This window comes from Notamacropus eugenii, chromosome X (assembly GCF_028372415.1).
Source record: "Notamacropus eugenii isolate mMacEug1 chromosome X, mMacEug1.pri_v2, whole genome shotgun sequence".
NCBI classification, from domain to species: domain Eukaryota; kingdom Metazoa; phylum Chordata; class Mammalia; order Diprotodontia; family Macropodidae; genus Notamacropus; species Notamacropus eugenii.
Genome location: NC_092879.1, coordinates 97387603 through 97525251, shown reverse-complemented (window position 1 = coordinate 97525251; position 137649 = coordinate 97387603). Strand labels below are relative to the sequence as shown.

General features: G+C 45.4%; 1 protein-coding gene across 1 annotated transcript; it reads right to left on the bottom strand.

Annotated features, from left to right (window-relative positions):
- Positions 1–15953: 15953 nt before the first annotated feature.
- TRPC5 (transient receptor potential cation channel subfamily C member 5) lies at positions 15954–88482 on the bottom strand. The gene is made up of 10 exons (XM_072626576.1): positions 88090–88482; positions 73672–74193; positions 50671–51007; positions 49560–49699; positions 46666–46988; positions 38788–38983; positions 20457–20663; positions 20224–20265; positions 17793–17882; positions 15954–17108 (listed from the first exon to the last, which is right to left on the bottom strand). The coding sequence occupies exons 1-10, from the start codon at positions 88465–88467 to the stop codon at positions 16332–16334; spliced, it is 3012 nt and encodes a 1003-aa protein (XP_072482677.1). The 5' UTR covers positions 88468–88482; the 3' UTR covers positions 15954–16331.
- Between the last annotated feature and the right edge of the window lie 49167 nt (positions 88483–137649).

Here is a 137649-nt window from a genome sequence, read left to right as displayed (position 1 = left end):
TGGAGCATTTTTCCATAGGGGTGCTTGAGATTGCCATCCCTTTGAGAACTTCTTTTTTGTGTCTTTAACCATTAGGGTACACCTCTCAGACTTAATATTTGTATCAATTTCTTATAGCTCTTGTCAAAAGATCTTTATCAGTTAGATTTGTTCTAAACACACTTCCCTCCAATCAACCATTTCCACATTTCTCCTAGTGGCACTGGTCTGTCTTACGTTTTATGTTGTCAGATTTGTTTCTTCTTCTTTGTCATCTCTATCCCTTGGTTGGTTAAGAATCTTTTGCTTAGTCCTAATTGTGAGATTCCCGCCATTTTCCTCCAGTTTTTTAATGATGTTAGGTATCCATTTAGAACTTATTGTACTCTGCCTCGCAGGACCAGGATCACCACATTGATCAGAGAAGACAACGCCTGACAAGGCAGGAGGTGGCAAACCCGACACACAAGGACCTCTGCCCAGGCGAATGGGCAAGGGCCCCGAGCGAACCCACCCAATCAGGGGAAATGCAGGCAGGAAAACATCAGCTACAACACCTCCAAGAGGCAAGTGAAGGCAGAAGGCTGCTCATAAGCCTAGACACATCACAGCTGAGCAGAACACTCACATGGGAAAGCCAAGGCGAGCGACTCTCTGTGACCCCACTTGTGGGATTTTCTTGGCAGAGATACTGAAGAGGTTTGCCATTTCCTTCTCCAACTCTTTTGACAGATGAGGAAACTGAGGCAAACTGGATGAAGTAACTTGTCCAGAGTCACATAGCTAGTAAGTATCTGAGGACTGATTTGAACTCAGGTCTTCCTGACTTCTGGCCTGGTGCTCTATCCTCTGCAGTGCCACCTACCTTTCTTAAGTAGTTAGTCAAGGCATCAAGGTCAACTACTGTACTGATGGTAAGTTCTTCAATTTGGAAAGGCTACAAGCCAAGACCAAAGTAGAGGGAGTGTTGGTGCATGATTTTCTGTTTGCACATGATTGTGCACTCAATGCAACCTCTGAAGCTGAGATGCAACAAAGTATGGATCAATTCTCTGCTGCCTGTGCTAATTTTGGCCTAATAATTAACACCGAGAAAACACAGGTGCTCCATCAGCCACCACCACACCATCCATACGTGGAACCATCGGTTACAACAAATGGAGAAGTTTTGAATGCTGTGGATAAATTCACTTACCTTGGTAGTGTACTTTCCAGGGATGTACACATTGACAGTGAGGTTGACGAACCCATTACCAGAGCTAGCTCAGTGTTTGGGAGGCTCCAAAGAAAAGTTTGGGAGAGAAGAGGTATTAGACTACCAAAGTGAAGGTCTGCAGAGCCATTGTGCTGACATCATTGTTGTATGCTTGCGAAACATGGATGGTCTATCAGCGTCATGCCAGGAAATTGAATCGCTTCTATTTGAACTGTCTTGGAAGATTCTGAGGATCACCTGGCAGGATAAGATACCAGACACTGAAGTCCTTGCTTGAGCTGAATTGCTAAACATTCAAACTATGCTTCAGAGAGCGCAGCTCTGATTGGCTGGTCATGTTGTTTGAATGCAAAAATGTATGCTTGGCCAAAAGACTATTTTATGGAGAACTCACACGGGGCAGATGATCACATGGTGGCCAGAAGAAACGATACAAGGACACTCTCAAGAACTTTGGATTTGACTGTGCAACATGGGAGACACTGGCACAGGACTGCTCAACATGGCACACCCTCCTCAGAAAGGGTGCTGTGCTCTTGGAATAGAGCAGAATTGAGACAGCATAAAGTAAATGCAGGATGTGCAGATTTGGGATATCCACCCCAAATATTTACACGGACTATCTGTGCCCAACCTAATATTCACACGGACTATCTGTGCCCAACCTGTGGTAGAGCATTCTGAGCTCGTATTGGTCTGATGAGCCACAGTCGGACACACGGAAACTTCACTTTATCATGGTGATGTCATTTTGATCCTCTTAGAAGGTGAAGGACAACAACCAACCAACTTTCTTGTACATGGCTTAATAACTTTCTCAGTGGTTCTAATCATATAGGATACCATCCCAAATAAATTATATTGAGTTTGATTATTTCTGATTCTTATTTACCTAGTCTATTCTACTGATCTACTTTACTAATTAGTTCTAAATACTTTGAATGACTACCATTTTGTGATACAGTCTGGAGTTAGGAAGTACACTTCCCCCTTTATTATTACTATTTTTTTGTTATTTCTCTTGAGATTCTACACCAGGTGTGAGGAACCTGCAGCCTTGAGGCCACGTGTGGCCTTCTAGATCCTTGAGTGTGGCCTTTCGACTGAGTTCAAATGAAGGGGATTTCTTCTCTGAAGTTTGTATTCAGTCAAAGGGCTGAACTTGAGGACCTAGAGGGTCACATGTGGCCTTGAGACCACAGGTTCCCCACCCCTGTTCTAGTCCTTTAGTTGCTCCAAATGAATTTTATTACTTCGTCTAGCTCTATAAAATAACTCATTGAAAGTTTAGTACAACATTAAATCTGTAAATCAATTCAGGCAGTGTCAATTTATTCCACTGGAGTGGTTCAACCATAAGCAATGAAGACCCCTCCAATCATTTGTCTCCTTTTATTTCCCTGAAAAATGTTTTGTTTTTCACTCATCTTAAGTGAGACTTGGAAGATTGACTTCCATATATTTTATACATTTTGGAGTTATTTTGAATTGGATTTCTCCTTCAGTTCCCTCCTGGTTTTTATTGTTGCAATATAGAAATGCTGTCTGGTATGGCTTTATTTTGTGTCCTTTAATGTCCTTATTTTGCGTACTTTACTGAATGTAAAGTAATCATCTCAGGTTTTTTTTGGCCAAATCTGTCGTTTTCTAATAGACTATCATGGTGTTTGAAAATAAGGATAATTTTGCCTTTTTTGGTTGGTGGTGTTGGTGTTTCCATTTAGTTTTTTAAAATGTTTATTGATATCTTTTGTTCCCACTCAACCACCTGGAGAACTACCTCTTGTAACACAGATTAAAAAAGACAGGTAGGAGCAACTCAGAAAAGCTAACTGAAGTCTGCCAGTATGTGAAATGACCCACTAGTAAGCCATACTCCTCCAAAGAAGAGGCAGAAGTGCATCTTCTCATCTCATCTCAGAACCCCACAGGCTTCTGGGTATTGTTGTTTTTGTTTTGTTTTGCAATGGATGGAAGACCTTGATGTTCTTGATCTTTGAGTTCCTCCATCAATGTTCTAGCTGGCACCTTTCTGTCAGTCGTTGTCACAGGATATGTGGGAGAGCAGGGCACCCCTCTGGTCTCTGATGCCACCATCTTACCTGGGCATCTGACGCTTTTTCACTGCTCTGCTTTGGAATTTTTAAACCAATACCAAATAGTTGTGATAATTATTTCGATGCATCCTATAAACTCTCGATAGAAAAGGAGACCTTGAAGTGTCAATTCCATTTTCATTCCTTCTTTTTTTCCATGATTTCCTTTGAGATTCTAGACCTTTGGTTCCTCAATGCATTTTAATTGAGCCAGCTCTTTTAAAGCATTTTCTTGGAAGTTTGATTGAATGTATGATACTATGAAATCTGTAAATGAATTCAGGGAGCATCATCAGATTTATTCCTCCAGTGGCTTGTCTTCTTTTGTTTCTATGAAGCCTGTTTTGTCACCATATTTATATGTATTGAGTCTGCCTTGGTAAATTGACTTCCAGCTATGTCAGGCATTTGAGAGTTATTAGGAATGGAACTCTGCCCCCACATCCCAGATTTTGCTATTTCCACATAGAAATGTCTTTGACTTTTCTGGTTTTATGGTACACCTTGCTTTTTATAGAAGTTACTAATTGTCTGAATTACAGGTTTTTTTGTTGATATTCTTCAGATTCCTAGGTAAGCCACTGTTGTCAGCAAATAAGGACAGTTTTATCTCCTCTTTGCCTGTGTTGATACTTGGAATTTCATCTTTTGGTCCTTTGCCATCACTACTGGCATTTTAGAAACATAGTGGGGTGTAGTGGAGAAAGGGCTGGATCTCAAATAAGGAAGATGGTAATCATGCCTCCTACATGTAACCATCCAGCTGACATGGGGGCCCTTCACAAATATCTCATTTGAGCAGCCCAATACCCCTTGGAGGAAGACCCTGCAAACTTTGTGTGCTCCTCATCTTATCTTCCTCTATGAGTCTGGGTTCTTAAATCTCAGTAGTCATGGTTTGAGCATTTCCAAAAGGCTTCCACTTAGGAGAGATTGTCATCTTCTTAGCACAACTTTTGCTTTTAAAGCCTGTTACTAAATGTTTTAGCCTTGTAGCAGGAAATGATGAAATCTCGGAGCCAGGGAAGCTGTCTCACACGGAGAGGACAAATTAAGGCCTGGTCAGTGACCAAGGCTCCACCCAGAACCTTTCCCAGCTTCCAATCATGGTCATGGCAGGAGTTTCTAGGCTTTGTACCTACTGGAACTGAAGGAGATGTTGGCCTGTGGAAATGAAGCTAACAGAACACTGTACCTGAGGTGCCTCGGATCAAGGGTCAAAGCCTATGCTAATGGTACCTAAATGATGTTTCTTCTTTAACTTTTCAAAGCTCAACAGATTTTTGGTTTTTGGTTTTGTGTCTTGAGAAATCTACAAGATTGTAGCTACTGAATAATAAATTCAGGTAATCACCTTGTGGTCTGTAATGAAAAGTTTGCTTTGATTTACCAAGCATGTACTAACCACCCACTGTGTGCCAGGCCCTGTGTAAGGAACCACATTGGATCTACACAACACCACAGCTGTGTTCCCACTTTCATCACAACAAGCTTGAAAGGTAGGCATTGCACATATTCCTGTGCAATATACCCATTTTGCAGCTGAGAAAACTGAGTCCCAGGGAAGTAAAGGTGATTCACCCAAAGTCACTTTACTAAGAAGTGTCAGAATTGGGAGTTGTATTCATGTCTTTGCTGACTGTTCAGTGCACCATACCATGCTTCCTCTTGTCTGCCCATGGGAGGACAAAGTGGGATTGGAGTTTTTATGGGCTACAGCCATCAGAAGGCAGGAACCATGTGGCTAAAGGATTGGTTGCTATTGGAGAGGTTGGGCCAGGAGCCAGAGATGCAACTGTTGGGGTGAGAAGGAGCTGATTGGGGGTGCAACTAACTCCCAAGAGTAGAATACAAACCTTGGGATGGCTGTGGGTCCACCCTGGGTCAGTGCTTTGGTTATCCTGCCTTAGTTATGTCTCCGTTTAGCTTTCAAACACTGGATAACTTTGGTCATTTACTACTAAGTGTTGTGCACCTAATTGATCCCACTGATCCAAACTTCCATTTCTTAGCTGGTACTAAACCGTTTGGCTGATTATTGCTTTGCAATATAGTTAGAGAACTGGTATTGCTAGGCCATCGTCCTTTGCTTTTATTTTTATTTATTGCCTTGATATTCTCAACACGTTTGTTCTTCCAGATGAATTTCAATACTATTTTTTTCTAGCTGTATGAAGTAATTCTTTGGTAGTTTGATTGGGATGGCACTGGATAAGTACATTTAAATTAGAATCATCATTTTTATTATATTGGCTCAGCCTACCCATGAGCAATTAATGTTTCTCCAGTTGTTCCGGTCTGTCTTTATTTGTGTTTTGTAATTGTGTTCATCCAGTGCCTGGGGTTATCTTGGCAGGTAGACTTCCAACTATTTTATACTGTCTGCAGTTATTTTAAATGGAATTTTTCTTTCTCTTCCTGCTGAGTTTTGTTGGTAGTATATAGAAATGCTGATGATTTATTTTGGTCTATTTGTATATCTTATAACTTTGCTAAAGTTGTTCATTGTTCCAGCTACTTTTTTAGCTGACTCTAGAGTTCTTTTAAGAATACCATCACATCGTCTGGAAAGAGTGATAGCTTTGTTTTCCCATTGCCTATTTTTATTCCTTTAATTTCTTTTTCTTCTTTTATTGCTATAGCTGGCATTTCTAGTACAATATTGTATAATAGTGGTGGTAATGGGTATCCTTGCTTTACACCTGATCTTACTGGGGAGGCTTCTAGCTTATCTCCATTAGAGATAAGGTTTACTCATGGTTTAAGATGGATACTAATCATTTTAAGGAAATTCCATTGATTCCTATGCTTTCTAATTTTTTTTTTTAAACAGGAATGGGTATTGTATTTTGTGAAAAACTTTTTCTGCATCCGTTGAGATAATCACATAATTTTTATTGCTATTATTACTGATATGGTCAATTTTGCTGAGAGTTTTCCTAATATTGAACCAGCCCTGTGTTCCTGGCATTAGTTCCACCTGGCCATAGTGTATGATCTTTGTGATATATTGTGATAATCTCCTTGCTAGCATTTTATTTTAAAACTTTGTATCAATATTCATTAGGAAAATTGGTCTAGAGTTTTCTTTCTCTATTTTTACCCTCCCTGGTTTAGGTATCAAAATCATATTTGTGCCATAAAGGGGGAATTTCATAGGACTCCTTTACCTGTTTTTTTTTCAAATAGTTTATATAGTGTTAGAATTCATTGTCCTTTAAATGTTTAGCAGAATTTCCTTGTGAATCCGTCTGGTCCTGGGGATTTTTTTCTTAGGGAGCTCATTCATGGCTTATTCAATTTCTTTTTCTAAGAAGCGATTATTTAAGTCTTCTATTCTTCTGTTAATCTAGACAGTTTATATTTTTGTAGATATTCATCCATTATGCTTAGATTGTCAGATTTACTGAAATATAATTGGACAAAATAACTCTTAATAATTTAATTTCATCTTCATGGGTGGCACATTCACTCTTTTCATTTTTGATACTGGCAACTGGTTTTTTCCTTTTTTTAAAAGATCAAAATGAGCAATGGTCTATCTATTATTTTCCCCCCATAAAACCAGCTCCTGTCTGGCTTTCTCATCTTGGGGAAAGGTTAGGGTTCCTTAGGTTAGAATTGGACATAGTGGTACTCCATGGGCCTGGACAGTCTGAAGTATCATAGAGATGGAGCAGCTTAGGTAGTCCTGATTCATTCAGCCCAGATGAACCGCCATGCCTTTGTGCTCCTTACAGGCCTTGCTGAGCCTTCATGCCTAGGCCACTGACTCATCTTAGCTCCTTCACCTTATAGTTTCTTATCTGTCTGTGCCCCTTAATGCAGGGACCAGCTCAAGAGAGCTTTTCTCCTAGTGAGTTTTTTTCCCTATTTAGCAGTGTTTGGTTCATGTAGCTTATGGTGCCATCAAGGTTTTACAAACTTGTCATCTTAATATCCTTAATGCCCCTCTTAGCCCAGATCTGGGAGGGGGCCCAGATTTGGAGGAGGAGCTTAGGGGGCAGACATTGGCTCCTGTCATCCACCAGCACCACAGCAAACACACGGGGAAGAAAGTTGTCTACCCCTTAACTTGACTGTATGAAATCAAAACTGACCTGTGATTCCACCAAGTGGATCATGCATGTTTTTCTTTTCTTCTAACCATGTAACCGGTGGGGGTGGGGTGGGGCTGGGGGGGGGGGGCAGGTCACATAAGAGGATTAGAATCCCTTTAGTGCAGTCAGCAGGTGGTTCCTTCAGCAATAATGTGCCCAAGTGGAAAGCCCCCTCCCAACAGACTTCATGACCTTCTGCCATGGGATCACAGTCTACACTCTGAGGCAACTGGGCCAGATATGCCTGATGCATGGGTCTTTATAACTAGCTGTCTATGTGTGATCTCATTACTGTAGGCACCACAGTTCAGAAAGGACATTGATGAGCTGAAGGCTGATCAGAAGAGAGTGGCTAGTGGTACAACTGGAAGACTAGAGGGGTAGTCTTGTAACATAGAGGAAGGCCCCCAGGTAGGCATGATGGGGAGCTTCTCTGTGTACAATTGAGAATGGTGTGGGATAAGAGGGTGTGTGAAGCTGCCCCCAGTCATGAGATCTCAGAGCCTCTTAGGCAACGACATCAGGAACTACACAGGAATACCTAACCAGGAAATAAATGGAAAGACCTGATTGCTGTGAAATAGTGGTGGGACAATGAGTTTGAAGTAGTCTCTTGTTCTGACTTCCTGCTTTCTTGTGAATGAATGCAGCAACACACACTACGAGCTACCCAGAACTGCTCTTAACTCAGAGGGAGGTGTGTGTGTGTGTGTGTGTGTGCCTCTATGTGTCTCTGTGTGTGTGTGTGCATGTGTGTGTCTGTGTGTGTATGTGTGTGTGTCTGTGTGTGTGTATGTATGGGTGGGTGTCTGTGTGTGGGTGTGGGTATGTGTGGGTGTGAGTGTGTGTGTGCGTGTAGGTGTGTGTGTGTGTGTGTGTGTGTGTGTGTGTGTGTGTGTGTGTGTGTGTATGATTTCGGTCAGTGTCTCATAGACCCACAAGCTCTGGCCCAGTCATTACAATAGAGCATGCATTGTGGGTTCCCAATAAAGGAAGATGGGGCCTATAAAGTTTCCCAGTATTGCAGTGATCCAGCTTTATGGCCATAGAGTTCCCTTCCTTCTGGAGTTCCAAAGTACTTTCTGAATACTAATGAAATCTCCCAACACTTGAAATCCTGGCTTTGTGTATAATGGGGGAAAATGAATTTTTGAAGAGTGATCCCAAAGCTCCCATTCTCAGGTCACTTCTGCCAATCTGTGCATCCATGGGCTTCCTTCTAAGAGCTTCCTTGCTAATCCCCATGTAAGACACTGTGTCCAATCCATTTCCATTCATAAATATTTATTATCAATAGGCAGCTATGAATGCTTACATCAGAAAAGGGAGGGACAGAACACTTGGCATCCAAAGAGGGAGAAGTAGCTGCTTCACGTTTCAGTTTACAACAAATCCAAAAATACACACAAAATAAACAATTTTCTTTTACAGGATTTCATTTTTTACACTTATATTTAAGGATGACAACTTTGCACTGCTTACGGAAAGTACTGGAACACAAATGACAGTTACTCAAATCATGGTTCTTTAAGAGACAACATGAAGGTTTTCAAGGAGTAGCCCATGATGCCAAGCTGTCATTAAGATGAACATGCCAGACTCCTTTCTTCCTCACCATTGGGCTTGAAAATAAAGGTTTTACCTTAAAGTTCATGCAGACAGGCTTTCTATATATGCCCGTGAAACTGAGACAGCTAGACCAGGAAAGGGGAATTCTTAATGGATGAAACCTTGTCTCTTTTCCTCCCTTTCCCAGGTCACACAATATAAACGTACAAATCAATAAACTTTATTGATACCCTGACAAGCTCCCCCAAACCTGGAACACCTAAATCATGATTTGACAGCCCCAGGATTACTTTTTGTGGCCCTGTTTTGGCCAGCTCCATCTGGAGAGCAGGTGCATCAATTTCAAATTCCCCTCCACACATTGGAGTGTGTGTGTGTGTGTGTGTGTGTGTGTGTGTGTGCGTGCGCATGTGCATGTATTTGGTGGGGGTAGTGGTGGTGGTTGGGTCTCGAAAGGGACAAGATGGCATCCCTGTTGGTTGAAGCAGGGTTTCATCTGATTTCAATCTCCCCTTCCTTTTAGCTGGAGTTGGGGGAGGGGGGTGGCACCTGATATAGTTATCCCTTGGGCTCTTCTCAGCCAGTCTGGTTTGCTCAAGCAGAGCCCACTAAGCACCAAAAGCTGCTGGTGTATATCACTGTGTGGCTGCAACAGACTGACTAGCCATGCTGTAAGACAATCAGGACCTCCTCTGGGATTCTTCTCCAGGGGCAGTTGGGGAAACAGTCTTGATATTCTAATGGCAAGTCCTACTGGATCACTTCTCTTATCAGGGATGAAATCTTTGCCAGCCTCTGTATCTCTGAGATCACAATGGGAAAAACCGAAGTGATTCCAACAAGAGTCTGGATAAGACTAGCCCACTGAGAACCTTCTGAACTCTGGTCTTTCTCTGGGCATTGATTTGAAAGACAGCCTTTGAAACTACAGCCTAGCTGCTCTCTTCCCTTCTTTTGTTCTTCCAGACTGGAAAATTAGCCTCACAGAGGATGGAAAATACTGTCCTATTGAAAGAGGAGAAAGCATTTCCAAACCCATTTGGAGAATTTTTGGAGAAAAAGCCTCCTGAGCAGGGCTTGGCTATTAGCTACCTATGTGAATGCTACTGCTGGTTTGACTTCGTTTGTTCGTTTCTTTCTTTCCTTCTTTCTTTTTTAAACAAGAAACAAAAGCAAAAACAAAATACTGAGGGGGAGGGGTCGTTTTGGTCACCAGTACTGGGTAACAGAGGCAACGTGGTGTAGTGTAAATAGGGTGGGATTTTAGCGTCATGGGACCAACGTTCAGATTTCTGACACTAACTCCTTTGTGACCTTGGACTAGTCTCTTCTTTCTGGGCCTCAGTTTCCTCCTCTGTTCTACTAGATGGCCTCTGACCCCTCTTCTAGCTCTTAATCTGGGATCTCCTCCATTCCCTTCCAATGATTCCCATTTCAACTGAGCTTTTGCAATCATTTTGCTCTGAGCCTCCATTTGATGTCTTGTTTTTCCTCCCTACCTGGGATCTAGATCAAGGGTGGGGAACCTGGGTCCTCAAGACCACATGTGGAACTCTAGGTCCTCAAGCATGACCCTTTGATTGAATCCAAACTTCACAAAACAAATCCCCTTAATCAAAGGATTTGTTCTGTAAAATTTGGACTCAGTCAAAAGGCCGCATCCAAAGACCTAGGAGGCCACAGTTTCCCTACTCCTGATCTAGATGGTTCTAGATCTCCAAGGGCTTCTATGAGTACCATTAGCACAGGGGGAAACTAGTCCCTATGTATAATGTTAGTTGTATGAACAAACATGTTCCAAGAGCAACCTTAAACATGAACCTGAAGAATGCAAGGCCCTAATGATTTGTAAAGTCCCTGCCTGGTCCAGCCACTGGCAGTTTTTCTGCCAGAGGAATCCCCTTGAGGTACTGCTTACTTATGCCTCTGATCATGCCTTCTTTGGGGACGACTTGCAGAGTACTCCCAAGAAGAACAGCTTTGCTACTTACTGGCCATTCTTCCTTTTGGACCCAAACTCTATCTCTGTTCTCCCCCTTCTTATCCACCAAATGTCTCCGAATGACATTTGGTTGTTTCCAAAAATCAAGTCTCATACTTCACAGGATGGAGATTTCCAATCCCAACAGTCTGCTCCAGGCTGGGAGGGCCATTACCAAAGAGGGGAGGCTAGACCTATTTGGAGCATTTAGTAAGTGCCTACTATGTGTCAAGCTTTGGGAATAGGAGCACAAGTAGCCTTAGGGAATACTGAAGAGTGTACCTCTCAGTTGGTCAGGTAGCTGCTGTGTTTCTTGGGTATCTCTTGCTGTATAGAACAACGCCATATTAATACATAATGTATGAAGTGGAAATGAATTTTGAACGCTTGATTTGAAAATATGATAATGACTTTCTGGAGCTTTTAGAAACATTTATCAGGCCTCTATTTCTTTAGTGCTTTCCTCCCCTCGCTTCTTTGGAGATTCTTCTATCAGTAAATACTGAAACCCAGTTATAGAGAGAACTAGCATCTGAGAAGGGGAGAATTTCCATAGGACCAGCATGTTGAAACATGGAACTCTGGTTGCCAACAGTCAGCGCTCACCTTAACCATCATCTGAAACCCAGCCCAGCTCTAGTCTGAGCTTTCATCTAATTTGAAATAATCTTAGATCAACATAGCCTTATATGGCCATATCTCCACCTTCTTCCACCATTGCCCTCCACTAAATTGTTCTGTGTAATCTCTCACCAAGCCTTTGTCTATCCAAAGATGTGAACTTCTGGCTGTTCAGATGATCTCTGTGCACAGTTGCGCCCTTAGCCCTATTTCTTTCTGAGTGCCGCACTGATGACAGATTGGTGACTCATAAAGGCTCAACCTTTTAACTGTGTGCTTGTGGAGGGCCGGCCAGCTTAGAGCCTCACCAAACCCACTCCACCCCACCCATGCCTTGGTATGGAGAATGGAATGGACAGAGCTTTCAACCTGGGAGCCCTAAAGTGGAGTGCAGTCTGCTGAGCCTAGGGTTCCAGGGTAAGATGCACCTCAGATCCACAGGGAGAGAACTGAATCAGCAGTATGAGAAGAGCCTTTTGGCCATGTAATTTGCATGACTGGTACATCCACTCAGGCAAAGACATTCATCACATGTGGGCCAAACTGTGGGCTTTCCCTCAAATACTCCCACTCATTCATGTCGTGATGGGCAGGTCACTTTGGACTTCTCTAGACCATGAGGTTAACCCACTCAACTTTATATTTAAATATTCAAATTTTTAATATGTACATGGCTCTCAAGTGCCACTAAAACACACACATACGTACAGACACACACACAAGTGTATACCTTCCACTATCAGGAAAAGAAACTGAGGCAGAGAGAATAACAGAAAGGGCAAAGACACCAAACCATCGAGGGTAGGCAGGAAGTAACTGAAGGCAGAGTTCCAGGGCCCACTTGAGTGCCTGGGCTAGCTGGGGATGGATTCCTGCCAGACTGGGGTGGAGAGCTCCAACCTGCAGCACCTTCATGGCAATCCTAGGCCGCGTGTTAGCACAGAGAGAGTCACATCTCAAGTAGGTGGTAAGGCTGCAAGACTCACACTTAGGTTTCACCACGAATGCTAGTTGAAAGTCAGCAGATTGTTGGTTGGTTGTTTCTATTTTACAGGTAAGGTCCTTTGCTTCTAACCTGAGTGCTTTGTTTCATTTTTCTTCCGCAAAGCCAACAACCCCCAAACATGACAGATGTCAAGTTTGTGACAGTCGCAACAGACTCCACTCCACTGCATGCACTCATTTGGGTGAGAATGACTTCAAAACTGCTTCTTTCCAGAGGAAGATCATTCTACCCCTTCTATCCTCTCTCCCCAACCAAAAAGCTCAGTGCTCAACCAAAGACACTGAGGAGCCAAGATCATAGAGAGAGAGGGGTGGGGTGGGGGTGGGGTGCCACACAGACAAAATGGACCCACAAAAAACAAAGCAATGCATAAGCCACTTGGGTAGGAAAAGAATAAAGGAGCTCCCGGGGATGCAACTGAGGCAGTGTCTCTGTGCTGAAGCCAACGGTGGAGCACCAAATGACAGCTTCTACAGCAGCAAAATTGGGGGTGGGAAGTTAGAAATCGTTCACATCAAAGAAGGAATTTCTCTGGAAGTCATTCTGGTATTGTGGTCAAACAAGGTGGGTGTGTGCATGTTGTGGTCAAGGGCAGATGTGTACATATGTAGCCACTGACTGCTCTGATCAGTTTCCTCAGATCACCCCAGGGTTCTAGCTGGAACCTGTGGGGCCTTAGAATGGCACCCAATGCAATGGATGCAGTACCAGTACTGGGAAAAGTGTTATACTTCTGGGTCTTTTCATGACTTCAGTAAAACATGAGCTCTTTAGAGGCCACGGACGCTGCCATTTTGTTTTTGTATCGACAGTGCTCAGCACGGTACTTTACTCAGAGCAGGAGCTTCATAAATACTTGTTGGATTGGACTAGTTTGGATTGGTAGAACAGACCAAGGTCAAAGTCCAGGGCAAGGAAATAACTTAGCAAAGGAGTACCTGATCTCCCCCCACAATTTCGTTTTGAAGTCCAAGGGGAGATGTGTGTTCTCTGGGCCTGGTTCTTGCATGCTCATGGTGCTCACTTGAAGATCAGACAGTGTTGGTGCTGGAGAGGTTCCCCCATGAACAGCACAGCATGGCAGCAGCCTTTGGAGTCCTTGGTGAACAGGAAGGACACTGTCATCCTGGATTTGTTCCCTCCTCACAGTTGAGATAAAATGGAAGCCAGATGAATGCACCTGACTTGACAGTCTGAATTGGGTCGCGGTGAGAAGCCAGAGCCTAGCTCTGCACCGTGGGGCGATGGTACCATTCTTTAAGATGGTACTTTTGTGCTTGGAATTCTGCATCCCCCTTTGTGCCCCCAGAGCAACAGCTGGAATTCCAGGAGGGGTCATACTTGATAAGTGCCTTTTTGGACACCATTCAGTAGTTTTCTTTGGAGATTTTTCAGCCTAATAATGAAATGTGGTTGAGATGCCCAGTGTGCTCCTTGAGGACAGGGACTGCTTCCTGTCTGGTCTCCTCTCTGCAGCCTGGAAAGCAGCAAGATCCTCTGATACATACTGATGGGGTCCCTCGGTGCTCAGTGGGAGCATTGGTGGAGGGAGGCCCCTTGTCCAATTCCTGACCCTAGTGCCTAGTACGGGGTCATGCGGGTGCTATAGAGATGCTTAGTGAATCAAACACTAGCCCCATTGTAGAGGTGAGGACACTGAGGTTTAATGACTTGCAGAAGCTCATGAAACCAGCAGCTGTCTGTCATGATAACATGTTTAAAACAATTTCAGGGTCAGCGAAGAGATAAGCAGGAAGTTGAATTAAGCTGCTTCATGATGTGCAAGAAAAGTTAATGACATTTGTATACAGTCAGGTTCTGATGATTTAATTGTGGGGAACAGAATATGCTTTGGGTTCTTAACATCTGGTTCTGGAATAGATATTTTGGCTCTAAATTTTGTGATGGGCCTCTGTACTTCAGAATATAACAAAAAAATGCAGCTGGATTACACCTTCCCTGGGACCAGAGGTGGTGGTGAGCGCTCTGGCACTAGAAGAAATTGACTCAGTATAGGGCAGGGATCTTGAGCCTTCATCCTTCCCAAGCTCCCTGAAGACTAGGAGTCCATGGGGGCATCGAAAGCAAACCACTTGCCATCTCTTGTGTTCTATCATGACCTTAGTCTAGTTGATGAGAACCTACTGTTTGCCCCCATAAAAGGCCTCGGGTTGAAAAGTCCCTACTATGCACAAACGGTGATCCGACAGACCAGTTGTCCAGAGGGTCCAGGCTTGGGGCTTTCTGCTGCTGCTGCGGCCACACAGCTGCCTTGGAAAAGAATGAAGTGTTGCCTGTTTCCTGATGCCAACATCATCAACACAGTGAGATCCAGCACAACCATCGCTGCTTTATCAGCCACAGATGGCAGCAAGAAGATTGTGTTTCTCTTTTCCAAAGATGCATATACAGCCTTGGAGAGAAGGACCATAGATTGGAATTTTGTACCGTCAAACAGAATAGGAAAGAGAATTCTGGCATCTGTTGCTCAGAGTAAATTTGCTTGTTAGGAGCACCATATCTGGGATGTGGAAAACCTTGCTACTAATATGAAGCCAGGGTCATTGGCAGAGCATTTGTTAATTGGGTTTGGGGGCAGTTGCTACTCCAGTGTGTGTACACATGCACATGCATCTGGGCCTCTCACCCCCTGGCTTTGGTGCAGACTCTGAGAGCACATCCTTGGGGTTCCAAGTTCCCTGATCCATTTTGGTTCTGGGTCTAAGTCTTCCTGTGCATCTGGACCTTTTATTGTCTGTTCTATGTGGAACTTCCTCCGCTGATCCCCCTGAGCTGCAGCCACCCAGGCTAGGATCCCTAAGTACGCTCTCTAGCGTTGGTGTTGCTGGTTTGGGAGTTTTGGATTCTGTTGTTGTTTTCAGGACACAGTCAATTAAAGTGACAGATGCTCTCTCTCAGATTTTGACACCTTGGCAAGATCTTTTTTCAATGACAATGTTTCCTCTTTCCCCCCAAGACTGTTTTTATCTAGGAAAAGCTTTTGCTCAAAAACTGACCACAGTGACCATCATGACAGCCAGTGGAAGAGCTGCAGTCATCATATGTCAGAGTCTGGTAGCTCTGATGCCAGCAAATCCAAAAGGTACCATAGGAACTTCCCCCACCCCCACTCCATACCTAGTGAAAGCACCTTGTCCAGTGCCTCATCCTTTGCTAGGTATAACTCACTGGAACACTTTCAGCAGTCACAGCTCAGTGAGAACAAAGGGAAACTGTCAGCGGTGGCTTGATGAGAGCCTTGTGCGCCAGCAGGTAAGATGCGGAGGAGGCACCTCTGGGTCATACCCTGTGAGTGGCACTGGGCAGCACTGGACAGCAGCAAAGTCAGGCCCAGAGAGTCAGCCTCAGTCAGTGGCTAGTGGGATTTTGCTCAGGAGCTCCTACACATTGGGAGGGGAGAAGAAAAGAGGGGGCAGGATAGGAACCTAGAGAACATGAGGGTAGGAGAAGCAGCGCCAAGGCTTGGAAAGTGCAGCTGAGCCCTAAGCTCTGGGGCTTCCTGGTGAACCCCTTCCATTAGTAGCAAAGATGAGCTCAGCATCTATAGGTAGAAAATGGCAAAAACAAAATAAATGCACCAAACATTGAAGCAATAATGAAAGCCAAGTGGGTAGCTCCGAAAGCAGGTGGATTCTGGGGGCGTCAAGGGAGTTAGGATTTTAAGCCCCTTTCCCCACCCCAGCCTCTAGCCAAGAATGACAAACATCCTGCCCAGCTCTGGAGCAGGTGGCGCAGGCTCAGCTCAGAGCCGAGTTGTAACATGCTCTTCCTGTCCATCCTTCCATCGGTTCATAAGCAAGTCACAAGCCTCCCCCCACGAGTCAAACACATCCTCTGTGGAGTCAAGCAGTTTGGAGTTGGATGTGCAGATGCTAGAAGCATGGTGGAGGGAACTGGAGGGTGCAAGAGGGCATTCACTGCTCTGCCCAGAGGCCCTTGCGCTGGTGCTGGGAGCACATGCCCCCCCACCAAAGTCCGCCTCTGAGAGGTTGCTCTCACTTTTCGAACAGCTAGCCTCTCCCCTCTCTGGATCTATCTGGGAATATCTACTGTCTTGCCATGTGTAGTGGGGCTGAAGGATTCCATCTGAAATCGTGTACATCGGCTCTGCACTGGGCTCAGCCAGATGCCCATTCATCTTGGAGAACAAGAGACCTAATCTCTTGAAAGACTCTTTCTTGGAGCTCGACAATTTTTGGAGTGGGTTACTCATAAAAGAGTGCTTACTGGACCCACTGGTTTTTGGCTTCACTTGAGGGGTGGGAGTAGCAGCTGCACCCCCACTACTTGTCTTGGACATAGTCTTGATTGGGGCTGACATGCTGTAGTCTCTTTTTTTACCAGTGAGATTGAAAGAGACACTCTTGGATTTGGCCTTCTCCCCCCCACTACCATCATTAGCATCATCCTTCTGGGAGATTTCAGTGCTGCTTGTGGAAAAGCTCCTCCGTTGGGGTTTGCGATTGCCCAAGAGGTCAAGTACCTCATATCGAAAGCTGGAGATGTCCTGCTTTAACTCCTAGGGTGGTAAGAATAGGCGACATTTGTTGAGTCCCTTGGTAGACAGTACCTCCATTTTACAAAGGAAGAGACAGTCTGGGAGGGGGGGAAATGACTGGCCTAAGATCACTGGGCTAGGAAATGTCAGAGACAAACTTCAATCCCAAGCCTTCTTGACGCTAAAATTATTTCAATCTCTGAGGAGTCTTTGGAGCTTGGTCATTCTCAGGACAGCGTTAGCCTTCAGTAACCAATGTGAAATTGGATAATTTGCCTTTGGTGCCTTTCTACGTCCCTTATTGGTCCCACTTGTGCCCTCTCTGGTATCTAATTCCACCATTGGTCTCCACTAAGGTGGTAGCTTAAGGTTGTGATCCCTTCAAAGGGGTATCTGTATTTTGAAAGGGACTCATGAAGACAGAAATAAATGCATTTAAGCCTCAAAGGAATGAATCAATGATGGTAGAACGTGACTGGTGATGAAACTGGTGTTTTGGGGGCAGAGTGGTGGTATTGGATAATCACCCCTCCTCTCTCAGTGCTGGACAGTAGAGATTTTGGAGGGAGGCTGTGGATTCTAATTGGGCTTTGTTGTACAGAGAGGTTGTATTCCACTGCCCCAACCTTTCCACAACAGCTCAGAACACAAAGAAAGAAGTTGAGTTCTATGAGGTGAGAAACATTATTGGTGGGCTCAAATTACCTTAAAGTTCTCTTCAGTTAGTCCCTCATTCGTTTTGGAGCTTCTGATCATGGCCGCAACGTATCTTTTCACCAAATTCCGTATCACTTCCTGGAACATAAAGCAGAAATTGCACTCACTTCCTTCCTCTTGCCTAGCTAGCTCTCATTCTGGGGTTGTCTGCTATAGAAGTTCTCCAAGAATTCAGCAGAAATCTGTTCCAATGGGTTCTGTCTTAACAGCGCTGCGGTGTTTTTGTTTGCCATGGACAGGGACTCCTAAGGCCACTTGTAAAGTCAATCTCCTTAACTCAAACAGGTCTCCCATGGTGTTTAGATGTGTTGCTGTCCAGTGTACTTGTAGTATAATTTTATGACTAGGGAATATTTAGAGAGACCCAAGTCTGGGGGTACGGATGGTCATTTCTAGCAGTTTGGGACACTGGCCAAAAGGGGGCCTGAGTTCCAGCTGATGAGGTCTGGATGGTCTAGTGGTTGGGAGGAGTCACCAGGAGAGCCCCTCTGGGCAGGGTGGGGTGAAACAGGCCCTGGAGGTGTGCTTGATGAATTCTGTAAAGGGCAGGGGGTAGAGACCATGGATTACATGGTAGAATGTCAGCTACTTGAGGGCAGAGATGGTTATTTTTTAAAATTTGGGCTTTGTATCCTTGGTGCCTTGCACAGTGTCTTGAACAGATCAGGCCCATGAATGTTTATTGGATCGGATCTGATCTGATTGGTGTATATTCAGAGATTTGAAGCTTATAGGTCACCTAGTTCAATTGTTGTTGTGTTTGACCTTCATTCTCGAAGAGGACCATGACACCAAGATGATGACATGACTTGCACTTGACTTGGATTTGAGTGAGGAAAGGCTGTGCAAGGTCACCAACCTCACTTTCTTTTCAGAGCCATCTGGGTCAGTGCAATACTCTTATGTCAAAGAAGGAACTGAGTCCCTGAAAAGGGCAGAGAAAGGATGTTCCCGAGATCTTACAGGGAGTAAGTGGCGGAATTGGCATTTGAACCCAGATTAACTGGCTCTAGTTTCAGACCTCCTCCTGTACCAAGGATAGCTGCCTACCCTCCTTCTTAACAAGCTCTAAGTCCTCCACCTGGGCAGGGACAAGGTCTTATCTAAATTTGCTTCTGCTTCCCTTCTCCTTCCCCACCCAGTCCCTGTCCAGGGTGCTGACCAGATGACTGGAGGAATCCCCTGCCTTCGGGCTGGATGTCACCTATGTTGTCCTATTGAGGTGTTACTCGCATTGGCTTGTCAGAGCAATTCTTGTGGTTTGAAAGTCCTTCTCTGGGCTGGTTACTGCTAGTGGTCCAGCCTAAGGCTATTTCCAGTTTGGTCCTCAGTAGGACCATCCTTTGCAAACCAATCTCTTTTGCAGAATAGTGGAATAGGGAAATGAAAAACTTCTAGGGCCCCATCCTGTCTGCAGCTGCTGCCACTGGCTTTCACTGTTTGAATCCAAGGAAGCTATTACCCTGACACCTAACGCCCATGGAATATTATTCTTGCTTTCCAGGGAACTGTGGAAACAATGGGGAGGAAGAACCTCTCCAAAATGATGTGGTTTCTGTTTTTCTTGGTTAGGAGGCCAGGCCTAGTTTTCCCTTTTGGTTTGGACCTGGGATTTGATCCCTGTAGAGATCTTTCTTTATGGAAATACTTTCCACTGATGTAGACAGGGAATACATCTGGACTTTACAGGCTTAGAGAATTGCCTGGGGTCTCTGAGAAGTGAAGTGACCTGCCCATTATTACACAGCCAGTATGTGTCAGAGATAGGACTTGAACCCAGGGCTTCCTGAGTCCAAGGCTTGCCCTTTATCCCCAACCACATAGTGCCTCTATAGTTTTTGCCATTCGAAAACTAAGGTTAATCTTGTATGGGGAAAATAACATCTGAGTCTCCCAAGGCCGAATTCTCCCACCCTTTGTATAGCATTTCAATGTGGTAGGGAGGAAATGATCATGGGGCTCAGTTACTGGCTGAGTCCTTCTCAGGCTTGCTGGAGCATCCCAAGGTAAACTATCCAGCTGCTGAATTCCCATTTGCATTTTGGCTTAGCCAAAGTTCATGGTGGCCATGTAGGGAGAACTGAGCCTCCCACTTTATTATCCAACTTCCACTGGATCCAGGCCAACAAGGCATTAGTTGGTGTGTACCATGCGGGCTGGCCACACACACTGGATGCTTTCATTCTATGTGCATTCCATGCTGAGCAACATAAAGGTAGGTTTAAACCTGCAAAACCAGAAAAAATCTCCCAGCTGCTGTACTTAGAGGGGACAATTAAGCCTGAAATGAGCCCACAAGCACTCGAAGCCTCCTGTTCTTGGCAGAAATGATCTTATACAATCAGAAGAGATGTTGCTTCCAAGCTGTGGGAGCTGGGCAGGAGCTCTTCTCATGGTTCCAGACGTTATAGGGCCTTACCTGGTAATTCTGATTTTGAATCAGGCTGTCAGCATGGCGTTCCTAGAATCACAAATGAACATGGGCATTACACCAGCAGCCTCCCTGCCCCATGCACTGCCAAATTCCTCCCCCGGGCCAAGGAAGGCAGTAGGACATGAACTTAAAGCACTCCAGGCCAGAGAGAGTAGGTGCTGCCTGGGAACAGGTAGGGCACCACAGAGTCCCCCCACCCCCAAAAGGAACAGCCTTACAGTGAACATTTTCAGGTTCCCATGCTTCCTTCCATTTTCTGCCGAGCCTCGGTTGGCATAAAAATGCCTGTGGAACCACTGGCCAAGGTAGCAGAAGGACTTGGGGCTTGGGATGATATTGAAGGGAGGTGGTAAGGTGGCCCCTTCATCAAAGTAACTCATCCACAGCTTGGTCCGGGCAAATTTCCACTCAATGTCTGCATGATCCTGTGTGTGTGTGAGAGAGAGAGAAGCCAAGGGTTAGGGAGATGACCCCACAAAGAACAATGTTGTTGTACTTTCAGTTGTCTTAGGCCATATGTGACCAGATGCACAGTCACAAGATCCTAAGACCCTAGGCTTCAAGTGACCTCCGTTGTCTCCTAGTCCCCCTGGGGAGGAACCTGGGGCCCAAGGAGGTAGTGAGATAACCAAGCTGGAATTTGAACACAGCTCCATTAACTCTGAAGCCACGCTTCTTTTTACTGTATCATGGGTGTTAAGACCCATGGGGGATTCATGAATGGAAACAGGTTAGTGTTCCATATATGGGAACTGACCACATTTAATCTCCCAGAATCCTGCCTGACATGCAGAAGGGAAAGAATACAGTATGACTCTACCTCCCCTGCTCCCCCAGCCCTGAATTGACCTAGTCTCTTCATTTGCTGGGTGTCTTGTGTTGCAGAGTTCTGTGACTAAACCCATTTTAATTAGTTCCTTGGGTATTTCAATATTTTGAGAAAGTGGCATGTTTGATAGGCCATGTGTAATGGCTGGGTTTGTCAAGAGACAAGGAGCTCATTAGTTGGAGATTGTATTTGTGTATTTCCAAAAAGTAGACAGAGCCCTAATCATGCGTTGGCATTCCACTGGGCACTTGTCCCAGCCTAATATCTACACTGTAATTGTCTCCCAGGCTAAGAACTATTGTCTCATAAGATAACAAGGGAGTGGGATGGGGAGAGGAGAAATCAAATGCATTTTCTGCCAATTGCTTTCTTCTTTATTTCAAATTTCGAACCAATTCTACCTCCAGAAAGTCTCCAGATTCCAGGAGGCAGGGTTAGGCACCATCATAGAAGCTAAGATTCATATGGGTTTGCAAAGTGCTTCCCACCATCCATTATCTCACTTGACCCTCACAATGATCCTGTGAGCTAGCTCTGATAGGTTTTCCAGATGAGCACATTGAGGCGCAGAGAGGTTAAATGATTTGGCCAGGAACATAAGGTTAATCGTTGTCAGAGGTTGGATTCAGCCCCAGTGAGTTCTTGCATTCTAAAGGAAGGACCATGTCTGATACTTGTGCACTGAATGTGATCTGGGTTATCTAGCAGCTAGTACAAAAAGGAAACACTTCTGGGTCTGCATTTTCTCTTGTACTTGCAGAAAAAAACAGATTCATCCACAGAGACACTGTCTTTTCTGTAGTCATAAGTCTTCTAGACCATGGAAACCACCCTGTTTCTCCTGCCAATAAGCTTTCTCTTTTAGGATCAAGTGACTTTTCTTTTGTCATTAGCATGTCAGTGTTCAGGGAGAGAGCTTTGGATTTGCACAGGAGTGCCCATTAAGGCCCCCTGGGGTGATCAGGAATAGGTCATTTGTTCCTTAGGAAGCAGTTTCTTTTAGATTTTGTTCCTATCTGAGTTGTAGCCAGGGGCAGCTGAGAATTCTGGAAGGGGACTTTCCAAAAAAAAAAAAAAAAAGAGTGTCATACGTGACATGACCTGCTCTCTTTTGCCTAAATCTGGTAATTGTCACTGTCCTTTCAGGTTGGCAGTGGAGCGTTTCAGTCGAACTTTGAACCACATCTTTAAAGACCTTTGGGAGAACATTGCTCAGTGATTGTGGTACAGGACTGGTGGGATTGGGTACAAGTTCCATATCTAGACAGGGCTTCCTCCCTCCTCCTCTCCTGTGCCTGAGTGGTGAGATTTTCCTCTATGTCTGTTTTCTGTCTTGTGTCTGTGGATATCGCATGATGGTACAGTTTATGGTGAGTGAGGGCAACGAGAAATTCTTCCTTCCTTGTTTCTCCTGAGACAGACAGACTACTAGATAAGTGAGCTAAGCTGTAGCCTCCAAAGAGGCCTCATCCATCTGGACTGCCCTGAAATGCAAAGAGGAAAGAGGAGGTTTAGAATCAGAGAAAAGGGCAGAGTTCGGAAGATTGGGACTCACTGGTTCACTGGGGGCAGACTTCTCTGAGAGCTGGAGGAGGGCACCGAAAGCTTGCACCAAGAGTGCACACAGATTTTCTGCAGTTCTGAGGCTGGAGTCTGTGCACTTGTTTTTTTAAAATAAAACTGTATTTTAATATAGTTTCCTTTGTATGCTTGTATTTTATTTTAGGCTTTTAATACTATCATTCTGAGAAAGAACTATGGAGTCTGGATGCAGATTGAAGCATACTATTTTATCTTTTTTTCCTTTCTTTTCTTTCTATTATTTTTCTATTATATTTCTATTATTTTCTTTTATTCTGATTCTTCTTTCACAACATGAGTAATGTGGAAATACGTTTAATGTGGTGGTACATGTATAACCTATATCAGATTCCTTGCCATCACGGGGAGGGGAGAGGGAGAAAAAAATTTGGAACTCCAAATATTATAAAAGTGATTGTTGAAAACTATCTTTACATGTAATTGGAAAAAAATAAAATTCTATTAAGTGAGGGAAAATATTATTCTGAGAAGGAATCCATAGGCTAGGCCAGACTACCAGAGGGATCTGGGACTCAAAAAAGGGAAGAACCCTTGTTCTAAAAGGACCCTGACCCTCAGATGCAGCTGGCAGCAGGTCCTTCTCCAAAGTGTACAAGATTCCTCACTCTGAAGCCCATAGATCAGACAACAATAGGTCCCTACCCAAACTCCACTTAATGGCTGTTTTCTGGACCCTCCTGGCTTCAGAGTGATTATCAGTAGTAACTGTTGCTCTTTCCGGCCCTGCTTGATTTACTTATATTTTTTTTCTTTTGCTCGTTAAAGGGGTCATTCCCTAGTTACTTCTTAAACAGGCCTATTCATTGAATGGACATCCCCTCACTCTAAGTGAGCACCTGAATAGGCCTTAGGCGGAAAAAGGCCAAGGTCTCCCAATGCATCCTAGGCCATCTCCAGCCATCCTGATGAATATCTGGTCACTGGATCCAGATGGCTCAAAAGGGGAAAGTGAGGCTGGTGACCTGCACAGCCCTCCCTCACTCAAAACAAAGTCAAGTGCAAGTCATGTCATCATTTCTCTGATGTCACGGTCTTCTTCGAAAACAAAGGAGCAACACAATGCAGACTGCTCCAAAAACTTTAGAAGTTCTTTCTGGTTCTAGATCTAGGATCTCTTCAAGAAATGGAGCCCTCTGGGCTGTAGGGAGAGGGTGCTGAGGGCAGAAACCATAGCTAAGAGACCAGTAAGGCAGGAAGTGGCAGAGTTGAGGCATGGCCCTGAATTTTGTGGCAAGCCCAGTTGGTCAATGGAAGGGACCAAGTCCCAGGTAGTGGGTGAGTTACACCACCACACTAATCTTGACCTTGCCATGTTCTAGCCAGGATTCTGGACTTCTTATTGGTCAGATGGAGCTGACTGCAGACTGGAATTGAGTTTTGTCCTCGGTTTCTCTGATCCTGTATTTTTCTCTCACTTCTCAATTTTTCTCTTTCCCTTTTCCTCTTTTTCTTATGCTTTCATTTCTTCCTGTTCCTCAAGGAGAAACAGAAATTGAGAAAAGTCTCCTTTTGATCTATTTTCTCTTTTTGTTCTTTAAATGAAACAAAAAGTTTTCCTCTTTTCTCTTTCTGTTTTTCCCTCCTATTCTATCTTTCCCTTTCATGCCTTCTTTGATTATTTTTCTCTTTTCTCAACCTCTTTCATCCCTTTTCTAAGAAAAACAGAAGCATATAATAGTTGAGTGATCGCTCAGAACAGTGGTTAATGGTCCAGTGTCCGGGTGGCAGGAGGTCTCCAGTGGAAAATCGCAGTGATCCAGATTTGGCTTTGTGCTGTTTAACACTTTGTCCAATGATCTGGATAAAAGTATATTTGGCATGCTCAAGAAATGTGTTGGTGACACATAATTATTGGATATAACTAACACCCTAGGTGATGGAATAGGGATCCACAAGGATCTTGGCAGGTTAGATCACGAAGTTGAATCTAATAAGATGAAATTCATTAAGGATAAATGTAAAGTCTTACACTTAGGTGCAAAAAAATCAACTTTAGAGGTATGTGATGGGGGAGGGGGCATGGATTGTTTTCAGAACAATGGTTGTGAAAAAGATCTAGGGGTTTTAGGGGACTGCAAGCCCAATAGGAGTCAGGCATATGTAATATTGTAGCCCTAAAATATCACAGGACCTTGGGCTGCATTAATTGGAACAGAGCCTCCAAAATAGGGAGATAGCAGTCCTGCTGTACTCTGTCCTCATCAGACTCCACCTGGAGATTAGTCTCAGCATCATGTTTTAAGAAGGACATTGCTAAGTCAGAGAATATCCAAAGAAGGGAAACCAAGACAGAAGGGTCTTGAGTACATACCATGTGAAAATCAATGTTGGGCTCAGACAAGAGACTCAAGGGAGACAGGAGAGTGGAGCAAAGGTGAGGGGTTAGGCCTGTTCTGTCTGATCCAAAGGGCAAAATCAGGAATGACATTGGAGTGTGGCAAAAAAGATCAGTAGTTCAATTAGCTTTGATGTCGAGATACTGTTCATTTGGTGGATGCTGCCAGGATGGGGGGGGGGGGGCGGCGGGAAGGGAGCTGGAGACTTCCCCTTTCTCAGAGATCTTGAAGCAAAGATTGGACACCACCTGTTGGACTCTTTATAGTGAGGCTTCCTTTTATGTATGGGTTGGACTCAACAGTTGCTGAGGTCCCTTTCGACTTTCAAATTTTGTAATTCAATGTGAATTTCTCTTTCAGTTTTTTTCCCTTCCCCTCCCTTACTGTCTGTGTGATCCTAAATGCTTCGCCTCTGTCTGCCTCCATTGCCTCATCTGTAAAATAGGGGTCATAATAGCACCTACTTTGCAGGATTGTTGTAAGGATCAGATGAGCTACTTTTTTCTTAAAGTGCCTAGCCGAGTAGGTGCTTAGTAAATTTGTATTACTCTCTATCTCTTTTCTCTTTCTTTTTCTCTATATTTTTCTTTTTCTTTATTGTTCTATCCAATCAGAGCTGATTGTTACTCCTCAGGAACAGGTACTTTTTGAAGGGTACATAGACTGTGAGCTCATCACCATGATTGTCTTTGGTCTAAGAGAGATGGTCAAATGACCATCCTTTTATTAATAACATGCTGATCTTATTAATAAAATGTTTAAATTCCCTAGAAGCTGTGTCTCTGGAACATTTTTAATCATTCCAGTTATGGCTAACTGTGAAGAGATCCAGAGCCTTGCATTGTAGATTCATCACAAGGAGCTCCCTTCCATTGGGCCCAAAAGGAGAGGTTTCTGTTAGGATTTTGGCGATGATAGGACTCTTCCTTTTAGCAGCAGGTAATTTCCTTTGTTCTGTGTCTATGTATCTGTTTTGAATGCTGCAGTTCTCTAATTTTCCCTCTAGCTTCTGGTCTTTTAGAACAGGCTTAGGGGGACAGAGTGCTCACAAATGAAAGCCTCTGCCAAAGAGAGCTTTGAAAAGAAGTTCTATTTTTACATTGAGTTTTTGGGGTGTGGGCAGAGATGTAGGGAACTGCCTGAGGAATTTGGGGGTCCTCTTTGAGATCAGAAGCCTGGCCATTCCAGTCCTCTTATTTATTTTAAAGACTTAATATTAAAGCAGGTGTGGCCCAAAATTTCTTGCAGGTAAAAGTTTCATTAAGATCCCTGGGCAAGAGGGCTGGATGAGTGGCAAGAATTGGAAACTGAGGTGATGCCCATCATCTGGGGAATGGCTGAACAAGTTGTGGTATATGAAAGCAATGGAATACTATTGTGCTATGAGATATAATGAGCAGGCCGATTTCAGAGAAACCTGGAAAGACTGACATGAACTGATGCTGACTGAAGTTAGCAGAACCAGGAGAACATCGTATACAGTTAACAGCAACAAAGGACTTTGATAGACTTCTCAACAATACAAGGATTTAAGACAATTCCAAAAGACTAATGATGGAAAATGCTCTCCATATCCTGAGAAAGAACTATGGAGCCTGAATGCAGATTGAAGCACATTATTTTCTCTCTCATATTTTTCCCTTTTGTCCTGATTCTTCTTTCACAACATGACTGATGTGGAAATGTTTAATATGATTGTACATGTACAGCCTATATCAGATTGCTTGCCTTCTTGAGGATGGAGAAAAAAATGTGCAACTCAAAATCTTGGAAAAAAAAGTCAATGTTGAAAACTATTTTTGCATGTTATTGGAAGCAATAAAATACTATTAAGGGGGAAAATAGGGCTGGACGAGGCAGGCAGGTACCAACACTTACAAAAACTGGGAAATCTGGGGGAGCAAATTAGATCAAAATTCTGCCCTTGAGGGAGAAGCCTTCTTGGGGCTTTCTGGCATAGGTGTGGCAAAGGAATTAGGCTAAGTATAGGATGGGGTGGGTCTCTGAGCAGAAGCAGGAGGTAGATGGAAGTTAAAAAAAAGCAGGGTAGAAAGTTCTCCCAAGAAAGTTTTAATCTCAGCTTTTGATTTCTGGGTCACCAAGACTTTCTTTGCTTCGTCTCTGTGTCTGTCTGTGTGAAGTTTTCTTTTTTTTCTCTCACTAATTAATTCATTTTTAGTTTTCAACATTCATTTTCACAAGATTTTGAGTTCCAAAATTTTCTCCCCATCTCTCCCCCCCATCCCAAGACAAGAGCATTCTGATTCCCCTTCCCCCAATCTTCCCTCCTTTCTATTCCCCCCTTTCTTTTATTCTCGACTGTTCTATTTTCCTGTAGGGCAAGATATATTTCTATATCCCAATACCTGTATATCTTATTTCCCAGTTACATGTAAAAACAGTTTTTAACATTCATTTTTAAAACTTTGAGTTCTAAATTCTCTTCCCTCCCCACTCACCCTCATTGAGAGGGTAAGCAATTTCATATAGGTTATACATGTGTAGTCATTCAAAAACACTTCCATAACAGTCATGTTGTGAAAGACTATATTTTCCTCCATCCATTTATTCTATTCTCCCCTTTGACTCTGTCCTTCCTCAAAAGTGTTTGCTTCTGACTAACCCCTCCCGCAATCTGTATTCCCTTCTATCACAGCCCTCCCTTTCCTTATCCCCATCTTCTCTCCTTTCTTATAGGGCAAGATAGATTTCTATACCCCATTACCTGTATTTCTTATTTTCCAGTTGCATGCAAAAACAGTTCTCAACATTCCTTCCTAAAACTTTGAGTCCCTACTTCTCTCCCTTTCTCCCTCCCCACCCATCCCCACTGAGAAGGCAAGCGATTAAATATAGGCTATACATGTGTAGTTATGCAAAAGACTTCCATAATAGTCATGTTGTGAAAGATTAACTGTATTTCCATCTTATCTTGCACCCCATTTATTCTATTCTCGCTTTCGACCTTGTCCCTCCCCAAAAGTGTTTACTTCTAATTACTCCCTCCTCCCATTTGCCCTTCCTGCTATCATCCCCCCCCCCAAACCCCACTTATCCTCTTCCCTATTACTTTCCTGTAGTGTAAGACAGATTTCCATACCTAATTGAGTATGTATGTTATTCCCTCCTTAGGCCAAATTTAATGAGAGTAAGGTTCACTCATTCCCTCTGACTTCCCCCCTCTTCCCTTGCAATAGAAAAGCCTTGAGTTAAAAATATTATCTTTCATGTGGGAATGTAACCAGTTCAACTTTAATAAGTCCCTTATGATTTCTCTTTCCTCTTTACTTTTTCATGCTTCTCTTGATTCTTGTGTTTGAAAGTCAAAATTTCTATTCAGCTCTGGTCTTTTCCTCAAGAATGCTTAAAAATCCTCTATTTCATTGAATGTCTACTTTTTCCCCTGGAGGCTCATACTAAGTTTTGCTTGGTAGGTGATTCCTGGTTTTAATCCTATTTCCTCTGACCTCCAGAATATCATATTCCAAGCCCTCCAATCCCTTAATGTAGAAGCTGGTAAATCTCATGTTATCTTGATTGTATTTCCAGAAATGCTTGCATTGTTTCTTTCTGGCTGTTTGCAATATTTTCTCCTTGACCTAGGAACTCTGGAATTTGGCTACAATATTTCTAGGAATTTTCCTTTTGGGATCTCTTTCAGGAGGTGATTGGTGGATTCTTTCCATTTCTATTTTACCCTCTGGTTCTAGAGTATCAGGGCAGTTTTCCTTGATAATTTCTTGAAAAGTGATGTCTGGGCTCTTTTTTTTCATCATGGCTTTTAGGTAGTGCAATAATTTTAAAATTATCTCTCCTGGATCTATTTTTCAGGTCAGTTGCTTTTCCAATGAGATATTTCACATTGTCTTCTATTTTTTCATTCTTTTGGTTTTGTTTGATAATTTCTTGATTTCTTGTAGAGTCATTAGCTTCCATTTGCTCCATTCTAATTTTGAAGAAATTATTTTCTTCAGTGAACTTTTGGACCTCCTTTTCCATTTTGCCAATTCTGCTTTATAAGGCATCCTTCTCTTCATTGGCTATTTGGACTCCTTTTGCCATTTGGGTTGGTCTATTTTTAAGATGTTATTTTTTTTCAGTATTTTTCGGGTCTCCTTTAGCAAGCTATTGACTTGTTTTTTGTGATTTTCTTGCATCATTCTCATTTCTCTTCCCAATTTTTCCTCTATTTCTCTTACTTGATTTTCAAAATCCTTTCTGAGTTCTTTCATGGCCTGTGACCAATTCATATTTTTCTTGGAGGCTTTGGATGGAGGAACTTTGACTTTGTTGTCTTCTTCTGGTTGTATGTTTTGATCTTCTTTGTCACTAAAGTAAGATTCTATAGTCTTAGTCTTTTATGCTGTTTGCTAATTTTCTGAGCCAATTACCTGACTTTTTAACTCTTTGTTAAGGAAGGACTCTCCTTCCAGTGTGGAGGGTGAACTGTCCCCAAGCGTCAGGGGTTTTGCTCAGCTGTTTTGCTCAGCTGTTTTCAGAGATTATCTCTAGAGACACGCAAATTTTCAGTTTTTCCAAAGTGGTATGATCAAAGGAGAGGTGTTTTCTCCTTTCCTGGCCTGTGCTCTGGTCTATGAGTGGGTCACAAGCATTCTTTTCTGCCTTAGACATGTGAGGAGGATACCCTCTCCATCGCCTTGCCACAAGCTCCACCAGGTCAGTGTTCCTCCTCGCCCTAAGACTGAGAACCCAGATCCAAGCAGGGAAAAGAAAGAGAATCCTGCCTCAGCTGCAGCAAAGAGATCCCTGCAATCTAACTCTGATCAGCTGCTTGATGCTCCCAATGTCTGTGGGTGGAGAGCACCAGAAGCTTCTCCCTCTGCCTCCACCTCCCCAGGGCTAGGGCTGGAAGTCTAGAAACCACCACACCTGCCAGTGATTCAGCGCTCTGAGCCCTGGTCCAAGTTTGCCTGGGTCTGGTCTGTGCTCCTCTCCCAGCCTGGTGCAACATATCCTTCCTGTCGACTTTTCAGGTTGTTTTGACTGGGAATTTGTTTCATTTTGTCATTTTGTGGGTTCTACTGCTCTAGAATTTGTTTAGAGTCATTTTTACAGGTATTTTGGGGGAGAGCTCAAACAAGTCACTGTTTTTATGTCCCTTCCCCTATGAGGTTTTCTAAGATTAGCTTGTTAAGTAAGGGAACTGGGACTCTCCAGGAGTTCATTTGGGAGGTGGGAGCAGAGAAGGGATCTTTCTCAGTAAAAATGCCAAAAAATGTTTTTTTTTTTTCTTGGTGAGGCACACCAAGCAGCCCTGAGCTTGGCTGTAGCCTGCAAGGGCTGATTCTTAGAAGCAAGTCCAGCATCTCAAGTGAGGTTAATTACTGAGCCACTTAAAGCCCGCTGGATCGTCTTTAAACTAAATCTAGAGAATTGTCTTTGCTGCCTCCCCCCCTACCCCTATATATCTGACCTCAAGGACTTTTACATCAAGGCAATGTACTTAAAACTTCAAAAATAAGGCTTTTTGTCTTTTAAGACGCTTTGATCAGGGCTTTTATATCATAACCTTAAATGCAATCACTTTAGGATTTCAGTAATTTGTTTAAAATGTATATTAACGTTATAAAAGCTGATTTTTAGAAGTAATGTTGGAGAAAATTGTGAGAGAAATGCAGCTCTCTTGATCTGCCAGTTCTCAAGTGTTAACTCTCTCCAGATTCTAAAAGGTGAAGAGCAGCAGGACAGAGTTTAGAGTCCCCCTCTTCTTCCTCCTGCCAGTTTCTGTTACAGGGAGAAGGCAGAATCTGCTAAGAATTTGTTCCTAAGTGTCATAGAATTTATTATGATTAAAATCTGTTCTGTACTACTACTTTGAAGATCTTTGGCAGTGGATTATCTGGAAATAGTGAGTCCCATAATATGAAATGCTTGGAACAAATAACCATTGTGTAAAAATATAATACTAAACCATTCAGATTATAAATGAAGGTTCTGTATGATAACATTTGGAAAAATAGATCTGGGCATAATTGAATTCTAGTCTCGTTTTAAGTGAAATTTATTCATTTATTATTAGTATATCAGAAAACTTGTTAGCTGTGTGGTTTTAAGCCAGGTTATGACAGTTGTGTGATTGGTAATGTGTATAAAGATAATGCCTAACATTAATTTGATAATTTCCTGTATTAGAAATATTGTTAGAAATGTGAATTCTTCTTTAATTCTTTTGGATTATGGGTTTAACTGTTAAAAGACAGATGTAAAAAAGAATAATCAGTAGCAGATTAGTAACTGAGTTAAGGTGTAAGCATTTTAAGATTTCAGAATCTAGCCCCGTCCTTACCTTGGGCAGTTAAAGTGCAGTGACTGGACTCCAATTAAGAACTAGAAATTCAAGGGAAAACAGTTTTAGAAATCAGTCTTTAACCAGCTTTAGTGTGGGAGCAACGTTAAATAAATCATCTGGTTAATCATGTCCACCCATTTTTCAGGATAAATCTGTATTATTATTAAATCTAATGCTATATAAATATTAGCTATGATAAAGATATTAGTTATTGTGATTATTACATAAAAATCTTAAATGTGTCCTTGTACTGTTCAATTATCTAATCATTATTACTTTAATTCAACTATTTAAGTAACTCTGAAAGCCCTTGAAGGTTTCTGGCTGGGGAAAGTGGTCACGCCATGCCACGCCAGCATTAAATCAGATTCCTTAGGTCTCTTTGCCTGGGCCAAAAGCAGCCGTACAACTTCGAATCTTGGGATATTTTAAAATGTTTTAACATTTATTTAAAAATATTTAAAAATAGCTCAGCACATTTTCAGCTACCCTGATAACAGGGGTAATTTCAAGCTGTTTGTCAAACTTTATATGTATTTCTTAGTGTATGCAGCTTGAAATTCCCAGCAGGATGGGAAGGAAGGTTGAAATGCTTAGGTCAGCTCCTTATGTGCTGTCTCAAAGAACGGTAGAAGACGAAGGGATTGGGAAACTAAGGCAAAGCTTACACAGAGCTGGGAATTGTCACTATGTGGCTTTAAAAAGAGGGTGGGACCTCTGTTTATTCTGTGAGGCTCCCAGGATTGTAAAGCGCAAACTCGATATGCATGTTAACTGTGTTGGTTATTTCTTTAATCATGCTTCATACTTGCTAACTTTTTATGGGTTTTTAGATGGGATTAGTAGACCGTGCCCATGGGGAGGAGAGGGATGATTTTCTGTGTAAGGTAATTTGGAAGCGCATTGGCCTGAGTGGAGACCACTTGTATTACGAGGTTGCTCAGTTCTCTTATTGTGCGATCTGGCAAACTAGCAGCAGTTTCTCTTACAATCTAAGTGTTGTTAGATAAATCTTGTACTGTCTGAAAACAATGAAGCTGCTAGCTTGCTCTCAGTCCTGCTGACCAGGTGCTATGATATTCTGAAGCATTGTAATCAAGAACTTATAAACTTCCAAGTTTTGTCTGTATTTGAGGGGCAAGTTCACCTAAAACTCTTTGGCTGTCACGTGAAAATGATGAGATTGTTAAGCATTCGGAGGTGTTATACTGTCAAAACCTACCAAGTGCTTACATACGTATTTAAAAAGGAAAATTGGTAATTGTACAGAGAAAAGATCTTGTCAAATCTCCTTTGTAAACCTAGAAGGACCCTTGGAACCATCTAGTCATAAATTCTTATGAACCCTGGGCAAGAATTTTCTGTGCTGTGAGGTTTCTGTGGAGTAAATGGGAATCTCTGCACAAAATGGGAGTATGATTTTCATGCTTTTTGCAACTAAATCTATTTAGTTTATTTACAAATTTATGTATTTATGTTGGAAGCATGTATATTTATTAATTTATGCATTTATTTATAAATACATTCTGGTAGAGAATAATAATTGGGGAGATCTGGGATAGTTGTACGGAGCATGTTGGAGCTTTCTCAGCACTTCCTTGAAATCTCCGTATCCCCAGTACTTGGCTTGCCCATTTTCTAGACTCCTCTGGACCAAGTTACTGACATACCAGGACTCCTCCTCTCAGTAGAAGTTGACCTTTCATTGCAGGGACTCTGTATTCTGAAAGGGGAGATTTAATTTCATTTTTCTGGCAGTGTGAATTTCAAGTTTGCTTCATCTAAGGACATACATACACATACACACATATACATATATATGTACATATACGTATATATGTATGCATTTGGAGGTTTACAGCAATTGATCATCTAGGGGTTTAAGTAACTGTCACATATTCAATATCTATGTGGGATTTTACCATGTAATTACTTTTCTTGATTTCTAGTGATATCTTTAAAGACAAAGGGAAGAAAAAGATAGAGTAAATTTTTAAAGGTCTGGTCAACTTTGTTATTCTGATAAGGCTCATTTAATTGTCTATGTTCTTTTTGGCTTAGAAAAACTGAATCCCCATCGTAAACATCTTTTGATTAGAGGGAGGTGGTAGTTAGGAAATTGTGATGATTAGGAATTTATTTTGCTTAAAGACAATTTATACCAATTTAATTTTGATAAACTCCAATTTTAAAGATTTATTTTTGCTTTAAGGTTCAATGAGAGAGATCTGTCATTTTAAAGATTTCCAACTAACTTTCTTCATGAAAGTTTAGTGATTATCCTTTTAATGTCAGGATAAATTTTAAGCTGTTTTATTAAAAATTAATTTATTTTTAGTTTACAACAGTCAGTTCCATAGGCTTTTGAGTTTTAAATTGTCTTCCTCTCTCTTCCTGCCCCTCCCCCCAAGATGGCATGCAATCTGATATAGGCTCTACATATACATTCATATCAAACATATTTTCGCATTAGTCATGTTGCAAAGAATTATAACCAATGGAATGAACCGCGAGAAAGAAGAAACAAAACAAAAAAGAGAGAGCAAATAGTATGTTTTGATCTGCATTCAGACTCCGTACTTCTTTCTCCGGATGTGGATAGCATTTTCCATTAGGAGTCTTGGAGTTGTCTTACAACCTTGCATAGCTGAGAAGAGCCAAGTCTATCAAAGTTAGATATCACACAATGTGGCTGCAATTAAGCTGTTTTTAAGAAGGGGAAATGCTTTTAGGAAGGAATGGTTAAGTAAAAAAATCTTTTTGTGTGATTTTTAGAAGGACTAGTAAATTTCATTTGTAAGCTAATTTATCCCAATAATCTGATGAATATTGATAACAGTTGTGTTCAGACCTACTATAATTAGTGAGACTTTATTGTTTGAGGAGAAAGCTTTTCTGGGGACCCTGAATATTCTGAGTTTCATTCTTCGGTGTATAAGTTAAAGTCTTTAATTTCTCACAGTGGTACGAGGATAATTAGACAAATGATGCAAAGACCTGTGAGATCAGGGTGTGATCCTGTTAGCTGGTGAATATCATAATGGCCTCAGTTCTGTGTTAACAAAAGGCTAATTCATTATCTTAGAAGAACAACTTGTGGTTTGTCTTGTAAATGCCTTAGAAAGATCCAGTTTTATTAGAGGTTATTCATTTGAACATAGCTAGAAGTTGAAAATGTTTTTTATTATAAAGAACTTGATATGCACTGTTTTAAAATTGATTATGCAGTTTATTTACATATCCCATCCCCACAACCTTTTGTTACAATTATAGTTAACCTGGCTGCTTTCAGATGAATTCATTTTTGCATTAGAGTTCATTTTATAAAAATTTTCTGTAATTGATGCCTTGGCAGAATCACATCCTCCTAATGGGGGAATGAATAATGCCAGGTACAAAAATTGGGTTCTAATTTTCAGTTTGCATCTGAGTTTCTGATATATATATCTCAACATGACAGTTGACCAACCTAAAATTGTAAAATACTTGGTCCAAAAGGTTCCAAGTTTCATTTTCTAATAATAGAGACATAAAGGTTGAGTTTTCATTATTTCACCTTGTTATTGGCAAAGAAATTTTAAAATCTTGTTAAGAAAAAATTTGTGGGAATTTTTTAATAGAGAAGAGACTTTCTACAAGTGAGCTGGCCCAGAGACCTGCATCACAGAGAATCAGACAGCTGGACGAGATGACGCTTCTGTGCCTTACAGTGAGAACCTGAAAAGACCTTAGCTTAAAAGGGCCAGGGGCTCCCACTGCATCCTGGGCCATCTCCAGTCCTCCTGATGAATTTCTGGCCAATGACCCAGATGGCTCTGGAGGAGAAAGTGAGGCTGGAGACCTTGCACAGTCTCCCTCACACAAGTCAAAGTCAGTTGCATTTCCTCATGAAACTGACATTTACTATAGACAACATTTCATATAATCTGTTTTCTGTATACAGTTTGGGATTGTTATATTTACAGAGCCCATCTCAAGTCTTTTGTTATTTGTTATTAAGCATATTTAAAGCAAATGTGTAATGTTGATGACATCTTCATCTCCCCGATGTCATGGTCCTCTCCAAGAATAAAGGACAAACACAACCTGCTAGTAGTCCTCTCTTCTCCAATCTTCTCTCTTCTCTTCTCTCCATTTTGTCCTCTCTCCTTTCTCCTGCTATCTTTTCCTCTTGCCTTTGTCCTTTCCTCTCCTCTCTTCTTCTCTCCCCTTTGTCCTCTCTTCTTTTCTCTCCTCCACTCTTTCCCTTTCCCCTCTCTTCTTCTCTCTTCTCTCCTTTCCTCCTTTCTTCCTCTCTCCTTTTGTCTTCTCTCCTCTCTCTTTTCCTCTCCATTCTCCCGCTATCTTCTCCTCTCCCCTCCCCACTATCTTCTCCCTTCTTCTCTCCCCTCCTCTTTCCCATTCTCTTCTCTCCTCTCCTCTCTTCTCCTCCTGCTCACCTTAGGGGAGGGGAGAGGAGGATCCAGGACAGAGCTTTAGGAGATATTTATGGTTCATAGTCATATATTACTAGGACTGCTCTGTCTTCTCCTCTGCCTCTTTCCTCCCTCCTATTCCCTCCCCTTCCTCTCCCCTGTCCTCCCTCCCCTACCCTCAGGGAAGGAGGGAGGGGAGAGAAGAGAGGAGAGGGGAAAGGAAAGAGGGGAGGGGAAAGGGAAGAAGGGAGAGGAGAGAGAAAAAGGGAGAGGGGAGAAGAGAGAGGAGAGGAAAGGAAAGAAGGGAGAGAGGAGAGAAGAGGAAAGGAAAGAAGGGAGAGGGGAGGAGAGTTAGTGGAGAGGAGGGGAGAGGAGAAGCAGGAAGAGGAGAGGGAAGAGGACAAGGGAAGGAGGGGAGAGGGTGGATGACAACAATGAGATAACATACCAAAACTTGTGAGATGCAGTCAAAGAAGTACTTTAGGGAAATTTAATATCTCAGTGCTTACATCAATAAAATAAAGAACATATACATGAATTGAGCGTAAAGTAAAAAAAAAAAAAAGCATCAACTAAGGAGGAACAAATTAAAATCCCCAATTAAATATAAAGATGGAAATCCTGAAAATCAAAGGAAAGATGAAAAAAAGTGCAAGTTTTTTTAAAAAAACATTGAACTAATAAAACTAGGAGCTGGTTTTGTGGGGGGGGGGAACACACCAATAAAATAGATAAAACATTAGTTAATTTGATTAAAAAAAGAAAGAGAACCAAATAAATTACCTGTATCAAAAATGAAAAGGGTGAATTACCATCACTAATGAAAATGAAATTAAAGCAATTATTTGGAGCCATTTGCCCAATTATTTGCCAATAATTCTGGCATTTTTAAGTGAAATGGATGAATATTTACAAAAATGCAAATTGCCCAGATTAAAATAAGAGGAAATAAAATGCCTAAATAACTCTTAGAAAAAAATTGAACAAGCCATCCACGAACTCCTTAAGGAGCCCCAGCCCTTGCCCCTTTCCCACCCTGCACCAGATGAATTCACAAGTGAATTCCAAACATTCCACACACAATTAATCCCAACATTCTATAAACTATTTGGAAAAATGGGCAAAGAAGCAGTCCTACAAAGTTCCTCTTATGACAGGAAGAGTAAAAACAAAGAAAACTACAGACCAGTTTCCCTAATGAATATGGATGCAAAGATTTCTAAATAAAACACTAGCCCAGGAGATTACAGCAATATATCACAGAACTCAGTATACTCTGATCAGCTGGGATTTATACCAGGAATGCAGCTTCAATATTAGGAAAACTATCAGTAGCTAGGCAGTGCAATGGATAGTGCAATGGTCCTGGAGTCAAGAAGACATGAGTCCAAATTTCATTTCAGACACTTAGTAGCTGTGTGACCCTAAGCAAGTCACTTCACCTTGTTTGCCTCAGTCCTTCCTTTGTAAAATGAACTGGAGAAGTAAAGGGCAAACCACTCTAGTATCTTTGCCAAGAAAACCCCAAATGGGGTCATGGGGAGTTGGACATGACAAACGACTCAGCAACGACAACATCAGCATAATTGACCATAATAATAACAAAAATCATATGATTATCTCAATAGGTACAGAAAAAAGACTTCTGACAAAATACAATAACCATTCCTATAAAAAACCCCCCACTAGAAAGCAGAGGAATAAATGGAGCCTTTCTTAAAATGAATAAGGGGTATCTTTTTTAGCTATAGACAAATGATAGTTGACTCTATGGCACCTGATGTGATCTTCAAAGCAAAAAGAGAAGAGAACATGGGATGGTCTTGGGGATACCCACAGTGAGTGGCCATTACCTGGACAAATAATCAACAAAGGAGACAGAGAAAGAGCAGGGAGAGAATCAGGAGAGGGCCATGTCTTAAGGGGCAACTAAGTGGTGCAGTGCATAGACTTTTGGTCCTGGAGTTGGGAGGCTCTGCCACAGCCAAAAGGCTGCGCTCTCTGCTCAGAGTACCAGTTGCACCCCATCCTAGAAGACAAGGTGCAAAAAGAACGGTTTCTACTTGAGAATGAAGGAAGAAAGGATGTGAGGTGGCAGATGAGACTCCTGACATGGGTCAGGAGATTAGGGAGTCAGACGAGCTGCAGGAGAGAAAAGGAGAGAGGCTGATGCTGAGCAGTGGATGGGCGACTCCTTCTAAAGAGGGCTGTGCTGTGTGCAGAGCCAGAGGAAGAAACAGACAGCCATGAGGGCTGCTGAGGCAGCAGAGAACCCTGCTGTAGGCCTTGGACAGGGATCCAAGATGGGCCAGAGCACCTCCCTAGACCTGGCTGCTTAACTCCAAGTTGCTTACTTAGATTTTAGCAAAGTAACAAATTCCGTCATCTTTACTGGGGAAAAGGTGGCTGAATTCAAATGAGGCAAGTGGTCAACCCTGAACCTGTGGAGGGGTCCTCGCCAGGTATCGAGCAGAAGCAGCCCACAGACTTCTGCTCCGAGGACATAGGAGCAAGCTTTTAGTCTGGGAAGCCTCCATCAACCCTGACCTCGAGCTTCCCACAAGCCTGAGTCTGGGGAGAGAGGAGGCAGAGACCTCACCTGACCACTCCTAAGTTAAAATGACTGGCCAAAGCCTGGCCTAATTTGATTGGCCCATCTGGCACAGGTTTGGCACTAGAAGGGATGTGAAAGCTATTTAGTCCAACCCTGCCATGTTGCAGACCAGGAGAATGAGTCCGAGAAGGCCTGGACTTGGCTAAGATCACCCAGGTAAAAAGTAGCTGAACCAAGATTTCAGTCCAAGTCCTCTTGCCAAATCCAGCCCCAATCCCACTGCACTGAGCTTCCTGGCTTGGTAATTGAAGGGCTGTCACTAGCAATTTCTGCACTGCTGTCACCTCTCTCAGTAGTCAGGCAGACAGAGGAACGTCAGTCTCGTTAGAGCCCTAGGCTCCAATGGCATCTTTAGCACTAGACACTGACCATGAAGATGGCTATCCAGTAGACGTCCAGAGGCATTTTTAAGTGTGACAGTGTGACTTAGGCAGCATACTCACGGCAATGAGCTGGTAAGAGTTGTTCATCATGGCAATGAGCATGTTGAGCAGCACCACCAGGGAGATGACGTTGTACGTCCCGAACATAGTTGCACCCACAAATTCAGTGAACTCGTGCCTAGCTTTGACATTGGTGACGTAGAGATTCAGAAGTCCAAACACCGACCAGAAAAGTGACTGGAGAGTTTCAAAAAGCCTGAAGGAAACAAAGAGCATTGTTATCTATTGTCTTTGGCCTCCCCAGGGAAGAGGCGGGCACAGTCTAACGCCATCACTCTGAGGGAGGAACTGGTTCCTTCCCTTTGACCACTCATCCTCCAAACCTGGAATGCGTTCTTTCCCTCCCTCTTTTTCTATCAAGCATAGCTCAAGCCGATCCTCTATATGAAGCCTTTCCAGATCCCACTTTGGGACAAGAAAGACCTTGAAATCAAAATCTACCCACCCCTTCTCCCAACTTGAAAAACCCCTAATCTTCCCTCCAACTAGAAATCAGATTACCTAATTTGGTATCCTGCTGTTTTAATTGTCCCTGTTTATTTTTAATACATAAAAATTTGTCTCACTCTGTATTCAGGGGTCTTTGGACCGTTTGTTCATTATGCCTGTTTTGCTAATAAATCATATAGCTGGGATTGTGTTACTCAGTGATTATAAATTATCCAGTACACCGCCCCCTTGCTGTTGCCTAACATTGCCTTCCCCCCAAAACTACCTTACATGGATTTATATGAATCACATTTTGTTGTGCTGTATGTACATGCTTGGATATGTCCTGGTTGTCTCCTCGTTTAGAATGTAAGGTGCTTGAAAGCAGGGATTGTTTCATTCTCTGGGCTTGTATCTGCAATGCCTGGCACACAGTAGGTGATTAATAAATGCTTGGTGATTGACTGAAGAATTGACAAGCCTGAACTACTTTGGCTTTTAAGGATGTTTGCTTTGTTCTGCCTCCCTCCCCACACACACATAAGGGAAAGGGGAGCAGGACATTCTAGCCTCATTGCATGGCATCTCCCCTCACCCCAAACTTTCTGTTCCCACAGAGAACCTCTCTTTATGGCCCCCACTTTTCTTCCTGTCTGGCATGCCCTCCCCCTCTTTGTCTCCAACAAAGGCCAGTAACTGCTAGAAGCTGCTCAGTGTGGGAGAGAGAAGAGAAGGAAAAAGCTGACTGTGTGCTGGCCCAAGACGAGAAGGATGTATAGTAGGACCACAGCAGATCTTGGGAGAGCCATTCCAGGTGCAGGGATAGGGGAAAGCCAAGATGTCAAGGGAGGTAGGAAAACCTTAGTCCAGAGATGAGGAGGTAGCCTGACTGAGGTCTGGCTTAAGGGGGAAACAAAGGCCTTTGGAGCCAGGCTCCTGATATGTTTGTGATCTTCAAATGGATGTGATGGCTCTAGCAGAGCCTCTTCGAATCCTAGCTCCCCCTTTGCTTCCTCTCAGCTGGGGGTTGTCCTATCTAGGGCACGGCCCTGGAGGAGGCTGGCAAACTGTAGCTGAGCCAGGGGCACAAACCAGTGGCACCAGCATCATCATTGCTCACTCGGTGGGGATTTTCAGCATTGCCGCCAGCCCCCTGGGGCTCCCACGCTGCACTTCCCAAGCTCCAGGGCTAGAAGTAGGGACAAGGGTTGCCCAAAGCTCTCCCTTGGGGGAGGCCCCTTCCCTCCCATCCTGCATGCTGCCTCAGCAGCCCATTTCTCCTTCAGAATGCTCTCTGGGTTTACGGAGCCTAAATCAGCCCCAGTATTGGTGGTGGCTCTCTCCTCTCTGGCAAGACTCCCAGCGTGAGCTGACTCAGGTCCCACTCGGACTTCCTTTCAGGGAAGGCTCTGATAAAGCTCCTTCATATGAGCCTGGCTATCACATTGGAACAAGGAGCATGAATGGGAACCAAAGGCATTAGACAGCAAGGGTAGCAGGGGGGACATAGGGAGCAGATGTGTCAGCCTCTGGAGCATCTCTAAATTGCATCAGCTCACTGGTCATTTACCCCACAGGCTTTGCAACAATAAAGGCTAGATTAGCTAACATTTGTATAGTACATATTATGTGCCAGGCAACCTAGGTATAGTACTTTACAAACATTATCTCACTTGATCCTTACAGTAACCTTGAGAGGTAGGTGCTATTTTTTCCCCATTTTACAAATGAGGAAACTGAGGCAGAGGTGAAGTGACTTGCCCAGGGTCACACACCTAGAAGTGCCTGTGGTTAGATTTGAACTCAGGTCTTCCTGACCCCAGGCCCAGCACTCTGGTACACCCTAGCTGTGGAAGAGGGATGAAACTTGTTTTCCTTGACCCTGAGGGCAGAACCAAAAGTAATAGGTAGAAACTGCAAAAAAGGCCATTTGAGGCTGCTTAGTAAGAAAGTCTTTGTAGGAATTAGAACCACCCCAAAGTGGAGTGGGCTGCCTTGGAAGGTGGTGAGCTCTTGTCCACTGGACGTCTTCAAAGGGAGACTAACCGAGCATTTTTTGGATGTTAATGTGGGGTTTTCTTTTGGACATAGATTCAACTAGATCATCTCTCAGGATAAACCTGGTACATAGGGAAAAACTGGGGTATATCAGATACCCAGTGGCTGATGGGAAAAATACCAAAAACAAAGTCAGAGGATGTTCCATTCTGGCCTCCAAACCTCAGGGCCATGGTGGCTCTCCACAAAGCTGAGAGGCCTCCAGGGAAAGATGTCAGACCCTGAAGGGGCCTTAGAGATCACAGAAGCCTTTGCTTCTGAGGTAACACCAGGATTGGATGGGGTGCCTTCTGAGGCCTGATCTCAACGATTAGGTAGAGGATGGCTAAGAGGAGACAGGATTAGGCAACTAGAATTCAAGGGGTCACTTGGTCAATGAAGGCACTGCCCTTGATACTTTCATAAAGAACTGGCAGAACTTAGCACTGCCAGTGAGTTTAGAGAGATGGCAAATAGGAGAGATTTAAGAAGGATGTAGATGAGATGGAGAGTGTCCAGATGAGGGTGACCAGCTGGTAAAAGGCCTTGAATGCAAACTTAGGAGGATCTGAGATTTAGAACTAGAAGGGACCTTGGAGGAGGGTCACACAGGGACTAAACAGCAGTGGCCAGATTTGAACTTGACTCTCTATGCCAGGCCGCCAGCTGCATGTGAGCCAAGGGTCATTAGCAGCAGCTTCCAGAGGGCTCCTAGGCCACTTCTTACTTAGATAATACCAGCCAAGCTTCCCAGTGATGGGAACTGTCCAAAACTGGGATGGAGGCCTTGGGAAGTAATGAGGAGATGTCCGAGGAGGGAGGGCATCTTGGCAGGGCTGTTGCTCACACAGAGGCTGGGCCAGATAGCCTTTTGCTTCAGAAAAACTCCAGTTTATTAGGAGCTGCTACAGTGAAAACAGGCAGCCCTAAGGGTTAGTTAGCATCAAGTCAACTCAAAAGCACTATGGGAATGTTAGGAAACAAGAACAAGGTTAAGTGTGGAGAGGAATGTCACATGGAGTCAGGGACCTGGATTTGAATTCCATCTCTGGACCTCAGGCTCCTCCTTTGGAAAAAGGAAGGGTTTGGACTAGCTCTCGATCATTGGAGGCTCATAAGACCTTTCCCTGTTTACCCTTCACCAAACCAAGACCTTTTCTGCAGCCACTGCTTAGTAACACAGTCAAGAGACGGGGTGGAGGATGGGAAGAGGAAGGCAATCACATTGAAACTTTAAACATTAATTAAATAATTAATTTAATTAATTGAGGCCAAGTCAAGGAAAGGGGCCTCTCGCTTGGCTGGGCTGTGATTCTGGGCATGATTCTGGGCACACAAAGGCAGCTGGCATCATGGTGGTTACAAATCATTGAGCCAAGCTCCCCTTGGACACTGAATAAACTTCCTAAGTATGGGTTGCATAAAAGGGCCTCCCCTTCATGTTCTCCCTGCCAGCTCATGCCTGGATGGGAACAAATGGCACTTCCTGGGGCCTGAGCCCCCACCTGAGCACTGTAGGGGAGCTCAAGCTGAGAGGAGGAGCTGCTGTGGGGAGCAAGGAAGGCAGCGCCCAGCACCAGTTTACTTGCTTGAGGCAGCTGTTTGGAGGCCAGGGGGTTAACACAAGCTTTTCTCCCTTTCTTGTCATCCCCTTTGCTCTATACCTTTGGCTCCTACAGCCAATGCTGTCCTGTGGCCTGGCAGGGCTGGAGGCAAGATGGTACCAGGGTTGGCATGCCCCCCGAGGGGAACTTCCCCAGATGACCACTGAGCCCAATTCATGTGGGGAGAAGATGGCAGATTCAACCCTAGCTAAAGAGAAGTTAACTCAATGGTTCTCTCCTACAAGAGGCCAGATCCAATTCCCCCACATGCCTCTCACTCAATTATTTGGCGTGTATTTTCTGTACTTCCTAATCCGTGACCCCTTTGTTTTTCCGCAGGTAAGCTGTAAATGCCTTGAGGTCAGGGACTTTCACTTTGGTCTTTGTTTTTCCTGTGCCTGGCACCTAACTGAATTTGAAGAGCATGGCCTACTGCTTGGGGTAGTACCTGGCTTTGGCCAATCTTTGCACATAGATATTCATGTCACCAAGTCACCTTATGTGCTGGGTGACCTTGGGTAAGTAATTTGCCCTCTCTGATGATGGAGTTGAGCTATATCATAGATTTAGAGCCGGAAGGGGCCTCCAAGGCCATGCAGTCCAATCCCTTCATCAGTCAATCAAAAAGCAGCTAGGATGCATGTACTGTGCACCAGTCCCTGTGAATGAGTGAGCGATCAAAACCTGAACTACGTCCATTGGATACAAATACAGAAACAATCCCGGATTTCAAGGAACTTACCTCATCCATCAGGACACTCAGGACCAGGGAGGCAGAGGAACTTGCCCACCATCACACCACGAGTAAGTCTCTGCTTCCAAAGACAGCTCTGCTGTACTCTGCTACCTGCTAAGGATCTCTCCAAGGTCCTTAAATCCCATGAGCCCTGATCCCCAGGATACGGTATACAAATGATTGGCTTATCTCGGCTAAAGAGCTGTGGGGTGACCCAAGACCCTTTACATTTTACCACACTGCTCCTCCTCCCCTGGGGTGGTTCATAAAGATTCCTAGGCTTTGGGAAGGGACCACTGCCTGCTAGGGACGTAGGATCACTTGGCCTTCCGTCTACATTGCTGACTTGACTTGCTTGCCTGAAATAGCATTTGTCTAACTGGAGTACAGAGAGACAGCAACTGTTCTGGCAGGTAGAAGGGCCCAAGAAGGCAGAGCTTCCCATGAGTAGAGGTCAGTCAGCAAAGGATAGCAATATTAGCAGAAGGACTGGGTGTGCCCTGAGAGCAGGAGAGGGGTTGGGTGTGCCTTACACGTCAAGCCTGGAGGGTCAGATATATTGAGGAGCACTCTCAGCTCCCACCCCTCCTCTGGGGCCTTCCCTGGGACTTGTACAACTAACTCCTAAAGGAGACCCCTTTAGCCATCCCCTTCTGAAGGCTCTGGGCACGCTCATTCCTGGGCCATATCCTCCCTTGTCTATGGGGCAAAGGCCCTGGACTGGGGTTGACCCATTGCATCTATCAATTAAGCTCTGAATGAGGAAGTTGGCTGTGTTAGAAATCTGTTCAAAGAAACAGGAGGCTTTGGCTGCAATTTCACTCAGTGGGCTGCCTTTTTGAGTCATAGAAATAAGTCAGTCCCCAGCAGTCCATTCATTGCCTTCAAAGACAAAGGAAATGACCAACACAGGCTAAATTCAGCTCTCTGACAGAGAGAGAGAGAGAGAGAGAGAGAGACAGACAGACAGACAGACAGACAGAGAGACAGAGAGAGACAGAGAGAGACAGAGAGAGAGACTCAGAGACAGACAGAGAGAAACAGACAGAGTGAAAGAGAGAGATAGAGAGAGAGATAGAGACAGAGAGATAGAGACAGAGAGACAGAGACAGAGAGACAGAGAGAGATAGAGACAGAGAGAGATAGAGAAAGAGAGACAGAGAGAGACAGAGAGAGATAGAGAAAGAGAGACAGAGAGAGACAGAGACAGAGACAGAGACAGAGAGACAGACAGAGACAGACAGAGAAAGACAGACAGACAGAGAGACAGAGAGAGACAGAGACAGAGACAGAGAGACAGAGACAGAGAGACAGAGACAAAGAGAGACAGAGAGAAAGAGAGAGAGAGACAGAGAGGGACAGAGAGGGACAGAGAGGGACAGAGAGGGACAGAGAGGGATGGAGACAGACACTGACTCATTGTAGTCTGAAAATTTTTCTGGTTTTCCTGGATCTCTGATAGCTAGAATTTTCTATTCTAGGTTAGAAAATGCCTGATTTCTGTATGTATTTCTGTATGCCTAATTGCTGTATCCCTTGCCTGTGATTTCAGGGGTGGGAAACCAAGCAGACCTACCTGCAAGAGGACCCCTGTCCTCCCTATCAAGTGCCTGAACTGCTGTGACTCCCTGGTCCTGGGGCAACACTGAGCACCCCATAAGTCCTAGGCCATGAAGGACTTGTGGACTCTTTTGGTGATGTCCCGGCCAAGGCTCTCTGGTGGTATCCCTGCGTCTCCCTCTCTGTCTCTCTGCCTCCGTCCATCTCTCTTTGTCTTTGTCTCTCCCCCTCTTCTCTCTCCCTCTGTCTGTCTCTCTCCCGCTCTCTCTCTCACCCTTTTCTCCATCTCTCCCTCTCCTCTCTCTCCCTCTTCTCCATCTCTCTCTCTCCTCTCTCCCCCATCTCTCCCCTTCTTCTTTGTCTCTCCCTCTGTCTCTCTCCCTGCTCCCTCTCTCTCCCTGTCTGTCTCCTCTCTTCTCCCTCTTCTTCTTTCTGTCTTTCTCCCTCTCCCTTCTCTTTCCCTGTCTCTTCCCCCTCTCTTTTATCTCTCTCCCTCTCTTCTCTGTCTCCGTCTGCCTCTCCTCTCTCTCTGTGTCTCAGTCTGTCTGTCTTTCCCTCTTCTCTCTCTTCCTATCTCTCTTCTCTCCTCCCTCTCTGTCTCTTTCCTGTCTCTCTTCCCCCTCTTCTCTCCCTGTCTGTCTCTCCTGTCTCTCTGTATGTCTCTGTCTCTCCTCTCTGTCTTTCTGTTTCTCCCTTTCTGTTCCTCTCTATCTCCCCCCTCTGTCTCCTCCTCTTCTCTTGTCTATCTGCCTCTCCTCTCTCTCTGCCTCAGTCTGTCTCTCCTTCCCTCTTTTCTCTCTCTCTCTGTCTCAGTCTGTCTGTCCTTCCCTCTTCTCTCTCTCCCTGTCTCTCCCTCTTCTCTCCTCCCTCTCTCTATCTCCTCCCTCTCTCTATCTCTCTCCCTTCTCTGTCTCTTCCCCTCTCCTCTCTCTCTGCCTTTCTCCTCTCTCTCCATCTTTCTTTCTCTCTCCCTTTCTCCCTCTCTGTCCTTCTCTATCTCCCCATCTTGTGTCTCTCCCCCTTCCATCCTGTCTCTTTCGCTCTCTCTCTCTCCTTTCCCTCTCTGTCTCTCCCTCCTCTCCTCTCCTTTCATGCTTTAGAGGTAGCAACTCAAGCCCTGGTGTGAGTGGGTTCAGAGGTGCCAGGAGCTCAATGACTGCCCTTGTACCTTTCTCTCCTTGTCCCTGCTTCCAGCCTTCTCGGTAAGCCATGTGTCTTTCCCTTCCCTGGGCTAAATAAAAGGGTCACTTGGTTCCAGTATTGACTGGCTTGTCCATATAGCCCTTTGGTCTCAGCCATGGACTCTAGCACTCTGCCTCCAGCCCTTCCCGCCTCCCCAAACCCCCATTTTCCCTCCATTTCTGACCCTGCTCCTTGTGGCTCAGTTTCCTTGAAGCAGTAGCAGGCAGAGGGTTGGCTAGGAGTCATTTTGAGGCTTCCACCAAAGCCAAGGAGAAAAGGAAAGAGGACAGGAAAGGCAGAGGAGCAGAGCTGGGGGCGTGGAGCTCTTACGTGGAGAAGGCGTTGTTCTGTTTCTCACAGCGGATCCCCTTGCAGTTATCAGGCTCGTCGGAGGCTCTGGTCTCATAGTAAAAGTAAAGCTGGTTCAGTCCATTGGCAAAAGCCAGCAGGACCAGGCAATAGATAAAGAGAAATTTGAGGATGTCAAGCAACATGCGCCCCAAGGAGATCTGCAAAGGCCCCAGGTGGGAGTTGGCTGTGAACAGGGATATGAGACGCAAGGAACTTAAAATGTTGGAGATTGCAAAGAGGGCTTCTGCAATCAGGGTTGGGTGCCACATTTCCCATTCCTCCCTGGGACGAGAACCATTGTACTGAAAGAAACAATAAATGCAGATAGTGAGCATTTGTGTGGCCATCCCACTCCCCTCCCTAATGCTAATGCCCATACATCAATCTGGCACTCACATAGACAGTCAATGCCAGTCAAAGGAAGCCCTCACTAATCATCTCCCCAGGGCCAACTTCTGGGAATGAAAGGGCTTTATCAACAGTAATCACTCAACCACAAGTATTTACCCCCAACCACTGGGAAAATGTACTCAGCAAAGTCAGGGTCCCCAGATTCCCCACTGTTAACTAGGGCTCATTCTGAAGGGGCAGGAGCCAGGCCTTGGGTGGTATCAGCTGCCACCAGCAGCCCCTGACTGCTGACCTTCAATCAGTCAATAAACATTAAGTGCCTACTATGTGCAAGGGGACTGTGCTAAGCACAGGGGATACAAAAGGAGGCAAAAGACAGTCCCTGCCCTCAAGGAGACACTCCATACAGTACAGTTGAGTGTACATTTAAAGCACAAGATCTAGGGAGCCTAAGCAGGCGGTTCGAGGAGAAATTCATGCCACGGGGGATGACCTTAAGCACCTGCTCCAACTCGTGTTGGGGTTCCAATCCAGGCTCCAATGCCCACTTGCTGTGGGACTATGGCTGAATCCCTCAGAATGACAGGTTTAGCATCTAGTCTGACCCAAGCCTACCCATTCTGGCCAGCAGGTGGCCACCCAGCTTCTGCTAGAAGCCCAAGGCTCCTTTGGCAGCGTATGTGTGCCCTGTGTGTCAACATGCATAGTCCTTCCAGGGTCTGCCCCAGTACCCCAGACATGCTCAGCCTCAACTGCCTCATCGTGAAAATGGACATAACAATACTTACGCCACCTCCCTAACAAGATTCTGGCAGGAAAGCTCTTGGCCGCCTCAAAGGGCCGTAGGGAGGTGTTATTAGAGGCACTGTGGAAAGAATGCTGGACTTGGAAGCAAGGAGACGAGTTCAAATCCTCGTTCTGCTATTAACTCCCTCTGTGACCTTGGGTAAGTCACTTCTCTTTAGGCCTTAGTTTCCTCATTTGTAAAGTGCGTGTGTGTGTGTGTGTGTGTGCATGTGAGCGAGCGAGAGTGAGAATTAGATGTTCTCTAAGCTTCCTTCTAGCTTGAAACAATCTGGCTCCAGTGCTACCTATATGATTGTAGCCAAGTCCTTTCTCCCTGGTCCTCAGTTTCCTCATCTGTAAAATGGGGGCAACAAAGGAAGGGACTTAGGGGATAGGGATGGCTGGAGGGGATGAGGAGGACTCTGGGATCAATATAGCTCTGAGGGAGAGGGCAGGCTCTGGGGATGGGCTCCCGGTGACTACCCCCAAAGGAAACAGAGCAATGGGATGCTGCTCTGGGGGGACAGAGGGGAAGCTAAACTCTTCCAGCAGGAAGGGAAGCAGCAGCTCTCATGTCCTGGTTTCTGGGGAATTTGCTATGGGAGATACTCGGAGTCCATTGAGGTCATGCACCACCCCTGGAAGGTCACAATTCTGAGTGTGAGGTCACTTGACCCCCTCCCTCAGTTCACCATGGGGCTTCTGGGAAAGTCCCTCTTAAATCAGAAGTATTTGTCAGCTGTAGGGCATTTTACTTGGTTTGAGGAATTTCTTCATCCATGAGCAGGCACACTATGGGGTTGCCTGCCAGCTTGAGACAATAAGGACTGACATTTACCCAAGACTTTCCCATTTACCCAAGGCCTTGAGCTTCTTGGGTTGGATGGGATCTCAGGGAAGCCTCATAATAAGCCATTGAAGAGAATTTCTCAAGTGATTAGTGGATCGAATTAGAGACCCAAGAGGTGATGTGACTTGTTCAGAGTCACCCAGCTCTTAGATGTCAGAGACAGGATTTGAACCCAGGTCCTTCTGCCTCCAAGTCTAGCACTCTGGTTGCCTCTGTCATTGATGCTGGCTGTGTTACAAAACAATCAAATGCTGGCTACAATTCCCCCTACAGAAGGTGAAGGTGGTATCACCACGACCACCAGATAGCTATCAAAAGTTTACCAAGGCCTCTAAAGACAAGACCTTATTGTTAACCCCATTTTACAAATCATATGTGGCCCACCAGGCCCCATTTCCCCACCCAAAGGAAGGGAGACAACTGAGGCTATATCCTGTAGAATCTGGCTCCCAGATTTTGTTGTTAGAGAAATTGAGGTGGCTATAGTGGGGCTGGGCTGCCCCAGATGACCTCATGATTGGCTCCCCAAATATGAGAATTCATAGCAGGCTTCCTTACCCCATTCCCTGTTGCCTGGGAAAGCCGTGCCCAAGCAGCTGGCTGCAGCCCAGGAAAATGTAAATGCTAGGAGAGCAGGGAGTGTTTAGATTTTGTCTCTTCATCCTCAGTGCTGAGCACATAGTAGGTGAATCATAAATGGAACTGAATTGCCCTGATGGGGAGCTGGCAGCTGGGGCTTATGAGGCTGTTGATACATTTCTCTGAGACCTAGATCCTGCCTCTCCCCTCCCCAACTCACCCTACTCCCCAACTGCTAGGGCTTCATGAGGGAATACAAAGTCACTTTGCTTGATACATTTGTTAAAAGACAGAAATGCCAAAATACCTTGACATAAGCAACAATTTTCAAGGAGATTGTTGCCAGATAGAGGGAGTTCATGGCAAAATCCATCAAGTTCCACCAGTCATGGATGTACTCGCTGAAGCCTCCATCCCACATCTCTTTAATTTCTCCCCAAATGAAACCTGAGGAAAAGGTGGAAAAACAAGTAGAGACCATTGATCCAGGCAAAATTTGCACAAGAGGAAGAAAAATGGATGATTTGTACAAAGTTTGAGATTTTCCTTGGGGCTGTAGAACCAGGCTAACAAACTCCATTCAGTTGATGGTGGGCAGGATGTGGACTTCATATGACCTCCATGGGCATCAAACCCATTGATGACTACATTGGGAGCCCCACTAGAGATGGTGCCCAGGGGAAGAGAAAGTAGGAGTGGATGGGCCAAGTCAGTCTAGGAAGAGGAATCACTCAATGAGCGGAATTTCTGAGGTGGCAAAGACACCACCGCCCTCCTCTCCCCATTGACTGATGCCAGAAATTCCACCATTTATGGAGGTGCATACTCTCTCGTGGGCCCCTAAGCAATTCCTGGTCATTGGCCTCCAAATGTGAATGAAGCTGCTGAAAGTCAGCCAGGTTACCAACACCAGGATTCCAGCTTAACTGCCTATAGTTATATCAAAGTGATGATAGAGGGGCTTCCTTTCCAGCAGGGGTAGGGTGCCAAGCCCTTTTCTGAACTTCACCCACAGAATCTTGGAGCTGGAAGGGAACTCTGCAGCCATCTACTCTAACCTATCCTTGAACATAATTCCCTCCACGATATTCCTGAAAGGGGGTCTGAGCCCATTGAGACAGCTCTGATTGCTGTCCAGACTACATCTGTCTCGGCAGCCCTGCTCTACTCTTACCTCATTCCCTCTTCCACACACTAAGCTTTCAGATACTTGAAGATAGTTAGCACATCCATCCCTTCCTCGCCACTCCTAGCCCTCAACCTTCTCTTCTTAAGGATCAACAGTTCCTTTACCTTCCTGCTGAGCCTGGTCAGTAGGAGCCTGTCAGCTCCCTCTTGGCTTGGCTATGTGGAACCCAGACCAATGAAGTTCTTGGTTGGAGTGAGCTGGTGGGCATCCTGATCTCTCAGGGACTTACCTAGAACCCAAGGTAGTATCATCCACTCCACCACAGTAGGCGGCGGACCCTGCACATGCAGGTCTGTTCTGACTATGTGCTGGGATGCTAGGAGCAGCATGAAGAGGAAGGTCAGGTAGGAGGCTGTGTGGCAGATGAACTTGATGAATGGTTTTTTGATGAAGAGTCCAAGGTTGCTCCTGGGGGCCACCAAGTAGGCTATAGACAGCATGGGAAACAGGAGGCCAATGGTGATGCAGGTCAACATTTTGACTCCCCAGTGTCTCCGCCGCCAGCCTGGGAAGCCGTCATACCACAGTGTGGCCAACAGCTGCTGACAGTTTGGCTGAGCAACAAACTGTAAAGAGGAGAGGTAGAGTTAGGTGTCAAAGACATCATGGGAGGTTCTCCCCTCCTCATGTTCACATCCTCTTCCTCTATTTCCCTCCCCCCCACCCCCCTGTCCCCCCCTGCCCATCTCCAGACTAGGATATTTGTACATGGGATGGGACTTCTCAGCCTGGTTTGCATCAAGAATGATTTTGTAGGCCCAGCTGGAGGATTGATTTTCTCCATAAGGAATTCTATTTCTATTGACCACCACCACCACAACAATAAAAAAGCACCATGTTCAAATTTCTAACTTGGCACTTTCCCTGACTGTTCACCATAGCATGAAAATGAAAGAGTAGAATGGAGGCTGGTTCTGGAGGGCCTGGGCCTGGCTTTGCCTTCATTTGGGGGTATGTGCCCATAAGGTGGAAGGCAGGCTGAGTGATCTGAGGGTCAGTGACTCCAAGGAGGGCCCTGCTCCCTGTTCTACCTCTGCCACTGCATGCCGTAAGGCTACCTGAGGCTTCCCTTCCCTAGCCCTCCTCTTGCCAATCTAATGACTGCAGTGACAGGAGGAAAAGACATTTGAGTAATCTCCCTCTCTGGCAGAGGAGACTGGTTAGCTCAGTGACCTCTACCATGGACTCTTTCCCTTGTCTCTGGGCACAGTCTTGTTAATTGGGCTTTGTACAACAAAGGCCTGGGCCATGGCCACCATTGTCAGGTCAGTGAAGACCCCACTCCTTGTCCTCACTTTCAGAGTGCTTCTTAACTTTCTTGGGTGGGATCCTGGCACTCAGAGGCTGCAGGGGCCTGATAAACAGGGACAGAGCCCACACAAGAGACTGCCTGAGAGGAGAAAGTGAGAGGTTCCTATCTCCTCCTTTGCAGTCATTTGTTCTAAGTCATTCCCTAGACATTCCTTGTGGCCACCAACCAGCTACCAGGCAGCAAGATTGCCCTCCAAAAGACATACGCTAAGGAAAAGCACACTGCAGGGCAGGACCAAGCCAGTGCATGTGGCTCGACCTCTAGCCAGCTCCTCCCTGGATTTCCAGTGGGATTTTCAAAGTCTCTTTGGGTGGAAGTCACTGAGTCCAACTCCCTTGCAGTCTGCCTTCTATTTCACATTCTCCCTAGTCTAGACAAATGACAAAGAGGGGTGGAAAATGTTTGGGGCCAAGATTATAATAGCCTATAGGAGACTCAGTGAGATTTTATTTAAAGGCAGTCTATGAAATGTCAGTGATTAATAATTAAAGACTCATTGACTTCACGGGGGATCCTCCAGCTGCTACTTCCTAGCAAGTGGCTCAATTGGAAACTGCAGTGTCTACCATTGAACTGCGATAGTGCCCACACCCTGCTTCCCACGCACATTAGCTCCCGGCTAGCCACCAAGCAGTCGAAACAAGCATGCACAATTACTCCTCTTCTTAGTCTTAAACCCAGGAAACTGTCCCACTCTTTGCCCAACAACTAAGCTGAATGGAACCAACCCTTTTTTTCAGTTAATTTCAAAAGAACTGCAAGGGAATTTCAGTGCCGCTGTCCATGGTACCCAAATATCTGCATCTTGTTCTCCCCACATCACACCATGGCTTTCTCTGTGCCCCCTTCATCTTCTCACTGTGCTCATTCCAGCACACAGTCAGCCCACATTCCCCCTCTTCTTATCTTAGTAAAGAAGATCTTAAAGTAATCTAGCTACATAACCATCCAAGCCTCACTAAGATGAAAAAAATAGGGAATTCACCCAATTTGCTGGCAAGGCCACTGGATTTGGCATTAGAAGGCCTGGGTTTTAGTCCTTGCTTTGGCACTGACTTTCTCTTTGACATTGGGCTAGTCTTTCCTAGTCTCTGGATCTCTGTTTCCGTATCTTTTAGATAAATGGTTTCTTAAGGTCCTTTGCAGCTATCAGCCCTCTGATCCTCAGTTGAAGAGTTCCAAATGTGAAGGCAGCCATTTTGGTTCAGAACATCAAAATGAGAGTCAGCAGAAGGCCTGAGTTTTAGTCCCAGCTTTGGCACTAAGTTGCTCTGTGGCCTTGGATAAGTCCTTTCCACTATCTAGGCCTCAGTTTTACCCTATGTAAAATGAGAGGATTGACTAAATTGCCTTGCAGTTCCTTTCAACTTTAAAGCCCTTACCTCAGGCTAAAAAGCACAGGTGTATTATATCCCTGCTTCCCTCTGAGATAAGTGACAGGTCCAGTCCTCTAGCATGGCTACTACCATCCCCCACCAGACTGAGTCCTGAAAACTCTTGAAACAGTTTGGTGGCCCAGTGGAGAGAGGACTAGGCCTGGGTCCAGGGAGATCTGAGTTCAAATTCAGCCTCAGACACATACTAGCTTTGGGTAAGTCACAACCTCTCAGCCTCAATTTTCTAAACTGTAAAATGGGGATAACAACAGGACCTATCTTTCAGGGTTGTTGTGAGGATGAAATGAGATAATAAGTGGAAAGCACTTGACACAGTGCCAGGCACATAGTAGATTATTTATCTTTAGCTCTCTCTCCCTCCCCTTCCATCTGAATGTGGGAGACACATCTTGGGAGTCTGCTATTTCTTCTACTGTCCATTGATCGTGGTCCTGGCTAAGTCCCTGGGGCCATTATTGAAACTGGCTTTGGTCCTGGTTTGGCAGTAGATGGGGGGAAGGTGGAAGAAGGTTGATACCTTTGCTAGACTGGGAGCATTCTGCTATAATGAAGCTGCCTTGAGAAGACGAATAAAGGCCATTTGGATTGCTGCCTGGTAGCTAAGATAACAACGTCTGTGAGCTCAGAAGTGACGTTACAGAGCCACGGCATCTCCATTCTGGAAGGGAGCCCAGTAGCTACACAGGTTCCCTTCACCAATGTTCCCAAGAAGGAGGCACCCCAGGCCACAGCCCCTCTCATTACTCTAGGTTCTGCTCTCTGGGCCCCAACAGAATCAGACTAATTCCTCTTCCATCTGACAGTTCTTCAAAAGCTAAAAACAAACAAGCAAAAACCAAACCTTCTCTTCTCCAAGGTAAACTCCCAATTCCTTCAAAAGATCTTCATGTGGCAGGAACACAAGGCCCTTTAGTATTCTGGTAGCCTTACTCTGGTCATCCTCCAACTTGTCAATATCCTTAAATCATGGTACTCAGAACTGAACACAGTCCTCCAACTGTGGTCTAACCAGTGCATGCATCCACAGTACAGAGGAATTGTCCTCGCCTTAAGTTTGTGTGGTCTACCAATACCCCAGAACTTTTTCAGATAAACTGCTGCCTGCCCATGCCTTCCCCATCCGTATTCCTTCTTCTTTACTTAAAGTGAGGTTCTGTTATCAGTCCACAGCTGATCCCAATAATGCCCCCAAAGCAGAATTTAGAGTTACAAGATCAGATGTTCACTCAGGTCCTGGCAGGTCAGGGTTCTTCAAAGAGGGGAGACATTGTAATATGGTTCTTTCAGAATTTCCCTCGTGGATTGAGCACTAACAAACTGGAAGCTGTCTCTTGCCTTCCAAAGTCTATGTTAATGCACTTAGAAGTGAGAGATTGTGTGTGTGAGTGAGAGACAGTGAGAGTGTGTGAGTGTGTGCGTGTCTTTCTCTCTCTTTCTCTCTCACTCTAGTGTGTATACACAGAGCAGTTTACCAGAGGGAAGGGTCCCAGGGTGAGGAAACCCCTTAAGCTGTAGCCTAACACCGTTGGGGTATCTAGGAGCCTTCCAGAGCAGTTGCTCCACTGGGTTCGGAGTGCAAGTGGAGACCTTAAGTTGAAACAGCTGGGTAGGGGGTGGGGAGAGGGAGGAAGCTTTACCAACCTCCCTCCAAGGTTCTTGTGCTTCCTGATACTGGATGATTTAGCTGTCAATCAACAGTAGGCCAGCCAATGATACTGATGGGAAAGAAGAGGGTGTGGCCTCTTTCCACTTCGGTTTTTATGTATGCCATGACTATTTCTGGGGCCCCCTGAGTACACACATCTTGCATTCATGGGAGTGTATGGGATCACATGGGAGAGTGAAACAAGGTGTATGTATATGTGGAGGGGTGAGGACAGGGTGGGAAGAGGGCCTCTGAAAATGGGAAACACACTAACAGGACCTGATCTTCAATTTTCCTTGAGTCAATGCAGCTCTGCCTTGAAGAAACGGGAATGTAGGAAGCAATCTAAAGATGAACAGCTGGTCTCATGGCTCTCAAGCAACTAGGTCACTTCTATTGGGAGTAAGAAGTGTGGCCCCACCTTAAAAGGAGGCAAGCAGAGTAGACTGGAGAATAGATGATACAAAATGACATGCACAGATCTGGGCAGGAGACTGGAGGCAGCTCATCCAATCTGCTCCTGCCCCCAGATCCTTTCTACAGTGCCCCTCAACACTCTTTGCTTGATGACCTTGAGTGAAGGGTAGCCTACCACCTCCCAGGACAGCCTGCTCTACTTGTGGCATTATTAGGAAGGTTTTTCTGATATTGAGCCAAAATCTGCCTCCTTGGCAGTGGTGACTCTACTACCCCTTGGGGGTTGCTCAGAAGCTCCAAATTCTGTTTTTCAGGGGCTAAGCTGAAATAGCCAAATCTTGTTTCTTCCTCCATGACATTTCTGCTTTTCTCCTCTACCATCCTGAAGCAGGCCCTCATCAGCTCTTACCTGGACTATTGCAATGGCCTCCTAACTGGTCTCCCTGACTCCAGTCTCTTCCCATTCCAATCATCTGTTCAGTTGTCAAAGTGATTTTTATAAAGCACAGATCTGACCATGTCACCTCTGCCCCCATTTACTCAATTTCAGTGGTTCCTATTAGCATTTCTTTTCCCTTTTGTACATGTTACTGCCCCCCTCCCAGCCCTTGCTGTCTTCACAAAGTCTCCCATCCAGCCATATTGGCCTAGACATTTCTCCTATCTCTGTGTCCCTGGAATGATCTCCCTTACTTGTGCTTATTAGAACCTTTAGCTTCCTTCAAGATTTCCCATGAGGATCATTTCCTGCCATGTCTTTGAGGGGCCCTTTCCTGTCCCCAGCTACTGGTGCCATGCCCTCTAAGATCCTCTTGGATCCATACTGGATGTATTCTCCAGTAGAACATGAGCTCCTGGAGGACAGCCATTACTTTGCCTCTGTATCCCCAGTGCCCAGCACCTTGCCTGGCACATGGCAAGCAGGTAGTAAATGCTTCTCAACTGGCTTGATATCAAGGTGGATGGCCTCTGGCTTGTGGCCAGACAAAACTTGCCTTAGACCTCCTTTCCAGCTCACAGAGTCTGGCATTGGCCCCAAATCTCCCCTATCTTGGCCCTGCCAGGGGGCCTGGATTCTTCCTCATTCCTCAGGGTTAAGTTAGTGTTGAAAAATGGATGATGTTACCTCAGGGATGGGAGTTCAGAGCAGGAGGAAATGGCACATTTACTCCAAAGCAGGCCTTAAGCTGCTTGGATTAGTCAGGGAACTAATTAGTCTAGCAAACCTCAGAAGGTCTGGAGGCAAGAAATGCCACCATTTGGGGATAGGTGAAGACACAACACAGAGGGTAGGCTAGTGGGGAGGGGGGAACAGAGGGGATCTCCCTGAGGGTCTCAGGCCAGGCTTTGGTCAGGCCCCAGCACCTGGGTGAGCCAAGGACCTGCCTACAAGCAGCTCGCTTCTCTCTTTCCTCTGCAATGCCTCAGTTCTCCAGGGGTCCCTGCATAGGCCTTTGGCACAAGTTCAGCCTAGCATTCTTCCCACTGTGCCTCTGGGCCTCCTCACTGCAGTTGCTCTTAGTATGGATTTGACATATGAGGACATTTAGTCACAGAGAGATTAAGTGATTGCGAAGGGTTTTGGACCCAGGTTTTGGGGGTTGCCAGTCTACCCCCTGGTTCCACATGCTGAACTGCTGGTGCCCAGAACAGTGGAAGTAGGCCACAAAGTAGGTGCATGGGGAGCCACAAAGTATCACAGCTCATCAGGGGACCCAAGAAACATGGTTCTTCCTCAGGGACTTGCAGAGGGATGCTTGGGTTCAAAGGTATCCCTGCTATGATGAAACAGGTCAGAGGCCTGGGCTCCCAATAGATCCACAAGCCCCTCATGGAGAAGTGAGAAAGTATCTTGAGGAAGGGGCTGGTCCAGGGAGGAAAATACAGCAGGTCCCCCCCTCCCCCACCACGAACCAATGAAGTCCTTTCAGCTACCTCGCTGCCCATTGTAAAGAAGTCTGACAGAAAAAGCAACTTACACAAACATTCAGCTGCTTCTAAGAAAGCTTAGGCCTCTTGATTCCTGAGGGAATTTTCCTGGCAGTGAGCTCAGTGGAAAGAATCTGGGCTCCCAGACTTACAAGGCAAGTCACTTCTCTGTGTACCTCAGTTTCCTCATTTGTAAAATGGGGATGGCATTGCTTGTGTAATAGGCATGCTTCACATGGTTCTAGGAGGAGCGGGTTGAGCTTGAATCTGGCTGAACACTTTGACTTTTTAGACAGCCATTAATGGCACCTTAGGGGCCAGGAGAGAGAGGTGCCCATCCCTGGGTTACTGCAGCACCATTCGCTTTTTGTGCCTTATTGCTGGACAGGGCCAGCTGCCTGCTCAGCACCACCCCCTGGTGGCTAAACTTGTATCTCACAGGACAGTTGAGGTGAAAATGTTTAAACCTTAAACTATTGAGATGGGAGTGCTAGTTGTAAACTGATCCTTATTTCTGCCCATTTCAGGGGAAAGCAGATGACCTGTTCCTTCCATACTGTTTACAAACATGTTCCAGTATCCCCCACACTTAAACCCCTCACCCAACCCTATCATGCCTGCTAGTAATAGTCTTAGATCACTTTTCTCCTCAACTAAACTCCTTGGGGGAAAAGAAAGATACTAGGTGCCTCATTTTCCTCTTTCATTTTCATAAAAGACAGAAAAATTGGAAGAACAAGTAAGATAAAGACTCTAGAAAACAATTGATTAGGAAACAAAAGGACAGCAAATTTAAAAATCCTGGGACTTCTGAAAACCATTTCCAAATAAAACAATCTGGATACAATAACTCAAGAAATCACAAAAGAAAACCAGCCAGAACTAGTAGAACCCAAGGGTCAAGAGAAAATCAACTGGTCACTTCAAATTGAACTCACTTCAAAATATTGTATCCAAAACCCAGAGTTTTTAAGTCAAAGTAAAAATATTGAAAGCAGCCAAAAAAAAAAAAATAGAGAGAGCCCCAATACCAAGAAAGCACAATCAGGGTTATGCAGTACTTAAGAGCAAGTACTCGAAAAGAGAAAGATTCTCACTCAATCAAGATTAGCTAACCCTGCAAAAGTGGGTGTAATTCTGCAGGGGGAGGGGGAATGGACCTTTAATAAAAATAGAACATTTACAAGCATTTCTGTTGAGAAAAACAGAGTTGGGTAGAGAATTTTTGAAATGCAAATTCAGGAGACAAGAGGAACCTAGAAATCTGATGATGAGAGCAATCTGAAGGCCTTCTATGATGATCAAGGGCTTATATCCTAATGGGGGAAAGAAACCTTTGTTCCTCCCAAACCTCAATGTCTTCTGGAGCAGGAGAGCATGCAGAGAAGGACAGACTGAGGGCCTGGGGAGGGTTTTCTATGATTTTGTTTAATTTAAGAGAGCAAAGGCAAGGCAGAGGGAAAGAAATACGTTAGGGCAGAAAGAAGAAAGAAGGAGGAGCTGAATTTACTATTCCTCACGATCAGGGCATTGATTACACACTCCAAGCACAGTGTTTATGTTCAAAAATAAGCACACAGATCAATAGGCCTTCTCTCAATGTATAAATAGCATGGCAATTAGTAAATGGTATCTATTAAAAGCCAAGAATTAGCACCATCAGAAACATCAGGAACAGAAAAACGCAACAGTTAACACTGAGACAGCACTTACTATGTGTCAGGCACCGTGCTAGGCATTTTACAGGGATTATCTCATTGGAACCTCCCAACAACCCTGGGAGGAAGGCGCCATATTTCTCCCCATTTTACAGTTGAGGAAACTGAGGCAGACAGAAGATAAGTGACTTGCCCAGAGTCACACAGCTAGTAAGTGTCTGAGTTCAAATTTGAACCCAGGGCTTCCTGACTCCAAGCTCAGTAGAGGCCTTTCCCATAAGATTATAAAGCAAGGTCTATCATCTCCACAATTATATGAAAAAGGTCTCCAGCTGCTAGCCATAGCCTTTCATCAGGCTGCTGAGCTTCCTCTGGACACTCGCCAGCTTACTGATGGCCTTCTTAAAGCATAGAGCTAAGAACTAATCTCCAGAGGAGGTCTGATGAGGGCAGAGTACTCCTAGAAGCTCCGGTCCTCCGAGGCAACTGGGCCTGGAGTCAGGAAGACACAAGTTTAAATGAGCTCATCCATTTACTAGTCATGTGAGCCTGGCCAAGTCACTTCATTTCTGTCTGCCTCTGTTTCCTCATGTGAAAAATAGGGATAATAAAAATATCTCCTCCAAGGGTTACTGTGAGGATCAAATGAGATACTATTTGTCAAATGCTTAGCACGGTGCCTGACACATTAATGAGTATTTATTTCCTTCCTTCTTAATGGATCTCCAGTTGGCATTAGCCCTTTGAGCTGCCACCACACATGGCTCATTCATACCCATCTTGTTGTCCAGTCATACTCCCAAGTCCTTTTCGGTATAATTGCTCTCTATTCACGTTTTCCTCAGTTTAGATTCTTGGAGTTGATATTTTGTTCCCAAGGGTAAGAGTTTACATTTATCCCAGTGCTGAATCCCTGTGGATCCGGACTTGAACCGCCCACTCACTCGTGGCTGTTCCCTCCTATTTTACTGTCATCTCCAAATGTGAGGAGCATACTGATTACACCTTCATCACATTCACTGACAAAAAGTGTCGCCTCACACTGGGCTAAATCCACACCCTTGGGCCATTTCAGAGGGATCTTCTGCCCCATTGACATCGAACCATTAACAACCACTCTTTGCTTCTGGCCATCCAATCTCATCTCCTTTGAGCTTCTGGTTGATAGAGACAGACTGGACAGAAGGCTATCTGAAAGGAGAAGGCACTAGCATATGGGAGATGGGGAAAGGTCCCCTGCAGTAGATTTGAGCTGACTTTTGAAGGAAACCTGGGAAGCTAAGAGGTAGAAGGAAGGAGACAGAACATTCCAACACTGCGAGACAGTCAGTACAAAGGCATGGAGACCGGAGATAGAGATGGTTCACAAAAGGTGCTCACTGTCTGTTGGAGCATCCTTGATATCAGGGCCTAAGCCTCAGATTCGGGATCTCCCAGATGAGGATGATTACTGGAGTTCTTGGCACAGACATGAATACACACGAGTAACTCAGACCTGTTACTTGAGTGACTGACCAGGCCTCGACACTTGGTGAGAAGGGCTCTCCTGGACAGTGTCTTGGAAATTTCAACAAACATTTCTTCAGTTTCAACAAGTGTTTGCTAAAGACCCATGTGCCAGGTACTGTGCTAGTGTGGAAGTGGAAAGACAAAATGCTCATTGACCTCAAGGAACTTACATTTTAGTAGGAGCACAATACCAAAAAATGTGCCAGATACACAAAGGGCCAGTGCTGAAAGCTGTACCTAAGCTAGGGATTCTTGGAGGCGAAGTTTAGAAAGGAACACAGTCCATACATGGCAGACCCCCTGTTCAAAGGCACTGAGGTGGGAGATGGAAGAAGAAGAAGCCAATGGCACTGGGATAGGATGAGGGTCAATGTGTTCTCCCCTCCTTGCCAACCCATAATGGCTCAGGTTAGGATGGGCAGCTAGATTCAAGAGCAGGCAGTTAATGGCATTTCTTCCCCTCCCACTCACCCCTTTCTCTGTGAGCTGGCCAGTTCTGACCCTGGCTACTCCGGAATTTTCCCTCTGAAGACCCAAGGACCCTTTGTGGATGAGCACCAGACACCACACGGAGCTAATGAAGGGGCTTGTGAGCTGGGCATGGATGACCTCCATCTTCTGCCCAACTCATCTCACTGGGGCTTATTCTCTATCACAACAAAGATAATGAATTTTGCCAAGACTTAAGATTCACGAGCCAATGTTTATACGGTGCTTTGAGAGGAAAAGCATTCTTAACTGCTAGCTGCATTTCACGAACAAATGAACATACGCTTTCATGACCATAGCTGAGCAATTGCAAATCATTAAGGTAAGTAGCAGCTGGTGAACATCTGCCCTGATGTTCAGGGTCAGGAGGTCTGGGGGTTGGCAGGAATTCAGTAGCAGATGCTCAGGTCAGGTGGGGGCAGGTGGGAACACCGAGCTGTTTGCTCACTCGGGAAGAAGACAAGAATGGCACTGGCAAGGAGACGAAGCAAGAAAGGCTCTGGAGGGCAGGAGACACTAGAAGCAGCTTCTCTGGGTGCGCAGTCTCTCTTGGAGGACCCCTGATGATGCTCAGAGGGGGACGGTTGTCCCGTTCCTAGTCATGGGGCTTATTTGGGGTCCGACTGGGGATATGCAAGTTATGCAATGAGGCAAAAGGCTGGAGTGAGAAGCCAGAGTAAATTGTGGATGTGGGGAAAGCCATTGAAAACTCAGCAATAGGGGAGTGATGTGATGAGCCCTCCAGAAGACGAATGTGTCTTTTGTGTGCAGCATGGGCTGACTGAGTCTGGGATGGGGTTGGCAGCAGGGAAGACAGCCAGGAGGCTGGTGCAGCGGGTCAGAGGGCAAGACCTAAGGGCCTGGGGGTAGGCAGGGGGTGGGAAAAGGAAGATAGGGTACCAGAGACCTTGCAAAGGGAGAACAGAGGAGCCTTGGTGACCTATGGGTTGGACAAAGAGCAGAAGGGAGAGCACTGGCTCAGAGATTCCTTGGAGCACTCCAGTCTGGGTGACCACAAGGATGGATACAAACAAAGCCCATAGGGGAAGCTGGTTCCAGAGGAAGAGGATGAAGAGGAAGAGGATGAAGTCAGGTGAAGATGCATTCCATTTGGAGGGACAGAATCACAGTTCAAGTGTAAACAAACATCCACCAGCTCTTGGCCTAGAGTCATCTGCAGAGACAAAGGGAACAGACGACAGGCCTCCTTATCACTTCACAAAGCCTGGCTCAGTTACCACGAGCCTAATGACATCACGGTCTGGCCAAGAGTAAACTGATTCGAAGAGTGCTCCATCTTGGGCCACAACTAAATGAGCTTCTTCTATATGGCAGTCCCCAAAATGAGACTTTGAAGAGTATGGTTCCCATGGATCTGCACACAGTGTGGCTGAGAACACAGTTGGCCTATTGTAACAAAGTAAATGACTCACCATCTAGTACCAACCAGTTTTGAGACCCCAAATGTTTATCACCTCTCTCCCTCTCTCCTTCTGGTTCTTATGTCAACTCAGTGGCGGTGGCCTATTCCCAAGTTATCTGTGACAGGGAGGGCTATGGGATGTCTCTCAGACAAAGCTGGAGAGGACGCTATTAGTGACAGCAAACATGAATGTCATTTGACTAGTTTGGAGGGTAGGGTAGGTAGGGACAGAGCTATGGATTCTCTGGGTTACCCGAAAAGGATGGAACCAAATGGCTAAAGGGGTAAGGTCATCATAGTCAAGGTTTTGAGGGTAGAACCTCAAGTGACCTATCCCATTGAATCGTTTTGAAAGACTTTTTAGTGACTGCTGTCCCCTGTGGTCTCAGCACCCTTTCCCCTAAACATTCACTTGACTAGCAAGCTACAGGATCATTTTGTTAAACTGGAGCAGTCTATCCAAGCCCCCTGCACTTGGAATCTGGCAGTCACAGGCATTTGTTAAGTCATTATCACACATGTGCTAGAAAGGATGTTCAGTGCTAGGGAGACAAAGAAAGGTCAAACATGTGGTGAAACAATTGGCTGAGTCCAAGCTCAAGGCCCAGACGGACATCACCACAGCCTGTGGCATCCAGGAGAGCTTGGTGGGTACTGCCAACAGTAGCAAAGTCAGAGGGCTGAAGGAGAGGGCCGCATCCTGCTCAGACCTCACCTAGGGGATCGGCCTTGCTGCCAGGTACCACAAGTTAGGGATAATAACGGACAAATTAGAGCCTTTCCCAAAAGAGGGCTCCCAGGACAGTGAAGGGAGATGGACATCTGTCTCTCTGAGGTGCCACTCAAGGATGTTTATTCCTGGAGAAGAAAGGTTTGGGGGTTGGGGAGTATTTGATGGAGTGCCAAGTGGAGCAGGGTGGGAAGCAGGAGCCACTGTCAGACGTGGCAGTAGGAGGTTCCTCCTCACAGAGGGCCTTTGGCTAGGCAGACGAACTCACGACTCCTTCAGCGCTTCTTAAACTGGGGCTCTAGATGTGACTCCAACTCTACCTCCTCCAGGAAGCCCTCCCAGTTCAGTTGTGCCCAGGGGAGATGGGAGGGTATCTTTGTGCCTCTTGGTGGGGAGGCTGGCCTCAGAGGCCACGTCCAAGCCTGAGGCAGTGGCAGCCCCTGATCCAGCTGTGATCTTCCTCCTCTGGGTCTCCCTTCTATTCTGTGCTTTATGCAGGCAGGGCTTCATGTGGCTGGGCCTCATTTATCTTTGTTACCCAGTCAGAAATTTGGCATGGGAAGCCCTGGGTTAGAATCCCAGCTTTGCCTCTTACTTCCTGTGTGCCCTTGAGTAAGTCACTACCCTCTCTGGGCTTTAGTTTCTTTCACTGTAAAGTGAGAGGATGAGACCAGATGGTCCTCAAGCCCCTTCCAGCTCTAACCCCATGATCCCTTGCTTTCTCCTCTATGAAGCAAGAGTGTCCGGAAAACACCATGCTTTTTACCTTGGCTCAGAAGGAAACCACAAGGCCGGGTTCCCCAGCTTCTTCAAGACTGCTTCTTAATAGGATAAGAAGGCCTGTGTCCCAAGGCCTCCCTTCACTTTGGGAGCTGGGATGCCATATTCCCTCTTGCTCCAACCCTCTCCTTGGGTCCCTATAGCTCAGGAGGGTATCTGGCATGCATGGCCTTTAGATTTGGGCCTGCCTGCCTGCTTCCGTGCTCTGGGATCCCTACGCCCTTCCATAGCCTGTGCTGTTCCTTGTGGCTGGTGTCTGTTTAGCTTCTCTGGCCCAGCTGCCACTCATGGCCTGTGTGCCATGCAGCAGGAGGGGCTTGAAGGGCAGATTTTGCCTCCTTTACAATTGAATCACTTAATTGCTCTCAGTGTCAGTTTCCTCACTGGTAAAATAGAGATTCTAATACTAACCCATCTTCCTACTTCACAGGGCTGTAGTGAAGCACCCTAGACGCCTTAAAGGACAATATAAATGCTGGTGCTCATCGTCATCGTTCTGACTGGGCTTGTGTTGGAACAGCTCAAGTTCATCTAGCGATTCATAGCTATGGGCTCTCCAAATGACTGGCTTGGTTCTTCTCACTTAATTGTTGGCCATGATGCTGGTGACTGCTGTTTCCCTGAGGGATTGTAATGTTAGGAAGTAGAGGTCTCCTCAGGCCAAGTGGGAAAGGAGAAGCAGCTGCGACAATTTCTGGCCCTATTCAAGTGGATGAATGCAGCTTGTCTAGACAACGTGCCACACACAGTTCAACATTTTTTGCCTCTGTAAAAGGACAATGAGGTAGGCTCAGAAACAAACAAGTGGAGGACAGCAGGCTCCAGCACATCTTGAAAATGTTAAAGTTCTTTGTTACTTACTGGGATGACCTGTTCTTTCAATGGTAATACTCTTCCAAGGCTCAGACAGCTGCACTCATGGGACAGCAATCTTCAAAGAATTAAAATGGAGGCTCATCCAAAGGGTAATGGAGAGATATGGGGTGGGTGTGTACACATAACAAATAGCAAATTATGGAGCCTCAGTGAGAAGAAATGGATGAGCAAAAGAGATGGGTTGGTCAGGAAGTGATAAGGAGACATGACTAACTCACAGCCTGTGGGCTCTGATTATTTCCTGGAGATGACTTGAGGAAGGCCATTGGCATGGTGAGTGAACCCCTGTGGTGACCTAATGGGAGGATGTGGACAGGAACCACACAAGATAGGCAGGCATCTCCCTGTAGTATTTAAAGATGGGCAGTATTAGAGGGTAAGCCCATGTGGAGTCATTGAAGTACTGAAACACAATAGGATATAGGCACAAGGCTGATGTTGGCTTTTGAGGCTGAGGTATGCTGGGAGCTGATATTAGAAGAAGTGATTTCACCAAGAAAGCCAAGAACAGCTCATTCTAGATTTCACTGTCACATCAACCTCTCTTCACCTTTGGGTGGTGCATTTCCAGTTCTGGGCTTTGATACTCCCTCAGTCCTAGTGGGGAGAAGGACTGCTGGTGGGGACTTGTAGTGAAAGTAGGTCCAGGTCTACTTAGCCATCAGGGCCTTGAGAATATGCCTGGTACTTGACCCTAGGGTTCACAAAATCCTCTGTAGGGGTAAATCCCAAATAGGCCTAATCAAGTTTAAATCAAGTCCCTTCTACATGGGATCTTTTGATTAGAGAATTGATTTAAGCCACAAGCCTCTCTCCACCAAAGGACAGATCTCTTGGCTCTAACAGACATCTTCATCTGTGTAGGCTAGACTTCTAGAGGTGGCAGCCATCACATAGCTGGTTTTGGACCTGACCAGGAGGTGGGGCGGGGTGGGGGATGACTGTAAGAGTGACCAGGACTGCTTGGGGCCATCTAGAGCCTGCTAATTTGTCTTTGTCTTTATGTATCCTTCAATCAAGCCTATGACAGCAAACCATTTGCAACTGTGGCCCATCATGTCAAGTCAAGTCTGTATCCTGGGCCAAGATCAGCTTTAATTTGAGACAGACTCCTTCCTGAGCTGCCCCCTTCCTCCTGTGCTGTGCTGCTCTGTTGCTGTGGGGAGATCTTTCTCTGAGCAGCTGGTGTATTCAAATGTGGCTTTTTCACTTGGCGAGAGCAGCTACTTGGGAACGGCACCCTCCTCCCTGACATTCAGAGTGCGGAGGACTCCTTGAACCTTGGGGAGCAGGTGACCTCAATCATGTGACCACATGAATGGGCATCTGATGTGATGGGCATGTTGCTGGGAGCTTCCCTTCAGAACAGGGATTCCTAGCACTCCAACCCTTCCAGGGATGGTTTGGCCTTTGTCTAAAGCCCTTCAGGGAAGAGGAGCTTGCCACCATCTCAAGGTAGCCCATGCTACTTCTAGACCCATCTGATTGGCAGGAGGGTTTGGGGCACATTGGAAAAGGCACTTGGACGGTGAGCTTTATCTCTCTCCTGAACCCTGGACCCATATGATCAACTGGCCACTGGAGAGCTTCACTTACATATCTGGTGGGCCTCTCAAATCCAACAAATGCAAATAGAATTCACCATATCCAGCTCTTCCTCCTTCCCTCTAGTCTTACCCCAACTGGGAATGATGGATGAGTGGAAGTTATGGAGAGACATAGTCAAACTCGATAGAAGAAAACATTTCTCAGTAACATGAGCTCTCCACAAGTCCAATGGGCTGTGATGAGAGGTCGTAAGTGCCCCTTTGCTGGTCATCTTAAGCTAGGGTTTATACTAAATGACCTCTGCCTTCCCTTCCAGCTTAGAGATGCTGTGAGCTTAAATCTGCCTCTGTAGCTTCTAGCCCCTGGGACTGGGTTCCAGCAGAACAAGCCCAATCCCTTTTTTGCTCTCTGCTAGTATTTTGCAAGCCCCAGCATGATACCAAGTTGGGGACTTTCTCTTAGCCAGACAGCTGAGCTCGGTGGTGATTAGGGCCTAGGGGCTACTAGAACTGTGGAGAGCAGTAGTCAAGTTGGCATACGTGGCATCTGAAAGATGTGACTGCAGCCCTGTGAAGGGCACAGCAAACCAACCTCCGGGGAGTGCTGCAGACATGACATGACTTCAGAAGAGCTGAGGGAGGGGATTGTGGCCATCGCCAGGGCAGATGATCTGACAGGGGCTCCCCAGTCCCCAGCTTCATAGCACTTCCATTGGCAGCTGGACCCTCTGGAGGCTATCTCAGCACCCCCAAAGTAGTCCCTAGCAAAGTGCAGACCTTCCATGAGGCCAGAGCTCTGACCGTGGGCCTGCGTGAAACTGCATTGATGTATCTTTGTGGTTATGATGACTCCAAGGCTACTCTGATGCTCTATGAGAGGTCAGTCCTGGAGGTCAGAGGTCTGGCCTATCTCCCTTTTTGAGCCTCTGCTCCTCCACAACCCACCCAGGCACTTAGAACTTCAGGGTCTGGATACCTTTCCAGCCACAAGTCTGTCCTCCGAGCTCTGCTTCCCGTCTCCCCGTCTCCATGACCCATGGCCTCTGGTGCAGGAGAATGTCTCAGGACATAGACAGAGCAGCTTAATCATAGCTTCCCTCTTGGTCCAGACTGTTCAGAGGCCCCAGGGAATGGGGACGGGCCCCTAGGAGTCTGCCACAACATGGCTTCTCGCTGGCAGCTTGTCTTTTCCCCATCTCCAGGCTACAACATGTTTCTTTGGGAGTCTTTGGGAGAGCCTCCCATCACTGAGTCAGTATTATAGCGAAAGTGAGGTTCAGGCTGAGTGATTTGGGAGGATGTTCCCTAGCCTACTGGCTCTTTCTTCCCTAGGAATCATGGGAAGCAGCTCACCAATACAGCTCCCTCCTTCTCTCAATCACTTAAACACTGGTCATGAAAATGTAAATGTCACATCCTATAACAGGCAAATGTCACATCACACACTTCTCAAGGCAAAGGTTTGTTTGCTGCCTTGTGGGGAATAGAAGCTTCAGGGAAATTCTCAGTTTGCTCCTGAGCTCCCCCCTCCCCCCACCCCAATCAAGCCTCACTGGCTTTGGGAAAACCCAGACCCTTGCCAGCCTCCTGCTGGGGCGGGACTGGGGATGGAGCTACCAAGCGGGGAGGGGGGAGGGTGGCAGAGCAATGGGGCAAAAGGCCATGGACTTTTGGGGACAGGGAGAAGGCTGAGGGGAGCCTGGCAGACTCCCCTGCTGGTGGAAGCACACTAGCAGCCAGGCTCAGCCAAGACATTTACATGTCTCCTCCATAAATTCCTCAGCTGTCTTGTCTGAATCAGAGAAGCCTAGCAAATACCATGCAAAGTGCCAGAAATCCCATTCCTCAGCTTGGCTTCTCACCTGCTCTTTGATGTTCCCTTGAGCTGCATGGGAGTGCCACAGGTAGAGTTGGGTGCACTGTGCCAAGGGAATACACAGTGGAGGTGGGAGGCGGTTGCCACTGCTGATGTCCCAGCCACTCATGTAGGGAACCGAGGCAGAAGTCCTGCAAGGCTGGCAGTCACTGGTGGTCCGGCTCCCACCCCAGATATCTTGCAGAGCACGTACAGCCCCTTTGAATCAGATGGGGTGGGTTCTTGGAGTGGAGATCATGTCCTCACCCAGTTTAGGCACCAAACTATGGAATCTTAGCACTGGCAAGTACCTCAGAGGCCAACTAGGCTAAACCCTGCATTGCCTTTGTCCTGTGTGTTGGCCTTTTGCCCTTGGGGTCTGGGCCATGGACAGGATCCACTCCAAGGAGATCGAGAGCCAGGGAGTGCCAAGCCTAGAGGCCTGTATTGGGCTACCCGAGTCTTTCCTACCTGTCCCAGGTCTTCGGCTGGCCACGCCGGATGCACATATGAGAGAAAGGACGTTCCAGAGTCGAACAGGGGTTGAGCTTTATTCCAGGGAATCGGTTACAAGTGCAGGGGGAGGTCTTCCTTAGGAGGAAGAGGGGGAGATTTCCTAAGGAGGCTAAGCTTAAGGGATTGGAAGTAGAAGTACAAGCGGGGAGAGAGGGGGAGGGGAGAGAGGAAAGAAAAGAAGCGGAGCCCTACTTTTCTCTTTGGCTCCACACGTGCTAAGAGAGAGCTTTCTGGCTTCCTCCATCCTACTTAATCTTCAGCCACACAGTTTGCATCTCAATACCATGCTGTTAGGTAACTAGGTGTGCTCCAATCCGGGACGACCTCGAGGGCAGGGAGACTCCACCCATCAGGTATCTCCAGGGGAGAGGCAGAAATACCCGAGCTAGCCGAGCTAGCTCAGTCTGACCTTCTCGAACCCCCGCTGTTCATGGAGGGCCTCGTAAGACTCTAAGATTTAGAAGTCCCACTTTTACCTGCCCGAGACTGTCCACACGGAATTGAGCTTCCAGTCCCAACAAGGGAGGCCATAGAAATTCCTCTGGTCCTTTTACTGCCTAGATCTCAGCTGCAAATTAAGTCCCAGAGAAATGAATGGGTGTTATTCTACTGAAGGCTAAGGTTGTGTTCTGAAGAGATTTTTGGGGGGCATGCCCCATCTTTGTCAGCTCCCAGAAGGCCCAAGATTAAACTAAACCATTCTATGTCTATATTTAGTGTCAAATATGGTGGTTTTGCAAGCGTAGGATCATTCTCATGAAACCTAAGGGCTCACCAGACTGTGCATCTCCTTGCAGAGATATGCTATGGCTTGCCTCCCTTAGTCTGTATACCACATGTGCCATTGGGAAGCTTCTGGACAGGAAAAAAGCTTGCCATCACTGGGAAGCTTGAAGGACAAACTCACTCCAGGTAACTTACAACAAGAATGAGAAAAGGTTAAGAGAAGGTCATTCTTTCGATGCTACATTTCCATCTCCAAATACCCCCAGAATATATGAGGAAAGTCTGAAAAATGGAATGCTTCACCCCATGTAAATCAATCACACAATGAGCAGGAGCAGCCACCACTGACTCCTATTTATTGAGCACTGATTATGTACAGAAGGTGCAGAGTCTGCTGCTGAAGAAGGGAGATCACACCTAGACATCAACGACAGATGGAGAAAGTCTAATTGGCAAGACCTTTCAAAGGGCCGGAGAAATGCGAGTCGATAGAAATGAAGGAGGTGTCATGGGAGAGATTATTAGAGGCTGGGAAGGGAGAAGGAGAGAGCAAGGAAGACTTTGTGGAGGAGGGGCCATGGAATATGGGTTTTGAAAGGTGGCAAAGATTTCAACAGGCACCTTCCAGGTTCAAGGGATGATAGGGGCAAAGACAAGTTAGCAGACAATCAGGAAAAAGATGAGCTTTTAACAAATATGATCTCATTTGACCTTCACAATAACCCCTTGAGGTAGGTGCTATCATTATCCCCATTTTAAAGTTGAGGAAATTGAGGCAGACAGAAGTTAAGTGACCTGCCTGGGGTCACCCAGCCAGGAAGTGTCTGAGGCCAAATTTGAACTCGGGTCCTCCTGACTCCAGCTCTGCACTCTATCTACTGTACCAGCAGCTGCCTCTACTGATTTCATTATCGTTCCCAGAATAAGACATAGAGTAGTACCCAGGTGATGACAGGCCATGTGGGAAGGAAACGGCCAGGGTGAGCAGCCAGATGGGTAGGTTGTGTGGGTTTTCACTGGCTGATTCCATGATCAGGACTGACCAACCCCAGGATGTTATCCTGTTGGCCAGAGGGAACTCCTGACAGGGCCCCCCAAAGCACACTACAGTTAGGTGTAAGGTCAGGGGATCAGAATCTGGGCAGCCTCCAAGAGGTCAGCAAATACATGCTTGACTTAGGGATGGGTAGAGAGCAGAGTGCTGACTCAGAAGTCAGAGGACTCTGAGTTCAAATCCCAGTTCTTACATTGACTTCCTGTGTGATCCTCCCTTATAAAATGAGGAGGCTGGATGGCCTTCGAGGTCCCTTCCATCTCAACTTCTGGACTATAGGTTTTCTCGTGTGTGTGTGTGTGTGTGTGTGTGTGTGTGTGTGCATGTGTGTGCGCATGTGTGAGTGTATTGTGCATACGCATGTTGGGCATGTGTGGCGTGTGCATGCGTGCATGTGTGCCCGAGGGCCACAGGCACTCGTGTGGATTTCCCAAGGTGTCATGCCCTCTCTCTAGCTTCCAGATGCTTTGCCTCCTTTGTTCTGAGATTTCAAAGAAGGAACAGCCTAAATCCGTGGTCCATATCAAGGGTTTCATTGAAAAACAATATGAAAGAGAAGCTCTCTACCACTGAGTGACTTGGAAAATCTTGTTGCTCCCAAGCTGTGACTGTGAGCCAGGCTTCACCCACAAGCAAGCAAAGGCTGTTCCAGAACTGTCCTGAGAGGAGTGGCGGTAAAGGCTGGGGGAGGAAAAGTGCTCCCTGATTAGCCAATTCTCTGAGACAATTCTTGTCATAGTGGCTCCCCAGCTGTTCTCCCCTGACTCCTAGCAGGACCCCTAGGTGAAAAGCCTCAGAATATAGCCAAGGGAGCTCTGAGCAAGGCCCTTCCAGAGAGGACCTGGGCAGGAGTAAGCAGCCAGTGCTAGGATCCCTTCACTAAGGCTCAATGGCGTTCAAGGGCTGTCAGGGAATCCTAAACCAGGTGAAATGGATCATCACTTGAACAACAGAGCATCTCTTCTTCACAATTTTCAATTTCATCTGGCCCCTGGGGGGCAAGTACCTATTGTTGCAAACATGCAACATGTCCTAAAAAAACTGTTAGTGGCAATGGCACAAAAACCATGATTGGCATATGTGCACAAGGAGGGTTACTATATGAATGTTTCATTTTCTTTGCCATTTTCAGCATCCTCCTCCTCTGACCCAGTCACTTCACTCCAGTAAGAGGGTGTTGCTTCTTGGTCTGAGGGATTGTCTCTGGGACCAGAGAGGAAACAGCCCCTGGAATCACAAAGCTTTAAGAGGATTAACTTGTGGTTGTGTGTGGCACAGTGCCTGCACATAGTAGGCATTTAATAAGAGTTTACTGACTGGTATAGTATGGGGGGGGGGGAAGTAGAGCTCAGAACCATCTTGGGAAGCTGTGAAAGCTGGATTCAGAGACCAGCGCTCCTTCCTCTGAGTAAATAAGTAAGGCAAGACTTAGGAACCATGCCAAACACGGATGGTGAGGCTTGGCATTCATTTTAAGGAGCATTCAGATATGAGAGAGACCAATGGGGGAAAGAGAAATGACAAATAAAAATGCTGAGAGTTGGAGGGAAAGGAATATAGGCTAGATTAATTAGCCCACAGTGACATGGATGCCAGGAAACAAGAGGATCCCAGTAAGTGGGGAGTCTGAGGTCAGGAGAGGCTGAGAGGTCCTCTGGCTAATGGGCAATCAGCTGGAAAATAGACTGAATGCTGCCTGGTGAGATTAGTTAGATATCAAGTGTTTTAACTCTGAAAAGAGTATGCATAGTTAAGGTGGTCTCCTTACACCAAGGGAAAGAGAGGTGGTAATCCACAGTAAGTTCCCAGTTGGTCCAATCTTTCAGATTCTAGTTCCCATCAACTTCTGTCAACCAGAACTGTCCCCAGGGCATGGGTGTGAATGAGGGCCACTGACCAGGGTCCTGACCTCTAACAACACTAATGTTCTAAGGCTGATCACTACCTTAGTGAAGTCATGGGCACCAGGTTTGGGCAAAAGCCATGAATAAATATCTCTACCAGTCTGGGATTAAGAAAATGATCTGAAATCCCATACTCTGCAAATGGCAAAGATGATTAAAAAAATGAGAACTGCAACTGGTGGTGAGACTGTGAGAAGACAGCCACACTGATACATTGTTGGTGTAGCTGTGAACTAACCCGATCGTTCTGGATATCAGCTTGGAATGATGGATCAAAAGTGACTCAACTGTTTCCATTCTTTGCCTCAGTGATCCCACTACTGGGCAAACACACCAAGGGAATCAAATATAGAAACAAAACACTGGTGGTAAAGAAGTAGCAAGAGTGAGTCCCTATCAACTGGAGAATGGCGGAGCAAACCAGGGCATGTCAACATATTGGAATCTCATTGTGCAGTTAGAAATGACAAATTATGAGGACTTTAGAGAGATGGAGGAAGATTGATATGAAAAGATGAGGAGGGAAATAAGTAGCTTGGAAGGAACTATTTCAATGTCTACACTGAAAAATGGGTCCACTCAGCTAATAAAACCTATCTCCATCCCTAGAGTAGAAAAGCGGGGAACAGTGAGGGAGGAATGCTGTGTCTAATGTCAGATGGAGTCAGCTCACAAATGTTTGTACAGAATCATTCCTTTGTCAATATGGAAGGGCAGGAGAGGTTCCTGGGAATGCCAGAGAGCATCAACAAAGCAGATATTTTAAAAGAGACTTTTCTTCTCTCTACAAGTAGCCTGTAAGTCATAAACAAATCCACCCATCACCTAAGTGACTATAGGCGCTGATGGCCTTACCACTGCCCAGTCCCCACCCCAGCCCACCTTTATGGGGATGGCTTTTCCCCTTGACGCCTACCGGCAAATGATCATTTTGAACCTGGCTTTATCTGGACACAAACATTCAGGGAGTGGGGAGGCACGACTACTCTGGGGTGATTTGCCCTGAGCTGTAGAAGGGAGGCAGGCATCCAGACAGGTGGCAAAGAAGTTCTGTGCTCACCCCAAGTGAATGTGGCACCAAGCAGCAGCAAGAACTAAGCCATACCTGAGCAGGGTCTGGGAAATGCTCGAGGCCAAAGCCAGCCCATGGAAAAAGTCAGCCCAGGTAGAGCCCAAAGATGGCCTGGAGAGCCTCCCAGGTGAGCTGCAGGCAGAGCAATTACTCCGGACAGATGACCCTGCTTATAGAGCAAATGGTGGCAGTGGCAGTGGTGGCAGTGAACAGGCAGCAGAGGGCAGGGCCTGAGAAGTGAGTCAACTTGGCAAGGTTAGGCCAAGCCATTCAGAAGATGTAGCTCAGACCTCAAGCTACAATGTGGACACAAGGTGGTGCCTGGGCATCTCAGCCTTCTGGGCACAGGGCACCAAAGCCTACCAGAAACCAGTGGGTACCTTCTCCTTACCTCTTTCTGGTGATACTTGATTGCCACCTTTAGCTTGGCCAGGTCATGGCACTTCTGGGGGTCTAGGTCCTCGGCATGGTCATCGCGATGGTTCAGGATGATCTCTAGCTCCCGGGAGCTGCGGGCCTGGTCCAGGAGGTCCTTGGCAAAGCGCTTGCACTGCTGAGAGAGCTCCTCATACTCAGTCTTAAACTCATTCTCCACCTTGCTGAGCTCCTTGAGCTCCCACCCCAAGCGGAAGGCAGTCAGGATGGGGTCCTCGCTGGACAGGGCGATGAGTGAGGGGCTGGCCAGGGCCTTGTAGATGTTGAGGCGGGAGCGTGAGTGCCGTAGGCTGTCCACCTCTGAGCTGGACACGCACTCCACACAATTGCAGCGAATCTGGTGGGGCCGTGGGATGGTGACCCGGCGTTGGACAAGCAATTTGATTATCTCATAGTTGTTGGTGTGGGCAGCCAGCATGATAGGCGTAATATCTGGGGTGAACTCTGAGAACTGGGTGTCCATCATCAGAGTGGGAACCTAGGGAGACAAGGGAGAAGCAGCAAGAATTGTTAAGATCAAGACTTGATGAGAGAGGTACATGTTCAATGAGGGCCCAGAGTGTGGTGGTAAAGTGTGTGTGTTTGTGAGTGTGTGTGTGTGTGTGTGTGTGTGTGTCCGTGTATGTGTGTGTATGTGTGGGTCTGTGTATGTGTGTGTATGTCTTTGTGTATGCATATGTGTGTGTGTGTGTGTGTGTAACATTTGCACTTATATCTACCATCAGGAAAATGGACACAAACTACATGAGTCAACCAGTACCCTCTGAACTCTTACCATGAGTGAAGCACCATTTCAGCTGCCATAGTGGATGCCATGTTAAGAGTCCCTGCCCCAGTTTTATTTGCTATTGGTATAATCTTAAGTAGAGCACTTAATCTCTCTGGGCCTCAGTTTTTCCATCTTTCAAGTGGGCTGCAATCCTAGGAGAAGCTTACTCCATAGGTAGAAATCACAGGCTATGCAGAAGGAAGGGCCCATCTCATTCCAATGTCCTTCACAGAAGAGGACATAGCTCTCAGGCCAGAGAAGGGACGCTTTCCTTTGCTCCAGCTTTATGAGGGATGTATTCACTTTGGGCCAGTGAGGAACCTCAGAGTGATGCCATGGCTTGCTCATGGTCCCATAACAGGAGCCAGAGCCAAAATTCCTAGCCAGGTCTTCAGAGCAAAGACGACATCCGTCTCATGCCACAGGAGGGGTGATGGCATCATGATGGAAGGCAGTGCCAAATGGGTGACCTCAGCCAGTGGTGTTGGCCTGGCTATAGGAGGTAAGCAAAGCCTGGAAGAGGAGGTGGCCTTAAGCAAGGCCTCCAGGGATGGAATGGCTGCTGTTTGGGGGGTTGCCATGGTTCATAATGTATATTCTGAAGCTTAGCACTGTATTTGCTTTTCCAAAAGGGTGAGAGAGGGCACAGATCAGGGTATCACACACTTCTGACCTAGATCTCAGGTTACCTAGTCCAGCCCTGTCACTTTACAGGCAAGGAATCTGGGCCCAGATAGAAGTGATTTGCCCAATGTCATATAGGGAGTAGGGGGTAGGGTTGTGATTTGAACCCAGGTTTTCTCAGCCCAAATATGGGAGTTTCTAGACCAGCAAGAAAGAGTTAAAGCAGCCCAGACTCCAGAGCGAACTTTGTGGGCCTCCCCCAGAACAAATGTGCAGGAGCAGGGAGCCAGCCCTGCCTTGGAGAGGGCCACTTGGAGAAGAGAGCTCGTCATGCCCGCTCTCCCCTTACTTTGCTCGGTCATGGCATAACACCCATAAAGGGTAGTGATAATAATACTGACTTCTTGCTATTGTCACAAGGTCACTATGAGGATGAGCAGAAGTGACCACAAAGTGCCACAAGTAGCAATCCTTACACTTGACCATGGGCTTCCCCAGAGATTAGGCTCTCATCCCTTTCCCGGTGCCTGGCTCTGGTCTTTCTGTCCCCAGTGTCCAGCATAGTGCCTAGCATGTAGCAGATGTTTGGTGTTAAATAAGTGATTATTAGACAAGCGAAGACAGGAATTCTGGACCCCAGTAGGAGAGACGGTACATATAAGCACCACGCCATGACTTAGTCTCCACTGTTCTTCCAGGCCTAACTTTTAGCTCTCATTTCCTGTCTCTTCAATATGCCATGGAGATGACGGTCTGCTCCCTCAATGCCTAGGGCCAGCTCTGCGATTGCGAGCACCCACTTGAGGGTCAGATTGGGGTCAGGTGGGGAATTGGATTGGATTATTTTCTAATGCAGTTTGCTTTCTCTCAGGACTGCAAGTCATACCATGTGCTTCTGGTCTCCCATTAGAAATTGACTTCTGAGAAGAAAAAAACAATAGTGTGGAGGAGCTTGTGGCCAATGGTGTGTGTGGGGGGGCGGTTGCTCAGTTTGGGGGCTCAGACCAAGGTGAGCCATGGGGATGAATGGGAGGCCTTTCCTTTCCAGCCTCGCTTTGGGGCCTTTGGGAGTTTGGAATGGGACTCCTCCATCCTATCGAATACAAGGCCACCCCCATTCAAGCTCCAGTGTCTCCCTTGGGACTCCAGGATCAACTGAAAAATGTTCTGGGGGCGCTGAAAGGTTTTCCGGAGCTGCTTCTCCCTTCCCTTCTTTGCAGTCTATGATCCAGCAGCGGCCCTCCAGCTGCTCCTCCAACATGACACCCCATTTACTGACTTGGGGCCCTTTTGGGGCTGTCTCTTTGTCCTCACCTCCACCTCCTGGCTTCCTTCTCCAGATTCCACGGGAGGCCTTTCCCCAGCCCCCTTTCTGGGCACTTCTTCCACGTCACCCTGTCTATGACTTGTTGGCAGCCATTGGTTGCAGGGTTTCTCCCCCTTTGGCTTGGGGGCTCCTGGAGGGCAGGGACTCTTTTTTTTATTTTTTGTTTGCTCTTTTTTGTTTCCCCAGGCTTGACATAGTACCTGGCACATAGTAGGCACTTGATAAATGCTTGTTGACTGACTAGCATACAGCAGTCACTTAATAGATGCCTGGTGTTAAATGCTCAAACCCAGGGGCAGGCAGCTGTCCCTGATGTCACTCTGATGTCACCTATCTGTGACGATACAGACAGAATAAGCTTGGGCTTGAGGTGGCTTCTCTTAGATCTCAGCTCAATTCTGGTGACAGATGGGAATGGAGGAAGATACCATCTCCCCCACTCCCACAGACTGTCCAGAATTCTCCCAAGGTCACTTTTCTCAAGTAGTCCTAATAATAGCCATCTGGACCTTGAATCACCCATGTTCACTTCTGATACTTACTGTCTGCATGACCCTGGGTAAGTTGCTGAACCTGTCTGCCTCAGTTTCCTCATCTGTAAAGTGGGGTTAACAATACCGGGTTGTACCCACCTGACAGGGCTGTGGTGAGGCTCACACAGGAGGCTAATATGTAAAGCAAATTATAGAAAGGTTATTGTGATTAACTGACACATATTTCTAATTGGAATTCTCAAGGACCCTATTGTTCCCAGTCTCTGTGGAACGGATTTATTGTCGAAGGAATGGGCAATCAGAGGCTGGTTAGGCCCACCAAATTCCCCACAATGCACCTGACATACGACCTTTGTTTACCAGGATCCTCTTCCCAGCCTGCTTCTGGGGACTTCCAGCCTGACGGGCAGCTAGCCAGAGCAGTGGGGCAGGCAGAATCCCCTCCCCCAACAACGCCTCCCAATAAAGCCAAAGGTCAGTGTTCTCTAGCAAGGCAAAGAAATGTTTACACTCTATTCTGTGGGCATAAAGACTGATGACGTATCTGAGCTGCTCCTCTCAACAGTGTAAGGAACTCGAGGTGTGGAAACTCTCCACCAATATAGATCAGCCACTCCTCTGTGACTGATGGTACTAGTGAGTCTCCTGGGGCATCAGGAGGCGCTGCCATAGTAGCTAAGGAAGAAGGAGCCATAGGAGTTAAGTTCAAATTCAACAAAGACATATCAAGCACTTCCGATATACCCAGCAATGTGCTAATTGCTAGGAATAAAAAGAAGGAAAAGAAATACAGTCCTTGCCCTCAAGGACCTTCCAATCTAATTTGTTGTTGTTCAGTCATGTATGACTCTCTGTGATACCACTGGGGGTTCTCTTGGCGGAGATACTGGAGTGGTTTGCTATTTCCTTCTCCAGCTCATTGTACAGATGAGGAAACTGAGGCAAACACAGTGAAGTGACTTGCCCAGGGTCACACAGCTAGGACTTACCTGAGGCTGGATTTGAACTCAGGTCTTCCTGACTCCAGGCCCAATGCTCTGTGCACTATGGCACCACCAAGCTGCCCCTAACAACCTAATGGGGAAGACTACAGGAGGAAATTGTGTGTATGTGTGGGGGGAACTAGGGTGGGGAGTGGTGTGGAATTGAGGTCAAGCAGAGCTGCAGATGGAAGGTACGAAGTCCACTCTCTGCCCTCTAGAATGGAAGGCTCTGGGCAGAGCTGAGCACCCTACCCTGCAGTTAGGGGAGAGAAGGCCGAGGGAGGGGGAGGGTTCTGAACATCCAAGGCTGACTTAAGGATTTCTGGCGATCTGTGGAGTTGAGGCCAAGCTTCACTGGGTGCTGGGGTTCACAGCCAGCCTGCAAGGGAGGAAGGAGTGAGGAGTGAACATGTGGCAGGAAGTAGAGAAATGGGATGAAGATGACTTTTTTTGAGAATCTCTGCTGTGACAAGGAGACAACTTGAGATGGCAGCTTGAGGGAGGGGTTTTATAGGTTGGGAGGCCAGTCTGTTTGTGGGGAAGGAAGAAACTGGAGATGAGAGGTGGTGATGGTGAAAGGTATAAGTTCCCAGAGTCTCAGATAAACTGCCAGCCATGTGCCAGGCATATTGCTGTCTGTTGGTAATGGGGCACCATGCCACCCAACAGAGACACTGATGTCCCTGGCTTAGTCATGTCACCCTACCTGCCCCATCTGGTGGCCCCTTCCCTTTAATGTGCTTTGGATGTGGTTTACCTATCCCTGACCCTAGATGGACGTGTATGTGTGTTCATGTATGCTGTCTCTTTCACAGGATCTGGAGCTCCTTGAGGCCAGGCCTCAGAGAAATGCTTGCAGTCCAGTGAGACTCCCAGGTATCCTTTTCAGAATACTGCCCTCAGCTTGTACTGGTCACGTTGGGTTTTGGACCCTAACTTTCAGACTTTGTGCTCGCCCTTTTTGACATTCAGCCTGTTAGACTGAGCTCTGTATTCTAGAGAGTTTTTGGGGGTTTGGCCTTTATCTTTTCTCCTAGAGTCACTAGGAGGTACCTGACACTTTGTGGGCAGGGTGTTTGTGACAGGAGCAGAACCATGCTTTGGAAACCCTGGTGGGGCGGTGGAACCCCAGTAGAAGATGGAGCCGATGGGAAGGAGAGGCAAGAGGTTGGTGGGGACCTGTACCGATTCCTTGTGGAGGAGTGAGCAAATATTATGAAGGGAGAGAAAATATGGAAGGGAGAAAATCTGATCTGGCAAGTGCTCACAATAGATCATGGTTACCTCTTATTAATAATCACCAATCCAAGCTGCCTCTGATGGTAGAGCTAGAAGGCCCTTCGGTCATGTCTAGTTCAATCCTTTGGCTCTGGTCTGGAGTCCTGCCTCTTTCCCCCCTCCCCAGAGCCCTGCTCCTGAAGCTCAGTATGGCCTGCTAGACTACCCTTACATTGGCCACTGCCTGCCTGCTCTTCTGGCCCCACAGGGCTGCCTGAATTTCTCAGAAATTTCCCATAATCTTTTGAAAATTTAGGGTTTTAGGGGTGGAGCCAAGATGGCAGAGGAAAAGGATGAACCTCCTCTAGCTCTCCCCCAATAGTTCATAAAATTCCTAAAAAAAATGACTCTAAACAAATTCTGGAGCAGCAGAAGCCACAAAATGATAAAGAGAAAGAGATTCCCAGCCCAAGATAGCCTAGAAGGCCGACAGGAAAGGTCTATTGCACCAGGCTCAGAGTGGAGTACAGCCCAGTCTTGGTGCACAGCATGGCACGGACAGGACTGGAACAGGTTTCAGGGCACTGAATCATGGGCAACTGCTGTTCCCAAATTTCTCAACCCACAAATGCCAAAGGCTGCTTCAGAGGTCAGTAAGAAAACTCTTTTACCTGGGTGAGAGGGGAGCATGATCTGGCTCCAGCCCCAGCCCCAGGATGGTGGCAGTCACTGTGGCACCAGCATCCACTTTTGGAGCCCTCAGCCTAAAGACCCTGGGGGAATTGAGCAGGTGATCTTGGTCTCAGTCCTGAGCAGTGGTCCATGGGTGAAGAGGAACTCTGGTGTGGTAGAGCTGGTGGTGGCTTTGGAGAGGGAATCATAGTTACAGTTCCAGGACAAAAAAGAGTGCTTGTGGTTGTTCACAGACCAAAGTTCAGGCCATGAGAGGAGTAAACTCCTCTCCCTTGATTATGCCACCCTGGAGGAACTGAGAACTTACAGGTCCCTAGAGATATCTCAGAGAATAGCTTCACAAAACCTCTGAAAGGGTAGTATACCCTCTACTTGACAAAGGACTCAAAAGTCAAGTAACTGGCTGAGAAAACACCCCAACAAGAGAAAAATAAGACTATAGAAGGTTACGTTCTCGGTGAAAATGTATTTTCTCCCATCCTTTCGAATGAGGAAGAGCAAAGCATATCATCAGAGGAAGACAGCAAGGTCAAGGCTTCTACATCCAACAACTCCAAAAAAAATGCAATGGACTCAGGTCATGGAAGAGCTCAAAAAAGATTTTGAAAATCAAGTAAGAGAGGTGGAGGAAATTGGGAAGAGAAATGAGAGTGACACAAGAAAATCATGAAAAGCTAGTCAACAGCTTGCTAAAGGAGATCCAAAAAAATGCTGAAGAAAACAACACCTTTAAAAATAGACTAACCCAAATGGCAAAAGAAGTCCAAAAAACCAATGAGGAGAAGAATGCCTTAAAAAGCAGAATTGGCCAAATGGAAAAGGAGGTTCAAAAGCTCACTGAAGAAAATAGTTCTTTAAAAATTAGAATGGAACAGATGGAGGCTAATGATTTTATGAGAAACCAAGAAATCACAAAGCAAAACCAAAAGAATGAAAAAAATGGAAGATAATGTGAAATATCTCATTGGAAAAAAAACTGACCTGGACAATAGATCCAGGAGGAATAATTTAAAAATTATTTGTCTACTTGAAAACCTTGATAAAAAAAGAGCCTAGACATCATTTTCCAAGAAATTATCAAGGAAAACTGCCTTGATAGTCTAGAACTAGAAGGTAAAATAGAAATGGAAAGAATTCACTGACCACCTCTTGAAATAGATTCCAAAAGGAAAATTCTTAGGAATATTGGAGCCAAATTCCAGAGTTCTCAAGTCAAGGAGAAAATATTACAAGCAGGCCAGAAAGAAAAATTCGAGTATTGTGGAAATACAATCAGGATAACACAGGATTTAGCAGCTTCCACACTAAGGGATCAAAGGATATTCCAGAGGTCAAAGGAGATAGGATTAAAACCAAGCATCACCTACCCAGCACAATTGAGTATAATACTTCAGGGGAAAAAGTGGAATTTCAGTGAAATAGAGGACTTCCAAGCATTCTTGTTGAAAGACCAGAGCTGAATAGAAAATTTGACTCTCAAATATAAGAATCAAGAGAAACATGAAAAGGTAAACAGGAAAGAGAAGCCCTAAGGAACTCATTAAAGTTGAACTGTTTACATTCCTACATGGAAAGATGCTATTTGTAACTCATGAGACCCTTTTCAGCATTAGGTTCATTAAAGGGAATACATACACACATACACACACATATATGTGTGTGTAGGTATGTATGGGTATGTATGTGTGTGTATATTATATGTATGTAGGTTTGTATGTGTACATAGATGTATGTGTGTATGTATATAAATATACATAGAGGATACAGAGTGAGCTGAATATGAAGGGAGAATACCTAAAAAAATTAAAATTTACTATTGAGTGGAATGTACAAGGAATAAGCGAAAGGGAGAGTCAGAATGTAGCAAATCATCTCACATAAAAGAGGCAAGAAAGAGCTTTTACAATGGAGGGGAAGATAAAAGAAAGTAAATGAGCCTTACTCTCATGGGATTTGGCTTAAGGAGCGAATAACATGCACACTCAATTGGATGTGGAAATCTATTTTATCCTGCAGGAAGGCAGGGGAGAAGGGGATAGGAGAGGGAAGATAATAGAAGGGACAGCAAATTGGGGAAAGGAATAATCAGAAGCAAACATTATTGTGGGAGGACAGGTCAAGGGAGAGAACGGAAAAAATGAAGAGCAGGATAGGACAGAGGGAAATGTGGTTAGTCTTTCCCCAACATAACTATTATGGAAGTCTTTTGCATTCTTACACATATATGACCTACAGTGACTTGCTTGTTTTCTCAATGAGGGTGGGTGGGGAGGGAGGAAGGGAGAGAATATAGAACTCAAAGCTTTAATAATGAATGTTAAAAATTGTTTTAGCATGCAACTGGAAAATAAGATATACAGGCAGTGGGGTATAGAAATCTATTTTGCCCTACAGGAAAATAGAAGGGAAGGGAATGGAAGAAGAGGGGTGTAAGAGAAGGGAGGACAGACTGGAGAAAGGGGTGGAGGGGTGCATGGTGTCCTGGGATGGGGGGTGGGGAGACATGGGAAGAAAATTTTGAATTCAAATTCTTGTGGAAGTGAATGTTGAGAACTGAAAAATAAATATATATTTAAAAGAAAATTTAGGACTTTTTATGTCTCTTTTGTTAATTTTCTTTTTATTAGGAAAAGCTGCAGAATTCTCATCTAATAGACTTCAGTTTCTTCACCTATAAAATGGGATAGCATTACTTTTAAGACCTACCTGACAAGGTCATTGTAAAGGTCTTTTTAATTCAATAAAAGTAAAAAAAATAAGCCCAAAATGCCAGACATAGATTCAGAAAGCTTGGGTTCAAATTCAGACTCCCCTACTCACCCGTGTAACTCCAGGCAAGGCGTTTCCCTTTTTCATCCCAGACAGGAGCTCTAGGTCCCTAACTTGGGTCATGACATGAAGTTGGAACAGATGACCTTTAAGGGCCCTACTAGCTCTGGGCCTATAACCCTATGACCTCAATGAGGGCAGGAAGCTGCCTTTTGCTTCTTCCAAGTAGCAACAGTCATAGGTTTCCCACTGGGAGCCCCATTTGCTGGACTCTGCCTTCCAGGATTGACTTTTGGGAGAGGTAGCATCAGTCTGGGCCATGGTGGGTCTCTCAAAAGAACAAAGAGCATGGCTGCCTTCTCAGGAGACTTCAGGCTGCCAACAGGTCTCTGCTCAGCAAGTTGACATGAGCAGGCGATTTGTGGGGACACTGTGGCCAAGAAGAAATTACGGGGTTGGCTAAAGCACTTTTTAAAAAAGCACGTTCTGTGGCTTAAGTTGTATCTGCGTGCCACTGCTCAGTTGTGGAAGGGTTTCTTCCCACGGTCCAGGGGCTGAGTCCCCACAAAGGTCCTTGAACGTTTTGGTGATCTCCTCTATTTAATCATCTATTTTCCCTTCACCACCTCAGGAAAAGAAAATGTTTTCCCCACATAATTTCCCTTCCTCTGATACCACTTACTATTTCTTGGCTTAGAAAGAGCAGCTGCATTTACAACAAGCTGAGGATAGTGTGTCCTGACCATGGCAGAATGTATTCTTCTTCCTCCTTCTCCTCTTCCTCTTGGGCCTCCTGTGCTTTGTTCTCCTGCCCCCTGCTACTCTTTGCCCCCTACTTCTTGCCACCCATGGCTTAGGGCCTATTAGCCTCCCAGAGGAAAGAGCAGTGCTACAGGATGGTGGTAGCTGCCTGACCCTTCTTTATGGGGCAGTCAACAAACATTTACTAAGTGCTTATTATGTGCCAGGACTGGGGAAAGTGAGGTCCCATGGGGGATACAGACAATCCTCCACAGAACTGCCATGTGCATGGGTCTGACCACATCACTCTCCCCCTCCAAAAGCTTCAGAGGCTCCTCCTATGGCCTCCAGGCTACACCAATGCAAAATCCTAATGGGGTCATATTCCTTCTCATCAGATACTTTATGATCTACTTGTTACTCAATATGATATTTCAGTTCCCACCACCATACTTTTGCAAAGGTGGACCTCCTCCCTACTCCTACCTCTCACTTCATGCCTGGAATGTCCTCCCTTCTCCCCTCTGTCTTAGCTTCCTTACCTCCTTTCAAGGCTCAGCCATCTCTTATATAAGGTCTTTTATGATCCCCATACCCTAGCCCCTCAAATTATTTACTATTTTAAAAAAATATCTGTGTATATGTTGTCTCCCCAGTGCCCCCTGGTCTTTGAATCTGTGGAGCCTAGCACAGTGCAGGTAAACAGTGGGAACTCAATAAATCTTGGTGGATTGGATTGTGAGAAAACTACACTACCTTAAATGATTATTTTAAGCAAGAAGATCTTAAGCTGAGATGTGCTTAGTTAGAGATCACTTTATGCAGCCTTTCAAGGTTTAAATAATATCCCTGGTTTGGATGAAGGAACTGAGGACCAGAAAGGTTCAGTGACTCATCCAAGGCCACAGAGATCACAGCCACCGGAGCTGAGATCCAAAACAGGCTGCCTGATTCCAATGTCAGTGCTCTGACTGATACAGTGGCCAGAGTGCTGGTCCGGAAGACCCAAGTTCAATGCAGCCTCAGACAGCGCCTACCTGTGTGATCCAGAGAAAGTCATCTCACCTCTGCCTGCCTCAGTTTCCACATCTGTATAATGAACTGGTGGGATCTGATGCCCTCTAAGGTCCCTTCCAAGTCTAAATCTGTGATTCAATAATCAGTCTTGTAAACCAGAGAGATTCTGAGCTCAGAAAGAACACCAAAAGGCAGAACTCATTCCCAAGGCTGGAGCAACCAGGGAGAACTTCCTAGAGGAGGCAACACTTGGTTTGCATTTTGAAAGGCAGCCTGAATTCAGAGAGGTAGAGGAAAGAAGGGAAAGCTTGAGCAGTGACACTGAGGCCAGAGACGTCAAGGCCATGACTCTGTTGCAGTCACTCCTAGATCCCTCCCACTGCTGCGTTTATAATAAATGACTGTGCGTGAACATACCCAGACACACTGGAAAGAGTACTAGGCTTGAGATCTGAGGCCATGGGTTTGAGGTTTGCTTCAAATAGGAACTAGCTGTGTGACTTTGGGGAGAGCCGCAACCTCTCAGAGCCCCAATTTCCTTATCTATTAGGTGGGGATGATCGTGTCCTACTTCCATCAATTCAATACACAGAGTTTGTGTTAAACACCTGCTCAGGCCTGGGTGCTGGTCCCTTAAGGAGCTTACATTAAATGCTGCTGACTCGATCCTCACAGGATTGTAGGCTCATGTGAAGAGCAAATGGGAAAAGGGTTGAGAAAGGGTTATGGTGAACACTGAGGCCATCAGCAGGTGAGAAGAATAAGTTTTCAATTAGCTGCCCCCCACCCAGACCTTTGGTAAGTATGGCTCTCTAGGTCTACTCAATGACCCTGGAGAGCCAAATCGGCAATTAGCTACATGGTGGCTTGATTGGGTTGGCAGGCCAGGCAAGCGGGGACCGCCATGTTTTCAATGAGACAGAGCCTGCTCAATCAATGACCCACTGAGAGCCGAAAGGTAAATGCCCATCTCCCTTCTCTATGGCACCTGTGGTATGTGATGACAGCTGGACTGGATATCAGTGTCTCAGCCCCAGGCTGGCTTTGGGGAAGTAACAGACTAGGGGCAGGAGAAGCTTCATTTTCAAGTCTAGCTTTGGCGATGACATGGGTCACTGGTCCAGTGGAGCAGCCCTTGGCTTGGAATTAGGATCCTGCCTCTAAGAGTCAGACTTTGTCTCCCCTTCCTCAGGAGGGTCCTTTCTCTAGGGTTCCAGTGGGTTCTGAGATTCACTAGATGGCCAAGTCACTAACGTCTGGGAATCGCGGTTTCTTCATCTATAAACTGGGAATAACTGTACCTAAGTTACCCACTTCACAGGGTTGTTGTAAGGAAATTAATATGTATTTACTAATCATTTCTCCCCATAGTAAATTAAAACTTCCTTGTGGTCAAGAACTTCTTGTATTTTTTGTATTTCTATAACCTAGCCTAGCACCTTACACATTTTTTTTTTGGTAGGAGAGGCCAAAGGGGGTTGGGGAATCCAGAGCCAGCTGAATTCATGTCCTGGTGTGGAAACTCCCTCCACTGATGCATACCAGCTTAACAAATCTGTAGCTTCGAGTTGCCTGGGACCCTTTGAGGTTGGATGATTGGTCCTTGTGTCTGTCAGAGGTGGGATTCAAAGGCAGGGTTTCCTGATTCCAAGGCTGGCTCCTTGATAAATCAATAAGTGCTTGTTGGACTGGCCAGGTCTAAGGTACAATAGAAGTGGGGCTCATTATCCTCAGAGCAAGAGCTGTTCATGGCTGGCCATCCCGAACAGGTGTTGTTCCCTGCCCCCTCCCCCCCCCAATGTGGGAGGCTCTTCTCAGAGCCAGCTGGTCCCTCTTCAGTTTGCTCTTTTGGTGTAGACCTAGGTTGCCATGGTCAAATCAAATAAGAGAATTGAAGTCATCCTCCTGGTCAGCCTGGAATAAAGACCAGCTCTTGGCCTACTCAATGACCCTGGAGAGCCAAACTGGCAGTTAGCTATATGGTGGCTTGATTGGGTTGGGGATTTGGGCAACGGTCTGAGAGTTTCCTCTGTAATATATATATAGTGAACTGCTTCCATTCTAGACGTTAGAGGGCCCTTTTCTATCAGGTGCCTTCAAATCATAGGGAAGGAAAAGAAATTTTTCTTTTCAGTGCAGACAGCTAAGAGTGGTCTCTAGAAGACCCTTTCTCCCGAAGCCTGCCATGTCAGCTCTCTACCTTGGGCTCAGGATGATACCAAGAGCTGTACCTGAGTGCTTCAGCCCTGGAGCTCGCTGTTCTTTGGCAAACTCTACAAAATTCCTAAACAGAATAAAGCCTCGCTCAGTGGAGGTGTTGAGACAGCTTTGCTAGCACATCAGGGAAGTCAGTGTGGATTCGAAGCCATCTGTCATGGACAAATGAGTAAGGATGGCAGACTCCAGAGAACCCTGGGAAGGGGCAGAGGCAGACAATGCTGGCATCTCTAGAGAAGTTTAGAAAGGCCACTGGACTTGAGCAAAGGCTTCTTGAGGGCTTTTTTGGTTTGGGATCCACAGTGTCTACCACAGTGGGAAGCACATAGTAGGTACTTGGTAAATGCTTATTGAATGTTGAATTGAATACTGAATGTTGACCCCAAAGATTAAAGTCTCTAGTCAAATAAGGGAGCCAGCTATGGCAGGGTGGGGATGGAGAGGCACAAGGAAAAGCAAAGGAAGTGAGCAGAAGGTTTCCTCTGTCTGTCTGTCTCTCTCCCTCTTCCCCTCTCTGTGGCTGGTCAACTGACTGCCTTATTTATCCTTCTGCCTCTGGTCAGAGAAGAGTCCCGCAATAGGAAACTAAACCCACTAAGAAATGCTGAGAAAACCAGCTCACTGTGTGGCTTTGAGCAAGTCCCTTCTCCTCTCTGGACTAAGATGAAGAGGTCAGCCGAGATGGTCACTAAGTTTATTTCTAGGCTGAAAGGCCTTTGTTACTGACCTTTGTTCCTGAATTTCAAACCAGAATTGAGGGGTCTCAGTGGGCATCTAGTGGGCATCTACAGCCCAGTCAAGCAGCCATCTAGCCTTTGCTAGGAGGCCCAGATGAAGGGGAGCCCATCGCACTTTGGGCTGACTCTCACTGGGCCAAAGGTTTTCTTAACATCTCAGGCCCAAATCTGCCTCTTGGCAGCATCTCCCTCTTGTTCCTGGTTTGGCTCTCTGGGGCCCAGCAGAATCCCTTTTCCCTGGGACAACTCTTCAAATATTTCAAACCAACCGTCAGGTCCCCTCTCCCCTCTTCCTTTTGTCGATCCTCATATGGCAAGGTTTCAAAGCCCTCTACCAGCCTAAACTGAACCAAATCCTCCAGATGGGGTTTGATGGGGGCACCCTATGGGGCAATCACCTCCTTATTTCTGGTCAGCTTCCAATCCAGAATTAGAAATCCTAGCTTTATCAAGCACAAAGCTACAGAGGGATTGAGAACTTTACCAAGTGATACATGGACTCTCCCAGGCTTCCACTCCCAGAAGGGGACGTCCCCATCCCCATCCTCTCGCAGCCTTGTCCCTAGACCAGCTTTTCTCTAGTTGCCAGTTGTGCCAAGCTTCCTGGAAAGGAGGCTAAGCCAGTCTCAGTCACCTCCTGAGGGTGAATGATGAGAGAAATCAGAGAAAGCAGGAGAGAGGAAGGACAGGAAGGCAGTCAGGGCAACATGGTTGGGACTGAATGGCCCCTGCTGTCCCAAGTTGCAGTCCGTACCCATCCCCTCATGCCCCAAGGTGGTCCTCACCTGTTTCTCACCACTGGGCTTGCGGTAGCTGAGCAGCAGCTCCACAGCCCCGACCACCTCCTTGCGGATGGCGTAGAGCAGGGCGTCACCCACGTAGACGCTGTGGCTGAGTAACAGCTCCATGATCTCCAGGTTCTCATTCTCTATGGCGATGAGTAGGGCACTGCGGCCCAAGGGGTCCATGCAGTTGACGTTGACATTGTAGTAGATTTCGGCCTCATGCAGAACCTGCTTCACACTGGCATAATCACCCTTCTCCACGGCAGTGAGGAAGGCCTTCTCCTCCGCAGAGAGCTCAGCTTCTGCTCGCACAATCTGCAGTGGGATGCGGTCCCGGTAGGGAGAGTAGTTCACCTTTTTGTAGTAAAGTTGGGCCATGGTTCATAATGGCATAGAAACCTGGGTGGGGAGAGAAAGGGAGAACAGGCATGTGTCAAAGAGTCTCAGGGCCTCCAATGACAATGGGAGTGGACCCAAAAGGGAGGGGATATCTCGGGGCCAGTTGGTCACTGAGATCATACAAGATTGTAGAGTTAGAGGTGACCTAGGAGGCCCTCGGGGCAACTCCCCTCATTTTACAGAAAAGAAAACTGAGAAACTGCCCAGGGTCTAATAGAGAGTAAATGGCAGAGGCAGGACTGGGTCCCAGGGCCTCTGATTCCAGGATCTTTTGACTGTTGCCAAGACTCTCTCGACTGAAAAATCTGAAACATGTTTTCAGTACAGTATCTCTATCTAATCTTTCCATGTGTGAAAAAAGGAGCAAGGTGAGAAAGACAGGTAGCATCTTGTCATTCCTTTCCCCCAAACGAGGTAACCAAAGTGAGCTCTGGCTTGGGACCTCTGCTGGATGTAGACCCAGCAAATGGACATGAGCACACAAGGGAAAATCACTGGGCAGGTCCCAGTCCAAGTCACACAGCATTTAATGGTGCCAGCTTCAGTAACATAGGAAAGATTTCTTGAATGTCTGCTGTGTCCATCCTTGTTCCAGTCCCTGGGGATCCAAGGACACTTTGGACATAGCATCTCCCACTCACCCAAGCTCCCAACCGTGGAAGGCTGTCTGTCTCCTTCTCCCACACTCTGATCCAACCAATTTCTCCCTCCACACTACGGGATGGCTCACATCTGACTCCTCGTTACTCACACGGCCCAGATCACCCTAGATCAAGTCCTCACCACCTTTCATTAAAATGAACCACAACTCAACTTTACTACAAAAACCAGGATTTAAAACAGAATCCCAGGAAGTCTGTGTCTTCATCTGGGATCCAGTGGAGGAAGATGAATTGTGAGGTTATTGCAGTAACATCTAACAAGTTCAGTGCTAAACAATGAACAACCCAGCTCCCCTTGAAGTCCTGGAATGCCAGCCACCCTCTAAGAACTGGTCACCAGGCCAAGGAGCTTGGAGTTAGCCAGGCTCAACAGGGCGTTTATCAGGCACTAGCTTGTTTTTGTCTTTGTCCCCCTGGTGCCTAGGATGGAGCCTGGCACATAATGGAGGCTTCAGTGATTATTGAATTGAATGGTTATTTTCCTAAAATAACTAAACACACCACCACCTGCAGCCTGACCAGGGCAGAGGACTCCTGGTTCACCTCTCTGACTGCTCCTTCGTAGTTCTCTCTGGCCTTCTCTGTGTCTCTCTGTCTCTTCTACACAGAGAGACACCCCTCATCCTTATCTACTATCATAGTTTAATTATCATCTCTATATACATTATTCCCAGGCTTACATATCCAGCCTCAGTCTCTCCTCTGAGCTTTCAGTCCTAGGTAACTAATTCCCTATTGGCTATTTCAAACTGAATGTCCCAGAAATCTCTTAAACTTGCCATGTCTAAAACTAGACTCGTTTTCTTTTTTCCCTAAGCCTCCCCTTCTTCTGTGCTTTCCTCTTTCTGTTGAAGGTGCCACCATCTTCCTAATATTCAAGGTTCATTATGAATACTCTTCCTCACACACAATCAGTTGTCAGACTGACCTTCATAATGTCTCTTGCACCTGACCCCTTCTCTCTGATCCCACAGCTGCCACCTTAGGTCAGGCCCTCCCCTCGCCTCTTGTCTGAATTATTGCAGCAGCCTCTTAATTGGCTCCTGCCTCGAGTCTCTCCCCACTCCAGCCCATCCTATGATTTTCCCTAAGGACGGATCTGACAGTGTGTCTCCTCTACAAAGACAACTCCAGTAGTCTAGTGTTGGCTTTATGATCCAAACCCCCAGATTTCGATGTTAAAACTTGTCACATCCTGGCTCTGGCCCCATCCTTTCTGTGTTGGCCACACACTCTCTCAAACTACCTTGGATTTAACCACTTTGTATGTGTTCACATTTACTAGCTTCTCTTTATGCTGTATATAATTTCAATATCTACTGATCTTCCTCAGAATATAAACCCTTTGGAAGTAGAAATAATTTATTTTTTTTACTTGTTTCTCCAGTGTATAACACAGTGCATGGCACATAGTAAGTGCTTAATAAATACTTGTCGATGGACTGAGGGACAATCCCTACCTTTATTCTTGATGCTTTGGCTCCATTAATGAAGTCCTGGGTCAAATTTCTTTTCCTGGTGACTTTTGGGGGCTACTGTTACCTTTACCCAAAGGAAAAGCCAAGTCTACTGATTATTATTAAGCTTCCAGTCCACTCAGAGTCCCAAGGCTTCTTTATAGGCGATGCTTTGGGGCAACACCTCCTCTAATCCACACTTGTATGGTTCAGGTTTTGTGGGTCTCAAACACAGGACTTTACATTCTCTCCTCAGGCTATACTTTAATGCCTGAAATCTTACCATTAATAAGTTATCCCTTTGAGGAAAGATATCGTGGCTTCAGAAGGCCCCAGATAAAATGCAATGAGAAATGAAGTCCTTGTAAGCCATCAAGGACTTCCCTGCCTTAGGTCCTAGGGGCCACACCTAGGAAGCAGTGAGTTTTGAGGATCTAGGGTCAGGGAAGCTTTGTGGGACAAGTCCTAGCAAGAATTAGAAGGGGGGCCATTGTTTGGGAAGGGTAGGGTGGTGATAAGGGAGCTTGATGTATCCAGGCAAGCCTGGGAGAGGAGGAGGGTATGTGATTAGGATCAGTGAGGGAGAGAACTGGGGCCACTGAAGATGAGCTTTGCTAAGCATCAGCTATGGTCTTTGGGGAGTTACATCCTCAGCAGTGGAGGACGTTTTGACCTCTTCAGGACACTGAGGCAGACTTGACTTCCACTTCCCCACCTGAGTGGCTTGGGGATGATGGCAATATCTCTGGAGCCATGGACTTCCTTCCAGTTTGCAACCAAGACCCACAGTGCTGTTTTGGCAAGTCAGCCAGCCTGCTCATGGCCTGTGGTCCTGATGAGAGTAGAGCAGCTGCTGCCCCTCAGACCAGTCAACTTTGTCGGGCAGCCAGAGAGGCACCGGGAACTGTCTAATTAGGTGATTAAGATAATTGTTCTGCAATGGTCTTCTTGTACCAGATGGCCTCCCTTCTCTCTGTAACTCTGCTGCCAGAGCTCCCTGGCCTCTCACTGTCAGGAGCAGAAATCTCTCCATTTCTCTTTGTACATGTGTCTATGTTTATGGCTGTGTCTACAATGAAGACGTGGTCAACGGAAGTTCTGGTGAGGTAGCAGAATCTAGTGGGGGAGGGGAGAGGGTTGGCAACTTTTGTAAAGTGGTATGGCAAGACTCATTCATTCACTCATTCATTCATTCATTCGTTCATTCATACTCTTTCTTCATAAGGGTGACAATGACAAAGGGATGGATGTGGAAAGTGGTAGAGGTTGCCTGTAGGCATCTTGTGAGTCCATTAGGCTAAAGGAGTTGGCACCTGGCCAGTCAGATGTCCATGGGGCAGGAGGATAGGGAAGGGCATTGGCTTTGCTCCTTCAGTCCTACCACTTGTTCTACCCATCGACATCCATGTTTAGTGTAGGCACTTCCCTGCCAGCTTCTTTCCCTTGGTCTCTGCTATTGTGAAGCTGGCCTGGGCCATACCGACCTGGTATCTGTGGCCTCGTTAGGAAGCCCTTGCTCTGATTAGCCACTTGCAAAGGAATGTATTAAGCTCCTACTATGGGTACAAAAAGTTTAGGCTTACAAAATGTTTATGTTTACAAGTTATGTTTACAAAAAGTAAACAGTCTCTGCCCTCAGGGGGCTTATACTCTACGGGGGAGAGGAACAACAACATAATAGTTCTCATTTATTAAGCACCTACTATGTGTCAGGCACATGCTAAATGCTTTACAAATACCCCATTTGATCCTTACAGCACTGTGATGTAGGTGCTGTTATTATCATCCCTATCTTACAGTTGGAGAAACTGAGGCAAACAAAGGTTAAGTGACTTGCCCAAGGTCCCACAGCTAGGAAGTGAATGAGGGGGGATTTGAACTCAGGTCTTCCTGACTTCAGGACCAGTGATCTATCTACCATAGTGCCTTGGAGTCCAAAGGGTCATCTGCCTAACAACATACACACAAGTAAATGCAAAGTCATGCCAAGAGGGAAACAGTGCCAGTCATTGGCAGAGGGGGTAAGGAAAATCAGAAAGGCCTCCTGTAGGAGGTGCACCTGAGTTGCCCTTTGAAGGGAGCTAGAGAGACTCTGATGTGCCTTCACCCAGGTGACAGTCAAGGAGGAGAATGGGTCAATAAAGGCTTCCTAGGGGCCAAGTCCATCATTTTTCCAATAGGGAGAATGAGTTTGGGCAAGGCGAGATCCCATAGTGCCCCTGGGCCAATGCCAGGAGCAGAACTTGGGCCTTGTTCTACCATGAAGCTCTCTGTCCTTCCCTAGGCCACTCTGTCTTTGGACAACCTTGTGGGATGATGCAGGATGAATCTTCCCACTAGACCCCTAGGGCACTTTAAACCTCTATGCCAAAGCCCTCTCCCCCCTGACTCTACTTGTCCTGGAGTGCCAGGAGCTCCAGACAAACTAGACTCATCATGTTGTCACCCATTTCTGGGCCATCACCATGTTTTTCCTTCAAAGCTCAGCTCAGGTACAACCACCTGACATGCCCTGTCCCCAAGGTGGAAGTAAACTCTGTAGCCTTGAGTTTCTTCTCTTTGGCCTCCAAGGCTCCTAGTTTCCAAGGTCATATGGTCCAGCTCCCATGTTTTACAGGGGAGGAAACTGAGGCCTAGGGAAGGGAAATGCCTTCCTCCACATAGTTATCTGTACACTTGTCCACCTCCCCCCTGCTCCCCAAATTTCTGGGGAGCGGGGTCTGTGTCAAGGTGTAGAAAGCACTTTACATACATTTTTTCATTTCATCCTCAGAACAATCCTGTGAGGTAGGTATTTTTTATTGTCCCCATTATACAGATGGGGAAACTGAGACTCAGGGAAACAAAACAATCAGCTTGTGGTCACACAGCTAGGAAGTATCATCTGAAACACTGGCTCAGGTCTCCCCAACTCTAAGCTGGGCATTGGGCACTGGTCACACGAGGGAGCGCTATCCTAACAAGGCCTCGTTGTTACCAGTGCCACCCCTAGCCAAGGTGCGCAGTCGGCTTTTTGGAAGGCTGGCATCATATGGGCTCCTGAAGCTGCAGGTGAGGCAGGGATAGCCCAGTAGGTGACTTAATGGGCACAGATTGCCTACTGGGAAAGGCAGAGTGAGCACAGACATGAGTGAAAGTCTCTTCCCCTAGAGGCAGGGCCCACCAACATGAGTCCTTTACTGCCAAGCCTCAGCCCTCGGAGATGATTAACAATGATTCACCAGGCTGGCCTGGAGGCCTGGGATTATTCTCTCCCCTTCTTGTCACTGGCCAGAGGAGTTTGTCAAACTTGGTCTGTGACATTTGTGGGTTGAAATGATGTGATTCAAAGAGACAGATCGATGGGCAGGGAAGATTGCCAGAGAGTGAGGTGGCTCAGCCGACTCTCAGCCTTGGCATTTTCCAGAGGGCTGTCTTCACAGTTCAGAAAAACTGCCAGGAGTATGCACTAATGGTCAAGCCTGGTTCTGGGCACAGTTGAGAGAGAAATGAGATTGACCTTCAAGGCCTCTCTGGTCTCCTTCTCTGTGCCCTTCTCTCTTCCAGATGCCCAGAACCAGCCCATGGTGGCCTCCCCCACAGAGCCCTCCCAAGCCTCACCCTTCAGGCAGTGTGCAATCTTTTCTTTCTAAAACATTTAGAAAAAGGGATTCAGAAGGGTGAATAGCTAAAAACAATGCTATGGCATACAAATATTATACAGTATTAGCATATAGAACAAAATGACAAATATGAATAAGTCAGGGAAACGTGGGAAGAGTGGCATGAACTGATACAGCACGAAATAAGCAGGAGCACTATAAATGAAAAGAATAAATGAAAAATGGATGAAAACAAACAAATGTAGCCTAGACCCTCCCCATCCTTCCTTTCTCCTTTCTCCCTTCCCCAACTTAGGATCGTGGGATTCCAAGCCGGAAAGGGCCTTACAGGTACCGAGCTCCACCCCCAGATATTCTAGATGCCTGTCAAAATCCATGCAGTAAGTGGGAAGGAGAGCCATGATGAGAACCCAGGCCCTCTAACCCAACCGCACTGTAGCACTCAACTTCTCTAGACTGTGAACTCCTGGGGGGAAGGCAAAAAGACATTCCAAGTGAGGAGAAGGCCCATATATGACCTCTGGGGGCAACTTGGTCATTGGAGCCCCCCTCTCACCCCTGAACAACTTTTCCCAGACATGGAGCCTCAGTTTGCCTCTCTGTAGTTTCTATTCATTGTTCTGTCCTTTGTGGCCCTGAAGAACAAGCCTGAGATTCTGCCTCCAAGTGATGGTCTCTTCAAATACCTGAAGACCACCATCATTTCCCCTCCCTCCTTCTTGGCTACCCTCTTTCCCCCCTCCCCATACTCCCACCCCTGCCATCTGTACTTCTCTGGCCAGATCAGCCCAAGTTCCTTCAGTCAGTGAATTGTGAGTCAGGAAGCCTAAACTCCAAATGGAGCCCTGTCATTCAGTACCTGTTGTGGTGGTGAAATCATTTCACTTCCTTGGGCCTCATTTTACTTATCTGTGAAATGTTGGTCTAGAGAAACTGAATATCCCCCTTTACATTCTAAAGCAATGATCTTTTGCTCCTTCTTAGGAGTGGGTATACTAGCTAAAGTGACTTGGTAACTTGACCCAAATGGAATTTTTCTCATGGAACTCAAGTGATCTGTCTTTCCTGATGGAGGGAGTTCTTGGGCCCAGGTGCTGAGAGTTAGGGTGAGGGGAGTGGGGGGGGGGGAATGAAGAGAATGGGAAATGCCAAATGATTGGTTTTGTCCAAAGTGCAACAATCAATAGAACCAAGGACCCCAAGCCAACTTGTCTGCCTTGACTGACAGATAGACGAGGCCTCATGAGACACACAAGATCGGTCAGAATGCAAGCTAAGGAATGGCGAACCAGTATCAGGGATGCCCACATGGCCATGTGCACGGGCACAGAGAGAGCAATATAAGACCCAAAGCATCAGGGCACACAACTGGCAGAGAGTCACCCAGAAGCTACTGCTCCTACCTTCTGGGCTAGCTCAGCTGTGGCCAGCCAACACTTTCCTTGTTTGCTGAGCTGTTGGGCCCACTGGGAGCATATCACAAAATCTTATGAAATAGAACTGGAAGATGTTAGTGATCATCTAGCCCAATCCCCTCACTTTACAGAGGAGGAAACTGAGTCAGGGGTGGTGTGTGTGTGTGTGTGTGTGTGTGTGTGTGTAGTTAAGTAGCTTGTCTAGGCTCAACAAGTGACAGAGCAGGAATTCCAACTCAGGTCTTCTGACTCCAAATCCATTGCTCTTCCCATTGGACCAAAAATCCAGGAGCTGATGGTGCTGCTAGCCTCTGCACTTGGCAGAGCACATCTGGAGGCCAGGGGTCAGCTTTGGGTATCATTGATTCACTGGAGTGAATCCAGGAGGCAGGTTAGGATGATAAGGGGAGCAGAGACAAGGAAATAGGAGGACCTGTTTCAGAAACTGGGGTGTGTATGTGCTTAGAGAAGAGAAGGCTTAGGTATTGGGGGGCTGGACACACCATCTGTCCTCTAGTATAGAAAGGACTGGCATGGGCAGGAGGGATCAGACTTGACCTTGCTGTTAGAGGACAGAACTGGGAGCAGCAGCAGTGGGGAGGAGAAGAAGCCTGAAAATTGGAGGTTCTCCCAAAGCAGAAAGTGCAGTTGTAGGAGATCTGGGCTTTCTACTCATCAGGCACATCTAGAAGACATTCCTGCTTGGACACAAGATGCCCTCTGAGCCCCTTCCAATTCAGAGATTCAGGGGTTTTCTGCAATTCTGAAAGCATCAAGTTCTTAGGGTCAGAGTCTGCACTCCAATACTCTCCTAGCGTTATGCATTGGCTCTGGCCTGTTAGTTCTCAATCCCCGACTCTCTGGTTTCTAAGTGGAGGTGAGGGTCTGCAGGCCCTGGTGGGGTAGCTTACAGACACATTATACCCTTTGAGTGGGAGGATACTAGGTTAAACAAGGTGAGGGGGTATCTGGGAAGGAACATGGTAAGTAGATAAATAGATGTAGCTAATGAAAAGCCAGCCCTTTGGTCTCCCTTGTATCATTTTCTAAGAACTTGGAGAAAATCCATCTCTTTCAGATCTCATTTATCAAATAAATAGGTTGAGTTTGTTTTGATAAAGCAAACTGAGCATCCTGGCTGCTGGGTTGCACCAGTCTTGTCAGACTTGATGGGCCCTCCATGGGCTAATGGGGAGATTTTTCAGGAGGGTATAAATCCCAAGGCCATTTCCCCCCAGTATGCCAGAGTCCAGACGGATTATGTGGTTCCCACCCATAAGAGAAAGAGTTGCCCCCTTTATGGCTTATAAGAAGGTGAGCAGACTAGCCAAGTGCTCCAACACTCTCTGTCCTGACCCACTCCCCTCACTCAATTCTCTTCAATCCATCAATAACAACTAATAAAGAGCCTACTGTGTGCCACGCACTGTGCTAAACACTGAGGATACGTAAAGAAGCCAAAGACAGTCCCTGACCTCAAGGAGCTTGGGTGGATACCCTGCAAACAAGTAAGTGCAAAGCAGGCTCTAGATAGCGGAATGAAGAGGGGTTGGAGATGGCTTCCTGTAGAAGCTGGGGCTTAAAGGAAGCCAGAGAGATCAGTAGTCGGGACCGAGGCCTGGGGGCAGCCAGAGAGAAGGCCCCGAGCCGAGAGATGGAGGCCAGGGCGATGGACTGAAGAGGATGCGTCAGGGAGTGACTCATTATTCTTCAATTCTTCAAACGTTAAGTTCCTACCAAGTGCCAAGAGATAGAAAAACCAAAACCAAGTCTAGCCCCTGCTCTTGAGGAGCTTATATTCAGCATATGGGGTATACAGCACATGAATCAATGGATAAGACAAAATAAAATACTTTGAGCATGGAGGCATAGTATCTAGGGAGAGTGGGGAAGGCTTCCTGAAGAGGTGGTACCTGAGGTGAACTTAGAAGGAAGCTAAGGGTTCTGAGACAGAGAAGAGGAGGGAGCATATTCCAGACACGGGGGACAGACTAAGCAAAGGCATGGAGGCTGGAGATGAAATGACAAATTTGGAAAACAGCTGATTGGGCAGTTTGGCAACCAAAAGGCCTAGGTTTGAACACGGCCTTTGATATTTACTAAACATGTAACTATGGGCCAGTAATGTCATTTTTGTAAACCAGAACCTTTTCACTGTTTTGAGGACCAAGGTCCCTGTAACAGACATCCCCTTCCTTCTCAGAATGTTTTTAAATGCATAAAATAAAATACATAATACAAAATCCATAAATACATAAAATTACAAAGGAAACCAATTATAATGAAATACCCTTATCAAAATATTTTTGAAAACAGCAGCCCTTTAATTAAGCAGCCCTGCTCTAAATCTAAGCCCTGGCTTGCTCATCCGCCGTGGGACTCAGCTCTGAAGCCTTGAAAGGCAGGCCGAATGCAGGCTGTGGAGGACTTTAAATGCCAGCCTGGGTTTGTATTCTCTGCTGACAGCAAGAGGCAGCTGCCACTGATGTTGACTGAGAAGAAGAAGGACATAGTGAGACCTGTGCTTTGGCAGTTGACCAGAGGATGAATTGTACGGGTGATTAACCAATAAGGATGCTATAGTCATGGTCAAGGTGAAAGGTGATGAGGGCTTGAAATTGGCTTGTGGAAGTATGACTGAATGGTGAAGACAAGAGATGATATGGAGGTAAAATCGACAAGCCTTGGCAAGTGACTGGATTGAGGGGCTGGTGGGGGGGAGCAGAGTCAAGGATGGCCCTAAGAATGCCAACAAGGGTGACCAGAAGGATGGCAGGGTTGGCAGGAGGAGGGGCGAGCTTAGTCAGTCCATTTGGACACACTGAATTTGAGATGCTGGTGGGATGTCTTGATGGGGATGCAGTTGGTGATACAGGGTTAATACTCAAGAAGAGAGAACAGGGTTGGATAATAGATCTAATAATCTTTTGCAAGGATGTAAGAATTGTACCAATGGGAGTTGATGAGATCACTAAGGGAAGGGATATTGAGAGTGATGAAAATCCAGGAGAGATCTCTGGAGAATGCACATAGTTGAAAGGTGGAAGATTAATGATGCTCTAGTAAATGAGATTGAGGAAGACCAAACAGATAGACCTAGGAAAAAGCTGTGTCATAGAAGCCTAAGGAAGGGAGAACTGGGAAGATGGGTGGGGGCAGTTAGTTATATCAAAGACTAACGAATGGACAATTAGGAGATCATTGATGACTTTGGAGCCTGGAATTGGAGCTTAGTATCTCGGCTCCCAATTCACAAAAAAAAGACACAGATATGGGGAACCAGATGAAGGCAGTAGGGCAGAAACACTCCCTGTCCCCCGCATCAACTGCTGTTTGTTTCTAAGGGAAAATAATGCATCTATCCATTGGGATTTATACAGTGCTTTATTCATTCAATTAAAATATTTGTTAAGCACCTACTAAGTGCAAAGCATTGTTCTAAGCCTGGAGATACAAGATCCCCCCTTTCCTCAAGAAGTTTATATTCTACTGGAGGAATAGATTATTCCAATTTGACTGGAACAAAGGAAGCTTAAAGATGAGACAAGAAAATTCTGGAAAGGTACCTGAGGGGCAGAGGAGGCAGAGCTGTGAGTGAGTGCTTGGCTCAGGTGGCAAATTCATCCTCAGTGATGCCACTGAGTCATTGTGGGATGGGATCCATTGCTAAATTGTGTCTGTGGAGGGATAAACCTTACTCAGAAGGATGTTGTTTGTCCTTCCTACTCAAATAGGGTCAAAATGCCATCAAAATGTCAGGGTCACTGTAGCGTGGGTCCAGCTGTGAGTCAGGCACAGGCCAGGCACAAATAGTCTGTATGTCCATTTGATTTGGGATGGAGATGTCTCTAAATCTGCAGAGCTCACTCAGAAGGAAGAGACAAGATCAAAGAGGAGGGACAATTGCATATATTTTAAAAGATCTGCTCATGGGAGGAAGCCTAAGAACCTGCTAAGCAACACAAGTTGGAAAACATTTGGGTGAAAGTAAAGAGGGAAGAGAAATATGCTCCAGGTCGCCTGGGGAGAAGAAAAAAAAGCAGAGAAGCGCTTCAGACCTCGCCATGAACATGGTAAACTCCAATGAACTGGGCATCTGCCTGAATCTAATAAATTCTTGACTTGCCTTAATAATATTTTTGTCATTTAAAACACGGAATAATGAACAACAGGGAGCTTCTATTCTGGTCTGATGCTCACCAACAATTCTGAACTGTTTGCCAAGAATGAGAACATCCAGGTATTGTACAAAGCATCCCCTAGATTTGGGGAGGGTAGATTTCAAAGGATTCAAAGAAAGAGAAACAGACAGCATCCTATGGCCTAGAATTCTCCAGGGGAAGTCAGCCGAGGAGAGTTGGAAAGCTCTGAACAATGCAATTCTGAAGGCACAAAGGGAAAGAACTGTGAAGATTTGGCAATGGATTGGATATGTGGGCTGAGGATGATACTGAGGTTATGAGTGTGGGTGACTAGGAAGATGGGAGTACCCTAAACAGTTAGATAAAAACTGGGAAGAGAGTAGGGTTTGGGGAAAAATAATGAGGTCTGTTTTGGACACGTTGAATTGAGTATGGGACATTCTAATGGAGATGTCTAAAAGGCACTTGGAGCCCAGGACAGAGATGGGCTGGATACATAGATCTAGGAATCAGTGGCAGAGAGGAACATTGAACCCGTGGGAGTTGGGGGTCACTAAGTGAAATACTATAGAAGAAGAGAAGGCCCAGGCCAGAACCTTAGGGGACACCCCGTTTGGGGGAGTTAGTGATATAGATGACGATTTGGCAAAAGAGACAGAGTATCTGGGAGAAGAGAACAGTCACCAGTATCATACACTGCAGAGAGGGTGCCAAGGATGAAGATGGAGAAAAGGACTTTAGATCTGGCAATCAAGAATGCATTAGTAACTCTGGAGAGGGTATTTGCTGTTGAGTGATGAGATTGGAAGCTAGATTGTGGAAGGCTGAAAAGAGAGTGAGAGGAGAGGAAGAGAAGGTACTGTGTATATGGGGCCTTCCCAGAGATTTTGGCTGAGAAAGGAGGAGAGAGATGAATGAGAATGAGAGCTAGTAGGGATAACAGGGTCAAGGGAAGCATCTTTAAGAAGACCTGGGAATGTTTGTAGGCCACCGGAAAGGACGCAGTAGACAAGGAGACACTGAAGATGGGGGGCATGATGGTAAGAAAACAGGAGTAAAAGATATGAATCGAGCACCCAAGCAGAGGGAGGCTTTGGCAGAGACTAAAGGGAAAGCAAATGAGCAGAGAAGAATAGGGAGCTCTAGTCAAATGGATTCAGTGTTCCCTGTAGATTATCAGGTGGGCTCCTCAGCTGAGTGGGGAGGAGGAGGGGCTGCTGTAGAAGGTTTGAAGAAGAGAGAGAAGAGAGGGTTCAGAGCAGCCTCTGTGGTGGATGTGACAGATACTGAGTTAGGGAGGGGGAATGGGCTGCCTGCTAGCAGTCAGGGTCCAATTTGACACTGGCTAGCATAAATTTGTAGTGGACTTAGTCAGCATGGTTACAGGACTTCCTCTGACTCTGTTCAGCAACTGGTAGGTAGAGTGGGGGAATAAGCATTGATTAAGCACCTACAGTGTGCTAGGTACTGTGCTAAGAGCTTTACGATTATCTCATTTGATCCTCACAATATCCCTGGGAGGTAGGTACTGTTATTAGCCCTGTTTTACAAATGAGGAAACTGAGGCAAACAAAGATTAAAATGACTTTCCCAGGATCACACAGCTAGTAAGTATCCAAGGCTGGATTTGAACTTGGGTCTTTCTGACTCCAGGCCCAGTGCTCTGTATACTGCGATGCTCCCTAGCTAAGAGTAGTCCAGGGTTGACCATAGAATGAAGGAGTGTGTACTCAAGTACAGGTGAAACAGTTTACTTGGGGCTCAAGCTTCCTGACCCTTCAGATAGAAAGTCATCATGAAGAAAGGAGTGAAGCTTGCGTGTGGCTTCTAACTCACCGGCCTCTCTGGCTTCTTATTCCTGAACCATCCTTTCCCACAGATTCGTCATTGCTTCCTCTCTGCTCACCTCTACTTGGTAGTCAAAGAGTAGTAAAGAACCTATTGATTGATTTAACTGAGATGTTTAGAAATTTAAGAAAATTAAGTCCCAAGGATAGATGCACTGGGATATTAAGCAGGAGAAGCAGGAGCTCACATCCTGGACCGTCAACATGGTCTCAGGAATGTCCAAGGTTCAAAGGCACTAAGACTGCCATGAGGACAGCTTTTCTTGTGGGAAAGCCTCCTGCAGGGGGTCATAAGGTGGGGCAACGACCCAGGCTTCTCCAAGGCCATGCCAGCCAAACGTGAATCCTGGCGATTCTTCAAGAAAGACTTCCACTTCAATCTTGGCATTTTCCAAGGATCAGCCTAGTGGAGCTCACTGGCCTCTGATGATGAATCCTTTGGCTATGGAAACTCACAAAACGAAGAAAAAAATACAAAATGGCCTCCAGGCATAGGCATCCCCCTTCTACTTCTATAGTGATGGTGGCAGAGTAGGGAAAAAGGAAGGTAGGTTCATAGGCCTAGAGCTACAAAGGACTTTAGAGGACCCTGAGTCCTCATTTAACAGTGGAGGAAACTGAGGCCCAGAGAAGTTGAGTGACTTATCCAGGGTCACACAATTGGTTAAATAACCGAGGTCAGAAGTCCTCTGACTGCAAGCCATTGCTATTTCCCCTATACCATTATGCCTTGCACTATGGCAGAGGGAACTCATAATCATGCAGTTTTTAGACCATATATAAACATTAGCTTGGTACTGTAAATGTGGGATCCTTGTCCAGTGTTAAACAAGTGGACAGCTCTGGAGCATCTGAGCCATATCAGTCTTGACATAATCATTAAAGAAGCAAGAAGAGAAAAGGAGGGGGCAGCTAGAAGGGAGAACACAGGTTGTTTTTGCAGAGGCAAAGCAAAGAGTAGGCAGTTATTTTTCTTGTAGATCTAAAGGCAACAAGGAACATAGGGCCACTTGGTCCCCTCATCTTGCTCTGCTCACGATAAGTATTTGCAAAAAGATTGCCAGAAATCTAAGTGCTGTTTGTGGAACATCTGCTGCTGAAGATGAGGCGGAGAAACGCTACAAAGCACTTGCTCAAAACATCTCAATTAAGTCAACATGTTACTCTGTGACTTCCAGGTAAATGTGGGCAGAAGGGAAGGCCATGATGCATCTGTTGGGAAGGCTGGTTCAGGAGTAAGAAACTAGAGAGGCCAATGACTTGTAGACCACATGCAAGCTTCACTCCTTTCTTTATAATGACTTTCTTACCAAAGAGAGGCAGGAGGCACTGGACATGTCGAGAGCCAATTAATATTTTTAAATGATCGTATTCTATTAATAAATAGTTGGTTGCCAATATGGAAGTCATTTTCTAATTAGCTGTCTGGGTTGTCAGACCATCAACTTGTTAGATCAAAAATCAAGATCAGTGATAATTTAGAAGAAAGAATTAAAATGAGACCTGGCATGTAATTGAAGCAACTCCAGGAACCTGACCTATTTAAGTCACCTGTTGATGCCAAAAAATTTGGGGAAAATGGATAAAAGTGTAGACATTGATAGCCTAACATGATTTACTAAAGAATTGTTACTGATGTGAAGTAATCACCATCGTGTGCATGTAAGAGTTTAGAAAGTACCTCACTCAATAAATAGGTGATGCCCTGCCTAACAGAGACAACCAAAGTCATGGACAACCCAGAATTAGAATACAAACCTCACAGAAGAAAGATAATACAAGACAATGAGCAGTATCGCCTCACAAATGGTGAGAAGCAAAGAGAAAAACACATGTATGTGAGATCCAAGAGCAAAAAAATCATTCTGAGGGAATTGAAGGGTAAAACTGGAAGAAAGGCAACAAAGAGACAAGAAATGGAAAAGATGTAGCACAACTTTTACCGAAACTCTTTTCCCAGCACTGGCAATGGTGCCGCAACACTAGTACTCTTCCCATCACAGCCATATATGCGTACACAGGCCAGTGACTGCTTCCATCCCCCCCAGAAAGCTTAATGTCATGCCCACTAAGTGAAAATTGATTTAATATTAATCTGGATTTTACAGGTGGGAAAAAAGAGACTCCAAAAATCAGCTAGGTGGTGCAGTGGACCTAGAGTCAGGAAGACTTGAGTTCAAATCCTGCCAAATACATTTACTAGCTGTGTGGTCCTGGGCAAGTCACTTAATTTTTAGTTTCTTTGTCTGAAAAAATAGTCTGATAATAACAGCACCAATCTTCCAGGGCCATTGGAAAGATCCAATGAAGTAATATCTTGAAAGTGTTTTGCTAATCTTCAAGTGCTAATTTGATGATTACGATGATGATGAAGAGGGCAAGTGGTTCAGTGAGAGAGCTCTGATAAGAACTCATAGCATTTTGTTTTAAAATGTCAGTCACCAAAGAATTAAATTGAACGTCACATAAAGGGCAATGGATCAACTCCATGATGGTGATGACAGGCTACAGCAGGTTACCAATGAAGAGTTGGTAAGAGACACTGGAGGAACGATGTCATTAGAGAGCTGAATGCCTGGAAAAGGATGTAGTGAGAGCAAGGGAGGACCAGTGGACTTCCTGCCTGCCCCATTGGTATCTAGACCTTGGTAAGTGTTCTGGGGAAAAGTTCCCTTCACTTTGGGTGAATCCCCTGTGGAGGACTCATGGGAAAAATGGATGAGAGTTGTATGGGATGGGAAGGCAAGGGCTAGGTGAAGAGATGCAGTGGTGAAGAGGATGCCCACAGTGAGGAGGAAAAGAGAAGCATCAGAGACCACTTCCTGGAGGGGATAAGAGGCAAAAGGGAGAGCTGGCTAGTAACTCTTAGTTTTGCTTCTGTTTTGTCTGCTCAGGGGTATGATCTTTGAACTATAAAGGACAGAACCCAAACAGTCCAAAGGGAGTTGAAATGCAAGAAAAGCGAGGAGACAGTAAGAGAAGTTCAAGTCACTAGGCTTCTATGAAGTAGATCTGCGAGTACTGAAAGAAAGATCATGGTCAACTGAAGGACAAAAAAGGGAAGAAAATGGAATCTGTAAACTCTAGGCCAGGGAACAGGGAGAGAGCCTCCAAAGGAGACCATGGGGAAGTGATCCAAGATTGTCAGAATGTTTACAAGGCGTTTATCAGATGTTGAAAAAAATCAGAATAAACCTTGCCAAGCCCAACCAAACCACACACTTTAAAGGACTCCCTTGTTTGTTTTCATGTAAGTAGAGCTGGGGCCAAGTCATCAATCAGAATGTCTCTCTGGACCACAGCTTGATATTCAATAGGTCTGAATTCTGAATCAAAGAATAACGAGAAACCTCCCATGGGGACTCCCAGAGGGAGAATCAATGCCAGCTGGGCAGTTAAAGTAGGGTCTTTCCCCGCCCCATTGGGACATCCTCTCTGGACGCCACTGTCCCAGCTTCTGGCTTAAAGTGCTGACCCTCCCTTTTAGTCAGGTCCCATTGGGTTTAGAGGCCATATGTGCCATTGACACCTTAGCTTGAATTAGTTATCAGTCCATAGAGGGAGCGAAGCCTGCAGGAGCCACACGTGCTAGGAAGGAGCCAAATCTGGGGTCAAAATACTTGGACTCCAACCCAACCTAAGACATACACTAGGTGTATGACCCTAGACAAATCACTTAGCCTCTACAGTTTCCTCCTCTGTAAAATGGGACTAGTGATAGCACCCACCTCACAGGGGTCTTGTCAGAACCAAATGAGATCATGAATATGAAATGTTTTATAAACCTTAAGACACTGGAAAAATGTGAACTAATATTACATAGCTTGAGGGTACTAGAAATTTGAGAGGGGAGGGAAAGAAGAGTTGCTGAATCCAACTGTGACTTATTTTTCAGACTTTGGCCCCTCGTTCCTTCAGGGCTATGGTATAGGATACTGTGTTCGGAATTAGAGGACTCTGGAGCAAATCTTAACTCTGCCATTCACCAGTCATATGACTATGGATAAGTGAGTTCCCTCTATGGAATACATCTCCTTATTCACAACATATGCCTCCTGAGACCCCTTCCTGCTCTAGAGCCATGAGGCTGTGTTCTTATTAGGGCTGGGTCCTACTGACTGACAAGGCCATGGTCCTTTGGAATGGAAATATCCAGTGAGACTGAAGCTTAGTCAGAGAGGGAGTTTATTGAATGGAGGGTGGTCTATGTGTGTGTGTGTGTGTGTGTGTGTGTGTGTGTGTGTGTGTGTGTGTGTGCGCGCGCGCACGAGTGTGTGAGTGTCTGAATGTGAGAGAGAGAGACATGGTCATTCATACCTGTGCTTTAGGAAAATCACTTTGGCAATTGAGTGGAGAATGGATGGGAGTTGGTAGAGATGTGAGGGGCTTGGTCTTTAGCCTAAAAAAATGGGAAGCTACTAGAAACTTGTGGATGAGCACAGTGCACCCCCTATGTGGACTACATGACTGCCTCAACTCCACCTTTCCGAATCCTTCCCTTCCCTGATCCTCAAGTCTAACTCAAGCCTTTGCTCTCACCACCCCTTCCCTTGCATTATATGTGGCCAAACTGGGTTCCATTGTGACGACCTGGTAACCCTCCCAAAGGGCAGGGGCTTTTCTTTGTCTCCTCAGTGTTGGGCACAGGCCTTGTATGGATCACTGAAGCAAGCAGTGGATGGATATGTTCTGGGTAGACAAGACAGGCCCGAGGGAAGGAAGACTACTCCAACCCCTGGTGAGACACGGCAGACGACGGTAGAGGAAGTGGCAATGAAATTGGGAGAACAGGGAGGAAGAATTTATAGGATTTTGTGACTCATTGGCTGTGGCTGTGGAGGGAGAAGGGAAAGACAGGGCTCAGAGATAACTGGTACATTTCAAGCCTGCGTATCTGACCACACAGAAACAAGAACAATGAGAAGGCGAGCATAGACAAACCAGGGAGTTTGATATAGTCAGTCATCTAGCATTATTAAGGGCTTATGATGTATTAGGCACTGTACTGAGCTCAGGATACAAAAAGAAGCAAACCCGCGCCCCTTCCCTCAAGGATCTCCCAATCTTATGAGGGAGACAATGAACAAACAACTACGGACAGTCGCGATTGGGGGCAGCCTCAGAGGAAAGGTACTAAGAATAGGGAGGACTGCAGAAGGGGGTTCAAAGGTATGCTAGGCTGGGGGGATGGATACTCTCTCCCTGAATTACCGCCCCCCCCCATCAGACCACACTTTGACTGCTCCCTTCCTAAGAAGTCTGTGACACACACAGTAAACTCCTCAATGCCTGCTGTGAAGGGGGGGCCTGAGTGGGGGAATGATTCACAGCAGATGCCCCCTCCCCTCTACCGGGTCACTGCATGCTCAGAACTATGGGAGGTCCTCAAAGTTGATCAGCAAGTGTGCCATGGGGAGCTCTGACTCCCACTTTTTAAGCTGGAGGCCGCAGGCCTCCTTGGTATAGTCTCCTGTCTGGGCTCTGAGTCAACTGAACCTTTCAAAGCACAGGCTCCAAATGAGGCCAGCATCTGTCCCAGCTGGACTGCACATGCGCATTGGAGACTGAGAGACTGCATGGATACTCTGACAGCATTCAAGGGTGAGAGAGGCTGAGCAAGCATGGGTCCACAGCTGGACAAACAGGACTCATGGCGGGGCTCAGGTAAACCACTTTCTCCCAAGAATCACTTGTCTTCATCCTCCCTATTCGCAGGGCAGTCTTGGTCTGATTCTGCTGGTCCAGTGTTCAGGGCCCTCATGGGATTCCGCTGTTGTTGCCCTAAGGTAGATGCCAAGGCTCTCTGAGATAGACAAATAGCTCTCCAATGAAAAGACAACAAGGGCCCTCATGCAATGCTGCTTGGAAGCAGTTCAATTTTCTTTGCCTCTTAGTAAAGGTTGGAGCTCTCCAAGAGCTGACAGCAGCAGAACAGATCTACTGTTACCTGTCTAGGCCAAGATTCTGCAGTGCTGGGCAAGGCAGTGTTCGCATCCGCCTGGCTCTGCCAGGGACCAGTGCCTTGAGGAAAGTGCTCAGCAGGGCCTGGGGCAGGGGTAGGGCTGGGATAGTCGATAAAACAGCTTGACCACCAGTGGAGAGGAGAGGAAGGGGAAACAGTGGGTCAGAGGTGGGAAGAAATGTTGGAAAAAGGAGGCTGGCTACAGTCCCAGTCCTGGTTTGCTCCAAGCCTCTGGGGCTGATGAGGTCAACTTTGTTTGTTTGTGCCCTTTTTCTGGTAAGTTAAATCTAGTCTTTCTAACAAGATTACAAATTTCCTAAGGGCAAGAGAAGTGTCCTTCTTTGGCCCGGACCTCAGAAATCAGTAAATGTGCCTTGTAGGCCCAGGCATTTCTATTCTGGAGGCTCTTTGATGAAGGCATTTTCATAAGCCTGCCTGATTTTGCCACACCAAGCTCCCAAAGCACCCATGTTCATGTGTTAGTTCATTCAGTCATTCAAGCCCTTATTCAGCACCTACTATGTACTAGACATTCTATTAGGGAAACAATATGAACATATAGAAATTTCCAAAGGAAATACTGGGTAATGGGTGTGTGTGATGGGGAGGAGGGGGATGCTGGAAGTGGGAAAGGCTCTAGCAGCTTAGTCCCCCCCTGGCCTCTTCCTCTCCTTACCTATCATTGACTCAAGAAGAAATCTTTTTTATAGTTTTATCAGAAGCATTTAAAGATGTTTCTGGATTAATCAAATAACTATTATTTATTAAGCCCCTACTATATACGAGGCCCTGTGCTAGGCTTCGGGAGGATAGAGACAAAAGTGAAAGTCCCTGTCCTCAAGGAGGGAAGAGCCTATCAGGAGATCATATGCATAAATAACTATAGAATTACCTGCAAAATAAATGTAAGGTGAATGAGGGGAGTTTAGGAGAACAGCACTCTCAGCTGGGGGTGGGGATCACGAAAAGCTTCATATGGGAGCTTGTGCTTGATTTTGTGTCTTAAAGAAGTAAGGGACCAGAGGCAGAAATGAGGAGGGAGAATATTCCACAAATGAGGGACATGGCCTGTGCAAAAGCATGGGGGTAGGAGTTGGAGAAGGAAGGTGCCATCCAATGAGGCTGGGAAGGTCAGCTGGGGCCAGATTGTGCTGTCCAGTAAATGTGAAAGGGAGGAGTTCATGTTTGATTCTGTAGGTAATAGGGAGCTAAAGGAGTTTATTGAGTAAAGAGGGTGATAGTACTTTAGGAAAATCACTTTGGAGAGGGGAAAGATTGGAGTCCAAACAGGAGGCCACTGCCATTGTCCAAGCAATGAGGAAAGCCTGCACTAGTGTGGGAACTATATGACCTTTGTGGTGACCAGATCTTCCATCTTCCGGATCATGGAACTGACATGGATTGACCAGTGACTTTTTTGACATTTACTTTAGAGCAGTGATTCTTAAACTGGGGGATGTGACCCATAGTTTAAGAAGCATTGAAGAGGTCACGAGTATAAAAAGTTTAAGAAGTCCTGTTTTGGAGAAGCAGCAAGAGATAGACCCAAGCAATGAGCCAGAATCTTCAAATTTGAGACTGTCCCTGCAAAAGCTAGGCTCTGTTCTTTCCTTTGCCCATGTCCTCCTCTGATGATTCATCATGGTGTAGAGGTGACCCCTGGATCTAAGTGAGGATGGCCAATGGATGTCATCTGCAAAGCAGCTTAGAGCAGTGGAGAGTAGCTCAGCTCCAGGTCAGCTGCAGAATGATTCATTCTAGGACTGTAACATTTCTTCTCCGTTTTTTCCTCTGCAGCAACTCTTGAAGGCTATCTCTTAAATCACAGAAATGCTATGATCTGTCTTTGTGGAGGGAGGAAACCCCTGAGCCTTAAAATGCCAAGGCATAAACAAGCCCAGATGAGCAAGTACAGGACCAGATCCCAGAAATACGCCAATGGTCCAGAGTGAGGTCTCCCCACTCCACTTCCCCATACTAAGGCAAATGAAGTTCCTAAGGAATGGGAGGGACACAATTACCTACAGATCTCCACCAAGTCAGGTAGCCCAGCAAGTAGCTTAAGTAGGGAAGGACAGTAGTACAGACGAGCAGAATTTCACTGAAGGCCAAGGGCATCGATAATGGACCTAATGGTGTCAGATGTCTGTCTCTAGACCAGAATTTCTTTACGTTGTCTGGGCCCCAGACCTTTTGGATACGCTCTTACATTTGTTGCCTACATTCACTAGAAGGAAATGCCAAATTAGAATTACGGGCAGTGAAAAGAAAGGTGTCATTGTTTCCCACTTGAGTTTGTAGATCCCCTGAAATCAACCCATGGACCCCCTGAGGAAGTCCACAGACTGAAAGTTAAAATGCCCTTCTGGACTCCAATTTGCAAAGTATAGGCAACAAGCAAAGCAGACTGGAGATTCTAACACAAGAAGGTCAATTTTACCACGGATGTATCACTAAGAATCAGTGGAAATGGGACCCATGATTGGGACATGGCTCTATAAGGGTGTAAGTTATTAAAAAAGAGGGGGTGGGTGGAAGTAGCAGAGTAATGGGTACACCCAGGCATCATCTGGGGTCCTCAAGGTCCTTTCAGTCTCCAACCTCTGAGGGCTTTGTGCTACACTAATAACATCTTCCTATAAAGTGCATGAAATTTCCTTAACTTTTGGCCAAGGTATGAAATCCTTGCCTAGTCCTGAATTACCCCACTGACAACCAGACTGACCATTTTATATATATCTGGGCCGTAACCTTTCAAAAGGAGAGTAGAAACACAGGAGTGTGTATGTATGTATGTGTGTGTGTGTGTGTATGTGTATACCCATGCACACACATACACACACACACACAACCAGAGCTGACAGGATGGACATATGAGCTTCAGTTCCCTGGAGGAAAGGCTATATAACCACGTGACCCATCCAGGGAACCCCAAACAATGAAGCACCAGAGGTATGGTGATGGTGGAAGTCCTGGCCCAAATCCAGTGTTCCCACTGGAAGATATCCTTAACCAAGGAGGAGGCAAAGCCAAGTACCAGCAAGAGACAAGCTTGGCTATTGTCTTTCACTGGTTCTGTGAGTTCTAGAGATTGTAGAGATTGTAGAGATCTCAATTCTAGAGATTGATTCTAGAGATTCTAGAGATTGTAGATTCAGGGTAAGAGAGTGAAATTTCTGACACCCCGAACATGCTCCCTTTGGAGAAGACCTCAAATGCAGGTAAACAGTGTGAATCTGGAGGACTGCGTATTTCCTTGTAGCCTGGAAGAGGCAGGGCTTCATAGAAAAAAAAAGGAGTGTGTTCTTCATTGGCCTTAGCTGTGAGTCCTTTTAGCTGTTTAAATAAAACCCACTGCACAGTCAATGTTTTCTTAGTCAAAGTGCATGGCATGAGAAGGGGCAAGCGCAGTTGAGAGCATGGGGGTGAAGGTCAAGAAATGCAGAGTCAGAGGTGATATTGTCATAGGAGTACCACGTAGACCACCCTAGAAAGAGCAAACGCATGCAGGAGGAGTTCAGAGAAGTGATCATGAGCCAGGCAGGATAGAGCAGTGATGGGGATGGCAGCTGGCTGAACATCTGTTACGGTGCTCCCTCCCCCCTCCCTCCCACCCCTCTCTCCCCCAAAACTTGAACAACTAATAATTCCTTGGCTTGACTTAATGATAATTTGATCCTCAAGAGAAGGAAAAAACCAATGAGGGGAACTGCAACTCTGGACCTGTTTCTTACTATCAAACAGGGGCTGGTTGTTGGGTCAGAAATACTGAAAACCTTGGGAGAAATAGCCATTGTATTTTGGCATTTGTGATGGAGGAGGCCAGGGGAGTGAGACATACAGTCTCATGCCCTCTTGAGCTGAGGAGAGCAAACTTCAAAGGATCCAAAGGAAAAATAGGTGGGAACCCATGGCCCAAAATTCTAGAAAAGAATTGAGCTCAGAAAGCTCTCAAGAATGACAGTTGAGGGGCATCTAGATGGCTCAGCTTATAGAGCACTGGCCCTGGATTCAGGAGGACCTAAGTTCAAATCTGGCCTCAAACACTTGATACTTATTAGCTGTGTGACCCTGGGCAAGTCACTTAACCCCAATTTCCTTGACAAAAAAATGGCATTTGAAAGAAAAGGAGACACAGTTCTGAAGAGGACTAAGCTGTCTAAAGAGCATGATGTGGATGCACAGGAAACCCATTAAGCAGTGTGGCCTTAAGAGACATATGTAGAAGATGTAAATAAAGGAAAGCAATACCAGAGGAAGCCAAAGCATGGCATGGCAGGGTCCTGTAGGAAGATGATAGGAGCATTACAGCTCAGAATGAGTTAAAGCTGACTAGGAAAGCCAAGGGCATCACAAAGGGCTTTGGTTTTTGAAAGCTATTCTGGGGAAAAGAGGAAGGTCAAAGAAAGGACAGGGCTACTGATCAGGATGGATGTGATATAACAGACAGCAGAGAGAAGGCAAATTCGCGTAATTTTTATTCTGCTTCTTTTTTTCTCTTTCAAGGAAAGTACTGCATGGTTTGAAAAAGGCAGGTCCAAAGTGGCTAATAAAGAGCTGGGAAGCTAACATAAATAGGAAGAATTAAGAGCTGCTAGCTGCCATGACAAGTTCCAGCCACTGGGCTCCAATGAACTACTCTCCAAGGTACTGAAAGAGCTGCAACTGGGATTGCTGGGCCCTTGTCAGTTATCTTGGCAAGATCATGGAGAATGGGAGATGTGCAGCAAACTGGAGAAGGGGAAATGTCTCAATTAAAAAAACAAGTCAAGAGAATGAAGTCTGCAGATTCTAGGTTAGTCTTGACTTGGGCTGCCTGCAAAATTCTTAAGTGCATTATTAAAGAAATCATTAGGCAGATGGTGGCACGGTGGCTAGAGCCCTGGACCTGGAGTCAGGAAGATTGAAGCTCAAAACTAGCCTCAGCTACTTACTAGCTATGTGACTCTGGGTAAGTTATATAACCTCTGTTTACCTCAGTTGTTGTATTTGTCCTTCATTTTCGAAGAAGACCATGACATCAATGATGACATGACTTACACTTGACTTTGTTTTGAGTGAGGGAGGGCTGTACAAGGTCATCAGCCTCACTTTCTCCTCCTGAGCCATCTAGATCCAGTGACCAGATATTCATCAGGATGACTGCAGACAGTCCAGGATGCAATGGGACACCTTGGCCTTTTTCACCTAAAGCTTATTCAGGCGCTCACTTACAGTGAGGTGACATGCAGTCAGTGAATAGGCCTCTTTAAGAAGTAATCAGGGAATGATCCCTTTAATGAGCAAAAGAAAAAAAATAAGTCATTTCAACTATAAAACATGGATAATAACAGCACTTACCTTGCAGGGTTGTTATGAGGTCCAAATGAGATCATATTCGTAAAAAGTGTATAGCACATAGTAGGTACCGGATAAGTGCTTATTTCCTTCCCTATTCCCATCATTAGCAAACTTTCAGAAAAGGAAACAGTTATAACAAAGGAACAACATAATTGTGTTAAAAAGAGATCATGGCCAACAAGAAGTGGTCCAAGGAGATGAGGAAGAACTCTAAACCATCATCCTGTCCCTTTGATCCTGCCTCCTTGAGTCTTCTCCATTACATTGCTTCTACTTTTCTCCCTGCTCTCCCTCTCTACTCTTCAATCTCTCCCTATCTTCCTATCTACTAGATTCTTCTCTGCTGCCTCTAAACATGCCCAAGTCTGCCCTCTCCCCACTTGCTTAAGAAAAGAACCTTCATGTATGCGGTCATGGGGGGGAGGGGGGTAGTGGGGGGTAGGTGTGGGGGGGATAAAATCTTAATTTTATGGAAGTGATTGTAAAACATTAAAAATAATAATAAAAATAAAATATTAAAAAAAAAAGAAAAGAGCCTTCACCAGATACTACCATGTGCACCAGCTTTCAGCCTCTAGTTCTTCCTCTCAGGGTGATACTCCCTGAGAAGGCCCTCTGCACTTGCTGTCTCCGTTTCCTTTCCTCTCTCTCTGCTAAATCCTCTGCAGTCTGGCTTCTGGCCTCATCATTCTTCTGAAAGTGCGCTCTCCAAAGTTACCAATGATCTATCTGTTACCACCGGCTGCTGTCTCCTCTTGGCTGCTCTCTCCTCTCTGGATTTTCTGCCACTGGTCTCTCCTGCTTTTCCTTTGCTGAGTTGATTGAATCACATGAAAACATGCTCCCAATCACTGATAATAAGATATGCAAATGAACTCTGAGGCTTCGCTGCACACCCTGAAGACTGGCAAAGACAGCAAAAAATGGAAATAGTCAACATTGGAGGGCTTGTGCAAAAGCAATCTTGAACACACGGTTGTGTGAGAAGTAGTTCGACTTCTGGAAAACACTTTGGAATTATGGGAAAACAGTGGTATACCCTTTGAAGCAGATGCCACTATACTGGTTCCTCTGGCTGGAACTCTAGATTCCACTAGAGGAAAGCTGTGATATTTTCGCCAAGTCTTGTCCCATGCCAGGCATCTACAATGCTTCCCACCTCTACACTAGGCTGCCTGCATTCTGGCTACCATCTTCATCTCCCTGGCCAGATCCCTGGGCTCTGCCCCTGTGGAACTGGCTTCTGACAGGTGAACTTTCAAATCACTTTTTCTGAAACAGGCCTCCCCATGCTTTCCAGGTCATCTGTACTCCAGGCTAGGCCAGGACTGCACACCACTCCCTTCCAATACCCCTTTATGCCTTGTCTTCCCTCCAATTAGATTGTCAGTTCTTTTAGGGGAAGGACGATAGCCCCAGCACTCAGTGCAGAGTAGGTTCTGAATTCATACTTTAGAAATGTGTCCATCTTCCCTTCTCAAGGCAGGGGTACAGAAGGGTAGTGGGATGAGAAAAGGAGGAACATGGCCACAGCACCCCATGTAGGGGGTTAGTATCACCTTGTCCAGTTGGAGTCGATGCCCAGTTCTGCTCGCCACAACCCCTTCCATCCACTCCCCTACCGCCAACAGCCTGACCACCCTTTATAGCCAGTCCTTATCCTTAGGGTACAAGTAGGCCTTGCCAACTTCCTTTAGCTACGTTGTTCCAATATACCAGAAGCTCCACCCTGGAGACTTGCTGTGGAGAGAGGGTCATTTTAATTACATGCAATTCTTATCTTCTGGGCTGACTTCCAAACCTAACCCTCAGCAAGACAGAATTCCACTATACATGTAATGGTTACGGGGGTGTAAATGATGAAGTCATTAAAAGGCACCTGAATTCAGAGTAACTGAAATCAAGCAACGGTCCTGGAGACCCAGGAATAGAACAGAGAGGTGGGAGCCCATAAGGGCACAATGCTACGTACACCACCAGACAAGCTTGTTCAGTAAGTTGGGTTTTTGCTTGACTATGTTTCCTTTGTTACAAAGGAAGTCTCATTTCCAGGGCCCTGGTGGGGACCAGGAGAGCAGGCTGTGGGCATGGTTTATGCTGGTCTTGGAAAAGCATTTGACCAAGCCTCTCAGGCTGATCTTATCCACGTGATGGAGGAATGTGGGCAAGGCAAAAGTACAGTCTGGGGGATTTGAAATTGGATTTGAAATGACTTGAATAGCTGAAGTCAAAGAGTGGTCATTAATGGTTCAATATCAACTTAGAATGACCCAGCTATCTGTGCATGACCCTGTGTGAGGCGAACTGATCCAATCATCATGTCTGACAGCACCTGTAATATCCCACCATTATGGATGCCCAGGTCTCTGCTGAGAGGAGGGAGGCATGTTGGCCATGTTTATCAAGGACTTGGATGAAGGTACAGGGACAACGCTAGAGAATTTGTGGTTGATGCCCCAAAAGTGGGCCTTGAGAAAGCTAACATACTGCCTAACAGCCTCCAGACCTCAACCCATTTCAACAAGCTAGAGCATTGGGCCCAAAAGGGGATGAATGAATGTCTTTTACTTGGGTGAAAGAAATCAATGTCCAAGTACAAATAGGGGAGCTGGAGCTGGTTAGCAGGCTGTGTAAGAGATCTGGGGGGCAGGGTGTACTGGCAGCCCATAGAAGCCAGGAGGGAGTATAGCCTGGAAGGTGACTTTGGGTCATGTGACAGAGGGAGGGAACTAGGATGATGGAGGGGTGGGACCCCAGAGGGACTAAGTGGCACAAGGGCACACAGCTGGTAAATGTCATATTTGAACCCAGGTCTCCCTGACTCCAAGTCAAGTATTCTACCTACTATGCTACATGAATTCTTAATAGGAAAGGCCTTAATTTAGATCACCCCATATGGGGATGTTTGTCCCAAAGAGAAGAGATGGGCATGGGTGGTAGTGGTCAGGGCAGGAATCACAACTGTGTTCAGGTACTCAGAGGATTGTCACGTGAAGCTAAATTTCCATTTATTCTGCTTAGCCCAGGGGGGAAGAATGAAGATGGGGGTAGGTGGGTAGAGAAACAGACTTAGGCTAGAGGGAAAGAAAAGCTTCCTAACAACTGGAAAGAACTATCTTAAAGTTGAGTGGGAGCCTCCTGGGATTCAGCAACTCAATCACCTGAAATTTTCAAGTAAAGGTTGAACGCTCCCTAATTGGGGATTACCGTCAGGGAAAAGTTGGACTGCATGGTCCAGCTCTGGCATCCTGGGGCTGTACCAGCCGTATTGATTCTACCATGCTCCATGCCCCTGGTCCAGGCCCAGGCCTCAGCTCTCAGGCCCACCCCCTCTCTCCCTACCTAGAGAGAAGATTGTGTATTCCACAGACAAGTGAAAGCTGTCATTATTAAACTTGCAATTAGCTGGCCTTGTCGGGCCTCTGTTTGATGGGGTGGTGACACGGCACACATCAGTAATTAAGGTACCTCAAGTAGGAATTGCTTTGATTTGCTCAGGCTTGGCGATGAATCCTGTGGAGCATATTTCCTGGGAGAATTGGATCGGCCTTGTCTTTTGCTTTCGACAGAGCTATCTGTCCGCAAGCTGTTGTCAGCCAGCAGGCCCAGAGAAGAGCAGCTCTGTAAATCAGAGAACTGGGAGGGCCTTAAGAGCTCGAGATCATAGGGGGTGGGGGAGGGGAACTCTGAGGGGCCCAGTGCGGGAAGGACTTGATCAAGGCCACAAGATGGGTTAGAACCCAGGTCTCCTGTAAAAATCTCAGCTTGAGAGGAAATGGGGTGAAAACCAGCCTGGTGCAGCTAAGAGGAGGAAGCTTCTCTGCCACTGAAAGACTGGGGAGTCAGGGGAGAAGAATGGGGAGGGGATGGTGCTATCTTCATTCCCAGTCGCTGGGACTACCTAGTTGTACCTACCCTTTCCTGGTCTCTGGGCTCCTTCTACCACCTTACCCTGCTTCTAGATTCACCAGAGAGGTTAGATGTCCATCTGAGAGTCACCCACAGTCAGGAGGAAGCAGTTGACAGGGCCCTCTCCCAAGAGTCCCCATCTGCACCCAGCTGTGTTCCCCATGTTCTCCATACACACAGTGGATATGAGCTGCCTGCCTCAGTCTAAGGCTTTTTCACACTTTCACAGAGATTGTCTTCTAAAAGTTCTGGGCTCTAGGGCATGATGAAATGCTGGGGCATGGGGTAGAAAGGGTTAAGCTGTTGAGGAAAAAGCTATTACCATGAATCCAAAGGTTCCCAAAGAAGAGAGGGGCAATAAATGAGAAGGAGGAAAACGTCCTTAGTATGTCAAAGTTGCTACTCGCTTCTTGTGGCCAACCTGGCTTTGCTTAATACCCGAAGCCTTTGGAAATCAAGTTTCATTGACATCTTAGGACTGGTCTGAAGATTTCATTAGGCCATTGGGAGTTTACTGTTCAAATTGATGAGCAAACACTTGGCTGGGCTCCTCTCCAGGCCTAGTCCTTTCTGCCCCCCCCCCCCCCCCCCCCCCCCCCCGTTCCCCATTGGGAAGGATGATAAATAAAAGAGCAGCACATTCCTTCCCAGGATGCTTCACTGCAGGGGCCTCAGCTGACACAGCTACGTCCCAACTCACCTGACCAGTGCTAACCCTCTCCTTATATTAAAGCAGTTGACATGAATTAGGCGCCTTAGCACCAACCATTCAGACGTGTATTTTCCGTGGTTTGCTACACTTACTGGGGCGGGCAAAAGGACTAGGACTCGATTTAGTTGGAGCAGATGTCAGAGAGAGCAGAGAGAAAAAGTCAGCCCTTTCTTAGGGACTAAGTTTCATGGATTCCATTTGCTGGAGTCTTTCCTCAGGGATGCACTTCTCCTATAACCTGCTCTCCTCTCTGCCTTCCCTCCTTGTCTCAGGCCATGAGCAGATGGGGGCTACACTGACCAATGGGGCCTGGGGCAGAGGCAGGAGAAAAGCACCAGACTGGACTGCATATGAGAAGGCCTGGGTCCCATTAGTCCAAAGGGCAAAGGGGTTGTGCCCTTGTGATCTGGGCCCAAAGCCATGGGCCTCCAGTCATAGTAAGACCCTGAGCTCAAGCAGAGACAAGATGGCAGCTTTGGGAGATGGCATGTGAACGCAGCTGGAGAGCAAAGGGGGATGTGTAGATGAGAGCTGGAAGATAACTACTACTTGGGATGCTAACATTTTTCAAGGCCAAGTTAGGTAGGGAAGTGACTTTGGGCTCCATTCTTCAGAAAGGGTACCTCCCTCCAGTTTGTAGCTCATTTGGGGTCAGGAGAAACACTTCTCAAGGTATGGCTGTTGCCATTTGTTTAGATAGAACTTTTAGAACTAGAAGGGACCTTATGAGATCACCTGCTCCAGCCTTTGGCCTCCCCTGTCTCCTTTAGGGCAACTTCTCCTGCCTGACTTCAAACCTAAGTCCTTGGCTTGATAATTGAATGTACTTTTCTCAGTCTTCATCTTTTCTGACCTCTATGCAGCACTGGACATTGCTGACCAGTCTCTCCTCCTAAAAGTTTTCTCCTTTCTAGGTTTTTGCAACAACCTTGTCTCTTGGCTCTTCTCCTATTTTTCTGATGGATTCTCTTCCCTCTCCTTTGCTGGATCTTCATCCAGGTCACACTTACTAACTGGGTTTCCCTCAGGGCTCTGTCCGGAGCCCTCTTCTCCTTTCTCTCTATTTACTCACTTGATGACCTCATTAGCTCCTATGAATTTAATGAACATCTCTAAGCATATGACTCCCAGATCTGCTCATCAGCCCAGGTCTCAATCCAAACCTTCCTCAATCACCAAATACCTCGAGGACATTATATGTCCCAGAGGCATCTCAAACTCAATAGGTCTAGAATACAACTAATTAGCTTTCTCTGTGAACCCTCCTCTCCTCAGAACTTCTTTGTCATTGGGCAGAGAACCACTATCTTTCCAGCCACTCAGGCTCAAAATCTCGGTGCCATACTTTACTCTTCTACTTCCCTCACCGACTTTGCCCCATCCAATCAGTAGCTAAATCTTGTTGATTCTACCTCTTCAATGTCTTTTCCATATCTCCTCCCTACTCACCTCGGGCCACCACCAAAGGAAAGGCTCTTGTCAGCTCTGACTTGCACGACTGCAATACCCTTGTAACTGGCCTCCCTGACTCAAGTCTCTCTCCATTTCAATCCATACTCCCCATAGCCATCATAATGATTATTTTTAAAGTGAAGGGTCTGACCATGTCACTGATACTCAGTAAACTCCAGTGGTTTCCTATGACTTCTAGGATCAAATATAAATTTATCTGGTTGACATTTAAAGCTCTCCACAATCTGGACCTGCCCTATTATTCATTATTGACCCCTACATACTCTTCTGGTCCAAGAAGATTGGCCTTCTTGATGGTTCTTACACAAGACACATCATCTCCCATTTCTGTACTTTTCCTCTGACTAGCTAGCTCTCTGCCTATTATTTATTACTTCATGGAATCTCTGATTTCCTTCATCACAACTCAAGGGTCACCTTTGCCATGGTACCTTTCCTAGTTCTTCCAGCTGCTAGAGCCACTGTATATCTGGTTATATGTATTTATAGACATATATTCAAATAAGGAGATAACAAACGTATTCCCTCAGAACTCTATCATCATGAAGAGTCATAGAGGGAGTGGAATTAGACAGAAGACCTGAGGGTGGTTTTGTTATAATAACAGCTAAAAGTTATATAGAGCTTACTATGTGTGGGGCACTGGGCCAAGCACTTTAAAAATATTACCTCACAACAACCCTGCAAGGTAGGTACAATTATTATCCCTATCTTTCAGATGAGGAAACTGAAGCAAGCAGGCATTAAGTGACTTGCCCAGGGTCACTCAACTAGTAAGTATCTAAGGTCATATTTGAACTCTGGGCTTTCTCATTCCAGGACTGGTACTCTATCCACTGTACCACCTTTTAGAAGAATGTAAAGGAAAACATAATACACTGGTGGTGGTGTGTGTTCATCTTTCATTGCCAAAGAAGACCATGTCATCAGAGAAATAATGACATGAATTGCACTTGACTTTGTTTTGAGTGAGGGAGGGCTGTGCAGGTCACCAGCCTCACTTCTTCTCCAGAGCCATCTGAATCCAGTGACCAGATATTCATCAGGATGCCTGGAGATGACCCAGGATGAGGTAACTGGGGGGTTAAGTGACTTGCCCAAGGTCACACAGCTAGTGAGTGTCAAGTGTCTGAGGTGAGATTTGAACTCAGGTCCTCCTGACTCCTGCACTGGTGTTCTATCCACTGTACCATCTAGCTGCTGGGGGAAAAGGAGAGAGAGGAGGAGAAGAAGGTTGAAGATAATTGTCTCACATAATGAGGAGGTACAAGAAGAAATCTATCTAATCAAGGAGAAAAAGGAGGAGCACATGACACTTGACCCTCTCTCATCTAAACTGGTCAAAGAGGGGAAGAACACAGACCTAGGGGTACAGGAATATATTTAACTAAACAAGAGGGAAAGGGGAGAAGGAAAGGGGGAAAGTAAGAGAGAGGGCAGATTAAGGGGGAGATTGGTTTTAAGCAAAACAAATTCTAACTTAAAAGGGTAGATTTCAAAGAGGAGATTAAAAGAAAAGAGGGGGGAAAGGATAAAATTCTGTTATTGAACTCAGAGTGAGAAAAAGAGGGGTAGGGGAGTAGAAAGCAGATTACACTGAACCTAGAATACCGGGGTTGTATTCACTCCTCTCTCATTACCCTCTTCTGCTTTATAAAGAGGGAGTGAGAAATAAAGAGAAGGAAAAATATAAGAGAATACGCCATGAATTATAGAGCACATTTAGGAATGGGATAAGCTTTTCCATAAAAGAGAAGAAAATAGCAGAACGTATTAGAAAGCAGAACCCAACAAGAATGTGTTTACATGAAACACACTTGAAACATAGAGTTAAAATAAGGGTATGGAGCAAAATCTATTATGCTTCAGCTGAAGTTAAAAGGGCAGGGATAGAAATCATGAGCTTGGACAAAACAACAATAAAAAGTCTTAAATAAACTTAATTAAAAGAGATAAAAGGAAAATTACATTTTGCTGAAAGGTACATAGACAATGAATTAATATCAGTACTATGGTCCAAATGGTGTAACATCTAAATACTCAGTTAAATTAGTTAATTTACAGGGAGAAATAGATAGTAATATTATAATGATGGGGGGCCTCAACTTATTACTTTCAAACCTAGATAAAATCTAACCAAAAAATTAGAAAAAAGAAGTGGAGGATGTCAATAGAGTTTTAGAAAAGTCAGATATGATAGATCCCTGGAGATTACTGAATGGAAATAGAAAGAAGTATAGTTAGATCCTGATTAGTGTGAATAATGAATTTCCTGATGTGGTCACATTATTTGAATCTGCTCTGCATATTTCCATTGGGCTAGAATCAATTACCATATTTTACACAGTTATTTATTTGAATAGTTTGAATTCAAATAATGCAACTTCCTTAGGAGATTTGTTATTTGCAGGAATTGGGACCTAGCTACACACACATTTATCAGCTCTTCATGGCACCTTTGTAACAACTGACCATGAAATGAGGGAAGGAGAACCTCACCAGAATGCAGAAAAGCAAAATATTAAACACTTCGTTTTTGGACGACAATGCATCAGAAAGCATATTCACCAAAGGGTCACTGAAGAAACAATTAAAAATTAATTGGAGACTAAATAACTTAATCCTAAAAAAATGAGTTGGTCAAAAAACAAATGATAGAAAGAACTAATAAATTCATTAAAGATAATTACAACAATAAGAGAACACACCAAAATTTTTGAAATGCAACAAAAGCAATCCTTAGAAAATTATATACAAAAATAAAATTTATATCTCTAAACACTTTCACCAATAAAAGAAAAAGAGCAGGTCAGTAGATTGGACATGTAACTAAAAAAATACCTAAAAATTCCTCAAATTACCTTCCCATACACATAATTAAACACCAAAATAGAAATCCTGAGAATCAAAGAAAAGATTAACAAAACTGAAAGCAAACTCATCACTGAATTAATAAATAAAACTAGGAGCTTCTTAAAAACACAACAAAATAAACCATTAACTTTATTGAAAAAATGAAGAAAATCAAATTACTAGTATCAAGAATGAAAAAGGTTAATCCACAATCAATGGAGAAATAAAAGAAATTATTCATTACTATTTCACCCAATTATATGCCAATAAAAATGACAATTTAAATGAAATGATTAATATTTATCAAAATATAAAATGATTAAAACAATGAGAAATAACCCAATCTTAGAAAATGAAGTTAAACAAGTCACAAATGAATTCCCAAAGGAAAAAAGATACCAGGACCAGATGGATTTACAAGTGAAATTTATCAAACGTTTTAAAGAACAATTAATTCTAATATTACGTAAACTGTTTGAAAAAAAGATATTCTATGAAATTCCTTCTATGACACAAATGTGATCTCGATACCTAACCAAAGAGAGTCAAAACAGAGAAACAAACCTATAGATCAATGTCCCCAATGAATATGGATTGTAGCAAGGACACTGTAGTAATATATAAGAAATATTATATTTTATGATTAAGTTAGATTTATGCCAGGAATGCAGAACTGGTTCAATATTAGGAAAGCTATAAACATAATTGACAATATCCATAACAAAACCCAACAAAAATCATATGATGATTTCAATAGATGCAGAAAAAGCTTTTGACGGCATACAATACACATTCCTGTTAAATGGAATTTTCCTTTATATGAGAAGTAGTACCTTTCTAAAACCAAGAGCTAGCATTATTTGTAATGGGGATAACTGAAAGTCTATTCCAATAAGACTGAGATAAAGCAAGGATGTCCATTATCACCATTACTACTCAATATAATGTTAGAAATACTACTTATAGCAACAAGATGACAAAACAAAATTAAAGGAATAAACATATGCAAAGAAGAAGCAAAATTATTACTTCTTGTAAGTGATATAAGATATTTTACTTAGAGAACCCTGGAGAGAACTAAAAAAAAAACTTCAGCCAATTTGCACAATACAAAATAAACTCATGTAAATCATTAGCATTTATATACATATGTATACATATATTATATATATATGTTAGCAACAAAATCCAGCAAGAAGAAACAGAAAGAGAAAAAATAACTACTTGCTAATACACACCTGCTAATATAACAACTATATCAATACATCCATAAAATATTCTTTATACAAATAAAGATAGATCTAAATAAGTGGAGAAATATTAATTGTTCATGGGTAGGTCCAGCCAATATGATAAAAATGACAATATCACCTAAACTTATTTACTTATTAACAAAATTCATCTGGAGGAACAAAAAGTCAAGAATCTAAAGGGAATGAATGAAAAAAGTGGGAAGGGTTGTAATCTACACTACAAAGCAACAATCATCCAAATAATTTGGTCCTGCTCTAGAAATTAAAGATTAGATTAGGTATATAATGTCCAGAAGCAAATGAGCACAGTAGTGACAGTGTTTGATAAATCCAAAGATGCCAGATATTGGGGCACTATTCAAGAAAAACTGTAGGGAAAATCATTCTGGCAGAAGCTTCAGATGGGTTCATGACTTAGATATGTACGGCCTCGGAAAAGTCATTTGCCCTCTATGGGCCTCAATTTCCTCCTTTGTAAAATAACAGAGTTGGACTAGTTGGTCTTACCCCTTTGGCTCTAACCTCATGAGCCTATGATATTAAGCCCTTTGTAAATCTAAGCTCTTAATGTAAGCTGCTGCTCCAACCACCTGGGGCATGAGTTGGAGGCAGGAGGGGGGGCAAGGACATTCCCTAATCCTTGATCTCATATTACTCCCTCTAAGTATTTTACGCTCTAGTCAAATTGTCTCCTCAAACACAACCTGGTTCTCCTGTTTACATGCCTTTGCAATGCCCTCCTCCTCCACCCCCTTCTTTACCTGTGGAATCCCTCCCCATCCTTCAACTACTGTGCCTCTTCCTCTAGGTTGCTAGTCTTGAGGTTGCCTCCCAGCACTCCCACTTGCAAATTAGCTCCCTCTGATTATTCCTGCACTTTTCTAATATACTTGTCTTGCAGTATTTGGTGTTCCAGCTATCTGTGTTTTTAGGTCTTATCCTACTAACTATACCCTAAGCTCCATGAGGGCAGGACAATGTCTTACCTAAATCATGCCTCTTTCCCAATGCCTAGGGCACTATTGAGGCTCAATAAACATTTGTTGAATAAATTAATAAACACCTTAGTTTGAACTCATTTATGAGATCCCTGACGACATGGGTCAAGGACAGAAAGTTTGATTGCATGAGTTCAGGAAAATCAGTGAAGGTGATGAGAAGGGAGAGGGGAAGCAGGGCACCACAAGCCCCTCCCTATACGATTTCCCTACACATGTCTCATGTCTGTAAGTGACCTTTTTGGAATTGACCTGTCCAGTGGATTTCCTGTGAGTTTCAAAGGCTTGAAGAATTTTGGGTGTCTTTCCTTTTCCTTCTGGTAGATGGGACTTTGATTCATATTGTTATATTTCTGGTCACTCTCTACCCTAAACCTATGAAGTCATGACCAATGGCAGGCTGATGAAAGAAGATTTCACTTAGAAACTTCTTATCTGCCTTCCTTAGGCCTGGACGTTAGGTTCTCTCACCTTTCTTTAGTATGATGCCTTTCCCCATTAGAATATCAACTCCTTGAGGGCAGGGACTATCATTCTGCTTGTACTTGTATTACCAGTACTTAGCACAGTGCCTGGCAAAAGATCAGCCCTAACTCCGAGATCTAACTCCCAGGTTCCTTTCCTGGAGAGGAAGTGAAAGACTGAGGCAGTCAGGTGGCCCAGTGGATAAGGCAGTGGGCTCGTGGTCAGGAGGATTCACACTTACTAATTGTGTAAGCCTGGGAAGAGGCCATCTGAGACAGGCTGATGACCATTCCCCCTTGTGACCTGGATCTACTGGTGCCCTACTAGTACCTTCCCCAAGGTAGAATCTGCCCCAAAAGGGGAATGGAACTCTTGCATTTATTATCAGAAACCAGTGATGTTTCCTTATCCAAGTTTCTCTGTGTGCCTTTGTATCCCAGGAGTACACACTGCTTAAAGGACTGTCCTAGCCTGCGTGTGTAGCCAGACTTGGAAGCCTGCAATGAATGCAGTCCTCCCTCCCCTATACCTTCAGTATGTCTGGTGCTAGGGATCTGCCTTAAGTGAAGTGGGTGGACCCACATCCTGATTCCTTTAGGGGTGAAGACTTGAGGCAGGACACTAGGCCTCTCCATCTTCTAGGCTACTGGGTGAGAGATGCAAGGGGGAAGGGCCCATGCTGTGGCAAGAAATAAACTTGGGGTCTCCTCGTGCCTCTGTTCTGACCTGATGAGCAGCATGCCAGAGAGAGGGGAGGAGGGGAGGGGAGGCTGGGAGGGGAAAGAAGGGCTGCCTGGGTGACATGTGAAGGCTCAATCTAAACCCCACAGCACAGACAGTCACTGCATTACCAGTGTGATGAGAAGAGCAAGCTTCGTGCCAAGGGAGAAAAAAACCCCAAATGGACCCTCAGGGAGGAGACCTGCCTGGCGATGATCTCAGTTGACTCTGTCACCTGCTGCTTTTAAAGGTACAGTTGCATAATATGCTACTTATCTCGGGAGTCAGGCCTGGGCCTGATTTAGAATCCTGTCAAGCTGGCTTAGGTTATTTATTAAAAATGTTTTCTTCTCATTGTTCATGTTTCCAGAGGCCCAGGCCTGGAGGAGATTTTTTCTACTGCCAGATGATCAATATGCATACTGAAGGTGCCCTCTCCCCACTCCTGACTGCAGTCAATGGCCAACTCTTCTGGGGCTGTTTATCTCATTTAGGGCTTTGCCAGACCCCTGGTGTCTTAGCCTGCTCTGTCCTCTGCTTACCAGCCCCTCTCCCAGGCTGACTGGTTGTTAGATCCATTAGGCAAGCTTTGGAAGGCAAGATGGAAACTGTTGATTGTGTTGGGCTTTGGAGGGGGAGATTATCTGGGAGTCTCCTTTCCTGCCCCCTCCCCTCCAGGGCCACATAAAATGGAGGATTGATTGGACAGGGACTCCTGTATAATCTGTCAGCTTGCACCTCATGTATTTGAACATCCTGAGTAAACATCACTAAGCCACACGCCTCCTGGTCTCATCAAGCTGACCTCAGCCTCTTGTATCTTGTCACTGCCTTTCTGTCTGGGCTCCATTCTTCTAACAGGTTACTGGACTCCTTGCCTTCTATCTCTGTGAAGGCACCTTGTCAATGCCCAGATCTTATCTTGGGCAGAGTCAAGACTGGGTAGTTCAGTGGAAAGAGTAAAGTGCTAGGCAAGAGCAGACCAGGTTTCTAGGCTGAGCTCTGCTGTTCACTACCTGTGTGACATAGGTCACCACACCTCCATTCTCTGCGTCTCTTTCCTCCTCTTTGCAAAATGGAGACAGACTCAATACCCTCCGAGTTCTCACATAGCTTCAGTCCAAGCTTCCTCTATGAACCAACCTCAAGATCAGGAATTTTTAACCTTGGGGCCTAGGCACTCCTAAATTGATAACTGCATTTGGCGATGATTGGTTTCCTTTGTCATACTCTGTATTTTACTTTGTGCATTTAAAAACATTATTCTGAGGAGGAAGGGGTCCCTATGTTTCATCCGAGTGCCCAAGATATCCATGACACAAAGGGCTAAGAATCCCTGGTTAAGAGCCCCTATCTCCACCTTTCCCATCAAGTAGCCTCATGCAAACAGTGCTTTGGGGTGTGATAAATATTAATCAAGAGAAGCATTTGGACACACCCAACCAAAGACTTAGGCTACTGCATGCATGAAACTCTAATGCGTGCATGCATGCGTGTGTGCATTTTATATGCATATAAGAAGGCAAGTCGTAGTCCCAGTAGGCCTAGTTCCGTTGCTCAAATGAGTAGCTCCACAGACAGTGAGGGGCCAGACTTATATCTGCAGCCTAGGCCAAGCATGCAGATGCCCATGTGGTGGGGGAGGAATTGGCAAGGGAAGACTCAGCTGTTTTAGATTCTGGTCTGGGTGGACCTTGACATTCAGAACCAACCTCAGCTGACCATGCCACCCAGTCTGAATACAGATGGCATGTCTGAAGGGCAACAGAAGCAGTCTTGGACAGGTCAGTTAAGTGCAGGCTAGGCCAAGGCTGAGTTGGCCAGGGGCCGGATGCCAGCTATTCCTGCCTACCCCAGAATTCAATTCCTGATGCTGGCTTCTCCCTACTCCCTTTGATCTCACAGAATGTACCCAACTTTCACAGGGTTGAGAGGAGCCCAGAGAAAGATCTCTGCCATTCCAGACTGTTCTGGAATTAGAAACACTGAGGGGAAATGAGGCAGGTCCAGGCCTTCCAATCCAGCTCCAGTTCAAGGCAAGAGAGAAAGGGATGTACTAGAAGTACATTTTACTGAGGCAAGATTGGCTGCTCTGAATTTCAGTGGCAACATTTCAGCCTTTTTAGTGTTTAGCATTTCTAGAGCTCCTCTCCAGTACTGGGGAGTCCTCTATTAAACCCATCTCAGGGGAACGGGAAAAATGGTTATCAACAGGAGTTGATAACAGGAGTTAAGAATCTTTCCTGGTTTCCTCTCCCCTTTGCCTGCCCTTCTTTGGGCTACCACTTTACACCTCCCAACATCCCGTCCCAGCTCTTCCACAGAGGGGTCCATGCCATGGCCTGGGGACCTCCCACCACATCTCTCAAGTTACTGGGCAGCTGTGGAGCACATGAATGTTCATCTGTTATCTCTCACTCACGACATGCCCAGACTTCCTCCTCTTCTGGGCATATATCTCTTTGATGACATCATTAGCACCATATTTAGGGCCCAAGTAGTATTTTGTTGCAGACTGTTCACTCCCACCATGTTAAGTGAGGAAGTTGGGCCAGATCATTGGTGAAGCAACTTTGACCCAGGTCACACAGTAAGAGGTAGAGCTGGGAATTGCATCCAGATACTTACTCCTGATTTCCCTTTCTTTCTGCTATACCCCATTGTCTCTAAGGGACCAGCCACTGCTAAGGATGAGGGGATAGGTGACTTCTGCGGCTCCTTCTAAGTCCCAGATCATGTGATTTTGTGACCGTGTGTCTCTCTGGTAGCCTTTGGGTCACCCACAGCTTTAATGATTTACAGTGATTTCCAGTGGCAACATCACCAGGAGAATCCTGGTGGTAAAAAAGATGGGTCTTTGTTTCAGGGAGAAGATTGTGGCACTGTATAAGTCCCCCAAAGTAAGCCAATATACTATCTTCCTCCTATTTATCCATCACCAATTATTTATTAAGTGTCTACTATGTGCTAGGTACCACACTGTATAGTGAATAAAGGGCTGGACCATCAAGATGACCTGTATTCAAATCCTGCTGCTGACATTAACTAACTGGGTGACCATGGCTAACCCACTTAACTCTAGTTAAGTCTTAGTTTTCTCTTGAACTTGCTGTCTTCTGGCTCTAAATCTTCCAGCTCTAAATCAATTCAATGAGATCATATTTGTAAAGCACTTGGCACATAGTAGGAACTATAGAAATGTTTATTCCCTTCTTTTCCTCCCCCACCCCAATCTATGATACTGAAGTCCGAAGAGCAAAATCAAATAGTCCTTGCCCTCAAGGGACTTACACTCTTTAAAATGTAGAGACAGAGACATGTACATACAAGCATATGTAGCATCAATGTTCAATAAATGCAAGGTAATTGGGGGGATCAGAAAAAGACCATGTGGAAGAAGGTCCTTGAGCTGAGACTTAAAGGAAGCCAAAGATTCCAAGAGGTGAAGGTGAAAAAGTATGTCCCAACATGGGTGACAGCTGTAGTGGAAAGGCACGGAGGTGGAAGATGCTGTGTCCTGTGTGGTAAAGAGCAAAAAAGCTTGGCTGGCCTTGAGAGCATGAGAAGGGGAGTGATGTAGGAAAAAGAAGAAATGGCCAACTGGGCCCAGGTTAGAAAGGTCTTTAAATGCTAAACCCAAGAGTCTGTACTTGATGTTGGCAGCAATGGGGAGCCACTGGGGTAGAGGAGGGATGTGACTGGCCCTGTGCCAAGAAAATCCGAAGAAAAGCACTTTGGGGTGAAGTGGGGGATGAAAGGGACAACAACGAGGAGACTGCTGCAATAGTTCAAGCAAGATGTGAAAAAGACCTGAAGTCTGTGAGTGGCAGCCATGTGGATGGAGAGGAGGGGCATGTAACAGATGTTGGGGGGTGGGAGGAGAATCGATAAGAGATGGCAACTGTTTGGGTATATCCGGGGAGGGAAAGGGAAGAGTTGGGGATGAATCTGAGTCACTGAAAGGAGAGTGGTGAATAGGATTTGGGAAGCTTGGACAGGAGGTGCATTTAGAGGCTCTGTTTGGGACATTTAGATTTTGAGATGCCTACAGCACATCCATTTAGAAATGTCTAGTAGTCATTTGGTGATGGGGGACTGGAGAACAGGAGAGACTAGGGCTAGATACATCGATCTGGGAGTCATCTGCACAGAGATGATAATTCAAACCATGGAAACTGACAAGGTAACAGAGTGAGAGAGTGTACACAGGAGGGAAGACAGTCTAGGACAGAGCCTGAGTGTATAATCAGAGTTATGGGGAAGAATATGAATGATGATATAGCACAGGGACTGAGGATGAGCAGTCAGACAGGTAGGAGAAGAATGAAGACAAAACAGTGCCCTGAAAATCCAGTGAGAAGGAATATACAAGAGAAGGAGGTAGTCAACAGGACCGAATGCTGCATGAAGGCCAAGAAGAATGAGGACTGAGAAGAGGCCACCAGATTTGGCAATTCAGAGTTTACTGACAGTTTCTGAAAGAGGAGTTTTAATGTCAGTTGAATGAATGATTAGAAACTCAACTGACACTTATGGGCTCAGGTCATTGTTCATCTGCTATATCTACCTAAGACAGTTGTACCAATAGGCCAGATATCCAGCAAATTGTACATCAAAGTTAGACAGCAGGAATTGGTCTTCCACTTGGTTTTTCTCATGTAGATGATTAGACCAAACTCTTATAAATGATTATGGAGTACACTTAGAAGGTTTCGTAACATTCCAGGGCCTGATGAAATAATTACAATGCAACTTCTGAGCAGGAGCATTTGGAGGATGCTGCTATCTCTGAGCAATCCCTGTTCCCTTTGGATTCTGGGATGTGTATCCTCCACGAAGGTGGCAAATACCTTTGGCAAGTACAGGTATCTACAGAGTATACTCAGTCTGATAATAATAGGTGACCAAAAAATTGTCCCTAATTTTGCTTCTTGTATGGTTCATAACATAAGACATACCTTGTTAGACTGAAAGGCAGCATTTTGTTTAAGAGGATCAAATGTTCTTTTTAAAATAGCCAATGGATCATAAGCACAATGAAACCATACGGTCTGTGCTTTTTCAGTCAAGTATATGCTTCCAAAGATTTGTTTTGCACTGGGATATAAGCTGGGGATGACCTCACTCCTTCCAAGATGTCCTTGGTACATGTGGAGATTATCCACCAAGATTTTTGAGAGAAGGGAAAGCAGCCACATGTTATGTGAGTCTGGTTATGACTGTTTGTTCAATTGCCTTATTTCTCATGGTGGAAATAACACGTGTGAGTTTTGGGAAGGATGCAGTATTCTACCTTCCTTCAGACATCTTGAGAATCAATCCTTTGAGACCCTTCCAGGCCAGACCTCCTGGGCGTCTCCTTGGTTTGGCGCAGCTGCTCTTCCTGTCTTTGTGCATACAGCACCACAGAGACAGTGATGTTGGAGTCCAAATGAGGTGGCTCCACTGTCACTGTTTGTTAGAAAAGCCTTGGCAGGGGATTTGGAGCAAGATGGCTGAGTGAGAGATTGTCTAAGCCCAGCTCCCCTTCATCATGTCACAACAAGAAATGTGCCAAGCAAAGGCAAAGACCAACAACAAAAAGACAGGCAAGGAGAAAAATCCTCCCAGAGAAATCTCCCACAGAAAACCCAGCAGAGGCAAAGGAAATGAGAAAGCGAAGAAAAGTTCTTAATACAATGAAGAAGTCCTATGGGGTAAAAGAATGCTGGGAGAATTTCCCAGTAAAAGAAAATAATTTGAAATCTTGACACTTAGAACTGCAAAAAAGAGAATGGAAATAATCAACAGAACCCAGCGATGTTGAAAAGGCCAATATCGAATGGAAGGAAGTGAGAGGGAAGGAAGTGAGAGCTTTGGATTAAAAAGCAAAACAATTCGACTCATAAATGGAATGTATGGCTCAACTCAGAAGCTGGAAAAAACTTTCTGAAAAAAAGAGACTAAAGAGGAGAGAAAGCAAAAACATAACGACACAAGAGAAAGTAAAGTTACTTGGCAATTATTTCTAAAGTGCCTGCTGTATTCCAGGGACTGTTCTAGACCCTGGGGATCCAGATACAAAGAACAACAGTTCCTGTTCTCTAGGAGCTCAAGTCTCTTTTAGACGTTCCAATCAAGGATAATTGACCTGTAAAACAAGGCTCTGAGACAACCTATGAATCATTAGGCTCCCAGAAAATCATATCCCCCAAATTGCCTGGTAACTCCTTGTAGAACAGACATAGACAGAAGACGTGAGACCAGGCCTTATAGACAAAAGGAAGTAAAGAAATGTAACAGAAAGAAGGTACTTGTGCAATGCCTATTGGGATTTCCCAAAGGAAGACAGAGGAGAGAAAAACAAAAGCTACAGAACAAAATTTCAAAGGGCTCTTGGTACAAAAATACTTGACAAAATATCAGTAGAGAGGGGCCTGCAGACATACTCAACAGTTCAGCTTTTAGACTTTGGGAGTTTAGCAAAACTCTAAACCGAATCATATGATAAAATAGATCAGAAAAAGCCTTCAGCAAAATCTAATTTGTAAAAAAGGTTGAAGAGAGGTATGAGTAAAAGAAACTTCCCCTAATGTGATAAAAACATCTCAAGCTAATGCCAAGACCTCGTGTCGTGCGTAAAGAAAGAATCCTGGAATCTTTCCCAATATGATGAGGGCCAAAGAATCGATGCGACCTGTTTTCCACTACCACTTGACGTAATTACTGGAAATGCTCTCTAGAGTGATAAGAAAAAGAAACTGAGGGAATAAGGACAGGAAAAGAGGAGACAAAACGAATTTTATTTGCAGATGTGATGATGGTTTATTTGGAAAAACCTAAAGATTCAACATGAAAAATGGCTGATAATAGCTTCAATAAAGTAGGGTACAAAATCAATCCACAAAATTCATCAACTTTTTCTACATATAACTAAAAGAACACAAAGAGGAAGAGATAGGAAGGGAAGTTTCATTTAAGGTAGCAATAAAATGCATTAACTTTCTGGGAAGTCATCTACTGAGAAACACCCAGGACTTATAGAAATACAACTAAATAATTGGAGAGATATTCAAGGCTCATGGCTGGCCTGTGACAATAACGGAAAAATAGTGATAGAACCAAGGTGATGCTACAGATTTAGGACGAACTATACCAAAGTGCCAAGACAGATAAAAAACAAAATTATTTGGATAAAAGATCAAGAACATAAAAGAATAAAATGAATAAGAGTAAGCAAGGAGCTTGGTGCTATGAGATCTCAAACTTTACTACAAATCAGTAATTGTCAAAACTAGCTGGTAATAGATGACAATATTTTAAAGTGAACCAATAGAAGAGACTTGATAAGCAAAATGCAGGAACAAAAGTCCTTGATAAAACTGCAAACACAAATCTCTCTCTCTCTCTCTCTGTCTCTCTCTCTCTCTCTCTGTCTCTCTGTCTCTGTCTCTGTCTTTCTCTCTGTCTCTCTCTGTCTCTGTCTCTCTGTCTCTCTCTCTGTCTCTCTCTCTGTCTCTGTCTCTGCCTCTGTCTCTCTCTGTCTCTCTGTCTCTCTCTGTCTCTCTGTCTCTCTCTGTCTCTGTCTCTCTGTCTCTGTCTCTCTCTGTCTCTGTCTCTCTCTGTCTCTGTCTCTCTCTGTCTCTCTGTCTCTCTCTGTCTCTCTGTCTCTGTCTCTCTCTGTCTCTCTCTCTGTCTCTCTCTGTCTCTCTCTCTCTCTCTGTCTCTCTCTCTCTCTCTCTCCCATCTGCCCCATTGTAAGGGAGAGAGAACTGGACCCATGATCTCACTGATACAGGGAACCTCTGATGAGAAAACTCCCTCTGCCAATGTGAACCTACAAGCACTTAGCACAATGCCTGGCACATAGTAGGCTCTAATTAATTGTTTACTGAATGACTAATCTTGCACTCAGAGTCCTAGAGAGTTTCCCTGGGCTGTGGAGAGGTTAGGTAAGTTGCCCAGGGCCCTAGAGTCCATATGTGCTGGAAACAAGACATGAAACATTCTCAGAGACTCTTTACTCACCAAAAATTTCTGGAAAAACTGGAGAGCTGGCCAGCAAAAATAACTTTAGATCATAAGTTCCCAGTGGATAAATGATCAAAATATAAAAAATGATGCCATACACTAGATAATGGAAGGATAGATTTTTCAGCCAGGCTAGAGGAGATCATAAGGGACAGAAGAGACATCTTAATTACATGAAAGTAGGAACTTTGTAGAAATGAGAACAACACAGCGACAGACGGAAGGAAGAAGCTGATTTGGGGAAAATATTTGTAGTCAATATTTCTGATAGAAAACAAGTTTGAAAGATTGCAGACCTTTGAGCAATGCAGTGGCCACACCTGCCTTCCCAGACTGCAAAAGAGGTTGAGAAGTGATGGGTTAGAGATGCAGAATAAGATAGATTTGCACACGCAGCCTGTGTGTTCTCAGGTTTTGCCTCACCATGCTTACCTGGCTGGGGGTGGGGAGCTGCTTCTATTGGCAGGGTGGCAGTGGGTTAATGAATAATGAAAATGCAAAATAAAGAGAAGATTTACAAATAATCCGAAGATAATGGTAAATTCAGAATGGGACACTAACAGGGAGATTTGGTTACTATGGCAAGTTTAATACACTTAACCTATCTGCACACCACCGAATTTCATGATTTCACATGGAATACTCATTTTTGTTCTTTGTGAATTGACATATTTGTGGACATCAGTCTAGTTCATGATAAAAAAGAAAACTGAACAACTGGAAGAATTAGGAAAGGGCTCTTGAAGTGGGTGAATTGAAGGGAGCTAGCTCTAGAAGTCAGATGTGAGCAAGGTGAACATACTGGGAATGTGGGACACTGAGACAAAGGATGTGTAATGAAGCTGGAAGGCTAGGCTGGATTCCGATTGTGACGCGTTTAAAAGCCAAACCAAGGAGAGGCAATGGGGAACCACTGAAGCTTCTGGGAGGGCCAGGGGAGTATGACATAGTCACACCTGTGCTTTAAGGGTAGTTCAGCTGTGAGATGATGGGGGCCTAAACTAAGGGGATGACTGAGTGGAGAGATGTGACATGTTATTGGGCTAGAATCAACGAGACCTGGCAACTACTATGGATGAGAGGAGAAAGTTGGGGGTAATTCTCAGATTGCAAATGTGGGCAACTGGAAAGATAGAGGTAGCTTCAAGAGAAATAGAGAGGCTAGGAAGAAGGCTGGCTTTAGGGGCAGAGTTGAGTTCAAGATGCCTCTGGGTCATCCATGTAGACATGTCCAGCAGGAAGGTGGTGGTGAATGGCCAGAGCCTAGGAGAGATGTGAGGGCTAGATATGTAGATTCTGGTGTCATATGTATAGAGGTCATTCAAATCATAGGAACTGATGAGATCATTTAGATGGGGAATAGAGGAGGGCCCAGGACAGAGTCTCAGGGTCAACCTACACTTAAGGGACAGGACATAGATAAAGATCCAGCAAAGGAGATTTAGAAAGAACAGTCAGTCAGGTAAGAAGAAAACTAGAAAGAAACCAACATCATGAAAATCCAGGGAAAGAGTGGCCAGAAGCATAGGCAGTGACAGACATTGCAGAGAAGGCAAGAAAAGTGAGAAGCAAGAAAGGGTCATTGAATGATTTAGCAATTACTATTATGAATAATAAAACTAGCATTTATATAGCTCTTTAAGGCCTGCAAGGCTCTGTACAAATGTTACCTTCTTTTGTCCTCATAATAACCCTGTGAGGTAGATGTCATTCATTCAAACGAAAAGATTGTTGGTAAGAGATCATTTGGAGTGAGCAACTTAAATGGTAGGGTCAGAGGTCAGAATGAAAGGGATCAAGAAGTGAGTAGGAAGTGGAGGTAACTTTTTGTAGGAGTTTGCCTGTGAAAGGGAAGAGAGATTTAGGATGGTAGCTTGACATGACAGAATCAACTGAAGGGTTATTTTTTTTAAGAATGGGGACATCTGGGTATGTTTATAAGCATCAGGGAAGGGCTCGGTGGGTAAAGAGGGACTGAAGTGGACATCAGCAGATCTCCAGGGAGAGAAGGAGATTTATAGGAGATTATGGTCAGATAGAGGAACCATTTCAGAATTCTACATTACAGAGGTAAAACACTTGTGGATGGTGATACGATCAGGGACAGGTCCATTCCTATGTGTGATGAAGATGGAATGATGAAGGTCTGGGTCATGGGAATTAAAGAGGTGGATGAACAGTGAGGCCAGGCTGCTTGAGGGGACAATGGCTTGAACCTTGAAGTTTCCAAGTACAAGGAGAAGGGTGAAAGCAGAGAGGAAGCCTGGGAGCTAGGTACTGAATTCCTTGAGAAAGGAAGGTGAATGATTTGGGGGGCAGGAGATAATTTCCATCAGGCTATGGATAGGGTGACATGTGTGGATGACATGGAAGGAAGGAAGAGATATTGGGGAGTAAAGGCAGAAAGGGTAAGGGGGCCTACCTATTCTTCCTCCTGGCCCAGAGTGTTGGGGACATGAGAGAAAGTGCATCCAGTACTAGGAATAGTGGCCAGAGATGCAGAGTCACCAAGAGAGGTGGATGAATGGTGAAACATGTGAACAAACAAATAAGAACTACAAACTACTGATAGCCACCTAAAATCTTCACATTCACTAATAATCAGGGAACTAGAAATTAAAACAACCTCGAGGTTATCACCTGGCATCCATCAAACTAGCTAAGATGAGAAAACTCATTATTGAGAGGGGCTAAGAGAACACCAGCACACTGGTTCACTTTTGGTGGAGCTATGAATTGGCTCAGTCATTCTGAAAACAATCTGAAATTGTGGGAGAAAAAAGACTGAATTGTTCATACCCTTTGACTCATCATACTACTGGAACTACACTTCCAAGGGGTTCCTGAGAACAAAAGAGACCCATATGTACAAACATATCTATAATAGCATTATTGGTGATAACTAAAAAGTGGAAACAAAATATACGCCAAATGATGGGGGATGACTGAATGAATTATAACAGTTTATGGTATATGAATATAATGGAATATCTCCTTACTGTAAAACTGACAAATATGAAGAATTCAGAGAAACAAGTGATACAGGCAGGCTAAAGCAAGGAGAGCCCAAAGGACAATATGCTCAATGGCTAAAACCATGTGAACAGTCAATGCATTAAAACTCTCATAAAATTCGAGGGCCAGTGCTCATATATAACACTTTAAAAATAATCAATAAACTAATTGTTTTGGGTGATGTACTTTATGCATGAGGGGGTTGTTCGGGTGTTTGTTGGTGAGTGTCTGTCACCTCTGAACAAAATACATCAATAAATTCTAAAAAAATAAAAGTTTTGAGATATCTTTTTCACTTTTTGGTCTATGTTTTTCCTCTTTCTGGTCTCACTCTTCAATGGTCTTGCTATGATCTGGCTTAATTAGCTCTTTTGCAACTTTTCTGTACACTTGTTTTCCCTTCATTGCCTCTTAATGTTTTCTGGGTTAATAGTGCTTGGGTCTTTATAACAGAGAGGCAAGATGCCACAGTAGATAGAATGCTGGACTAAGTCTGGAAAACCTAAGTTTGCATCCTGGCTCATTTAATTTCTCTGAGCCTCAATTTCCTTATGTCTAAAATAGGGATAATAGCACCCCTACCTCATAGAGCTGTTGTGAGGCTCAGATGGGAAAATGTATAGAAAGTACTTTGCAACCCTTAAAGTGCTACATAAAAGCCAGTTAGTATCTTTCATAAGACTTTAGAAATGAGTCTATAGTCTGAATTGGTATTTCTTTGGGCTGCCATATCTCTCTGTTTGCCAAGGAAATCAACTGTATGCCAGCTGAGGTGATTTCTAGGTTCTTTTGATCTCCTTGTTGTGGTAACTGATTTCCATATGCAGTTCACTTTCCTTAGGAAATTGTGAGAGTCTGCTCATATCTATTTTCCTTTTTTCCAGCTTCAAGAGTTCATTTAAATAGATCAGCTTAGAGCTATTTTCACTGCATGCCATATTTTCCTTCTCATTTTGATTTTCTTCTAATTTGTTGTTGATTTTTATCCGTACCCTAACACATCGATGTTCCGACTATACACAGACAGCTGATTCAGACATTCCTCCCACACTGGTAGCCAGTTGTTTCTTATTTTAAGGGATGGTCGACTCTGTCCTAGGGATTGTTATTTGATGCTTAGTACGTCTCATGCTTTCCAAATTTTCTTAGAGAACGCATTCCTGATATACGTTCTGGGTTGGGTTTCTGTGTAGGGTACAAGCTTTTGGTCCAGTTCATTTCTTGATCCTGAGCCACACTTTACACAGCTTTTTCTTGTTTTCTACAACAAATACAACGTGACCCAGTGGCCCGCAGACAAAGCCAACTCTTTGATTTGCCTTTTCA

Coding starts and splice junctions, on each gene's coding strand:
- TRPC5 (XM_072626576.1), bottom strand. CDS start 88,467: ATGGCCCAACTTTACTACAAAAAGGTGAACTACTCTCCCTACCGGGAC. Junction 74,194..88,089: donor AGCCCAGTGGTGAGAAACAG/GTGAGGACCACC, acceptor TTGTCTCCCTAG/GTTCCCACTCTGATGATGGA. Junction 20,266..20,456: donor GGAACCTGAAAATGTTCACT/GTAAGGCTGTTC, acceptor TTGTGATTCTAG/GAACGCCATGCTGACAGCCT.